The 144,179-nt window shown below is 42.5% G+C and overlaps 4 protein-coding genes across 6 annotated transcripts in view; 2 read left to right on the top strand and 2 right to left on the bottom strand.

Moving 5' to 3' along the window:
• The window catches only part of LOC147611876 (uncharacterized), a 690-nt gene extending 497 nt beyond the window's left edge, over nt 1-193 (bottom strand). The window contains exon 1 of the mRNA XM_086783756.1: nt 1-193. This exon is cut by the window's left edge and continues 497 nt beyond it. Coding sequence (XP_086639882.1) covers nt 1-78 — 78 coding nt within the window. The 5' untranslated portion in view covers nt 79-193.
• Nucleotides 194-37,022: 36,829 nt separating this feature from the next.
• LOC147611875 (ER membrane protein complex subunit 7 homolog) lies at nt 37,023-38,792 on the top strand. The gene is made up of 7 exons (XM_086783755.1): nt 37,023-37,176; nt 37,352-37,395; nt 37,776-37,878; nt 37,980-38,043; nt 38,144-38,263; nt 38,393-38,501; nt 38,595-38,792. The coding sequence occupies exons 1-7, from the start codon at nt 37,091-37,093 to the stop codon at nt 38,681-38,683; spliced, it is 615 nt and encodes a 204-aa protein (XP_086639881.1). The 5' UTR covers nt 37,023-37,090; the 3' UTR covers nt 38,684-38,792.
• Nucleotides 38,793-58,710: 19,918 nt separating this feature from the next.
• On the bottom strand, nt 58,711-118,571 carry LOC147611874 (uncharacterized). 3 transcript variants are annotated; one of them, XM_086783752.1, is made up of 7 exons: nt 118,415-118,571; nt 81,210-81,342; nt 60,874-60,977; nt 60,589-60,760; nt 60,291-60,431; nt 59,990-60,146; nt 58,711-59,899 (listed from the first exon to the last, which is right to left on the bottom strand). In XM_086783752.1, the coding sequence occupies exons 1-7, from the start codon at nt 118,456-118,458 to the stop codon at nt 59,037-59,039; spliced, it is 1,614 nt and encodes a 537-aa protein (XP_086639878.1). In that variant the 5' UTR covers nt 118,459-118,571; the 3' UTR covers nt 58,711-59,036. The 3 variants fall into 3 exon arrangements, with proteins under 3 accessions (XP_086639878.1, XP_086639879.1, XP_086639880.1); XM_086783753.1 differs by lacking the exon at nt 118,415-118,571 and adding an exon at nt 81,503-81,576; XM_086783754.1 differs by lacking the exon at nt 81,210-81,342 and having other exon boundaries at nt 118,415-118,462.
• Nucleotides 118,572-135,654: 17,083 nt separating this feature from the next.
• Nucleotides 135,655-138,499, top strand: LOC147611873 (DNA-directed RNA polymerase subunit 10-like protein). The gene is made up of 4 exons (XM_086783751.1): nt 135,655-135,759; nt 135,882-135,940; nt 136,266-136,360; nt 138,161-138,499. Exons 1-4 carry the CDS (start codon nt 135,724-135,726, stop codon nt 138,187-138,189), a joined length of 219 nt encoding a protein of 72 aa, XP_086639877.1. The 5' UTR covers nt 135,655-135,723; the 3' UTR covers nt 138,190-138,499.
• Nucleotides 138,500-144,179: the final 5,680 nt, after the last annotated feature.

Here is a 144,179-nt window from a genome sequence, read left to right as displayed (position 1 = left end):
GGAGGAGCTGCATTTCTTGGCCACAGGAAGGGCCGACATGGATGTGGATAGAGGTGAAGAGATGGCCATGGCAGCCATGGGGGGCAGGCTGGGGACGCCCTTGAGAATGAAGGTAGGTGAGGCACACAGTATCGGTAGGAGAGAATGAGGGTCTCTCCACCTAGGCGATAGAACGGTGTCCACACAAGTGTGCACTGTGGGGCACCCCTCCAATCCTCTCACCCCTCATCCTCTTCCTCCCTTTAGGAGGAGTTCGCCTCTTGGAATAGCTATGTAAAAGTTCTAACTTCTATGATTTTTTTTTTTGGACCAATATATATATATATATATAATTCCAAAAGTATTTCATCCTTTCAGCCCTACAACAGGCAACCAACAACAGCTAATTTATCACCCTCTATTAAGCAAGTTACAAATCAGCTCCCATCTATCATCCTCAAATACAAAGGATGATTTTTCCCAAGAAATCATATAACCAAGCAGAATGCAGGCTTCCACCATAGCTTCAGTGGTGCAACCCCTAGGAGCCTACTTTTCCAACTCATCACCCCTCACATCACCCTTCTTCAACTAGATTTTTGACTATTGGCAGCTGGGTTCTCAATAAAGGTAACAAAAGTGTAGCTTGCTTGCCTTGCCTTCTTATACCATCTCTTAGTTTTAGGACCATACCCGACTGGTTTGTCTTCCAATTTCAGCTTTGCAAGGCCCTGAAAACAAGAACACCACACCATTAGGCAAAGCCCAGTATATCTGCAAGTCACACCCAAAGGGAAAGGATCAAGTAATAGCTGACTGCGGAGCCTGGATCATCTGAACTAGCTCTACCCCATTCAACTTGTTAATCAAGCATATTATCACCCAAATTGTAAAAGTGAACCAGATTCTTTAACTGTCCATGAATAAAATATATGAAGGCTATTTTAAACATCAAGAGACCATTTTAAGCATGCTAAATTAGGCAAGGTAACTATTCAAGACTAGGAGGCACTATTCTAGGTGTAAATGGTCAAGAAAGAAATGGAGAGGATTTGTTTGCCAATTAGAGAAAAAATTCACATATAAGAAATAACACTAAGCAGATCTTTATCACATGACAAAGAAACGTGAAGCGAGAGATGTGGAGGAAAGTTACAAATTGATGGCATATTATGTGCACCCGTGCACTCTGGTAAGGATGGTTATCTAGGTAGACTCTAGATAGAGGAGGTGGTGCACTGCTACAATGAAGATACATATAAACTAAATAATCTTGATATGAAATGAGGACTACGAAAGTAGTCTGTATATAGTATCTAGAGTTAATCATATCATCACATAGATCATATAATGGCTACCCTCTACAACTAGTACAATGGCCGGAACTGACCATATCACTCGATTGGAACCATATTAGATTACAACAAAAACCTCTATAGTCTTCACACAGTTGCGTAGCTCCTAGACCCATCTAAGGTCATCTGGGCACTTTTGAAAGTGACCAACCTGAGGCGTGGAATTATTTAATCATGTCGTACATCGATTTGTTGTGGCAAAAGTTGGGGCGTGTACCTGGGGTCAATGTAGACTTCTCTGGGTGCGGCCATGTATTCATGCCACATCCCGCCACATTTGGTGGTTACATTTGGGTTGGACACATCCCTTGGGATCAACAAAATGCCAACCTCCTCTAGTGTGTAATCTTTCACCAAGGAAAAGAGGTGATCCATGTGTTGATGCACCCCGAGGATTTTAACCATGTCGAAGAATGTATCAAGAGGCGGTTATGCAAGTTACCTTGGAATGTGAGGTCCCACACATTGAGCAAGAGTTGTTGTTCATGGACAAGCACCGTGGGTGCGTCCCATCATCTTCATTGGCTTCTTTTTTAGTAGTTGGCAGTGGTGTCTCATTGAGATCCAATCCCTCATGGAATGATTCAATGATGAGGGGTTCATGGATGCGATTATGAGGTGGTTGAGTTGGGAAAGAAGCTCTAGGATTAGGGGATGAATTGTGGACAAAGTAGGTACTCCTAAAGAGGATGATACAGATGGATTAATGGGAGGGTTATGGATGAGGTGTAGAGTTAGGCCACTTGGAGGGAAGTGTGTTGGGTGGCTTTGGGGTCGTTGGCGAGGGTTGGGTTTTCTCGTAGGTATTTGCACTGTCACCCAAATTTTCTAAAGAGTGTTGTGCCCCAGAAGGTTGGTGTGTCCGTCTTGTTTTGAATCTTCAAGGTCCTCCTCTTCATCTACAGGGGATGGTGCCATGAGGTCAAGAAAGTAATCTTCCTCAGTAAAGAGTGTAGAGTTTATGAACATGTGGCACCATATGGTGAAGTGCGCATAACTTGATGGGATTTAATGGAGTATAACAGTGTGGTGTCCAAGAAGGAGATGGCTTGATCGAAGAAGAATATTTCCACAGAGTGTTTGCGGGGGGATAAGATGGTGTGAAAGGTGGAGGTTGAGATGGGGTCCAATGAAAAGATATTGAATTGAAGCAAGTAAATGGCAAGGGTACAATTCATGAGGGTAAGGGTATCCATGGGGGACCGACTCATGGTTGGTAAGGTGTTAAGCCCATGAGAGAAATCGGGCTTCTTTTGGTCACGCCCTTCCAACGAGGTATCATCAAAGGTAATGAGGGCACAATTGATGAGGGTAAGGGTATACATGGGGGACCGTCTCATGGTTTTTTGGTAAGGTGTCGATCCCATGAGAGAAGCATGTCTAGCTTCTTAAGCTCACATCCTTCCAGTGAGGTATCATCGAAGGTAACGGTTTCTATCTTATGGATTTTGACGTGTGCCTGGGTGAGAGGGCTCCTTTTTTGGTGGAGAATTTCGTGGTAGGCTACTTCTCAAGTGGCTCCTTTGGTCATGGCTTTGGTTGTACTCCTCATGGAATTGAGTGACGGATTTACCACTTTAGATGATGCAAGGGTTGTGTCACACTCCTTTGCAAATTGGTTAATGACAAAGATGGCTTGGACTTCTTTTGTGGTGGAGGAGTTCTTGATAGGCTACTTCTCAAGTGGCCCCTTTGGTCATGGCTTGGTTGTACTCCTCACATGGAATTTGGTGAGGGCTTTGGTTGTGCTAATAAGGAATTTAGTGCGGGCTTTGGTTACCACTTTAGTTGATGTGAGGGCTGTGTCACACTCCTTTCCCTATTGTGAGGGTCTTTAGCTTTCTGGGTGAGTGAAGAAAGTAAACACACGTGCACCAATTTGGGGTGAGTGAAGAAAGTAAGCACACGTGCACCAATTTGGGGTGAGTGAGGAAAGTGAGCACACGAGTACCGATTTGGGGTCAGTGAGAAAAGTAAGCACACGTGCACCGATTTGGGGTGAGTGAGGAAAGTGAGCATACGAGCGATGGGAACCAATTTGGGGACTATGATGTCCTCAAATATTTCTCCATTGGAATTGAGACCATATTTGGTGATGAGGTGCCAAAATTCATCCATGGCTCCCTTCCCACTATGGAATTTTGAATTTTGATGTGGTGGCTCAGAGATCTAGGAGATCCTTGGTGAGAGGGATATGGTGCGACCTCCCCTAAACTGTATGTTTTGTGGTGGGATTCAATGTAGTGTAGGGTGAGAGGGAGATCCGGGCCCATAGTGATTGGTTTTGGAAGGCCATGAAGCCGACCTTATCAAGGTACAAGGCTACTTTAGAAAGTAGAAAATGGCATGACATTCTACCAATGGATAGGCAAAGCTAAAGTGGTTTTCAAGGGGTGCTTTGACTTGAGCACATGAATGATGGGCAACTCAACTTCCCCTGAATTATCTATATTGTGGTAGGACTCAATGTAGTGTAGGGTGAGAGGGAGATCTGGGCCCATGGTGATTGGTTTTGGAAGGCTATGAGGCCGACCTTGTCAAGGTAAGCGGCTACTTTAGGAAGGATTACTTCTTTGCAACACGGATCAAAATAATCTGGATTTGAGACTATGATCAAATTATGCAAGGTGCTTTTATTTAATCCCATGAGGAAACCTCACTTCATTTGTGAAATATTGAGTTCCTCCCAATCCTCACATTGTGAATGTAGGGTTTTAATACGTATGATGTAATCCCATATGGTTTCCTCCTATCTCCACTCTATCCTGTAGAGTTCTATTGTTAGCACTGCACCTATGGCCTTGTCTCAAGAATCCATAGATAAAGGCAATTTTAGAGTTTTGAAATTTTCCTTAATTTCAAGCATCAACATGATGAACCATCTACTAGCCTTACCCACTTAGTATAGATTCAATGTACGTACCTTGGTAGGGTAATACGGATTTCCAAATGCTTTACATCGCTACTCAAATATTTTCATGAATTGAATATGATCAATAGATCCATTATGGTTGCCCATGAGCTTGAAAGTTTCTATGGATATAAGTCTAAACGACTCCTTTGGATCATGTTCATGTATACCTAGCTGTATTCTGGAATCACTAGGTACTCCTTTCTCCATTCGAGTTGAATTTTGAAATCCTCCAGGCGGGGGTGCTCTTCAGTAGTTGTTTTGCGATTGTGGCGTAGCCGCCTCTTGTGTGCACGGGGTTTGCTTTTCGCCACCTGCGGAAAATTTTGATCTCCAGTGAGTCAATTACTGTGGGTTGGCGAGCTTTGTGTGCTTGGCCACATTTTCCCATAAGGTGCCCTCTCCTACCAATGGAAGAAGTTCTTCGAGATTAGGTCGTGGGGCACGGAGAGGGTATGGTACATTATGTTGCTTTGTTGGAGTGACCTCTGAGTATGCTTCAGGCATGATCCATCGTGTAGGCTCAAAGGGAATAATCTGCATTAGTTTCTTGAACAGTGTCTTGAACATTAGTTTGGGCTTCAAAAGAGGATTGCCTGCTCTTATGAGTCCCTCGTATTCTGTAGCTGACAAAGAATCCAATATTGTTTCATCAGTAAATGGTTGAAGAGTATCTTGCGGTACAGTTTGTCTTACCTCTTAAGCGTGCCTTGTTGGAGATGGGGTAGGTGCCAATACCTCCTCGAGGGCGAGAGTGTTAGTGGGAAAATCAATCTCAGTAAGATCGAAAGATGAGAAAATACATTTTGCCTGAGAGGTGTTAGTAGGTTTTGAGCTAGGATATGGGTTAAGTAGCTTACTAGTGACATTAGCATATACAAGATAAGTGGATTTTAAAAATGAATAAGTTTCTTCTTGACCCTGTCCTATGCTAGGTGTGGCGTGTAAGATTCCTCCCTCTAGCTTTTGAGGTGTGCAGGTGTAAAAACCTCCCCTTCTGATCTTATAATTATTCCCCTCTCTGAAATAAAAGAAAGATCCTATTTTACCCTATTTTGGCCTAGAGAGAGAAAATGTCTAGAGGGAGGTAATTCAAAATTGAGATATTTTTAGATATAAAAATCCTCCTAGTGTCTAAAATGGTTTCCCCTAAAACAGATATTCAAAAAGAAATTTCCAATGTGCAATTGGAATAAATTGAAATCAGGTAAAAAGGACCTTAGCCTAAGGGTCCAGATTTTCTAAAATTTTTGAATTAAGGTTCCTATGGACCAATTAGATTAATCCAAATGTAGGGAGGAGATAAATTGAAGAATAAAAGGAAATCCCCCCAAAAATGAGTAAATACTCACATAAGATGAAGAGTTGACTAAGGACAAGGTTATTAGTTAAAAAAGAAAAGATATTTAGAAGAAATGATGCATTTTTGACACCTCAGTGTGGGGGAATTCCCCTCATGAAGGAGGCTCCTATTTCACATGTGTGGTTGAGTTTTAAACTCACAAATAATGAGATATTTTCATCTCTCCTCTCTCCTGCTTCAACTAGATCCAAAAAGTAAGCTAAACTGACCTAAAAATGGTCAAAAATTGACCAAACTGATCTGGAAAATTCTAGAATCAGTTTGCTTGGTTAGAGGCTCACTTTTTCCTATAAATGAAGCCTCCCCCATTGTAAATGGTTAATAGTGTTTTATGCACTGTTACTCTACTCCTCCCCAGAGCCAAAAACTGTGAGTTTATTGATAATTCATTAGTTTTTGACCATTCCCTCTTCAAAAGAATTGGTGGCCACTCTTGTTGCAAACGAGAGTAGATCCCTCAAACCATCAAGCCAAAGGAAAGCTCACAAAAATTCATGTGAGCTAGAAATCCTACTTTTTCTTTAATCCATTTAATGGTTTTCTAATTTTTATTTTCTTTATAATGAAAAATGATGCTATGCCTTGTTGGAAAGGCTTTCCCTCTCTCTTCATTCTTGAATTCAGCCTTTCTTTATCCTAGATGTGTAATCAAATTGTTAGAATTAAACTTTTCATATTGTTTCTCTTTAAAAAGTGGAATTTGATTAGTTTAGAATGCTTTAAACCATTTGGGATAATTTCTAAGTAACTTGAGAATGAAAAAATTTAAAAAATGGTCAGCCATACAAAGGAGGTTATGGCAAAATTTTCTTAAATTTTGTGAAATAAGATTTATCTTTTATTATTCAAAAAGAGTAATCCCCACCGCTTGTGTATTCTAAAAGTGTTATTTTTATTCTATACATAGAAAAATGCATATTAGAAATATTTTTATAATAAAAGTGTTATTTTCATTAGAATTAATTTCTATGCATAGAAAGATGCATATTGGGAATATTTTGATTATAAAAGTGTTACTTTCATCAAAATTGATTTTTATGCATAAATAGATGCATAAAATAATTTTTTTATTATAAAAGTGTTACTTTCATTAAAATTGAATTTATGCATAAATAGATGCATAAAATATTTTTTTTTATAAAAACGTTACTTTCATCAAATTTTGATTTTATGCATAAAAAGATGCATAAAGAAATTTATTTTTATTTCAAAAGAGTTATTCTCATTAATTTTGATTTTATGCATAGAAAGATGCATAAAGAAATTTATTTTTATTTCAAAAGAGTTATTCTCATCAATTTTGATTTTATGCATAGAAAGATGCATAAAGAAATTTATTTCAAAAGAGTTATTCTCATCAATTTTGATTTTATGCATAGAAAGATGCATAAAGAAATTTATTTTTATTTCAAAAGAGTTATTCTCATCAAATTTTGATTATATGCATAGAAAGATGCATAAAGAAATTTATTTTTATTTCAAAAGAGTTATTCTCATTAACTTTTATTTTATGCATAGGAAGATGCATAAAGAAATTTATTTTTATTTCAAAAGAGTTATTCTCATTAAAATTGATTTTATGCATAGAAAGATGCATAAAAGATTTATTTTTATTTTGAAAGTGTTATTCTCCTTAAAATTGAATTTATGCATAAATAGATGCATAAACGAATTTTTATAAAAGTTTTATTTCCCACTAAAGTTGTTCTTATGCATAAATAGATGCGTAAAGAATCTTTATATCAAAAATAAGAATTCTCTTCCATTCTATAAATAGATGTGATAAGATGTGATATGAATCAGATAGATGAGAATGAATAGAGGATGGATGTGATGAGAATAGAAGTGATAAGAATGAAAGGTAAATAGATGTGATAAAATGTGATGCGAATCAGATAGATGGGAATGAATGGGTGGATGGATGTGATGAAAATAGAAGTGATGAGAATGAGAGGTAAATGGATGTGATGAGATGGGATGCGAATTAGATAGATGGGAATGAATGGATGGATGGATGTGATGAGAATAAAAGTGATGAGAATGAGAGGTAAATAGATGTGAGAGATGTGATGCGAATCAGATAGATGGGAAAGAATGGATGGATGGATGTGATGAGAATGAAAGGTAAATAGATGTGATGATATGTGATGCGAATGAAAGGTAAATAGATGTGATGAGAATGAAAGGTAAATAGATGTGATGATATGTGATGCGAATCAGATAAATGTGAATGAATAGATGAGATGTGATGTCATGTGAATCAGGATGTAAATGAATGATATAGGATGTGAATGAATGATATAGGATGTGAATGAATGATATCAGGATGTAAATGAATGATATAGGATGTGAATGAATGTGATAACATGTGAATCGGGATGTGAATAAACGATAAGGGACGTGAATGAATGTGTTAACATGTGAATCGGGATGTGAATGAATGAGATGTGATGTGAAATGGATGTGATAAGATGCAATGTAAACTGGATAGATGTTAATGTATGTGAAGTGATGAGATGTATGGGTAGATGCAAGTAGATGTGATCTGATGAGGATAAATGAGGAAATAAGTGATGAGTTAGAAAAAGATATGATTAGATGAGTTAGAAAAAGATATGATTAGATGAGAATGGGAATACTTATGAAATGAATGTGGATTGATGTGGATTGATGTGTGGGTAATGTGGATTGATGTGGATGGATGAGTGGATAATGTGGATTGATGTGGATGATGTGGATGAATGTATGGATGATATGGATTAATGTGTGGGTAATATAGATTGACATGAATGAATGGATGTATGGATGATGTGGATTGATGTGTGGGTAATGTGGATTGATGTGGATGGATGAGTGGATAATTTGGATTGATGTGGATTGATGTGAATGGATGTATGGATGATGTGGATTGATGTGTGGATAATGTGGATTGATGTGGATGGATGTATGGATGATGTGGATTGGTGTGGATGATGTGGATGGATGTATGGATGATGTGGATTGGTGTGGATGATGTGGATGGATGTATGGATGATGTGGATTGATGTGTGGATGATGCGATTGGATGTGAATTGATGTGGGAATGATATGATGTGATAGGGATTGATAAAAAAAAAGTGGGAAGATAAGAAAAGATGGGGACTAATGTGAAAGGATGTGGAGCGATGAGAAAAAAATGGAAATATTATTGGAATTGTATTTGTGAAATCTGTTTTTAAATGATTGTATGTCAAGAATGTTGGGGAAGCATTTTGACCGTCTTGTGAATGAAGTCGTGGAGACCTATCTGTTAAAGTTGCAACTGCTGACGGAGAGTCAACGGAGGACGTCTCGCGTAGCAAGGTCGATCGAGGTCTTGACCAGCCTCGGTTTGATTTAAATGGTGAGCTTCCGGTACAGTGGATGAGGGACCAAGGAAGCGGCCTATGAGCGAAGCGCTAGGTGACCTGCGAAGGATCCTAGAGGGTGCTAACCATACGGTGCTCGGGCTCTGTGGGGGGTCGCCGAAGATACCCACATGTACGTGAGGAAAGATATTGGAACAAGGAGTAAGAGTTGTTTTCTGAATTCGGGCATGGATCTGGTTGGTTGACCTTGCTGGTCCTCAACAGATGAGTCCATGGCTCTTTTATATGGATCCGTTGGTTGATCTTACTGATCTTCAACGGAGACTCCATTTTGATATGTGAATATATTGCCGGTTACTATGAGCTAGGAACTATCGAGTGAACAGGTGGTGAGCGTTCTGGTATGCCATAAGTACACCGATGAAGGAATGATTGGAAATAAGGATTCAACCGGAGATTTTGAGGATTGTGATCAGTGACACAATGGTTTCATTAAATGATTGTTTTAAAGATAGCTGATGTTGAGAAAAAGGCAATTTCATATTGGGTGTGTAGTTTTAAGTTTGCATGAATATCCGACTAGGGGGCCTGGGAACTCTTTTCCCTGGTACCTGGGACAAAACCTAACCAAATTCTTAATTGGATCCCATCACTACAGTGGTTGGGCGGTTGGCTAACCCACAGGGCTGGCTAGACTGATGGATCCTTAAATTGAGACTCAATTCTGTTATGGTACGATAGATGAAGTAAATCCTGGACAAAATTTGTTCTATGGAAAAGAATCAACGGCTGTGCCTCTCAATGAGGAAAAAAGCGTTGGTCTCTATGATCCAAGTGCAATCTTTTCCCTGATCTGACTTGGGACTTACGGGTTCCGTCAGATCAGTTCAGTTAGTTAAGGCTTTTGAATACGTTAGAGAAAAGTTATCCTGGAGGAATCGCCCGTGCTTTTCGGGCAAGGGAAGTTTTTCCGGGATCGGTTTTGGAAGAACCGATGGATTAGTCTCTTGTCCGGATATCCGTGGGCGAGGCCCCAAGTGTGAGACCCTGCCCCACGCAAGAAGTGCTACTTCCGCTGCTAGAATCCCTGAATTCGTTATGCGGTGGGGATAGGGACCTCACATGGCGGGTGACTAGGCTTATGAGACTTAATAAATTCCCGTAAGTCTAGAATTTTCTCTTCGTTTATAGTTGGATACTCTATATGGGTAGCATCAAAATTGTATTGTACAGTTGTCAGCATGGCTTCTAAATGTTTGTAAATATTACTGTAGAGTTTTAGAATGCCATAAGGGTGATAGAGAGTGGACTCACAAAGATTTAGATGTTGGTGAGTATTATAGACCTCTAACCAGCTATGACTTATGATCCACTATGTAGCTATGTGCTACACGACTTCATAGTTGGCGGTCGTCTCTGGAATGTCATCTAGGACAAACAGGTCTAATTTTTCGACATTGTTGTCTAGAATTTCTGAGTTTTGGAGTATGTGACACCAACTACGAAGGTTTAAGACAATAGGATGTAGGGGATAGAAAAGATATCCTGAGGATTAGTCAATACTAAATCACCCCGCAAAATTCCCATGATTATGGTGGGATCAGCGTCTCTTTCTATATTTTGCTTGATTAAGGTTAGTTCCCCTAGGCCTATATCCTCAGCTAGATTTATGTCATATTGAAGTAACAAGAGGGTTAGTGTAGACAAAAACAAAGAGAGAGTGTGGGGAGGGGCCCGAGGAGTTACTGACAATTGTCCCAACTCGGAGGCCCGCTCAAGGAGAAGATGAAGGTCTTCATTGGGTTTCGGCCGCTGACTTCCTTCTTGTATGGCGAGCTGGCGTTCCAATTGTTGCATGCGGGACTATGTGTTGGTCATGAGGTTGGATATTGCAGTTTCTCTGACCATCCGCGCAACATCCAGTTCTTTAAATCTTCTGGTGGCTTCGTCGTCTTGGGCTCGCCTAGCTGTTGCTTCCTTTGCCTGAGTCTCGATGATTTGTTGTAGTCATTATGCTACTAACTTCTCGGTGCCTTGAAGTTGTTATGTGAGTTGTGTCAATGTTTCCTTGTGTGCCAACTCACCTCTGTGTGCTTCGTCCTAGCATGCAGCTATTGTATCATTGAGACTTTTGATCTTTTCAGCATGGGCCTTGTTGGTATGTTCTCTTTCCTATTGGCAGACGTAGTGTCTTCTCTTCCTATTCTTTCAGCAATGCTGTTAGTTGTGTAATCTGATCTTGCAATGCGGCTTCTTTGGTCTTGGCATTGTCCTGAAAGACCTGTATGTGTTGCACATGCAGTGTCGTGATTTCTTTTGTGTAGTTTACTTCTTTTTGGATTTGTTCTTTTGCTTGTTACAGCTTGGCATTGAGCTCCGCATTCTCTTTGATCTTCTGTACTATTGTCTTGCTCAACACAAGGTTATTATTCTCTCCACAGCGAGTTATACCTTTTTTCTTGCTCTTCTATAGCCTTCAAACTCTTCAAAATGGCTTCCTTGTGGATTTACTCTACTGCTTCCAGGTTGTCCTTTAACTTTTGCACTTGTGCTTATGAATCTTTGACTTGCTTCCATAGTGCATTGTTGTGGTCATGGAGCATATGTGTTGTTAGTAGATGGCATCGCCACACTTTCTGCTCCTGCTCCCACATGGCATTGGTTCCTGATCCTGTCTCCAGCCCAGTTGGTGGTTGTTTAAGTAGCTCGTCAAGTCCCTCTACAATCTCCTGCAAGAATTGTTGGTAATCGATGTTTTGTAGGGAAGCAAGCTGTGGTAGTCCTTCTTTGTCTTCCAATCTCCTCCTCTTGCTTGGACTTGACGGCTCTAGAGTTCTTTGTCATTTGCTGGCTTCCATGGGTCTCTCAGGTTCCTATACTTGGGTTGGGGCTGCCTCTTCTTCTCTTGTTTCTTCAGCTTGTATGAGTGTTACTGCCTCTGGAGCTATTTCTATGGGGTGTCTGTCAAACTGGAATCCTTGAGTGGAGATAAGTCGGTAAATATCAGTTGGGCAAGGCTAGCTAGGGGAGTGAGCTGGGGTTCTTGTGTTATCTGAGTTAGGATATTCTCCTTCAGTGCCTCCTGGTAAGTTCGGATTTCGGTGGCCACCTCTTCCTCGAGGTGACTCCACTGCAACATCAGTGAGTACCCCCCTCATCCTTCTATCTATTCTCTTCGATGCGAAATGACAAAAAAGGAAAAGAAAATCGATTTTATAAGGTAGCCGAGTCCGACAGGGCGCCTCTCTGAATGAAGAACGCCATGTGGTGCTGTGCGATTGGCTATTGAAAAATTACCGTTTCACGGCATGAACAATTGTAATGGGGTTCACGTCGTGAACCAATTTTTTCCCCCTACAATCTCACGTGAAATGCATAAGATCAAATTTTTTTCATTTTTTTCTTTGTGCTCAAGTAGTCAAACATGCACATGATGAGTGAATGATGCATTGCTTACCTTGTACCCATTTGTGCATTCAGTGGTGGGTACGTTTTGTTTATATCGCCATGAGAACCAAGGGGTCACCTGGGCACTTTTGGGGATTTGATGCAGTCATTTTAGTTCCATGTGGGAGTTTTTTATTGTTCCTTCCACCCAACTAAAGAATTTTGTTGCTGTGTCTAGTTGTGGAGGGCTTCCATCTGCATCTCCTTGTTGGATTCTATTGTTTTTACTGTTAAGTTCCCTGCTCAGTTCTGTAGCCAAAGTGGGTACTTTTGTGGCTTTGGGAGTATTCAACACATATGGCTGAGGTTGTTTTTTCCTCCACACAATGGTTGGTGTGGGGCTAGCATGACTTGGGAGTAGATGTTGCACACTTTTACCACCAAAATCCATTTTGATGAAAGCAACACTTTTATAATAAAAAATATTCTTTTATGCATAAAAATCCATTTTGATGAAAGTAACACTTTTATAATTAAAAAAATATTCTTTTATGCATCTATTTATGCATAAATCCAATTTGATGCAAGTAACACTTTTATAATAAAAAAATATCCTTTTATGCATCTATTTATGCATAAAAATCCATTTTGATGAAAGTAACACTTTCATAATTAAAAAAAACCAATATGTATCTTTCTTTGCATAGAATTTATATCTAATGAAAATCACTCTTTTATAATTAAAAAAATAACCAATATGAATCTTTCTATGCATAGAATTTATATCTAATGAAAATCACTCTTTTATAATTTAAAAAAACCAATATGCATCTTTCTATGCATAGAATTTATATCTAATGAAAATCACTCTTTTATAATTAAAAAAATAACCAATATGCATCTTTCTATGCATAGAATTTATATCTAATGAAAATCACTCTTTTATAATTAAAAAAATAACCAATATGCATCTTTCTATGCATAGAATTTATATCTAATAAAAATCACTCTTTTATAATTAAAAAATAACCAATAGACATCTTTCTATGCATAGAATTTATATCTAATAAAAACCACTTTTTTATAATTAAAAAAATAACCAATATGCATCGTTCTATGCATAAAATTTATATCTAATGAAAATCATTCTTTTATAATTATTAAAAAAACCAATATGCATCTTTCTATGCATAGAATTTATATCTAATGAAAATAACACTTTTTAGAATAAATATATTTCTACTATGCATTTTTCTATGCATAGAATGAAAATGATACTTTTAGAATACACAAACGATAGGGATTATTCTTTTAGAATAATAAAAGATGAAACTTATTTCACAAAATTTTAGAAAATTTTGCCATAACCTCCTTTGTATGGCTGACCATTTTTCAAATTTTTTTACTTTAATTTACTTAAAAATTAACCCCAATTGGTTTTAAGCACTCTAAACTAATAAATTTTCACTTTTAAAAGAGAAACAATATGAAAAGTTTAATTTCAACTATTAGATCACTTAACTAGGATAAAGAAGGGCTGATTTTAAGAATGAGAGAGGGGGAAAGCCTTTCCAACAAGGCATAGCATCGATTTATCATTTCAAACAAAACAAAAATTAAAAAACCATTAAAAGAGTAAAGAAAAATATAAGATTTCTAACTTACATGAATTCTGGGAGCTTTCCTTTGGCTTGATGGTTTGAGGGATCTACTCTTGTTTGCAACAAGAGTGGCCACCAAATCTTTAGAAGAGGGAATGGTCAAAAACTAGTGAATTATTAAGAAATTCACAGTTCTTGGCTTTTGGGAGGAGTAGAGTAACAGTGCATAAAACACTATTAAGCTTCAACAAAGGGGGAGGCTTCTATTTATAGGAAAAAGTGAGCTCCTAACCAAGCAAATTGATTCTTGAATTTTCTAGATCAGTTTGGTCAATTTTTGACCATTTTTAGGTTAGTTTAGCTTACTTTTTGGAACTATACTTGAATTAGGAGAGAGGAGAGATGAAATATCTCAATTTTTGATAATTTAAAACTCCACCACACATGTGAAATAGGGGCCTCCTTCATGAGGAGGGAATTCCCATTTTGTGAGGTGTCAAAAATCTATTTTTTTAGTATTTCCTTTGGTCCTTAGTCCACTCTTCATCTTATGTGAGTATTTACTCATTTTTGGGGGGGGATTTTCTTTATTTCTTCTATTTATCTTCTCCACACATTTGGATGAATCTGATTGGCCCCTCAAAACCTTAATTTAAACTTTTCAGAAAATCTGGACAATGGATAAGGCCTCTTGAACAGATTATGCTTGATTTCTAATGCACCTTCTGAAAATCTTTTTGAACTTTTGTTTCGGGGGAACTTATTTTAATAAGAGATATTTTTCTATCCAAAAATATTCAAAATCTGAATAACCTCTCTCTAGAACATTTTCTTTCTCTAGGCCAAAACAAGTAGAAACAAGATCTTTTATATTTCTGAAGAGGGATTTGATTACAGGGGAAGATGCTGGACATCTTGAGAGGCTGGGGAGGAATCTTACATTCTCTCCCACTTGAAAAATGCGAGATGTCCTCCTCTCGCAAACTGGGGGTAATCCCGCAACAGTTCGGCTTCTTTCTCCCAGGTGGCATCTTCAAAAGGATAGAACTTCCATTTGACCAATAATTCTCTCAGAATTCTGTTCCTAAGAACCTTTTCTCGAACATCAAGGATTTTTTTAGGTTGGAGTTCCATCTGCCCTTAGGTTGAAGAAGTTAAGATTTTATCATCAAGCACATGATTTGGGCTTGGTACATACTTTTTAAGAAGGCTGACATGAAATACATTATGTACTTTGAGATGAGGAGGTAGAAGAAGCTCGTAGGCTAAGTCACCTACTTTCTTTGTAATCAAATATGGCCCACAATATCTAGGGGATAACTTTTTGTACTTCCCAAGAGATAGAGAACTTCTTTTGGGGCGTACTCGAATGAAGACCATATTTGCTTCTTCGAATTCTCTGTTTGTCCTCTTCTTATCTGCATACTGCTTCTGTCTATCCTGGGCAGCTTTTATATCTTTGCGAATTGATTGCATCTGCTGCTCCATGTCGTCAAGCATCTGTGTGGACATCTCGACCCTAATCAATGGGTCGAACCAAGTTAATGGAGTTAAGCAATCTTGTCCATACAGAGCTTTGAAAGGGCTCATCCCAATACTTTGGTGATAAGAAGCATTGTAGGCGAACTCGACTAGGTGCAAATACCTTAGCCACTTCTTGGGTTCCCTGCCTCCACAGCATGACCGAAGTATATCTTCGATTACTTGGTTTACCCTTTCTGTTTGACCATCGATCTCAGGGTGGTAAGTTGTGTTGAGATCCAAGAAAGTTCCTACTGCTTCAAAAAATGCAGTCCAGAATCTTGACGTGAATTTGGGATCTCGATCACTTACTATTCTTCTGGGTAGGCCATGCAATTTGAAGATTTCCTTGAGGAACACTCTGGCCACATCCACTCTGCAGTGTAGGTTTCTTTTACTGGAATCAGATGGGTAACTTTGGTTAGTCTATCAACTACCACGAAGATGGAGTTGTAACCTGATTGCACTGAAGGTAATCCAGTAATAAAATCCATACTGATGCATTGCCACTTCATCTGGGGGATGTCTAATGGATGTAACTTCCCAGGCATTTTTACTCTCTCAGCCTTGACTTTCTGACAGGTCAGACATTGACGTACATGATTAAGCACATCCTTTTTTAGACTAGGCCAAAAGAACCTTTTCTTCACAGACATGTAGGTTTTGATGAAACCTTGACCCTTAGTTCCCTCATCATTGGGAATGCATAGTCTGCGATTATAATACATAATTCCATCATCTAGGCTGTACCCTTGAACTCGGTTCAACTCCTGTGGAGTTTTGCTTTCCTGCATAAGTAGGGTAGCAATAGGGCCAAAGAATCTATCCTACATGATCTTCTCACTTGCTTCAATAATTAAAGGATTTGACACTACAGTAATTGCAAGCAAGGAGCCTTTTCTGCTGAGGGCATCTGCTACCACATTTTCTTTGCATGGGCGGTACTTGATTTCAAAATCAAATTCCTGCAGGGCCATCCACCTTCTTTGGCGCATGTTGAGATCCTTCTGAGTGAAGATCCACTTTAAGCTCTAATGATCTGTCATCAAAGTGAATCTTTGACCCAATAGGTAATGTCTCCACAACTTCAGGGCATATACTATTGAAAGTAGTTATAGGTCGTGAATAGCATAATTCCTCTCATGTGTTCTGAGTTTTCGGGATTCATAGGCCACTGCATGACCTTCCTGCATAAGTGCACCTCCCAGGACAAAACCACTGGCATCAGTTACTACCTCAAAGGGTAGAGAGAAATCTAGCAGCTTCAGAATGGGATTGGTTACCAAGGCAATCTTCAGCTTATCAAAAGCACTCTAGCACCTGGCAGACCATTGAAACGGAATATTCTTCTTGAGAAGATTTGTCAGGGGGGAAGCTATGAGACCATACTTTGGTATAAAAATTCTATAGCAACTTCAGGCCAATCTATGACTGCTTGGACTTTTGGGGAATCTAGAGAAATTCCATCTTTCGATACCAAAAAGCCCAAGTATTCAACATGGTCAGCAGAGAAAGTGCATTTTCTCTTTTTTGCAAAGAGTTGGTGCTTCCTTAGAATCTGAAGAACTTTTCTGACATGAGCTTCATGGTCAGTTGCATTCTTTGAGTAAATCAGAATATCATCAAAGAAAACAAGAACAAAATTATCCAAGTATTCTCTGAGAGTGTCCTGCATTAAGCGATTGAATGTAGCTAGAGCATTTGTCAATCCAAATGGCATGACAGTGAATTCATAATGCCCATGCCGAGTATTGATGGCTGTCTTTGGGATATCTTACTCATTAATCCTGATTTGATAATACCCTGATTTGAGATCTATCTTTGTGAAGATCTGGGCTCCACTTAGCCTGTCCAGAAGCTGATCAATTCTAGGGATAGGATACTTATTCTTAACTGTCAGCTGATTGAGACCTCTGTAGTCCACACAGAGTCTTAGCGTTCCAGCTTTCTTTTTCTGAAAGAGAACTGGCGCACCCCAAGGTTAAACACTGGGTCTTACAAACCCTTGTCTAACAGCTATCTAAGCTGTTCCTTGAGTTCGTCGATGGCTTCAGGAACTGGCATTTTGTACATGCGTAAGGCTATTGGCTAAGCTCCGAGGGTCAATTCTATCACATGATCTACTTCCCGAATTGGAGGCATCTCTGTTAGCTTTGCTGGGAATAAATCATCATAATCACTTAACCATTCAGGCTCTTTAGCTTTTAACTTTGAGTCTATCAGATTCATGCGGTGCTTCTTTCTAAGTCCTTTTAGTAACTTAGAAGCTTTTATTACTAACTACAGACTTGGGGATCCTGAAATTCCGGTTCCTTGAACCTTGTTTCAGTGAAGGTCACGGAAGGAAATGGTTCCATTATGACAGTGAACGTCACTTTGATTTTTGTGGAGCCAATCCATTCTAAGGATCCCATCGAAAACCCCAAAGGTATAACTTTGAATTAACAGTCAATTAAATTCCCATCTAGATTGAACTGAATACGATCTATCTCAAGGTGAGTGAAAAGAATCTTCCCACTTGCCAATTTAACTTGCATAGGTTTCCCTGATTTCTGATCTAAGACTAGCTTACGCAAGCATCCAGGGAAAATGAAAGAATGAGTACTGCCTGAATCAATCAAAAGCTTAAAAGGCTTACCCTGATACTCAGCTGGAGTATGAATGACGAAGAATTGGCAATTTGGCCCTTGGTTTTCAATTGCAGCATAAATCTGTCCTCTTTCCTCTTCCACTACTTCTGCAATTGTGACTGCTCTGGCTGCTGTAGTCTAGAAGTGGAACTCTTTATCTTTGGTTGCCCCAGTTATGGGAAGGAGTTCTAAGGCTACTCTGGACAGAGGCAGATGGTGGCTGAGTTGGAGTTCTCCTGGGATTTCCCTGATTTGGGCGAGATGGACCCTGATTTTTGACTAATAGGAAGGGGTTGGTCTTTGCACTCTCGGTCCTTGACTTCCATGTCCCCTTGACATAGCATGAGTCGGGCAGTCTTTCAGCTGGTGACCAAAACCCTGACATCCAAAACATCGGTTCTCACTTCTGAGCTCATCCCTCTGAATCCTTGAAATAGGTGGGGCTCTTGAGAAAGTGTTCTGTGGGAAGGGTCTTCCTTCACTTCTGAATCTCCCAGTATCCTGATTCTGAATTGGACCTTGTTGCCTCTTTGGGGGAGGAAAGTTTGAAGTACTTCCCGGGGCTCGGAATCTTTTAAAGTTAGAGGGTGCAGGCTTTGGCGGGACCTTAACAACAAAGGCTTTGGCAAAGTCTTTCTTACTACTTTGGCCATTGATACAGGCTTGGCATTCTTTATTAAGGTGTCCAATGGCTCGTTCATTCCTCAAATGAACCTGGCCATCAGCTGCTCTTCATCCAATTGAGGAGAATATTTGAGGAGAAGGACAAAAGCTTAATGGTACTCTTCAATTGTCCGGCTATCCTGCTTTAGTTCCAAGAACTCATTCATCTTAGTTTCAAGGAAGCCTGGAGGACAAAACCCCTTTCTGAGGTAAGCTTTAAGATCGATCCAGGTCTGGGTATTTCGGTCGAGACGGTTAGTCTCACAGTGATTCCTCCAAGCGACCCTGGCCATTTCCACAATCTTTAACCTGGTGAGAGCCATCTTGCTTCTCTCATTGTAGCCAGTTACATCAAAGTATTCCTCCATTGTCTCAATCCACTTTTCCACTACTTCACCTAACTGTTCCCCTTCACCCTTGAAGGGACCAGGCTGCAAGGATCTGTGTGCAGGGCTTTTCGAACATCCGGATCTAACTCTTCGTCATCGGTTAGAGGATCCGCTTGCCTTGCATGGGCCGCGCGCCTCATGATTCTTTTTTGTCAACTTAACTTTGATAACAGATTTATGATTATTTAATTTTTACGATTTATTCTTTAAACAGATAATTATTTCATCATACTTCATGAAACAAGATTAACCATATTCACAATCATGAAAATAATTTGGAATTTTTTTACAAAACATCATTTATTATCAAAAGTTTTCGATATATACATAGAGTATCACTACTCCCCAAAATCACTATCTCAATCGTATATCATAAAGAAGCGAAATTGCGAAGGAGACATGCCATGGTACACACGATTCATTACAGAAAGAGGTGCTGTAATTCTACTTCTAGGGATAAATCGGCTAAGAAGCCTAAAAACTCGGCATGAAATTCTGAAGTTCCTGGATGAATGATCAAAGAGTTGTACATGCTGAACAAGTCCTAGCCTTATCAGAATCATGGCTAAGGAAATATTTTGCCTGAGCCTCTGACGCTGATTGGTATTGACATTAATACATCATCCTCCACAGAACCACATATACCGACATCGCTCAAAAGGATCAGGAAAGTAAAGACTCTCAAAATGACGCGCGAGTCTCACTCTGCTCACTCGGGTTGTATAGTAGAGTTTATGAGGTGCTTAAATGCAAAGGCTATCATATCCTAACTCTGGGAGAGTTCAGGAATGCCAGATAGATTCGGGGTATCCATCTATAAATTCCAATGCAATTTATGAGTTTTCAATTTTTGAAGTTCCTTCAACATAATATTAACAAGCGAAAACATTATTTCCCATATTTACTTTAAAATTTTTAAGCAATTTTTACTACTGTTACGTAAATTTACAACAGCGCTCTGATACCAACTGTGAGATCCCACTGTCCCCTCTGCGCACCAAGCAGATTCCCGGATGGTAGCAGCGGAAGTAGCTTCCTCTTGCGTGGGGCAGGGTTTCTCACTCGGGGCCTCGTCCTCGAATGTCCGGGCATGAGACTAAGCTGGTGGTCATTCCGAAAACCGAAACCGAAAAAATTTCCCAAGCCCAGAAAGCGGGGACGATTCCACCATTTTTATTTTCTTAACAAATTCTTTTAACGAGGTCAAGATACTGAACTACCTTCATCTGATAAAACCAGGTAGAAGGGAAACTATTACAGACTTAACTTTGAAGGAATCAACGCTTTTTTCCTAATTGAATCAGGCATAGCCATTGATTTATTCTTTAGACAAGTCTTCAATATTTTAATCAACTACGTTCTAAGCGTATTCCTATTAATCAAATTTATTATTAAACTCTACTGATTCCAGCCTACCCCATCCGGCCCATGGGTTAGCCACCGCCCAACCACTGGAATAGTAGAACCAGACAAGTACTCACCCACTCATAATTGAAAGCCTTTATTAACTTTTGCTTTAGAATACAGATACTCACACACTCCTCTTTAAACTTTAATTTATAAAACAATCCATTGACAAACAATTATTGGTTACAAATGTCATAACTCGAAATTTCCATTCAATCCTTGTTTCTCACAAAACAATATCACTCTGGACTCTCCGTTGAGACCAGCAGGTCAACAACGAGATCCAGTAATAACAGATTACAATAATTTTTCTCATCATCATTCATATATACATCTTCCACGATATACGCATGGGTGTCCTAAGCGCCGCGAGCCCGTGCATCGCCTGGTCAGAACCCTACAGGATCCTCAGGTGTCCTGGCACTTCACTCAGGGACCGCTTCGTCGGCCCTCGCCCATCGTACCGGAAGCACATCATTTTATACCATACCCAGGCTGGTCAAGACCTGGGCAGGTTTTTGTCGCGTGAGCCGTTCTTTGAACACTCCTCGCCAGCTGTTGCAACCAAACTTCCCTTAGAAAAAACACATATACCAAATACTCCCTCCACCAGCATTCTGGCGTAAAACAGTCCTTTAAGAAAACATGGTTTCTATGCAAGTTTTAAGTTTTGATTTTCTTTTGAATACAATGGGTATATCTTAAATCCGTATCCCAAGACTTCTAGATCACAGGTCTGGATTCCCAAGCAGAATTCCTCGAATTCTGAATTCTTGATCCTTAGATCAAAATCAAAGGTCTCAACTTAGTTTCAGATTCGGTGGGTGGTTTGAGTGTAGATTACTGAACTGGTCACATCGTCTATTCTTGAAAAACTGACGAAGGAGTTAAGTCTTGGTCATAGTCTGATTTAGGTTTTTAGACTGGAAAGGTTCTCTCTGAACTCTCTTTATCGAAGGGTAATATATCAATTACTACTTTACTGAATTTCATTCATTGACTATTTGCTTATTTGAATTCAAAACTAATCACGAATTACTATGAGGGATAAATTAATCATTTAACTAAAATTTCGACTTCGATAGATTTTTTAAATTTTCTCATTATCGTAAAATTTTCTTTCATTGAGTATTTACTTAATTCATTTACCCATATTCATGGGATTTAAACAAGGATTAAAGAGAACTCTTATTTTGATATAAAAATTATTTATACATAAAATCCAACTTCTATGGGAATAATATTTTTATATAAAAGAAAATCCTTTTATGCATCTATTTATGCATAAAAATCAATATTAGTGAAAGTAACACTTTTACAATTAAAAAAATTCTTTTATGCATCATTTTATGTATAAAATTGATATTAGTGAAAGCAACACTTTTACAATAAAAAAAATTCTTTTATGCATCATTTTATGCATAAAAATCGATATTAGTGAAAGCAACACTTTTACAATAAAAAATTTTCTTTTATGCATCATTTTATGCATAAAAATCCATTTTGATGAAAGTAACACTTTTATAATAAAAAATATTCTTCTATGCATCTATTTATGCATAAAAATCCATTTTGATGAAAGTAACACTTTTATAATAAAAAATATTCTTCTATGCATCTATTTATGCATAAAAATCCATTTTGATGAAAGTAACACTTTTATAATAAAAAATATTCTTCTATGCATCTATTTATGCATAAAAATCCATTTTGATGAAAGTAACACTTTTATAATAAAAAAATATTCTTTTATGCATCTATTTATGCATAAAATCCATTTTGATGCAAGCAACACTTTTATAATTAAAAAATATTTTTTATGTATCTATTTATGCATAAAAATCCATTTTGATGAAAGTAACACTTTTATTAAAAAAATATTCTTTTATAATTTAAAAAAAAACCAATATGCATCTTTCTATGCATAGAATTTATATCTAATGAAAATCACTCTTTTATAATTAAAAAAAACAATATGCATCTTTCTATGCATAGAATTTATATCTAATGAAAATCACTCTTTTATAATTAAAAAAATCAATATGCATCTTTCTATGCATAGAATTTATATCTAATGAAAATAACACTTTTAGAATAAATATATTTCTACTATGCATTTTTCTATGCATAGAATGAAAATGACACTTTTAGAATACACAAACAATAGGGATTATTTTTTTATAATAATAAAAGATGAAACTTATTTCACAAAATTTTAAAAAATTTTGCCATAACCTTCTTTGTATGGTTAACCATTTTTCAAATTTTCCTACTTTAATTTACTTAAAAATTAACCCCAATTGGTTTTAAGCACTCTAAACTAATCAATTTTCACTTTTAAAAGAGAAACAATATGAAAAGTTTAATTTCAACTATTAGATCACTTAACCAGGATAAAGAAGGGCTGATTTTAAGAATGAGAGAGGGGGAAAGCCTTTCTAACAAGGCATAGCATCGATTTATCATTTCAAACAAAACAAAAATTAGAAACCATTAAAAGAGTAAAGAAAAATATAAGATTTCTAACTTACATGAATTCTGGGAGCTTTCCTTTGGCTTGATGGTTTGAGGGATCTACTCTTGTTTGCAACAAGAGTGGCCACCAAATCTTTAGAAGAGGGAATGGTCAAAAACTAGTGAATTATTAAGAAATTCACAGTTCTTGGCTCTTAGAAGGAGTAGAGTAACAGTTTTTTTTAAGGATTTCCTTTGGTCCTTAGTCCACTCTTCATCTTATGTGAGTATTTACTCATTTTTGGGGGGGATTTTCTTTATTTCTTCTACCCATTCCTCTGAGCTTTGGAGAGAGTGCCAAAAGCTGCCCAAATGTGATTTGTGTTGTTTTCTCCCTAAGATCTGTTAAGAGGTCATAACTAAGAGATCCTTGTCCAAGAGGAAAGTCAGATTGTCCAATTTTTCTCCTAGACGACTTCTTCTTCTTCTTATTTTTCTCCTCTTCTTCAGATTTATCTTCTTGTTCTTCTTCTTCTTGGCTCCTAGTTTTACAACCCCTTTTTGCCATTAATGGCATCAATTTTTCCTCTTCTTCTTCTGAGCATGTTTCCTCTAAAAGTGCTAAACTTTTATCATCTCTTTTCCTCAATTTTGGACACTCAGTGCGATAGTGTGCCTTCTCTTGACATTCATAGCATGTGACACTACTTCTATCCCTAGGTTTATCCTCAACTCGTGGAACCCTAGGTGGCCTTGCGTTAACTAAGTGTAACTTCAAATCAGCAAATTCTGCCATAAGTTGTGCAATGTTATGATCCAAGGATGGAGCTTGTACCTGAGATGTTGAGGTTATCTCTACTCATGGTGGGATCGGCACACTCATAGAAGATTGGAATGTGGACTCAATATGAAGAGTGGCCTCCTTCTTCAAAGTAATACGAAGAACCTCTTTAAAATTAGTGGGATCTTTTCTAAGAACTTTTCCATGCAAGCGGGGATCCAAAGCCATGATAAACTTGCTCATCTTAAGGTGCTCCATTGCTAAAGAACTCTTTGAATCTCCCATAAAAGGTGAAGAAGAAGCAACAACATGTAAAGCAGCTTGTTGATATTTGATGAACAAGGCTTCATACCTCACTGAAAAGGCAAAAACTGACTCTCCTTCTTTTTGGAAAATCTGATCCAATTGCAATAATAAAGCATTTGGTGACTCCACTGTCCCAAATCTCTCCTTCATTGCTTTGGTCAACCTTTCCCAATCATTCTCTGGCAAAGCCTCATGCCAAGCTAAGGCCACACCCTCCAAGAAATCTGGAATTATTTATACCCTCTCCTTCATAGACCAACCCGTCAAGTGGCATGCTCGGTTAAACTCTCGGAGATAACTTCCCGGGTCTTCTCTTTCCTATCCTTGGAACACCGGAATATTGAACATCTTGCACCAAAAGATGAGTAGCCAGCAAGGGAAATTTACTTATTTCAAAATAACTTTTCTTTAATCATGCGAGACCTTGAGGTTAAAATAGAATAATTCTAAGTAAAACCTGCCCGCCGTCTCCACCAAAAGATGTGACACAAAGCAAGGTGGTACCAAACGTTATGTACTGTATGGATCTGTACGTACTGTACGTTGTTTGGTACGGAAAAAAATTTTAAGGTGCGTAAAAATACGTACCATTGGTAAAAATACATAAAATCTCAGAAATTTCAGCCACCTACATAAAATTTCAGTCCATGTCCACATTGACATATAAAACTATCGAAATAGAGACACATGGTCACAAACCTACTAATTCAAAAGTGAGAAATTAGAATCACAAGTCGTCAATCATGGTGGGCTAAGGCTCTGAGAGAGAGAGAAAGAGAGAGAGGGAAAGAGAGTTATGTTGCTGCCTTGGGGGCCTGAGCAAGGGTGGGTGAGTTATATTGCCAGCCGTACTGGGCGCCAGTAGCGAATAGAGAGGGCAACTACGCACAGAGGCGCGAAGCGAACAGGGGCGGTGAGGGCAGAGGCGAACTGAGGCGGCCGTGAGCAGGGGGCAGCCCAAGGAGAAGGCGGCGGCAATAATAGCGAAGAGAGAGAGAGAGTGCGACTATAGAGAGGAGAGAGCATGGCGGCTAGCTCTTACCGGAAGGTTGAGGTCGTACGGCCTCCAGAGTCCAAACGCAAGACGCAGGCACGCCGCAAAAAAAAACACGTACGGATCGATCCGTACGTACGGATCCCCGTACGGTACGGATGTATGGTACGGATTAGATCCGTACGTACGTTTTGATCCTACCTTGACACAAAGTTGGGGTTTTGACTTTGGTCACTTTTTAGAATCAAAACACACTTGTATGAAACCTCACAGCCTCCTCACCTCCCTTTCTCTCCCTAGGTTAAGATAAAGATAAACACATCAAAGGTGAGATTATAATTCATGGAAGGAAAGATGAAAAGCTCAAGAGAAGCAAGAATTTCTGCCAGTCTTGCAGCTCCAAACAAGAGGGCAATTCTTTGTTGGAAGAAAATCTTCCGACTCGGGATTATGTGAACGGAAACATATGGAGAATGTTGGTAAGGTTCATCTGTTCGAATTGGGCGATTTGGACGAAACATCTTAAAGTAAAAGAATATAGAAATCACTTACAAGAGGATAAGATACATGGGATTTGCTTTTTGATAAGAGATTGAGAGGAATTAATCATTATTAAGAAGAAATAATAGCCAAAAGTTTATAAAAACAAAGATACACAGAGAATTGCAGTTTTAAATCCATATAGACTATACAAAAGAGGATTACATACATACGTAGAGCTTGAAGAGAGATTCGCGTCTATATAAAAACTTTCAAAAACGGACAACCGAGCGAAAAGTTATGAGCATTTTACTACAAGACTATAAAACTGCCAAAATTCGCCTAAAAGTTCGCAACTTTGGGAGAAATTCTGATCATCAATGAAGTAAAGGATTAAGGAATTAGTTACATGAGTAGAAAGATCATATAAAGAGCTTCCTAGTCATATGATCAATTTTAGAAACCAATACCCGAGTGATGACGGTTGAAATTTGGATATTAGACCACAAAAACTGCACTTCCCTCTCTTTGCACCAATGTGAAGGCTTGATGGATAGCAAAGTCTTTTTTTTTAGAACTTTGATTGGCTGAGGTAAAACTGTTGGAACCCTTATTAGATTCCTTCCTCTTCTTTTCCTTATTTTGAAGTTCGAAGAAATTTTTAATTGCATGGTCAATATTTTTGCAATATCGGCATGTTACATTCTTTGGCTATTTGGAATCACACTTAGCCTCATAAGTTTTGTTGAAATTGGTCTTTCACTAAACTTTCTTGACCTTATCCTTAGCGGCAATAGTAAGCTAACAAGCTCCTACATGTAAGAAAACAAGGACTACCTTACCTCTTAAAAAAAGCTAGAGAGAAGCTCCTGCTATGTAACAGGCTCCTGTTATATAAGAAAAGAGGGACTACATTACCTCTAAAAGAAAGTTAGAGGGAAGTATTAAAACCTAGATAAGATTCAGGTAATGAATTAAGGGTGATGTTAATCATGTACTTTTTAGGAATGACTTCACTAATATTGAGAAGTTGTTCTCTTAAGTCGTGTAATTTTGTAAAATGTTCATTCATGGATCCCTTTTTGCATATTTTTATTATTAAGTTGCCTTTTGAGATAGGTAATCCTTGTATTATTTTTAGCCTGATACATAACTTCTAGAGTGTTCCAAGTGAGCATGGATGTTTTACAAGAGAAAATGTACATAATAATAGACCTTTTAATAATGGACAAGATAATCAATGCCAAAGCTTGAGCATCATGTGAATCCCATCTTCTTTGGTCAGTAGTAATTTTAGGAACTTATTGTTGTATCTATTAGCCCTTACCGTTGTAGGAGCAATTGCGCCAAGATGGGGTCTTCACCATCACTGACTTGGCTCCATAGACCTTTTGTAATTCTGGCCATAAAACTCCATAGGGAGTAATTTGACCTATCCAATTTATGCTCTTTGGAAAGAAGACCAAAAATTTAAAGAGTTATTGGCCATACCTAACTACTGGGAGAATTTAAGAAGAAAAAATACTAAAATAAAGCTTGAATTGAAGTCAACAATAGGCTAGTATTAAACTCACTAGAAAGCTGCTAAAAAATCTCAGTTGGATTGTCGATTTGAGGCTTTGATGAACAATTCGAGATGAAGAACGATTGCAGAGGAAGAATCGATTGGATTGCAAGAGAAATCATCGACGATTGGAGAAGGTGAAATCAAATGATTGCATAAATGGATTAGAAAAAAATCACGGGTTGGGATGATTGAAGAATCATCGATCTCATGATTGAAGAATTACTGATCAGACAATTAGAGAATGTGAAATTAGACGATTGCAAAAATGGACGATAAAGTGATTGGAAAAAAATCACAAATGGGATGATAGAAGAATCATTGAACAGACGATTGAAGAAATGGACAATCAAACAATTAGAAAAAAATTACACATCAAATGATTTGAGAATCATTGATTAGATGATTGAAGAATCACTAATTGAATGATTGGAGACAACTGGTTGGACAATTGAAGAAGTACAAGAGGGAAATTTAAGAAGTGGAGTTATCAATTCCAAAAAGTAGAATCACACAATCCCAAGAGCGGAATTGGTTGAGGTAGGATCGCACCAAAGAAAGTGGAATGAGTTGAAAAGTAGAATCACTGAAAAAGTAGGATCACTAATGAATCAAGAATCAAAACAAATCAACAAACAAAGAGTGAAATCAGACGATCAGAGAAGCTGATGATCTAAGAGTTGAATCAAGCAATTGAAGAAATCCACAATTCAAGAGAAGCCGATGATCCAAGAGTTGAATCAAGCAATTGAAGAAAACCGTGATTCAACAGTTGAATTGATAGATTGTAAAACTTGTAACGATCCAAGAATCGATCAATTATACCTAAAAATGATTTGCAGAAAATAATCCTAGAAATGGATGATTCGAAGCTGTGCAAAAGTTCATTTTGATAAAATGATCCAACTATGTGAAACAATCTGACTATGAGAAATGGAATTAATTGCTATTGTAGTAGCTGGATTGCTTGGTGAGAAATTGAATCCCTTGATTAGAAACACTTGCAACAATGAAGTTGTTGCTCTTGGAAGTAAAGAGTCGATCCTTGACAGAGAAAGAGAGCTGATGTAGTAGCTGGATCGCTTAGTGAGAAGTTGAATCCCTTGATTAGAAACACCTACAATGAAGTTGTTGCCCTTGAAGTAAAGAGGCAATCCTTGATAGAGAAAGAGAGCTGAAATGGAAAACTGCAAGATTTACTGCAACCATCTGATAAAAGCTAAGTAGAACAAGTTGTGAAAAGCTTTTAAGAAAGCTATGGGAAAATCTTGAATACACTGTAGAGAAAAACACCAAAACTCAAGCTATGAAAAAGATTTACTCTAAAGCTTTGATCTAATAACATTGTTGGATCTCATAGAATGGAGAGACTCACACACACAATACTCAATGACAAGAATACAAGGATCTAGAGTATGAGAGAGAATGACAAGCCTTGGAAAGACAAGCGATCCAAGTTTCTTTTAAGCATCTACCTTGTGACAGAGTAATGGCTATACCATTTTATCTCAGTTGTTGAGAATTTTATTTCAGACAGCTTTATCAGTCTTTAGTCATGTGTCATCATAAGTGAGAAGAAAATGAAGAAAAATTTATTGTAATAATAGACATAGATTGTCTTCTGTTCTATGCTTCAAATCTAAGAAAAATTTATTGTAATAATACACATAGATTATCTTCTATTCTATGCTTCAAATCTAAGCTTAACCACCATGATTATAGAAAGTCTAGATTTTGTAAAGAAATACATAATTTGTGGTATAATTATTTTTAGCCTAGATGAGTATTTAGCTAGGTTAAATCATTTGAGCATGTATCTTCCTTGTAGAAAGTCTATAATCGTCATTGTTTTCAGCTTTTTGGATCCCAAAATTGAGATTTTTTCCTAGCCATGTAATAAACTTTTTAAGAAAATAAAAGATATCTTCTCTTACTTTGTCATTGCCAAAGTTTTGAATTAAGAAAAGTTTTTTATTTTTAAAATAATCATGAGGTGCGGACGTCAAGCTCATAACTTTGTATCCGAATTAGTGTCTTTGGATATAACGATGTTAAAGAAGCGCTCCATAGATCTTAGCCTAGGACCCTTCCAAGGCAAAGGCAACAACCTTGAAGAGACGATGTTAAGATGGACAAACTCTATGGATGACATGATTACAGGACCATGACCATGAAACTTGAGCAAAGGATGACGAATATTCTTCTTTGCAGAAGGGGAACCATGACAAATCTCCTTCAAAATTTATAAATTGTTCACTATTACAAACACGTCCTATCAAGCTAGTAAGTACAATCATTAGTAAGATCCAAGCCTCATCAAAACAACCCTTCCCAATCTTATCAAGGTCCAAGGCCAATAAGCTAAAAGATGAACCTAAGGATGTGAAGCCCAAGGTAGAACCAAGGAACTTCAGAAGAAACCAAAGATTCCCTACTACTTCCACTTCCTAGAGAATTTCATGATGTGTGGGTACCAAAAGCCTCAATGATTCCACCAACATTACTCTCTACTTATCCAAAAACCATAGTCAAAAGGTCAAAGTAGGTAAGGATCACCAAAGCTGATATTCCAAGCCTACAACAAGAAAATGGAAAATGATAAGTTGATATGGATACTAGAGAATGGGAGAAGCTACAAACCTAAGCATGATCCAACCCCACAAGGATGTGTGACCACAAAAAGCTCTTTAAAAGCCCAAGGATACTACCAAGGATATAGATAGATTTGGGTACCAAAAATGATGCCAACTCAATGGTGCAACTAACAAAGGATGAGAACAAAAGGGTATCAAAAATCATCATCATGCTCAAAGGAGATACACCAACAAGCTATAACAAAGAAAGTATGGGTGCTTTAAAAGATGGATAAAGGCAAGAACAAGGTAGACAATCCAAGGACGAAGAAAATAAATCATACTAATAATTAGTCTTCTAATAGTTATTTTATTGTTTTGGGGATGCTTTGATCTCATTGTTGTTGTAAGTAGAAGATACTGGTCTCATGAGTTTGGGCACATAGGCCAAGTTGATTTCCCCTTCGAAGCATCTCTCCCGGACATAATGATAATGCATCTCAATGTGCTTTGTAGTACGACCATGAAAAACTAGATTCCTCACAACTGCCATAACGCTTTGACTGTCAGTAAAGATGGTAGGAGCGACTCGTGGAAACTCTTGTGTCATGACATCTAGCCCAAGCCATGCAAATAGTGAAGTCTTATCTTGGACTAACATCTTAGTACTTAAGACATAGCCTTATTTCATCCCAGATTCACAATGGCCAATTGTTCTATCACTACATAGATAACATCATGCCCTCTAGTGGCCCATAGTAATCCAACAATAAAATCTGTGGAAATACTGAGATGCCACCATTCATGCCATTCATGTGGCTTACCAGCAAGACCTCTCCATCGATGAGGCCTAATTAAAAAGAAAGGGCACCTTACAAAATGGATCAAGGTTTGGTAAGAAACATAGGACAACATGTCAAATTTACTCACAAGAGAAGTTTGAAGATTTTTGCAAAGCTTTGAACTTACTGCCCTTTGGGGATTAGTTGGGGATTAGTATGGGCTCCCTTTCAAAGTCCAAAGAGCTTGGCACATCTCCGTACTTTTAGTGCTAGCTCACCCTTATTCACATCATTAGACCCAATACGAAACCCTGAATCTAGAATCAATTATCAACCTTTAAACTATCTTTAAAGAATCAACATTATTTATTGAGTCTATTAATGTTTCCTCCTTAATTTCCCCCACCTCTTTATGAAAAAAAGTCTAACATCACTTCTTTCAAAGGAATCTTTCCAGTATCTATTTTTGAACGTGCTACTCCTTAAAGTAATGATAAAAATGGCGTAGATATAGAGTGGAAATAGGAGAAAAGGGTAATACAATAATTAACATACTAAATGATCTCATTTACATAAATCACTATGCCTTGATTCATTGTATCAGTCTTAGTCCATCATCATGGTGGCTATATGAAACTACCCATTCTATCTACTTGAAATGTTCCACTCCAAGGGAACAAAAGAACTGTTTTGACACTGAAATATATTTTTAAAGGGAAAATTTTTAGCCATATTTGGTAGTGATGTGTGCGAACACATTAGGACTAATTGGGGCACTTTTTCCCTCTTTAGTTTTTTCCCCCGTGCTAGTATACACCCATCTTGGGGTATAGTTATCATCTTTGTATAGCACACTTTTATTATCTATCTATCATCTCATTGTGTTCCCTTCCATTGCTAATATTTTTGTTTTATTGATTTCCATACTTTTGATATTATGCATGCTACAATGATGGATTTTTTTTTCTTTGAAAAGCTTTTATGCATTACTCTTCCATTTAGATAACTGCTTTTAGAAGAATTTCATAATCCTCCTTTCATTTAGATAATTTCTTTTAGAAGAATTGCATAATCCTTCTTATATAAGTCATTGAGGTGTACTTATTACTTGAAAAGCAGTAATAGATGATTTTTATTGGCCTAATGTAAAGAATGATGTTTTCTACTTTGTTTCTGAATGTATTGTTTTGTCAAAGAGTTAAGCGGCATCATGGGAAACAACATGGCTTACTCATGCCATTTCCTATTTTTAATGGCCCTTGAGAGTAAATTGCTATGGATTTTATTACTGGCTTTCCTGTTACTTCTGCATAAAATGATATGCTTTGGACTATTATTGATAGATTTAGTTAGCAAGCATACTTTATTATATGCAAAAAGATATTGTCTGCTTCACAAGCTACAGGTCTTTTCATTAAGTATGTTTTTACATATCATGGTTTACCTAAAGTTATTATATATGATCGTGATTCCATATTTTGTAATCATTTTTAGATTACTTTATTTTCTAATCTTGGATCCAAAATTGATTTCACGTCTGCTTTTCACCATGAGACAGACTGAAGCAACCCCAATAGCACCATTTGAGACTTGTTAAGTTCCTACAATATTTCTAGACCAACCACTTGGGATGAATACCAAACATTTGCTACAATTTACTTACAATAATATACCAAACTTTGCTACTAAAAAATCTCCTTTTTTGAAGTTGTGTATGGTAAGAAATTATGGACACCTACTTCTCGACTTTCACATACTACAACAGATGATTTTACTAGAGACCATACCTGTATTCTTTGATAGGTACATGAAGTGATCACTAAATCCTAAACAAAATATTAGAACCAAGCCAATAAGACACGAAAGGCAATGACTTTTCAAGAATCTGTTTATGTTTAGCTTCACATAGAAAAAGAGAAGCTGATTATGTTTAGCTTCGAATAAAAAAGAGAAGATTGAAAAGTGTAGAGAAACACCTAGCACTTAAATTAGCTCCTCAATTTTATGGCCCATTCAAGATTCTTACAAAGATCAATGACAATTATTTCTGTTTGGATATTCCATCCCATTGGCATAGTCACAACTCTTTTCACATTAGTCTATTGAGACCACTTAGATGCACTCTTCCCACATACCTAGTCTATGATAACTCTCCATTGCTCGAAGAAGATTCTAAGATTATAGAACCTGAAATTACCTTAGATCATGAGTAGATAATAACAAGAAGGGAAAATATTTATTACATAGATATTTAGTTAAGTATAAATGCCACCCTTATTGAAGTGGCTCAATGGCTTCTTGATCATGCCCTCACTGCTTATCCATCCTTGATTGTCTATTATGTTCATACTCGTTCATGATTATTTTAGATTTTATGATAACTGAGGACAGTTGCTTATTACCCCCACACAAGGCATGTTATGTGAGGAGTAAATTCATGGAATTTTACTCCTCTTCACATAGAGGGTACTCTCTATTGGACTGTTGCAAAAATCATTTGCAACCAAGTATGCATGAATCTTCTCCTACCATGCTCTAGGAGCTTGCTTAAGGCCATAAAGATCCTTTTTTCAACCTGCATACTTTAGACTCTTCTCCTTTCAAAGCAAAACAGGAGGCTGCGATACATACACCACCTCATGTAAATCACCATTCAAGAATGCAACCTTAATGTCCAACTGATGTACATTCCACCCATAATGTGTTGCCAAAGCAATGAGACACCTAATGGTAGTCATACAAGATGTAAGTGCAAAGGTCTCATCATAATTAATGCCCATTTGCTAGGCATACCCCTTTGCAACAAGTCTGGCCTTGTAGTAATCAACACTACCATCTGCTTTGTGTTTTAACTTGTAAACCCAATTAGTACCAATGGCCTTCTTGGCATGAGGTAGATCTGTCAAATACGAGGTGTCATTCTTGAGTATAGAGTTATACTCATCCTACATAGCATGCATCCAATGATCATCATCATGTGCTTCCTCAAAGGAAACAAGTTCCTCCTCATTACATAAAGTAGAAATGAGAACATGATCCACATGAGAATAATGTGCATAATGAGAACCTGCACGAGTGCTAACTTGCTATCCCTCAATGTTTGCACAAGCCATTTTCGCATTCTATGGCTGCTCTCTCCTCATCCACTACATCCTATAATTGCCTCATCAAAAGGCTGATTTTGCACCTGCAAAACAAAGGTTGAATTTCAACACTTGGTTAAGCATTCAATTGCTCTACATATGGCTACCCTCCATTAAACAAAGGTAGGAGCGAATCAAACATGTCCTGTGAGCATACACTCTGCTGTTTTTTGCATGAAAGCATGGGCTGAATTGAGTTTTTGACAAAAACAACATCTCTACTTACCAAAATCTGCTTTGAGGCCGGATGGTAGAGTCTATATCCCTTGCTTTCTGAACTGTATCCCACAAATATGCATTTAACTGCCTTATCATCAAGCTTATTGTTTTTTGCTCAGGCACAAGAGCATAACCAAGACAAATAAAACCCACAAATGAGCCACATAAGGCTTCCTGCCATGCCAAGCTTCATAAGGAGTTTTAGACTACAAGGCCTTGGTAGGGCATTTGTTCAACACATAGTTTGCTGACATAGTTACCTCTAACCAAAAACTATGAGGTAAATATTGGGCTTTCACTATACATCGTGCCATCTCTATGAGAGACCTGTTCAGCCACACCATTTTGTTAAGGTGTGTATGGCACTGTACATTGATGCCTTATGCCTTTTTCACCCATATATGCATGAAATTCCTTGGACATATACTCCCCCCCCCCCTTCGATCTGAACAAAGGGTGCCAACTTTACATTCACATGCATTTTCAGCCATGGATACAAAGTGCCTAAAGCACATATAAAGCACATACAAAGTGCCTAAAGCACATATAAACCTTTGACTTCTGCTTTAATGGATACACCCAGCTATATCTGGAGTAATCTTCAATAAAAGTGATGAAGTAGGGATATCCCCCCATAGATGGTGTCCTCATAGGACCACATACATCACTATGTATAAGCTGTAATTTCTTAATAGCTCTCACAGATCCATCCTTTGTAAATGATGCCCGATGCATTTTACCAAGAATGCACCCCTCACATACATGTCTAGCAGGGGTCTCAAGAGTTGGCAACTCAGACACCATATCATGCCTTTGAAGGTGAAACAAACTGCCATAATTCAGATGGCCAAATCGTGCATGCTATAATTCTGCATCACTCATAGCATGAGTCGTAGAGATTGAGCAAGCATCATGCTACAACTTCTCAAATACATCCATCTTGTATAGGCCATGAAACAAGGTACCTGAGACAATGATAGAATAACCATCATTTCTATCCTGAACTGTACATTTGTCATCCACAAATTTCACCATCAAGCCTGACAAGGCTAAGGCTAAAACTGACATCAAGTTCTTCTTAATGCCTGGCACATATAAAACTTTAGAAAGAGTAAATGTGCCCCCATTTGTAGCAGAGTGAGCACAACTCTACCAACTCCTTTGACAGGATATGAGGAACCATTTGCACATGTGATGGTTCTTGCACTTGGGACAGATTTCAAAGATGAGAACAATTTTTTTTGTGAAGTAATGTGTTTACTAGCACCATTGTCAAAGTACCAAGCATTCGATTGTGCCACTAACATGCATACATCATGAACAGAAGGGTTATAATTACAATATACAATCCATGCCCAATCATCTTGAGCAAAACTTGCAGATTCCTTCTTCTCTGCACTTGGTGTGCAGATGCATCAGCCACACAGTCATGCATTATTCTTTCTTTTTCTCCTTCTCTAGCCTTTTCTTGCACTCATTTATATAGTGCCCTGGTTTCCTGTAATAGTGACATTTGCTCTTCTTTTTAGGCTTATCACATTCTTTCTCTGCATCCTTACCTGAGGATTCTGATTTTGGCTTATAGCCACCATGTGAAGAAGCTTTACCTTTGCCTTTCTATCTGACAACAAAAGCTTGGTCACCAACTCGTATAACATATCTGTTTTGCCTAGACTGCTCTTCTTGTAAGAGTACTAAAACCAGCTCATCAAATGTAAGGGCATTTGGATTTCCCTTCATCATTAGTAGGGTGGAGGCAAAAATCTAATAAGAATCCAGCAATGCATTGAGAACTGTGGGCACTAATGTAATATCAAGATATATCTCATCCACACTAGCGAGCTGCTCATTAAAATCTTTGATCTTGGTAAGGTATTTGAGCTAAATACACTCAACTATAGCTAAATGCTACTTTGTACTCAACTTCACAGCTAGAAGTGGCCACAGTGGGTTGGTTCCTGCTGAGCTATGATATACATAAATCACCAAGGTGAAAGCTAATGGTTAAGGAAGTGCCGGTAATGTTGGCACTCCCACCATTCATCATTCTTTGGGCATGCCAAGCCAGTTAAATGATTCATGATCTCAATATCTTCTCCAACATCCACACCATTGGTGGTTTGCTCCAGCTCTTAGAATTGGACATTCATGGTGGGCAGCGTGGTTGATTCGACAAACAACACACCACGTCATTTCACATCTAAGAGCCAAGTGAGAATACCCCTTCGAGTCCCTAAATCATGACATTGGCTGTGTCTTCAGCACTCTTTTGGTCTCTTCAGCCTTCTTTGAATCATCGCTTTTGACACTAGGCTTAGTTTTGGCCTACAAAGTTATCACTCATGAAAGTCTATGGCATCTAAGCAACACTCCACTAGCGTTCGATGTCTCTTGGCATATAGCGCATCATGCAGTTGCTTGCTTCTCAACCCTTCCAAGAATAAAGAGATCAACCTCGTTTGGCTTGGTTTCTCCTTAGGCAAGGCACCTACTGTTCAAGTTCTTGAGATGAGTGATGCAGTCTCTCATAATCCTGTGTTCAAGCTGCTTCTTGAATTGATATAATTGAGTTATTGAGCAGAATACACGTCTCATAGAATCCATGCACATCAACATACAAACCAACATTAGTTGTCAGTATGGCAGGGAGATCCCCTTAAATTTATAATCATAGGAAACGTGCCATTAGTCATATGAGAACATTCAATATTGAAAGTGGAGAATGAGCACTTTCAGTGTTAAAACAGGATAGTGTTATAGATCTATATTTGTGCAAATTGAACTGAAGATTGGATAGAGTTGACTGTAGTCTGTACTGTGGAGTATATAAAACTAATTCCTCTGTGTAGATGGGAACAATCTGCTTTGTGAAGACCTCAGGCAGCGATGGACAACATCTCTATGTGGTAGACAAGCAAAAAAATCCGACATCTGCATGAGCACATCGAGGGATGCACATTAAAAAAAAACAATGTGAAAAAGTTTTGCGGATGGTCTCGGAGCATTGTAGAAGCAAAGCAGAAAGTGCGTGAAAAAGCTATGTGTAGGGTTTACCATTAGAGCATTGATTTTTTTAAACAGAAAACAATCACCTAATGACATCGTGACAAGTGGCACAACTTCCTTCGAGATTTTTTAACGCGACCTTGGGAAAAACCCCATTAAAAAAAGGTACATAATTACATTAAAGAAAAAACCCTGCACACTAGGGTTTTAATTGTATGAAGCTTGTAACTTCGCCATGAGGACAGTTCTTCCTTGTTGGCTGGTTTACATCGTCGTCCTCAGCTGCACCTTATTGCAGATCGCCTTCGCTGCTGTGTCCAGGTTCTCTCTCTCTCTCTCTCTCTCTCTCTGTGTGTGTGTGTGTGTGTGTGTGTGTCTGTCTGTCTCTCTCTTTGTGGAACCAATTCGTCGTGGATTTTAATAAGTGCTTGATGTTATTATGTCTGCTATGTGTGGATTTTTTTCACTGCTTCCTCTGCACCATTTTGAAATGCAGAGGCGTGGAAGGTTACACGATCGATGGGAGGGTTCGCGTTGAGGGTGCGTTTACCTTAATTCTACATTAGATTTTTTAAGAGTTATTTGACACAATAAATAATATTAAATCTATTAGATGTGCAGTAGGGTTTATGTACGTACGTACGTAGTACCTACCTACGAAGTACGCAGGTCTTCTTTCGTAGGTAAGGTGTATCGATCTATGTATGTATGGTATAATACGTATGTATTATGTGTTATTTTGTTATTATTATGTGTGTGTGTGTGTGTTGTGTGTGTGTGGGGGGAGGGGTTTTGGGGGCTGTGTGAGTGTGTGTTCACCTGTTGTATTTTGGGGGAATTAATTAATTTTTTTGTTGAAAGGGCAGCCACAAGTTTAGTTCAAGAAAATGCACAATTTAATGTCTTGTTATGTCCAACAGGCTTAATTGGGAAAGGGATCCCCTTCAAGACTTCAAATGTGAAGATCATACTGAATGCGGGGCAGAAGGTGGCATTTGTTCGACCAGACGGCTACTTTGCATTGTATGCTTCTCTATGAAATCCTTGAATCAAATTTTTCTGCATGTAAAAATCTTCCTCCAACTAGATCATCAATTTCTGTCTCGTAATTTATGTTGGAATAGTCCTGGCGTTCCAGCGGGTACACACCTTCTTGAAGTCGTCGCCCCAGGCTATTTCTTCTCTCCGGTAATCCCTCAACCGCACCTGTTTACCCTTCCCCTCCTCACCTTTGTTTGTGTATGAATTCCATGTTGTTAAAGCTGCCTGATTTTATGCTGTTTTTCAGGTGAGGGTGGATGTTAGTGCAAGACTTAATGGGCAAATACAAGCAACATTGACAGAAACCAGGAGGATTTTGTCCGAACCTCTGATCTTGGAGCCACTTCGGGAAGAGATTTATTTTGAGGTAAGACTGCCTTGATGAGCCCTTGGAATGTTTTACCGGTTTTGCCATGTTTTCTTCCCTGTTGTGAGTGTTGTATTGATATTTTAATGGAGCCTTGCTGGCTACTGAGTATCCACTTCTATGCTGTAGAAGCGGGAGCCATTTTCTTTGATGGGTCTACTCAAAAGCCCAATGGGCTTGATGGTGGGCTTCATGGCTGTTGCCGTCTTTCTTCTACCCAAACTTATGGACAACATTGGTGAGTGTACACTTCCTTTGATTCATGACTGCATTATGTGGAGTAGAACATCTAAACATTCCATGTCTTGATGTTTTCTTTTGGGCTACTCAGACCCCGAGGAAATGAAGAGAGTACAAGAGGAGATGCGCAATCAGCCAGCCCCTTCTTTGACAAACTTTTTACAAGGGCGAACCAGCTAAAAAGTGTGTTTTAATGTGTTGTGTAAGGCACCTAGCCTGTGTAGTATTTATGAACATTTTATTTAAGAATCACAAATTGAGCAAGACTGAAGAGAGGTTTCTGTCACAGGCTCCCATGCATGTCACAGAGATACGCATGCATCTAATGTGTTTTTTCAGTGGCAATGTCTCATGTTTGAGCTGACCTTGTTCTTTTGAATGCATCATAAATGTATCAAAGTGTAATTCAGATGTTAAGAGGGTAGAGGGATTGATTAATTGGCTGGGCTGTTGACATAGCAAGTGTTTGCCTTGAAAATAAAGTCAATTAGGCTGTTTACAGATTCAAGAAACACAAATACTTGGTGGAAAATGGTTTTTACAATCAAAGGTTGAGAGGAGCGGTGATCCAACTAAAGGATGGGGAAGTTAAGCTAGAGCTGGAGATCTCATCGAAATTAGGCCGGTCCATCTAAGAACTTCACTATCAACCCATGTACAAGACTGACTAGAAGGTTCAAACGCATTTGAAAAAAAACGATAGTATCATCTCTTAATGGAGCTGTGGCTATGCATGTGTGTACTACCCACTCCTGTGATGGGCTTTGGAGTTGGCAGCAACAGAACGGTACAAGCTTTCTGCCTCTCTTTGGAATTTGGCAGCCACCGTGACCCAGCATGGGTACATACGAGTACAATTAAGCAATAGTAATCATAACTATGAGGCTTTTATTGACGTTTCAAATACATGCAATGACCGAAGGCTATAAATTGATGCTTTGTTGTGCTGCTCTTTTGCTTCTCTGTTATTATATATATATATATATATATCCCTGTGTCACTCTGGCATGTGCTATGGTGAAGCGTGGGCCATTGGAAGTGATACCAAGAGGTTTGAAGTTCAATCTGGATATGAACGGACAAGAGGTTTGACAGAAACTCAGTATGAAGGGCTTTGTGTGAATATATGCTCTTATGTGTGCGTGTGCGTGTGTTTGCAGTGCGTGTGTGAGCATATCTTGATACAGAGTTTTACACCCACTATTGGGCACTGATGACGTTAGTGGGGATGTTGTAGTATCTAGTGCATACTATGCATAATGGAGTTGATAGTTATATAGTCTTGTGGGTTGATTACCATGAGTATATAACATGCACGTTCCTAAAAGGTGAATTTGGGCATGTTCCTAGATTCATCTAGGTATATGTATATTGAAGACCATTGTCTTGGTTTTACCAAGGTTAATAGAGAGGTTCCGTTGAGTGAGAATTAAAGAGAGAGAGAGAGAGAGAGAGAGAGAGAGAGAGGAGAGATTTAGAAAGTTAGAGAGAGAATTAGAGAGAGAAAGAGAGAGAGAGAGAGAGATCAACGTTGCAAGACCCCTACCATCACATGATATATGACTTTCTTTTGCAGCAACCTCGTGATATGTAAGCTTACAGTACTATGACATACACATAAATCACAACTTTCCATTTTCTAAGTAAAGGTTTTTCATTGCTTTTTATTCTATCGTTACCCTTGTCCTGTTTTTGATAGTCTTGGTGTAAGAATTGTATGGACTATCAAAACAAGAATTGTGATTATCAATGCAATGAGAATCTCATTTTTCCTTCGTGAAGAAAGACTAGTGAGAGATGTCAGTCAAACCATGAGCAAGATGTTAAAGGCATTGCAAGAGCTAGTACAATGAGAATCAAGATTTTGAGGTTCAAATCACAGAATTGAAAAGTGAAAAAATAGAGGATTGAAAAGGTTGATCGCAAAAAATCCACTTGAGAGAAAAAGTGCCAAGTGCTTAATTTTTCAAATAATTTTTAACCTAAGAACCCCATGAACTATTAGAATTGGGATTTATTAACAATGCAATAGGACAGTCCTCCACATAAATCATTTTGTTAAAAAATTTTCAATATGTGGGACTTCACTTTCCCAATTACATTTCAATTTCTCTTCAGACCAAACAAAAAAGTTGTCTGTCAAGTGGAATGGTAGAGAATTGAAAAGTTAAATGGTAGAAAATCCAATTAAGAAAAAAAAGTGGCAAGCTCTTTTTTTTATAAATAATTTTTAAGTCTTTGGCCTAAGAACCGCATAAACTACTAGAACATAGAGCTTAATGAACAATGCAATAGGGCAGTGCTCCACACAATTCATTTTGTTTTGAGAAAAATTATAGCATGTGGGATTTCACTCTCACAATTATGTTTTAAATCTCTTCAAACCAAACAGAAGTCTCAATAAAAAGGTGGTGTCAATTTTGCGATGTCCGTTCATTCACACTCGAGCTTGAACCTTGCCATTTGAGTCCAATTGCAGACATATTACATTCCAACACACCAGAGTATGTATTATGCAAGTAGAACCTAAAAAAAACAAGATTCCTCAACTAAGTATTGTTATGTAATAAGCTAGCATATCATCATTTCATAGAATAGTAGATATTGTGTTTTTTTAAAGAAATTATATATTGTCAATGTTGACTTAACTTTCACCAAACTTTAGACCCTGGTAGTTGGTTTTTCCTATTGTGTTGCCATCTATTGGCATTTTAACCCATCTTTACATCATCTTAACATCCCTTCACCCAAATTACAAGTCTTCATCAAGCAGCAGTCAGTGGGGTTTGAACCTGCAACCTCATGCATGGACTTCAAACAACCTGGGCTATGCCGCCTTGGTGGTTTCCAAGCCACATAAAAACGTGGGATTTAAACTCTAATAGTTCTTCTCTTCTCCTTCCATGTTGAGGGGATATGGTTCTCAAAGCCTATTCTCTTGATCACAAGTCAAGCTCTCGGATATATCATTGAATCTTCAAGGAAGAAATCTTCTCCATGCCAAAAAGAGATACACAGAAGTGAAGAGGCTAAAGACTGACATTGATTCACTGCAATGGTTTCTTGAAGGCTCTTCAAAGGCTGCATTCTGCAGTCTCGCATATCCAGATCTACCATCACAGTTTTTAATCCAACTGTGTCCACTCAATAATGCCGCAATCGACACCTCAATGTCTCTAATTTCTAGGATTGATCTTCTCTAGATACATCTTGGCCATCTTCTCTGGCTATGAAAACAAAAATCAAACACCTCTGCATGACACCCTCCTTCTCCTCAAGCTCCATAAACAAGGCTACACGAACATAAGAGTGACCCCTATTAATACCATTCATGTATGTATGTATGTGTGTATTGAGGGCTTCCTTTTCAGCACTTAAATGCTTTTTTCTGGTTTAAATAGTTTTGATTTCCAAGGTTTGTTGATACACAAGGTTTGCAAGGTGTTTCAAGAAAAGGCATACATTATTAGAATGTCAGTAATCTACTTCATTGCTCACAAAATTGAAATCTATTTAAAAAAAAGGGATAAAAAAGTCGCTGGATTCCAGTTGATGGTCACTAGAGATTTGGGAAAATCAGTTTTTTCTTTTACAACTTTAATTTTGTCCGTGCTCTCTTTTATACACTCCTTTGTATAACTAGAATGCTTGGGTAGCCTTATCCGCTTATACAAGTGCACAAGTGTGCTCAAACAACATGACGTTGAATTCATACTAACATAAAACATTCAAAGATAAAGCATTGTTCAAAATCAATAAATCTTTTCTCAAATTTTGAGATGTCAAGATATCATGTAGAACAAAAGATGTAAGCAAACTTTCCATTTGTTGTTGATTAATCATGTTGCAAAGACAAACTTAAGCATTAAGTGTTGAAGAAAGATCTGAGTACATACAAAAATTTAAATTCTATATTTTTCTATGATGTTTTAAATAATAGTATTACGTGCAATGTATCGGATGTCCTTTCAAGTTGTTATACCCTTTGTCAGTTGTTGTTTCTTCTAATGCTATTTGTTGTTGCTCTAATATGCTTATAGTTGAATGCAAAATGGAGAATGTGGAATTCTTGTGGAGGAAGGGTTTGTAGGCTTCAACATCTTTCTTCATTCTACTCGATGGTCTTTTGTAACTCCAATGTATTTTCTCCCGTTCCTAGAGCACGTGATGGAGTAGACTATGTATTCATCCTCTTTGTCTGTCGTTGTCTTTTTATTGGTTGCTCCTCCCGTGTTTTGGTTTTCTTGATCTGGATTACTTGCACTGGAATTGTTTTTTTTTTGGTAGTACATTTTATTTGTATTTTTTTCGTATTGCATTTTATGACATTGGTCATTTAGTTACCTGTTGTATTCTCACTCTTCTTATATGTATCTGTGTTTTGGATGAATTGTTGGTTGAAGAGTTTTTTGACAAATGCCAAGTTATTTTCTCATCATTTATTGATATTCGAGAATTGTCGGTCATGTGGTCATATTCTTTAATCATATGGGACAATATCTGGCTCGTAATTTTTTTGTCAACATCCAAGAGTTGGTTGATGTAGACGTTGTATCCACATAACAGAGCATTTCCATTTGTGAGTGTGGCTATCCCTTTGCTTTTATCATCCACAAATTTTTGGGCTTCTACTTCTAGTAGTCGTCCAATAGTCTCGTCTCTTTCAATGCCGATCTCTGCAAGTATCTCCTTCTATAGTCCAACAGAACATTGGTAATATTACAATTCTTTAGTCAATTAGAGAGTTATTATGTATGGGGAGGGAAATTTTTTTTGTTTATGTACATAGCGGCTCATCTAGTGTGTTGCCTTTAAGTTTTTATGCTTGTCATCACTTAGTCGTTTGTTCACATATGAGCATAGCTTGGTGTAGTTCAAAAATCCATTGATATATGTTATTGGTTGATATTCAGTCAAGTTTACCCATCGCATTTGGTTTGTTATTAGGTAGCATGATGGGCCTGTCGAGTTGTCCACCAATGGTTGTTGCATTTTTCTTAAATAATTCAAATAGTTACATGTTAAAAATGTTTTGATGTTATTGTTCGAAACGTGGTGCATTGTTATATTAATGATTACATGAATGAATGTGTTCAAAACATACCTTGTTGTCGTCCATAGCTGCTCTATTGATGACTTCGGTGTGTGGACCTAGTTGATGTATAGGAACGTAAGTTAACTGACAATAAATGAACGAAAAGTAACGGAGTGCAATTCATTATTACATTGTAGAATCGAATTATGGGCACGTGGTATAGTGAGTGTTGTGTTTGTATTCTTATTATGGGCACGTGGTATAGTGAGTGTTGTATTATGGGTACGTGGTATAGTGTGTGTTTGTATTATGGGTACGTGGTATAGTGTTGTGTTTGTATTATGGGTACGTGGTATAGTGTGTGTTGTGTTTGTATTTCTTATTTGCATGTATTCAATTTCAAACAAAGAAAAAGGATATAGAGTTCTTTCATTGTACTTGAATTTAGAGTCATTCAAGTCTCACCGTGGAGAATGGGTCTAGCATGGGGATGAACATTTCGGGTGTGGACAACTATATGATCTTAAAATGTCAACGTTCTGTGATACGTGAGAATACCACGTAGGCTAGTCCAAGTGCGAATGCTTCTTTTATCAACGAGGAGGACTTATATTGAGATTGTTTCTCTATGTGCCTTGTGTTTTATTATGGCATGTGCTAATGCTAATGGGAATGTGGACTTATGGTACCATATACCATTGACAACCCTTACGGCATACTTCGTACGATGTTGCATCAATTTTGACACATATTGCTATTCTGTTAGGATCTTCAAGTATTTCCTCTATGTTGCATGATGACCCGTTTGCTACTCCGATTGTCAAGTCAATGTTCTCGGTTATCATACACTTGGCACCTACTGCAACTTTATGTATTTCGTTGAAGTTGATAATATCGCCAATCCAGTGCTGCAGGCAAGGTTCATCGAGGCCATTGGTTTTCAAGTTGGCGGTTACTATATCTTTTTTCGATACAAATTTGTGAGCATTACGTCATTGTATCGACAAACGTCTTCGTTATGAGTGCAAATGATACTGGTCTGGTTGTCGATGCACTGTTCTATACCGTGCTCTTGCATTATGCACTCAGAAAGAGTTCTTTGAATCTCCAATTTTGTTGATAACCTGTGCTGTATTGCTTGTAGGAATTCAAGCAAGGGGATATCCTTGGCATGGTGCACAGAGAATGTCACGTTGTGCACTATTGCATGTGCAATGTGGGCTGACTGGGGTAATCTGGCATGCCATGCATAGGTCATTTGAATGCTTGCATACTGGTGGAAGCTATGCCAAATCCCCTAAGAGAAGAAGTAGCTTGTCCTTGAAAGGACTTAGAAGTGTACTGTCTGTGATGTTACAATTTGACGGACAACCATGTCAAATGTCATTTTAGTTAGCATCGACATCTCGTCAATGATGATTACGTCGGCTTCTTTGATTGCTTTGAACCTTTCATCTGTTTGGTGTATAGACAGTGTGTATTACTGATATCTTGTTGGGATTTTGAATTGGTAATGGACGGTTGTAGCTATACTGCTATAAGACGTGTAGTTGTAGCTCTAGTAGATGTTGTTAATATGACACTTTTGTTCTCTTTTATGAGTTCACATGTCACAAATTTTATGAGGAAACTCTTTCCACTGCTCGGTGTTCTTGTGATGATGTGTAGCCCATTGCGCGTGGTCGCTAGTTGCTTGGTCTGATGTGAGTGCTACGTTTTGAACTTCGCAGAACTCATGGAGCATGAGCAACATTCTACTTCGATTGTGTACATCATTGTTCGTGGGCTCGACACTCACTATTGTCGGAGAGTTTTCACGATTCAAAAATACTTTCTATTGAATCAAATTGAGCATGTGCCTCATTTGGTCAGAAAGTAACATGTTCTGTTGCGTGTACTCCGTTACGTACATCTCAAGATCTTCCTCTGATAATACAAGATAGCGTAGTTGACATTCCACAAAGTATGACGATGATGTGTTTTCTGGCATCAATAGTTGTGTTTCATTCCTAAAAGTCCTTCTTCAAAGCAGGATATTGAAGAAGAAACCTTCTTTTTGGTGGCCTAGATGATATTCTATAAATCTGGCAAGCCTTTTGCAGTCTCTGTTGAGATATCGAGCTCAACTAGTGCTATGGTGGACATTGATGACCCGCCTGGGTGATAGTTCCGCATCTACACCACTGGCATGGTTGGTGAGATTATGGGTGATATGCGGTCAGTGGGATGACAGGCTGTGTGACAGCCATTTTGGATTACTAGAGACTGGAATAGTTATAGCACCAACTCATTTAGTCGGGTTCACATTATGGACCGATCCTTGTATGTTGTAGTAGTTGAGTACTAACCCATATAGTATGTACTCTTGTCTTTATGTCATGTTGGTTGAGTAGAAGAAGAAGATAGAAGAAAATTGAAGAGAATTCAACTATCCATCTCTCTCTTGTGTCTTGCTCTCTCTTGTGTGTGTGTGTTTGCTTGCTAGGGTCTCCCTCTCCCCCACATTCTCTTTATGGTAGCAGAGCTTGGTTTGTGTGAGAGCTAAGGAGGCAAGCAAGAGGCAAGAACAAGCAAGGAAGGAAGCGATACTACACGGGTAAGAGCACCATCATCTCTTTCCCTTTCTTGGTTTAGGTACAACACCCCCTCATTAGCTTTGGGAGCTACACATCTCCGATTGAGGAGCTATCTTCACGGGAGAGGAGCTACAAAGTAGGTATATAGGTATACTATCCTATTGGACGCCGTTTTTTCTAGCCAGATTCGCGTTTCGGGCGCGTTATGGGCCCCCATTTCGTCATTGCATGGTATTTTCAGTAGTTTTGGAAGTTTTGGTAGAGAACTGTTTCTGCTCGAAAATTGGTTATTGCAATGCAGCAATGCATTTTGGAAGTGCAAACAGGGTTTGCACATATATTGTTGATACTGGGTGTATGTACATATACTTTGGTCACATTTGGTGACACACAGGCTGTGCTGAAGTACCACTACTGCAGTAGTTACATGAGATACTACTGTATTATAGGTTGCATATAGAAGTTGTCTGTTTTGAAGGTTATTTGATTGCTGTAGGAAAACATGTCTGACGGAATCAATCAGATTATTAGTGAGAATTTGGATAAGAATAACTTCCATGCCTGGAAGTTCAGAATGACCAATTTCCTAATGGTGGGTAAAGGATTTTGGGATTATGTAGAAGGAGACAATGAGGAGCCTCCATAGTTATCTGAGGAGAATGCTACTCCTGTAGATATAAAGGCATTCAAGGATTGGAATTAGGGTGCAAGAAAAGTCATGTACTGGCTTTCAATTAGTGTCACAGACACTATGATAATAGGATACATACAAGATGCAAACACTCCAGCAGTTGCATGGCAGAATCTGGTTCAGATGTTCCAGACTAACACAAAGGCAAGAAAGTTGCAGTTAAAGCAAGAGTTGCATACTGTGGAAAAGAAAAGCATGTCCATCACGAATATGTCTTAAAGATCAAGGGCATTGTTGAATCCCTTGGTCTATCAATGTATCAGTGGAGGATGATGATTTGGTGAGTGTCTGTCTAAATGGACTTGGCAAAGAGTACAAGCCATTCAAGACCTCCATTGCAGTTAGGGAGAATATTCCCAACTTTCGGGATTTGATATCTATGTTGATCATAGAAAAAGTCTTTAGGTGAGGATTCTTCTTCACAAAGCAAGAACACATTGGAACAGGCCTTCTACTCTAATTTAGGTAGAGGCAGAGGTAGAGGCCGTGGTCGAGGCCAAGGTGGTGGCCGACAAGGAAAGCAGAATTTTGGACAACAACAGTCCAATGATTCACAGCAGCAAAAATTATGCTGATCATAGAAGAAAAGTCTTTATGTGAGGATTCTTCTTCACAAAGCAAGAACACATCGTAACATGCCTTCTACTGTCAGGTAGAGGCAGAGATAGATCATAGAAGAAAAGTCTTTAGGTGACTTGATATCTATGCTGATCATAGAAGAAAAGTCTTTAGGTGAGGATTCTACTTCACAAAACAAGAACCCATTGGAACAGGCCTTCTACTCTAATTCAAGTAGAGGCCGTGGTTGAGGCCAAGGTGGTGGCCGACAAGGAAATCAGAATTTTGGACAACAACAGTCCAATGATTCAGAGTAGCAATCATACATAGGTGGAAGAGGCCAGTTTGGAGGCAGGGGGAGCCAAAGAGGCCGAGGTGGTTGGCAAAGAAATCAAAATGCAAATAGCATAGAGTGTTATTACTGTGGCAAACCAGGACACATGGCAAAGGATTGCTATAAAAAGCAAAATAACATTAAAAGTGAAAAGTTGCAGCAAGGCAACTATGCATCATTTAGCAAACATGGAGGTGATGACAGAAGTGAGCAGCTATTTGTGATGCAACACATGCTTAGTTCCATAATAGGAGATGTGTCAAGATCTCAAGAAGATATATGGTATGTGGATTCTGGCGCCTCTAACCACATGACCAGTCATGCTGAGTGGTTTAGAGATATGCAGAAAATGAAAAAACCAGGTTATGTAGAAACAGGTGAATGATACCGCGCATCCCATTACACATGTTGGTAAAGTGTCATTGTCTATGTGAAGGATAGCAAAATGAAGTACTTGGCTGATATACTCATGTTTCGAATATTACAAAGAACCTGATTTCTATTGGACAGATGGTTGAGTAGGGTTTGCAAGTGAGGTTTAATCCTCAAGGATGTTTTGTGGAAGACTTCAAAAATAAGTGTCGCTTGGTTGCAAAGGGTAACAGAAATGGCAGGATGTTTACTTTGGATGTGAACATGTCTGAGATAAAGGCAGCCATGTTTGCGCATGTGAACATGTCTGAGATAAAGGTAGCCATGTTTGCGCATCATATGGCACAAGCGCATTGGTCATGTGAATGTACAGTGTGATTGTTGCAGGTTTGCCAAAGTTTAAGGTTGACAGTATGCATAAGATATGTGAAGCATGCCAACTTGGTAAGCAGGCCAAACATGCTTTCCCACATGAAAAGCATGTTTGTGCAAGGCCATTGGATGTCATACATTCAGATATATGGGGACTGATCACGACTGCAACAATTGCAGGTTACAGGTACTATATGTTACATTCATTGATGACCACACTAGGAAAGTGGGGGTTTATTTCATGAAGGAGAAAAGTGAGGTGTTTGCTTACTTTCAGAGATTTAAAGCCTTGGTTGAGAAGGAAAAAGGCATGCAAATAAAATGCCTAAGATCAGATGGTGGGGGAGAATATTTCTCCAATGAGTTTAGCGATTTCCTGAGAAAGCAGGGAATCAAGAGGCAGTTTACGTGCAGGTATACTCCGCAATAGAATAGTTACAAAAAGGAAAAATAGGCACATTGCAGAAGTGGCACATGCCTTGATGGCTGAAAAGAATATGCCACATTACTTTTGGGGGGGCAGAAGCAGTAGCAACTGCTGTGTACATTATATGAACAGGACACTCACTGCAGTTTATGGTATGACTCCTGAATAGAAGTTTACAGGCATAAGACCAGATGTGTCTCACTTGAAAGTGTTTGGGTGTATTGCATATGTACATGTTCCTGATGAAGTGAGAACAAAGTTGGATCCAGAGGCAGAGAAATGCATCTTCATTGGTTATGTTATGGAGCAAAAAGGTTATAGATGCTATAACCCTACCACTCGTGAGATGTGGTATAAAGGAGCAAAAAGGTTATAGATGCTATAACCCTACCACTCGTGAGATGTGAGTAAGCAGAGATGTTGTCTTCGATGAGATGAGTAGTTGGTATAGGTAGTGAAGGCAACAAAAGATGCAAATGTAAGAAGTGCTAATGTTGCACCACATGTAGAGCAGCAATCATAGGTGCTAAGTGGACCTGGGGAGTCCTCGAGTAGTGGATCCAATGTTAGCCCATGGTCAGGCAGGTTGAGAAATGATCCAAGTACACATGTATCATGGAAAGGGAAGGAAAAGGTAATTCAACCTTTTGTGCCTAATCTGTCAGCAGGTCACTCATATGTGGATGGTGACTCTAGTGGCTCTGAGCAGAGCCTTGATGAGGAGCTTGGCATTTCGTCTGTGGTTACTCCTGGTGTAAGGAGAACCAGGGCTGTTTTGAGGACACCTAGCAGTGATCCAGGTGTACACAGGTCTACGAGGGTTAGATACCCTATTGAGACAGGTTGAGATATGATGGATATACAGCCCATCATTATGGTTACATGGTAAAAGCAATACATGAGGTTGAACCCACTTTCTTTGAGCAGGAAATTGGAAATAAGAAATGGGAAGATGCCATGGATGAGCAAATGGCAGCATTGGATGCAAATGCAACATGGGAGTTAGTGCCCTTGCCTAAGGAAAAGAAGGCAATTGGATGTAAGTGGGTATATAAAGTCAAGCACAATGCTGATGGTTCAGTGGAGTAGGTACAAGGCAAGATTGGTTGCCAAGGGCTATGCGCAGACTTATGGCATAGACTATGAGGAGACATTCAGCCCGGTTGCAAGAATGGCAACCTTGAGAGTTGTCATTGCTATGGCTGCAGTGAAGGGTTGGTCTTTACATCAAATGGATGTAAAGAATGCTTTCTTGCATGGTGATTTGCAAAGAAGAAGTGTACATGATGCAGCCACCAGGTTATGAGAGTGATGCACATCCAGATTTTGTGTGCAGGTTAAGCAAAGCCTTGTATGGCTTGAAGCAGGCACCCAGAGCATGGTCAAGCAAGATCGGGGAGTATCTTGTTACCATTGGATTTCAGATATCCAATGCAGATTTTTCACTATATGTGAAAAAGACAGATAGAGGGATCATGCTATTAGTCATCTATGTGGATGACTTGATTATCACTGGTGATAGTGATGCAAACATACATGATGTCAGGATGCTTTTGAAGCAGAAGATGAAGGATTTGGGTGAGCTGCGGTATTTCTTGGGCATAGAGGTGGTGAGATCACCTCATGGCATTTTGCTATTGCAGAGGCAGTATGGCTTGGACATGTTGTCCAAGTATGGTATGACAGGTTGTAAGCCTATTTCAGTGCCATTGGAGCAGAACACAAAGCTTTCCGCAGTAGATACAGGTGAGCTTTTGGAGGACGCCACTACATACAGGTGAGCTTTTGGAGGACCCCACTACATACAGGCGAGCTTTTGGAGGACCCCACTACATACAGGCGCATAGTTGATCTACATGACCATAACAAGGCCAGACTTGAGCTATGCTATTGGACTTATGAGTCAATTTATGTAGGCCCCTAGGAAGCCACACTTGGATGCGGCTAGACGAATCCTCACGTACATAAAGTCCACAGTTTATTATGGACTTTTCTGTGAGGCTGATACAAAGATACAATTGCATGGGTACACAGATGCTGATTCGGCTGGTAGTATTGCAGACATGAGATCTACCAGTGGTTTTATGTTCTCATTTGGGAGTGCTGCTGTGAGTTGGAGCAGTAAGAAGCAGCTAACAATTGCCTTGTTAAGTACAGAGGCAGAGTACAGGGGTGCTACTTGGCAGCTTTTGAGGTAGCTTGGTTTTAGAAGCTACTTGGTGACATGGGAGAGCCCATGGATAGGGCAGTTGTCATATATTGTGACAACATGAGCAGCATACAGTTGGCTAGTAACCCAGTATATCATGCTAGAACGAAGCACATTGAGGTGCATTATCACTTTGTGAGAGGGAGAAGGTTCTAGCAGGAGATGTAGATCTGGTATATGTTAGCACAGAGGATCAGGTAGCTGACATCTTTACGAAGGCATTGGGCACAGAGAAGCTCCTTACTTGGAGTGCAGTGTGTGGAGTTGAGCTCAAGGGGGAGTGTTGAGATATCAAGCTCAACTAGTGCTACGGCAGACATTGATGACATGCTCGGGTGATAGCTTCTGCATCTACACAACTGGCATGGTTGGTGAGATTATGGGTGATATGCGGCCAGTGGGATAACAGGCTGTGTGAGCCATTTTGGATTACTAGAGACTGGCATAGTTATAGCGCCAACTCAGTTAGTCAGGTTCACATTATGGACCGACCCTTGTATGTTGTAGTAGTTGAGTAGTACTAACCCATATAGTGTGTACTCTTATCTTTATGTTATGTTGGTTGAGTAGAGAAGAAGAAGATAGAAGAAAATTCAACTATCCATCTCTCTCTTGTGTCTTGCTCTCTCTTGTGTGTGTGTTTTTGCTTGCTAGGGTTTGAAGCTCTCCCTCTCCCCCACATTCTCTTTAGTCTCTTACAACATTCTCAAGTTTTCTTTGTCAATTTTGTATGCTTTGTGGTAGTCACAAAAAGTGAGGTTCTCCAAGCTAGGTGGTCGTGTGCAGTACAGATCGACAGGATGCATGACAATGTTCTGCCCGCATGAAACCAACCTTTGCCATAGCTTCAGTGGTGAGTCTATGTACTGCACACTATTGCTCTTTGTGATTATTGGTATTTGAAGGCAATTCAAGGTTGCTTCTGTAGTTGACATCGGTGTCAATATGATTGCGCGATGAGCTCCAACTTCACTTTGTCAAGGCCTTGTAGCACCCTCTACTGAAATATTCAGTGTTCCTAGTGGCTCAGTTTTCATCATGTACATCAATAGATAGTGGGAGATATAAGATTTTGTCACTCTTTGTATATTCATGTATGCACCCCATAGCAATAATGTTGTTCGGTGATATGGTACCACATTATGGTGTTAATGGCTTGGACGGAAATACAACCACTTTAAAGTTTGTGGGTGCAATGAAGGCTCTGTCTGTGAATGCATTTCATATGAAAAACCATATTTGCATGAAGAACCATGACCTCTTGTCCTGCAAGATTCTTGTAAACGTGGATTTGTTTGGAGAGAACGAGTTGGCGCAAAGACATTGTGAAGGTGTTGGATGCACCATCTACTACTGTAGGAATATATGCGACTATCTCATTTGAGACTCATGGCACATCATTTTTATGCACCCAGAGAATGACATGTGCATGTAGAGAACCCTGTTTTATATCTCCTACCTGATCTAGTCATGTTCTACAAGGCCAAAAAGTTTATTTCCTTCAAGGATGTTTGCATTCAAGAAGTTGTGAAGTCGTGTGAAATAACAAAGCGCACTCAACTGGGCAGTCTTTCCACGTGAAAACTGGGTTGAATTCACAAACTATGTTATCTCTTGCCACTTCATTTCAGACACCTCGTCTGTTGTGAACATCACCAACAAGTCTGGGAGACCCAACATGTCCACCATGGCAATCAAGTCTTTTAAGTTTTTTTGGTGCCAAGATGGTGTGCTTGGTAAAGACGTTGGCGCATGATGTTCCTCATAGCATCGTGATCACTTGTTGTCTTATTTAATCTCTTGTATGTATCGATGGCGCGCTGTAACAACGTGCTGTTGAATTGTTTGTAATCAATATTGCTTGCTCTAGTTGGTCCTTCCTTAGTAGATACGACCTGTATAGTGTGAAGATCGATTCACTAAAACAGACATCTCCTTGGTAGTTCCCAGGTTTGAAGGGAAAAAGAAAAGGGAAAACAACAGTATCAATAGTGAGATCAGCAAATTCAGATCAACTATAAGGTAGGCCATTATATTTAAATATTGCAGTGCACTCTGCTAGTGTTGCAGCATTACGCAATTGTATCGAAGCGAACTTGTGTTTGTCGGATGTACAGAACACTCTTTATTTTGAAGGCTCTGCTAAATTTTGCAGCAACGATAGTTCACTATGTGTCTCCGCTTCTGTCATTAGCTGAAATGGGTAATCTTGTTCTTCATGGTTCTTGATGATGTTGGTTACAGGGTATGGTGAAAGTACACATAGGCTAGCCTTGTATGAGGATGTTCTGTGAGTGTCTTGTACTTCTTTACAATTGGATTGTTTACAATATTGTATGCAAGTATGCTTGCCTGGTCCAGAGGCTAGGTCTTTTGATATGTGAGCCCCATCAAAATCAGTCAACCAAAAGATTAGGGGGTTATCTAGTATAGATCTTCTCTCCAGAATTCCTCTTGCGATGGCATTCATTGTGGAAGTGACGCTCATTGACACATCTATGATGCTAAGAAGTTGGGTATTTAGCTGGTTGCTTGTTAGTAGCCGACGGATGTAATCTGGAAGTAGGGACACTATACTTGCTTGCCTAGTCATATTCTTTTTGCAGTTGTAGCAAACACACCAGTGTGCTTTAACATCGTATTTGTCTACAACATCGAGTAATAGTGCACTTCCTAGCTTCACATTAGTCGTGCAGCTTTCACTTTCAGTATGATGCTGCCTTGTCAGAAATGAACACATGCCACATCCAAACATAGCGAAATGTTGCCGGCAACAATATCAGATTTAGAACGACGTTGCTCATATAGCATCTCCATGTTATAATGTGTGGAAGCGTTTGACATCAATAGTTGTTTTCTTTTCCTTGAAGTCCTAATTTTTGCAACACGTCTTCTTTGTAGGCACGTCTTTCCCAAATTTCGGTTCGCCATGTTACCTATAGCAATTTTTTTGTGGTTTTGATTGACATATCTCGAAGGCAAAGTTCAAAATTAAGAAACATACAACCGTGCAGTTTTATTTATAAATATCTTGAAGTGATCGAACGAATATGAATCTATAAGCATACTTGGAAAGTGTGCTAATGTCTCATCCGCTATCAATGAACCGCAAGACACCTACACTTATGATCGATAGAGATCTTGAAGTACCTCGCAAAAAAAGGATAATTATAAATTGGTTAGCACATCTAAATCTGAGTTACACGCCGTCATTTCAATCATATGAATTGTGTGCTTGTTTGTGTGAGTGAAAAAAAAAAAATACATAAAGTACGGCGGGGAGTTGGCACAGTCCTCCCCAAAATTTTATAAACATAAGGGAACGTGCCCTTCTCCCGTTTCCCAAATAACACTCTTGGTATTGAAAGTGGATTGAAGATACACCTTCAATGTTGAAAGTGGCCATTAGTTTGTTCGAATATAAAAGAGAGAAAAATAGGAATACCTTGTGATGAGTCTCATGTGATATTGTTTCACAAACAAACGCTGATTAATGTAAAGCTATAATCACTATTGGTGCGCACGAGTTATCTCCGACCTTGCACAATTTGTAAAAAAACATCTAAATTAGGAGCAAAATTAAGATGCGGGCAAAGCTTCTCCTGTAAGTGGCTATCGAGGCAGCTTGATCAAACTTCTCACTACCATGTCAAATGCCAGTGATTCTAAAAATGGGCACCTCTGTTCTTTGTGACATTCATTATGGGTTGTTCTCTTTTGAGGTCGTGCTTGATGGAAGAACTTTGGATAAGCCTATCTTCTACTCTATTTTGTAGAGAGATCAAGTCCTTTATGAACTTGACAGCCAACCCTTCAATATCTTGCATTTAGTGTTTAGAGAACTCAGAAGCCGGCTCCTATGCGTGATCGTATGTGATCGTATAGATACACATTCTTCACAACCACATGGATCCTGGTAGGCCTAGGAGCATGAGCTTACTATCCCTTTTGAAGGGGATAATAAAACAGGTGAAATTGATTGTACTTGTAAGTAAATTGGGTAACATAGGACATATTTTTTGAACATGTGAAAGTTGACTCTCTTTAACAAGAGGGGGCTTTTTTACTAAAGCAAGAAGCTAGAAATTGAACTTGGGAAAGCCAACGACTGCAGTGACGTCCTCTCTTTCTGTTGGCGCTATGTCTCCCACCTCCCTACTACAGAGCAGTCATGGCTATCTCTCCTTCTCCATGTTGCTGAGCTGACAGCCGACTAGCGACCTTACTGCTTTTTGCCTGCTCTCTGAGCTCCTCCTTGCTGAGCATTGCCCCTAGCTTCCTTACTACCTCCCGCTTGATGTGCTTAAGAGCTCCTACACACACCACCGAGGCTATACGCTCTGTAGAGACACAGCTGCGGCGAGCACTAAAGTGCACACAAGGTCGTGTCGTGTGCCCCTCTCAATGCCTAGGGCAGGCAGCGCAGGCCTGGTTTATGGGTAGCTTGACTGTTGCGGGTTCCTCCGCCTCCGATGAGCCACATCCTTGGCTGGCTAGGTGCTGGTGGTGGGCGATTCTTCTAGCTTACACTTGTATGGAGTTCTAGCTTACACTTGTATGGAGGTGATGGGGTTCGTGAGGTGTCCGGGCCATTATGTGGTTATAAGATTTTTTATGCATCAGCTTGGGCTTCGCCTGTAGTCTCCTCCATTGTTTGCACCTTCTTGGCTATGATGAGTGGCATAGGACTCTTTGGTTTTTTCTTTGTTTCTTTCACCAAACAGATGGGCCGGAATTCAATGACAAAAAGAAAATGCAAGAAGCAAGAAATTGAACTTGGGAAAGGACGAAATCGAGAGCAAAACACAAAATTGAGGACAAATACATGCTAGGAGCACATCGGCGGTAGCAACATTGAATAGAGAGAGACCCTCATGTTGCATCCGTTCAAAACAATTCAGTGCTTTCTCGGCCTGCCCTTCCTGTTAAAGCGTGAAAAAGGGTTTTTTTTTTTTAAAGCTTGCAGCGTGCTTTTAGCATCCAGCACATTTGTTTTTTTTTAGCGTCCAGTGCGAGCCACGTGGCCTCACACCTTTACTTACTTTTGTGCAAGGGTGTTAGGTTACCCAAGGTAAACAGAGGAAAGTTACACACTTTGAAGTTTATCCGGAGAACAATGCTTTTGGATTTTGCAGTTTAGATTCTTCATATGTTGTTTTGTTGTTTATCCGAAGGATTGTGCTTTTGGGTTTTGCAGTTTAGATTCTTCATAGTTCTAGTCATGGTGCACGGATGTGGTGCTTAGGAGTTTTTTTCCTCATGTGAGAGGAGGGGTTTAAGATCTTATTCCCTTTTCAAGTTTGGAGTTTTGGGTGGGCGTTTATCTGAGTATTTTATGTTGATAATAAAGAAATCATGTAGAGTTTTCATTAGGGTTGGCTTCCTCAACGTGAGAGAAGGAAATCCATGTACATGTGGCTATATAATTATGAATATGAAGGTTGAAGGGAACATATGCATTGGCACACACTTATAGATAGTCCTTTCCTACTTTAAAACTAGAAAATAGGTAGGCTTTGGAGGAGCTTTGGAATGCAAGATTTATCTCATAAGGTGAAGGTTTTCTTGAGATTAAGGCTTTCTTAAGATTAAGGCAACCATGGTAAGAGTTTTTTAAATACTGAAGTCACCACTCTCCCTACCCGAATCCATTTGAAGTAGGACACCACAGTGATCCAAGTTCTTTAAAAACATTGTTACTGGCACTTGAAACTCATCATCATCATGAGTTAAACGAATGGGAAGGTAACCACGGAAGCGTAAGAGAGTGAAAGAGAGGAAGAAGGAGATTTTCTTCCTCATAGAGAATGGGCAAAGGACAGTTATATAGTACCTTATTAACTACACTATTGTAGGTGGACACTTGGGAGGTTCAAGTCATTCCTTTGCTTCTAGCAAGAGCTTGAAGAAAATCAATCAAAAGGTGTGTTGATCAATGAGGAAGGTGATGGGATAGCTGTCAAGATGAGCCTTCTTCAATCATTAACAGAGACCACCTATGCAACCTTTTCTTCATTGATGAATCAATGATGATCTCATGGACTCAAAGATCAAAAGAAGTCAATGCCCAAACCAACTACCTCTATATATATCATGGAATCTTTTCTTTGTAAATGTTTGTAAATCTAATGAAATAATCTTTCATGAACTCCTATAAAATGATGTTCTTTGTGAGTCAAATATGAGCTTATCTTCAATATAAGCTCAGATCATTGTATATATATTTCTGTTCATGTGTATTTAAGTGGAGAAGTGAGCGTGACCATACATACTATGCCACCTTCAAAGAAGCCAAGAATGAGAGTAGTCTTAGGTGCAAAGAAGATTAGAGCTTACAATGCAAAGATGGTCTATTACAGATCCATAAATGAATTCAATACTCACTTAAAACTTGTTAAAACCACCAATGAAGTAATCTCAACCTTTATTGAAAAGGGTTCATATGTGCTGACATCAAAGCAATCGAGTACTTGAAGATTGGGTGATTCCGAAGAGTTTTTTTTTTTCATAAATCAATGAGTTTGGTGTGATTTCATTTGGCAAGAGTTCACTTCAATCTTATATTTGCTGTCATATTTCTTACTCAACACAATGCTTGGATAAGATAATCTGGGAGGTTGAATGCCCCTTTTTAAATGAATGCTATGCTATTCTATATATATATGTACAATGTACATATATATGTGTATGTATTTATGTACATATACATATATGTATATGTATATGTATATGTGCGTGTATGAATGTGTATGTATGTATTTGTGTGCATGTGTGCGCGCACGCACGCATGTGTGTGTGTGGGGGGGGGGGGTGCGTAGCAGCATCACATCCAGAGTGTGAGGGGGGCACAGCTCCGGGGGGCCAGCACGGCACGGGTGTGAGGGCACGTGCGGCTCCGGGGGGGGTGGGGGGTGTGAGGGCACGGCTCAGCAGGTTTCAACTCAGGCATCCATATAGAGACTCAAACCCCTTGCCTACTGGCTACATAACATTTATTGTACATATGGGTGTGTGTTTGTGTGTGTAGCAGCATCACATCCACCAACTTACAGCCAGCAGGTTTGAACTCGGGCATCCGCCTAGAGACTCAAACCCCTTGCCTACTGGTTACACAGCTGGGGACACTCCATTAGACCTGTCAGTGAAGCAGAAAAAGCTGAAGCAAGGCAAGGGAAATGGATCACTTCAACTATTCATTGCATGTGCATCAGAGGGAGACTTCAAGAACAGTTCTTCAAATTCTCTTCTTCCTTGTGTTTACATGAGGATTGGAACTATCGCTCCCCACCTCAAATCGTGGATGAGGTGGAGCAGTTCAAAGCTGAAGCAGAAAGGAAGGTATTCAGAAAAGTGTTCTTTAAAAAGAAATGGGCAGGCAGGCATGTGTGCGCGCGCACGCGGAACTATAGCACCCCACCTCAAATCGTGGATGAGGTGGAGCAGTTCAAAGCTGAAGCAGGAAGGAAGGTATTCAGAAAAGTGTTCTTTAAAAAGAAATGGGCAGGCAGGCATGTGTGTGTGTGCACGCGCGTACGCACACACACACACACACACACACACACACACAAAAGAGGTTCACAAAAAAAAAAGACAGAGAAATGAGGGGCACACAAAAGGGTAACAATTACAGTGCTGAGCTTGAAAACATCCATGTTATTAAACTGAGATATATTTAACTTGATTACATACACCCCTGCAATTGCATGCAGGTACCTTATGACTACGAGTACATGGTGCCCTTATTGAAATTCCTCAATGCTTGAAGATATGCATTAGCTTACATGAGGATCAGAAGCAGCTCACATGCCAGCCTTCTGAAATTGCCATATGTAGAGGAGATTACGTTACAACATGAAAAACCAGCAATAAGACTTAAGACTATACATGAAAAAAATCAGGCGATCATCAGTTCCACATTTGTCACCATCCCACCCACCACAATCAGCAGCACTTTTGAGCCTATTTTTGTTTAGATCTCAATGCCTGAAACTTAGCAGCCAAATCATCATAGTCAGGGAGTTTAGGATGGACATGACGAACACTCGATGCGGTTTTCACAAGTATGGGCTGTTCATGTGCTGCATCTTCAGGTTTGGTAACAGAGATGCCATTTTGATATGTGTCAAAGTGAGGGGCAGCTCCAGTAGATTCAGAGCTCCTAGTACTGACAGAATAGGACTTTAAATCATCATGCTGAAACTGCCAGTTATTTGGAGAGTACTTCCTGCTATCTAACTGTTGCTGATCAACACGATCATCATCATACTTTCCATTTGTTGAGTATTCACCACTAGAATATTCCTTCCAGGAGACTTGCTTCCTGGTTGAGATTCCATGGGCACTGTGAGATCCTTCCCCCTCCACAGGCTCATCAAATAGAGCCTTGTCATTGGTTAGATTATCATCAAATGAATCCATCCGTGACTTGAAATACTTGTCTGTAGGCCCTGCCTGAAGTTGTGATGCTTTGTCACCATCATCATCACCATCACTGTCTGAGCTGAATCCTTCTGTGATCCTGTCAAATTTTTTACTCGCAAGAGCAGCTGCAGCTCGGGCTGCAGCAGCTGCACGTTCGGCAGATTCGGCAGCTGCGTAAGCAGCAGCAGCCACATCTTTGAAACTCCCCTTCCTATCTACCACAGGTTGAGCATCATCATTTCCATCATGCTTGTGATCAAAAGTGGGTGGTGAAATGTGTGACGATTGATCACGGCTGCCTCGTTGTGATTGTGATATGACCGCTTTTGGAGTTGATTGACTGTATAGAGGAGATATGGTATCTCCGACAACGGGCAAAACAAAGGGTATGAATTGCTTCTCTTCCTGCACAGTCAATGCTACACTTCAATATACAGTTGAGATGTTTTGAGACACACCAGCAGCGACTTCATAAAAAACATTGAAACTACTTGCCAATGAAATCTCAGAAGTTTCAAATGTGGTTGTCTTAGATTCTGCCACCACACTACCCTGATTTTGTTGAGTGATCGGTTCTTTTGTATTTGGCTCTTCAGAAGGTGTCTGCAACGACATCTGACTTGCGCCCAAAAACCGAGTTGGACCCTCCTGAAACACAACAGAAAGGCTCGTGATACCTGTACATAAAAGTGTGGAATCCCCTGTGAGCGGGATCCCATCAGCCTGAGCTGGTGCTTGGAGGGGTGGGACAAAGAAGAACAGATAGACTGCAAAATAGAAGAGAACACTTACAAGTAGATCTTCAGGAGGTTTAAGAAGCTCAGACTCAGAAGTTGTCGGGTCCCAGTCAATGCTTTGTTCAGCGGCTATATCTTTCATCAATTTCAACTTCACCTCTCCAGGGGGCGGCCTTATGGACAGCTTTTCAATGACCTGACCATAAACGGCATCATTGAAACTCTCAAAAATCGAGCAAATCTTTGTATACAAATACCCCCGAAGGCTGATACAACAGAAACCCTTATGAGGACTGCATGGAAAAATTCTTTAGGCAGTCACTAGGTTATGGGCATAACAGGTTTGAGATTACCAGTCTGTTGACACCACAATCCGGCCGCAGCTCAGCTGCTGCAGCTATGAACTCTTTCCCATACTTCGCACCAAAAAGATTACGGATTTGTTGGAGCTCTGGGAGATCAGCACATCTCGGGGCAGCAAAAATGAGACTGGCCACCGCTTCTCGCAGATCAATCGGGCATTGTCTGTAAGAACAATACAAAAATCATGGATTTTCTGTAAGACAGGTTGCCTTAAAGCTGAGCTCTTGACAGAAACAAAGGCCGGCCTGAACAAAGCCCTTAGCACAAAACCAAACCTTTGTGAATCAATGATTGGAAGACGAACAACGATCAGTTCACAAAAGAGTTCAATAATCTCATATGCTGCCATGATGTTTTGCTCTCGGTATACGTGTTCCACCTATTCAGAAACAAAAAAATGAGTAAGTGAGGTCTCACCTTAGTCAGAACAGCAAGTGCCAAGCACTATCCAAAAAGACATCTAAATTAATACCCAATAATCTCCTAACAGAAACTCCATTTAGATAAGCAGTAAAGAAAGCTTATATTCACAGCCAGCAATTTAAGGCTCGCAGCTGCCACCTTTGTGATAATCCCAAATGAGATCTTTTTATTTTTATTTTCCGGGGAAAAAGATCCTTCAATTAGTTAAAGAAAAATCAACCACAAGGGGCTAAGTACAACCACGACGGGCTAGATACAAACTCGCCTCATATAAGGGCAGGAAACAAGTGATCAAAGGGGGAGAGATGCTTCTCCTCCAGCTGGCTGCTCTGTGAGGAGAAGGCTATCTCATACAGGGGGAGGAGGGGGGAACAACCACACAGGTGGTCTGTAATGCCCAGGTCTCTTAAGTCCCAAGAAGGCTTCCCGCCGCTTCCGCATGCGGTCAGAACCTCCCTGTAGCTTCCTCCATTGACCGCGGAGGGGGTGAGTGATATCGAGCCAGATGCTCCTGATGGTATCAGCTGGCGGAGTGTGGGTACCCTCCATGGCCTCGCTGCATCTAGCACGCCAAATGTGCCAAGCTGCTATGCTGCTGCAAATCTCCTATCTCGGGTAGGAGCTTGGTCGCCAGTTACCTCTCGGTGGGGCTGTGACTGGTACTGCTCCAATACGATGGTGGGAGACCTGAAGGGCTATCCTCCCCCATCCTCCTCATAAGTCCTGACCACTCTAGCCTCGGTGGCCCAAGTGACAATGCCCCAAGTGATGATCCCGGTTGACGCCCTTAGCGAAGATGCAGAGAATCCGCAGCCAAATTTGTTGAGCCTTCGGGCAATCCCAAAGGCAATGACGTTGAGACTCTTGGGGGTGGTTGCACCTCGGGTAAGCTGCTGACGGACCTCTAATTGCCAGCCAAGTACCGACCTCCAAACTCTTGTGTGCCATCAGCCAAAGAAAGAGAGTGATGTTCCTCGATCGGAAGCTGTCCCAAAGCCTCTTCTAGAAATTTGAAAGGAAGCGCTGTGATAGGCCCTGAGACTACTACTATGCTACTGCTGCCATAGTGCCATCTATCTCAGGCATCTGGATCTTCCGGCCAAGCTGCGCTGTATATGCAAAGAAGGGGGCATCCAGAGTCTCCTCCCCATCTGCGGGATCATGCCAAGTCCACTCTCCCGGGTTCCACTACAGCCGCGTGAGAGGTCGGCACTCCCAAATCCATAGCCGCCATAGTCTCTCCCTGGCCACCTTGGCCGGTGCTGGATCTATGTGCCATTCCCGTGCCCGAAAACCAATCACCCTCACCCTTTGCAAGGTGCAGCCTGTGAGATCCTCCAAGGGGTGCTCTCATCTCTCTAGTCTGCCATGGGATCTGATAGAGAGAGTGAGCAGACCACTATCCTCATCTACTCCATGGACTGCCACAAGACTATCGTGTCTGGTAAACACACCTAACCACACCGGGGGGGTCGGGTCTGGAATAGGAGTCAACCACTCCAGAGGAATAGGCGAGTCTATGTCGATGCTGAGCCTGTCTACCCTGGATCCCTGTCAGGCCTCTCTCCTGCTCCTCCTGAGGTAACTACCTGTGTGCAATCCAATCTCTGAGAGACCTGGCAGGTCCCATGCTCAAGGCGCCCCAGGATATATGGGGTCGGGCCCCTAGCATGTGGCCAAGGGGTTTCAAACCAAGGGCTGGCGAAGTTGCTCCTCTGAGGCAACTGGAACACACTGTCTGAGGGCTAGCCTGAGATGATCCCAAGCACGAAGTAGACTAGCTATGAATCTGTCCTCAAAGGCTAGGCTAAAACCACGGGCTCACATCTCGGTGAAAATCCATCTAGTACTCTGCGGCCATGGGCCCCCAAGGCTCGGAGTGGGGGCTGAAATCCGGGCCAAGAGGAAGTCCTTCCAGGGCTCACCACCACCGGGTAGGAGTCCTTTGACAATCAACTTGCCCAACAAGGCACGGCTCTGTATAGCAGGATCGATGAGGCCAAGGCCCCCTCTGCTACGTGGCTGAATGATCACTCTCCATGCCACCTTGGCCCTGGCTGGCCGCCCATCACTCCCGACCCACAAGAAGTTCCGAATCAAACGTTGTACCTGGCCAATACATGCCCGAGAAAAGGCCCAACATGAAGTGATGTACCACATGGTGGCAACCAGTACTTGGTTTGCCACTACCACTCTACCTACTAAGGATAGCCTCACCGAGCTCCATTATAAAAGCTTCTTCCGAATACTCAGAAGAAGCAGAGCGAGTTGTTGCTTGAGAGAGATGTCAATGCCTCGGTTGCCACTTCCCGATGGCTCTCACATGTGGGGGGTCAAAAACAATAGCTTCATCCTAGCCGCGAAACCTACGAATATCGTCTCCTCCCTCTGCGGGCAGCTATCTCCAAGAAATCTCCAATAACTCTGTTACCGGCCTGAGTCCACAATGAAGCCCTGGCATGATATCTGTACTCCACCCTCCTCTCCTCAATGGATCGAATCTCTCTGCAAGCATCAACAATCTGACTCTCAATCCACGGGCTATTTGGGGAACTCTCCTGAAGACGCTATAAAGAGGCTAGGCCCCTCCTCAGGCTCCTCTCCTGTTCCCGAAATCCCTCCAATCTACTCTGCGCTGCATCCTATAAGAAAACATTGATCTCCTCCAAGCCATCATCCAAAGTGCACGCTACAGAGCCTGAGGAAAAGTCCAGTCCTGCCCATATCTGCTCGATCCGACTACAGACCTCAGGGTCCTGAATGAGGCTGTTTGGAATCCTCAAGCTCGGATGCCTATCATGCCCCCATGGGTCCTCTAGGGACAAAATAACTAGCGCATGATATGAGAAAGTAGTGCCTGCCAGAATACCAACCATGCCTCCACGGCTGCAAGCCCACTCATCGATGTAAAACCTATCCAGCCGAGATAGGTTGCGGCCAGTGCTCCGCCTATCCGATCGAGAGAAACTAAGACTCCCACGGCTACGCCCAAACTCTAGGAAATGCCAAGGGTCCTGTCCCCTAAGAATCAATATCATCTCCTCCCAGGCAGAGTACTCCGCTACTAAGTTTGTGGCCACGCCACCTCCAAGTATGTCCTCTACTGCCTCTATCATATTGAAGTCACCGCCCATGCACCAAAAATCAGCCTAGGGAAGGGCTTGTAGAACAGTGCTCCAAAAGATAGCTCTACATGCGGCAGCATTCGGGGCATAAATGTTGAGGAAGCCAACGCTATCCTCACCCATCAGAATGGTAACCCACTGAGCCCGTCTTGGAACTATGACTCCTGATCTTGTCATAGATGGCAGAAGCTGCTCACTGATAGAGACACACTCCTCACTGTGTCCCTAAAGGGCCAAAGGATGGGGACCAAAAAGTACGACTCTTGCCTGGTAAAATCTTCCCGTAGCGGCGGGTGAGCCCCTCACTAAGGTGATGCTCTTGGAGGAAAAGAACGTCGATAGGTCCCCCCACCATAGCTCGCTGAAGCTCTCCTCTAAGGACGCCTCGTCTATGAAAGCACTAAGGCCCCATAAACCCGGAATGTTCCATGAGACAATCCTCATATCAAACTCTGTGTGAGGCATAACTATCGGAACTGTCCTCCACTCAAAGAGTCTTGGGCGCGGGTTTAGACGGGAAAGAAGATGGCGCTTATCACGGAATACAAGATCAAGTGGAAGGATCGTGTTGAGGACATGGGAGACATTGACTACTCTTCAGAGAAATTACCTTGGCTTTTTAGTGAGCTCAGGAGTGAGCTCTTAGAGGAAGGGAAGTATGTCATGTGCATAGTGTGTATCTACCGTGTGCTACATGCACGCAAGACTAGCTTCGAGGTTTGGGGAAGCTTGGAGCTAGGCAGGTAGATTGGCGAGCTGAGTTAGGGATAGACTAACGGGCGGGCACCCAAGTATGGACAGGCGGGCGCCCAAGTGTGGACGCCCGATGACCGGCCAAGAGCCTATAAAAGGGTGGCCAAGGTTAGTCATTAGTCATATAGAGTCTCGCGAGATTTGTGAGAGCTCTATGGTCTTGGAGCCTGGATCTAGTGCAGACGTGCACCTGCTTTACGCAGCCGAGGCCGGCAACAATCTCGAGGCCCGCGAGGGTAGCTTCGTGGCGGTATGGGATGTCACGAGGAGGAGATTGGTCGGTACGTCAACCTAGTTAGCTCAGCTCGTGGCTCGGTGGGGACAGCCAGGACTCACTATGCAGGTCTAAAGCGAACAAGCCATCAGATACTGCATCTCAATAAACCCCAACTGTCTCACATGTAAACTGATATCTCAGGTACCTAGGTAGCTCAGTGGCTGGCCCATCTCTCGGGGATCTACCTACTAGTGTGAAACTCAGGTATGCATAATCGGCTGCTATGCCAATGGGCCTACTGGAAATCATGAAACCCCGCAAATCAGGTATCAATGAAGGAGGTCCCATCAAGTAGGTCCACTGTGCTCGCTCCCCCTTTAGAGTTCCAGTGTGTGAGAGCATCTGATCCTTGCCATCTCGATAAGCCATTGTATATGACCAAATACAACCATTTTATGCCAACGCAAGGGCAGGGAACCCGTCCAATGTGGTCAAATCCACAGCTATCGTAAAGCCGATATTCGCCCTTAAAAATCATCTCAATATCATATCAATTCAAAAGTTGTGTATGAATGGGGGCTTATGTCACATGCACTCTGCACTTAGTGCATGGTGACAAGATGGCTCATCATCAGCAATGCAACATCTGTACATTATTAGAACCCAATAGGATGATATTTGTCGTATGTCGTGACCCCATTGTATATCCTCAGTCCAAGATTAGTCAGGCACGAGCTACGTAGGTCATTCCTCAGCCTTAGCGGGTCAGTCAGTCAGTCAAGTCCTTAACCCACTTGGAAAGAATCATTCATGCATGTAGAGTCGGTAGAAGCCTTAGTGTTTGCATCAGAAAGCACTTTGCATTTTGCATAACATGCATTCATATGCCTGTGCATCACTTAGAACATCACAGAAGCCTTAGGAAATTAACTAGGATTTATTTGGTATTTTTTCAATATTTTATAGTATTTTATTAGCATTTAATGCCATTTTTATGACATAAAGTTTAATAACTTTATGTCCACTCAGCCAACTTTAACCAACTCTCAACTAGTATAAATAGGCAAGCCTTGTGCTTAGTATTCCATTCAGAATCCAGGCGCCTTCTTCTCAGCCCTAGGACCATACCTGCTTGCACTCAGTAGTCCCCCCTTCACATCAGGCTTGCGTTTTGCCTCTTCAGCACCCCTGGGCATCAGCGTCCTACAGCAGTCTATAGTCCATAAACGCAGCAGTACAGTCATTCCCGGGCCAGTTTCCAGCAAAGTCTCCTGCGTTTTCTGTGTATACAGCAACCGGCCTGTGCACAATACCCCCTACAGTCCTGCGTTTCAGTCTACATCAGTTCTCAGCCTTCCATTCATCATCCACATCTGCCCCAACCATCTGGTGAAGGTAACACAGCATTCATAAGCATTTTCAGCATTCATTCATAGCTTAGAACAGTCCACTACAGTCCCTTCTCAGCCTCAGGTGTGCAGCCCTTCCTCATACCCTTGGGAAGAGTGCAAAGGCTCGAGATCAATTCATTGTGGTGTTTCTACAGCTGTGTTCAGATCAGCCAGGCTTCCGATCCTCCGAGATCTTGTGTTTGGCTTATCTACAATCCACAGTCATAGTCCACAGTCATTCTCTCTAAAGTAATAAAGCAAATACTATTCCGGTAGCGGGATAGGGGGCCCTTCAGTGGGTAATTTGGGACCCAATCTGGTGTACATATATATCTCTCTCTGTCTCATATCTCTCTAAAGTTTGAAGTATTAAAGTGGATTGCTAAACTCGCGAAACTCAGGATACAGAAGACGGTGTGAGCATTTGTGTGACAGGATCCTCCAATACGAAGACTTCCACTGCATGTTACATTGGTATAAGATTAAGCTTGTCCACACACACCATATCCTAGCGTGAGGGCATCCTTGGATGGTCAGATTGCGTTCCGGCACGACCACCGACTTGAGCATCATGTCTACAGAAGAGAGTACTCATCAGCCGGAAGACGTCTCCCCCGAAGGAGACCTTGCTCTTCCGTCTACCGCGGACACCATAGCTCTTCTTAGAGCTCAAAACCAGCTGCTCATGGAGTGTCTCCAACTCTTGGAGGCAGCAGCAGCACGTCCTTGTCCGCCTCCAGCAGCACCCAACTACATCTCCCTCTTCTTTCAGATGAAACAACAAAGGAGAGAAGACAGGGCCTGAAGGAGACAAGAAAAAGCAGAAGCAAAAGCTAGAAAGCAACAAGAAAAAGCAAAAAGACGGGACTATGAGGAAGCCCAACGCAAGATCGATGAAGACCGGCGTCAAGCTGAACTCGCCGCTCGGGAGCACCAACGAGATCTCGATCGAGAACGTATGTTACTCGAGCACCAAAGGGAAAAGGAGACCATCCATCTTAGATACCAGCACCTCTCTTCAGCATCCCCCGCCTCAGGTGCCACCAGCCAACAGTCCGCAACATCAACTACCGTCATTCAAAGTCAACCTAATTTCAGTAAGTATGATGGTAAGTGTGATCATTTAGCAGACAATCAATTTATTCATCAATTTACTGCTCATTTTCCATTAGCTAGGATCACAGATCCTCAGGATAGAGTCCACGTAGCGGCTCCCCATCTCACTGGTGAGGCAGTCACTTGGTGGCAGCATTGGTCTAATCTCTATATAGACCAGACCACAGGTGTCACAGCTTTCAGCTAGGATACCTTTGTCCATGACCTGAAGACCAGATTCCTCAGTACATGACCGGTCTGGCAGATGAGTTCTATTGGACTTAGACAGAACAGATCCCTAGTGCTTCAGTTTTCCGGAAAGGTTATTACTTTAGCACAGCAGTTGGACTATCTGCGCAGGCCAAGATGGAGCAATTCATTCGTGGATTGGATCCTAACATTCGGTTCACTGTTCGTAACTTTAAACCCAGTACATATGATTGGGCTTTGACTCTCGCTCAAAAATGAAGAAATGAAGATGAACGGAGGCAAGCCCAAGCAGTCATCTCAGTCCAGTACCAAACCCCAACAACAGCAATCCACTGCACAGCTAGGGAAAGGTAACGCATCTCCTAAAGATGCTAAGAAGGACGGCAGTAATAGCTCCAGTTTAGGGGGTAAGAAAGACAGAATCTAAGCCCAAGAAAACCCCCGATGAAAAGGCTAAAGCAAGCATTACTGGAGGTTATCTTCCTCCATAGAAGCAAAAGAAGTATCAGTCAGAAAATAGATGTTTTTTCTGTCACATCATAGGGCATGGTAAGAAGGATTGCCACAAACGGCAAGCGGAACAAGCTGCCAAAGCTCCTTCTGCCACAGTTGCCACAGCCTCCCTAGCTCCTCCAGCCTCGTCTACTACCACAAATGCGGTTCAACTTTTACCGTCTGTGCATCCTATGCCATCAGTGGTATTTGATGCTAAGCAGGAGGGTGAGAGCGATGGTGCACAAAAGAGCCTCATCCGAGCTTATGGTTCTGCCAAGGGCCGACAGTTTGTAGTCCTTTTCGATATGGGTAGTTCTCAAGATGCCATCTCTCCCTAGTTGGCTAATAAATTGAACTGCACATTAGTCCCATATCATCTGGATGTGGACGGGTTTACACCTGGTCTTCGCACCCACATTTCCCAGAAGGCACGCAATTTGCCTTCGAAGTCCAAAAGGCCTCATTTCAACGAGATTTCATCATCTCGCCTCTGTTGGGGTGTGACATGATCTTAGGAATTCAGTGGTTCCGTCAGTATGAGCCTATTCCCGATTGGGGGCAGGACACTTTTACTATCTGTAAAGGTTTTCCTAAGCCTATCATGCTTCGTGGGGATAGAAGCATTCTTGGCATCCCATTGATTTCGCATCTCTAGGCCAAACGAGCTATCCGCAAGGGAGTAGAAGGAGCACTACTTTATGTTCGTGCTCAAACAGCCTCTACCTCATTGGTAGCATCCATTTCATCTTCAATCCCTCAGTTAGCAGACCTCATGTCCAGACATTAGGACATTATGCTCAGGGACGATCTCCCGCCCAGTCTCCCACCCTCTCGCCCCGAGGACCATCACATTGATTCGGTCCCTGGATCGGATCCTCCTAGCAGGTTTTCCTATCGTCTTTCCAAGACTTTAGAGGGCGAGTTAGAAAAACAGTTATCTGAGCTCCTCCGAGCTGGATTCATTCGGCCTTCTTCCTCACCATTTGCTGCACCTATCCTATTTGTCCAAAAGAAGGACAAGTCTGCATGCCTGTGTAGATTACAAGGCATTAAACAAACTCACCATCAAGAATAAGTTTCCTATGCCAAGGATAGAGTACATTTTGGAGCGTTTAGACGGTGCTAAATTTTTCACTAAGATCGACCTCAAGAGTGGTTACCATCAGGTCCGCATTTTTGAAGCTGACATTCCAAAAACAGTTTTCGGACAGAGCGTGGTCACTACCAGTTCGTAGTCATGCCCTTTGGGCTTACAAATGCACCCGCAACCTTCAATAAGATGATGTCTAGGATTTTCGCAACATTGGGAAGTGTGTTTTCATATTCCTTGATGACATACTAGTCTTCTCAGCCACTGCGGAGCAGCATGAGAAAGATGTGGAGAAAGTCTTGCAACTTTTGTGAGATAATCAGCTCTACATAAACGCCAAAAAGTCTGTCTTTGGTGTTAAGGAAGTTCAGTATTTGGGCTGTATCATCGGTTCCGATGGGATTAGACTGGATCCATCAAAGGTTCAGGAAATCTTAGATTGGGACATTCCTAAGACATGTTTTCATATTCCTTGATGACATACTAGTCTTCTCAGCCACTGCGGAGCACCATGAGAAAGACGTGGAGAAAGTCTTGCAACTTTTGTGAGATAATCAGCTCTACATAAACGCCAAAAAGTCTGTCTTTGGTGTTAAGGAAGTTCAGTATTTGGGCTGTATCATCGGTTCCGATGGGATTAGACTGGATCCATCAAAGGTTCAGGAAATCTTAGATTGGGACATTCCTAAGACCGCCCAAGAAATCCGCTCATTCGTAGGTCTTTGTCAGGCCTATAGCACCCATGTCCACCAGTTTTCCAACCTTGCAGCGCCTCTTATAGACTTGCTCAAGGGGGTGAAGACTCGCAAGCAAAAAGTCTCAGTTATAGGTAAGGCACTTGATGCATTCCGTGCACTCCAGAAAGCCGCCTCAGAAGCGCCTGTATTAAAGTTAGCATTGGGATAAACCTTTCAAGGTCATTACCGATGCAAGCAATGTAACCATAGGAGCAATTCTCCAGCAAGATAATAGACCCATGGCATACTACAGTAGAAAGTTGGATGTCACCGAAAATAATTATTCGGTATATGACAAAGAGCTTTTAGGTGTGATCACAGTGCTCAAACATTGGAAGCCTTTTCTTTATGGACAGGTCTTCACAGTAAAAACAGACCACCAAGCACTTAAGTGGCTTCAAACTATGCCAAGTGCCTAGTGGAGTGATCGACAGGCCAGGTGGAGTCAACTCTTTCAACAGTTTGGAGGAATGATTGAATACATCCCTGGTAAGCATAACCCAGTAGCAGATGCTCTTAGTCGAAAGGCCAGCATCCAAGCAGTCCAAGAATCTACCATTCTCGAAATCATGGGGAAGGACTTAGATAGCATGAAAGACCAATATGTCGACTCCCTTGAGTTTGGTTCTCAGTATAGTTTGGCCCTCAATTCTGAGCCTGGCCATTATTCAATCCAAAACGGTTGGTTGTTCTTCAAACACCACCTTTGTGTCATTCAGGAAAAGCGTTCCGCTCTTCTCCATGATGCCCATGACTCCTTAGTTGGAGGACATAGGGGTATCAACAGTACCCTCAAGAAATTAGAATGGTCCTTTTATTGGCCAAAGATGATGTGTGATGTATATTCACATGTTCAAGCTTGCAAGATTTGTCAAAAAGTAAAGATTCTACATACAAAGAAGGCTGTTTTAGTTCAACCTTTGTCTATCCCCGACGAACCTTTCATCGACATATCTATGGACTTTGTAGGGCCTCTACCAGCATCCACCGGATCCCGGAACACTCAGTGTTTCACCATTGTGGATCGTTTTAGTAAATTCTGCATGCTCATCCCATGCAAGTATATGGCCACAGCCGAGGACGTAGCCCGTCTGTTTCTCAAGCATTGGTACCCAGTTTGTGGTTTGCCTCTATTCTCTCCGCCTTGTAGATGATGGTGTTGAAGCAAGCGAGCGTCTCCAACTAACGGCCAAGGCCTCCTGCTCAGTTGCACATGGAAGTTGTCCCCTACTGCTACGATCCTTGCACTAGACGTTGTCAAAGCTTCCACAGTAGCCATGGCTATGATGACTCGTGCAGCTTCAAAAGTGTTGGACTGTGTGTGGTGGTCGTGCCACCTCGGCTACTTCAATGATGTTGCCTTATTGTTGATGACTAGTCATGCGACAATTCTGTGTTCTCCTTTGGAGTTACCATATCTACAACCTTGTTTAAAATTGTGTGCCACATCACCCCTTGCAGCCTCCTTAGTGCTAATCATTGACTTCTCTATCTATGATTAACATCAACAAGCTGTAAAACTGCATGTATTCATACCTGTGCTCTTCTGCTCTTCTTCATTGTTGCCAACTTACCTCAACTTTTTACATGAACAAACCTCTTCCTTGAGGTTTACACAGCCATCCATGTGGCTACAATAAGCTCCCCATTGAGCTCACAACTTGCATGCTCCTCCTCTTTGCATGCCAAATCTGCAAGGGTGCTCTTCATAGGTTTCTTTTGAGAAACCAAAGGTGCCAAAATTATTGTATAAGCCTTTCATGGCTTCCACACCATTTTGCTCATCTACCATGAGCAAACTATCACGCTCCATCATGGACTGCAAATCAGCCCACAATCACTAGCACTCAACTGGACAAGCTTGCACCTTCAACCTCTTTGCCCTATGCAAAGAACCATGGGATTCATGATCCCATCACAGAGCAACCGTTCCAACTTGAGCAAGTCCATGCTCAAACACCAAAAACATTGAGGCAAATTTTGTAAGTTACCTTCTATGATAACTTCTCTTGGCAGCTCCATTAATGATGCAGCAAGACTCCATCCTCGCTGAAATTTCTGCTCCAACCTCCGTGGTATCACTCCATGTTGCAAATCTCTCCTTGCAACTTTCATTGGCAGCTTCATACTCTCTCAAATGACCCAAACAGTTCGCCAAGAACATAATCTCTCTCATAAAGCATTCATAATGATAATGTGTGCAAAAAAAAAAATCTTAATAAAAAAATGGCCTTAACATAAAGTATGCATAATCAAAAAACCACACAATCTAATGTACATAATTAGCACCATGATCAAGAGCCCACCCTAGCTCTGATACCATGTTGAAAATCCTAATATGGGATTGATCATGGTGTTGTGCAACATAGATTACGCATAAACTATGGTGGGTTATACCACACCAAGAACTCCACGACTAGAGAGAGAGAAGCACACTCAACAATACTCTATTGCATATATTGCGAACCACATAATGAAAGGCTTCTAATATAGATAGCCATTGACCCAATCTCCTTTACACATCATTATGCCATGTGGCAATCCCTTTTCCACATTCTTTTATGTGGCTCTCACCATTCACACAATATCTTCACACACTCAACCAAATAACCCATTTATTTTACATTGCACATTTCAATAGAATCAGAGAGACAACAGCACGATACTCAACAAAATCGTTTTTTTTTTTTAAGGTGGCCGTCATTTTTTGTCCATAGCTCCAGAACGGCACATAAGTAGGTCGCGGAACGTTCCAAAACGTTCCACCTGGTCATTCCACAAGTCGGAACGTTCCAAGACGTTCCCAAGCATTCCAAATTTTCCGACTACAAGGAACAGGGTTCCCACGTTCCAGGAGGATCCGTGTCACCAATTTGGTCCCCTCACCAATCTTGAACAGTGTTTCACACTGTCCAGAACCAAGGTGCGAACGGGGATTTTCGACAAAACAAAGCTAAAGCATTCACTCGCATATTTTGGCTTGAAAGATGGCAACAAAGTTTGAACTACAAGGGATTTTATTTGTTGGTTTGATTTTTAAGGCGACAGGTTCACACCTCATTAAAGTGTGGCCGGAGTTATCATCTTCTGGACATGCATGTGGACCGAAAGGCGCCTTGAAGAATCTTGACCAACAAGCTGGGAAAAAGCACATAAGTTGATATTTTTGGCTATTCAGTCACTTTTGGCAAAAATGGGGAAAAGCACAGCTATTTTGGGGCTGGTCGTCACTTTTGGCCAAGAGGGGTAAAGCACATCAAAAATAGAGCTAGTCAACTTTATAAAAGCATGGGAGGGCCTTCCGCGGGTGGCGGGGGGGGAGGGGGGGCGGGGCGCATGCGCATGCGCATCCACCTACAGGGGATGAATCGTGAAAAAGCAAGGAGGAAGGGGCTGTTTTTGGGATGTGCACAGGAGGGGCTGCTCTCTCTTGAAGATTGCACAAAGGCCGGCTGTAGCAAAAAGCTCTCTTCCCTTCTTTGCTGGTCACTTACAGAAGCTGATCATACAGCTTTTTCTCTCTCTCTCTACAGGCCGTACAGTGGCAGCAGGCCGACCTGCCTTGTTCTCTCTCTACAGGCCTACTGCAGCAACACATCTCTCTCTCTTTCCTTGCGTTGACCGTACACCGCAGTGAGTGGGCTGAGCACTGGCCGGCGGGAGTCTCTCCTTGTGCTGTCCGTACAACAGCCGTACAGCAAGTACAGCAGCCCTCCTCCTCTCTCCTTGCTGGCCGTACAAGTGGACAGATTTGAGAGCTTTTCTTGGGTTGTTTCTTGGAGAAATATGAGACAATCATGAGAGCTTTTCTGGGACTGTTTGAAGGAATCAGGGACTGATTTGAGGCTCCGTTCTGGGGTCTATTTTGGCACGGATTTCAAGGTTGGATTTGGCACTATACCGGGCTGTTGTTTGAGGCTGATTTGCACTGGTTTATGGTGTTGATTGGTGTCCAGTCTCTTTGAACAAGTGTTTGCTGAGCTTTGTGGAAAATCCGGTGCTATATGCACCCACACCTTGGTTTGTCTATATCAGTTTATTCATTGGAATAAAACGGTACCTATGGGGGGCCGGCCGTTCCGGCTCAGTGTGGTGTTCTTTTCAATGTTGTTTATGGTTATTCCGTTGCGTCCTAAAGACTATGTCAGTACTGTGCTGTTTGTCGGTGTCTTGAGTGTTCCGGGGTTTGTTATCATAGGTCTGGATTGGTTTCAATCCGTGGTAACACTCATGCGGTTAAATGTCACCGGGGCATTCATCAGGCCGAATAGCATGACCACAAACTCATAGTGGGCCCATTCAGTGCAAAAGGCTCTCCGCAGGATATCCCCTCCAACAATCCATACCTCATGGTATCAACTTTTTAGGTCAAGCTTCAAAAACACCTTGGCTCCATTCAGCCTCTCTAGGATATGATCAATCCAAGGCATCGGAAACTTGCTCTTGACTCTCAACTTGTTCAGAGCATGATAATCCACACAAAGTCTAGAAGATCCATCCTTTTTCTTGACAAAAATGATCAGCGTTGCAAATGGGCACACACTGGAACAGATGAACCTTGATTGCAACAATTCTTGGAGTTGGTGTTTCAACTCCGATTCCATAGGTTTGCTCAGGCTTAGGGATCTGGATCAGTATACCAAGGCTTCCGCGCGTGCAACATTGGTATCAGAGCATTCAGGTTCAGTCACTAAGCATAGTCCCAAGGAGGTGCACAGATCCATCGGAACAATGCAGCAGGGTAGCAGATGGAGTGGTCTGCAAAACAAGCAAAGCTAGAGAAAAGCATTCCCCGAGGGTATGTACTCATAACCAATACATCGTTAAGCTCTCGGATCACTTTCAAAGGCCTAGCAACAACAGGCATGATCAGTTCCGACGAGTCACCCGCCGTTGTGTTAAGGGAAAGGAATAGCAGGCATGGGGACAACAGTGGAACAGATGTTCAATTCTTCAGCAAGACTTGGAGGTGGAGATCAAAAGTGGAAGGTGTTCAGACAAAAATATCAAAGTGAAAGTCAAAGTCAAAGTAGAAAGTCAGAAGTCAGTAGCCCAGGGAGGAAGGATGACAGTGTCAACCCTGTCATCAAGTTTAGCAAGAGGGGATGTCACGCGCATGCTTGTGCCATGGCTAATATCCAGCATCAACATCATAAATCCCTGATTAATCCATCATTCAAGACAGAATTTAGGCCATCATCAGTATCAACAATACCATCAGTATTAGCACCATCAGCATCATCAGTACCATCATCAACATCAACATCATCACAAGTATCATGGAGGACATGAGTACCATGTCGGGAGTCTCCAGTAAGCAGTCGGTAGCGAGCAGGTGGCTTAGGCAACAGGCAGCCACACGACAACATGCAAGGCATCAAGTGTGGCTAGCATTGAAGATAAGCGCAGCATTTTAGGGAATATATCATGAATTGTCACCACTTCTTTGGCAGACGTCTAGAATGATGTCATGATTGAATACACGTGGAAGGACTCCATGGAAGGATTGGTATCCTGGTGTGAGTTCCTGGCATGATTTATGAACTCATGGAAGGGTGGTAACCCTGGTGAGTGACTCTGGACTCATGGAAGGATGGTTACCCTGGTGAGTACTTTTTGGTCCTGTGTGGACGGCGCCTGTGAACGGGCTAGTTGGATGTACAAGATGTAACCAGCATATGTATGTGAGTTGCACATGCATGGATGACTTGTTTTTGATGCCTGGACATTGCTTGGTATTTTGCCTGTGAATGTCCATGGGCACCGGGGACGCCTGGACAACCCGTGGATACGCGTGTGCACACCTGTTTGGGACTCATGGTTTCCTTATGTGTTTTGCAAGTGGTAAGTGTGCACACTTAACCCAATTTATTCATTATTTCATGTTACTAAGGTTTATTGGGTGCAGGGTTCACATTCACGTAAAGTGTGGGTGGACACACTTATAATTTTATAAGTGAGTTCACATCAGGGTGGACTATTTTTAATGAACCAAGGCCAAATATGAGAGATGGGCACCCGGGCACTCCCAAAAAGCTCCACGAGTTGCTATTCTGGGTGTGGGAGGGCCAAAGTGGGCAAGCCTTGACTTGTAGAGCACTCATCTGGAAGTCGTGGGTTGTTAGGAGCTGTTTGGACAGGAAAAACAGCAAGTTTACTCATACGCATGAGCTATAGGTGGAATACATGCGAAGTACAAGGGTCCCAGGGGCTGGCCGGCTGCTATTTTCTCTCTCTACAGGGTAGGCCGACTGCATCTACAGGGCTTCGATTTGGTTCCAGAAGTTTGCGCATGGCTGTTGGGACTGTTTTTGGGCTTCTCTGCTGAGAATAGGGCTTGGATGGAGTGAACAGAGCCTCTACAGGAGCTGGCCGACTGTTATAAGGGCCATTATTGGCTGATTTTACAGGTTTGTAGGAGGTTTCTTGCGATGAACCTCGAGCAAACATGTCCCTAGACAAGTACCAGGCCTGGAGATGTGATCTGGTGATGGCCAGTGAGCCAAAACCATGGCTGGTTACTGTTTTGCAGGTTTGGGACAGCACTTTGTTAGAGGGTTGGTGACCGCTCTATCAAAGTACAGGAGTGATTGGTGATCACTCTACCCTGGTTGGTGACCGAGGGTGTTCTACACGAGTGGTTGGTGATCGCTCAACCTTGGTTGGTGACCGAGGGTGTTGCAACAGGAGTGGTTGGTGACCGCTCGACCTTGGTTGGTGACCGAGGAGTTGCAAGTAATGTGTTTATCTATGTTTTCACAGTTGGATAAATCTGGTGTCGGCTGGATGAGTGTGTACTCTCCGGGCACCCGCATCTTGTACATATAAACACTTCTGTTGGTAATAAAGATACCTCCGGGGGGGACTGGCCCAACTTCAGCCCCTAGTGCTGTGTCATGTGCAAGTTGGTTTATGTTTGCAGGATGTATATGCTTATGTAATGTTTCACAATGATGGTAATCATGTATATGCCAGGAATGGTTGATGTATGTGTGCTGTTTTGGTAGTGAATTGGTTCCGTATACACGTGCCCGTTTGTGACAGTGGGATCCCACTGTCACAAACGGGCACGATCCCACTGTCACAAACGGGCACGTGTATACCACTGTCACAAACGGGCACGTGTATACGGAACCAATTCACTACCAAAACAGCATACATACATCAACCATTCCTGGCATATACATGATTACCATCATTGTGAAACATTACATAAACCAACTTGCACATGACACAGCACTAGGGGCTGAAGTTGGGCCAGCCCCCCCCCCCCTGAGGTATCTTTATTACCAACAGAAGTATTTATATGTACAAGATGCGGGTGCCCGAAGAGTACACACTCATCCAGCCAACACCAGATTTATCCAACTGTGAAAACATAGGTAAACACATTGCGTGCAACTCCTCGATCACCAACCACTCTTGTTGCAACACCCTCGGTCACCAACCAAGGTTGAGCGATCACCAACCACTCTTGTAGAACACCCTCGGTCACCAACCAGGGTAAAGTGATCACCAACCACTCCTATACTTTGATAGAGCGGTCACCAACCCTCTAACAAAGTGCTGTCACAAACTTGCAAAACAGTAACCAGCCATGGTTTTGGCTCACTGGCCACCACCAGATAACATCCCCAGGCCTGGTACTTGTCTAGGGACATGTTTGCTCAAGTTTCGTCGCGAGAAACCTCCTGCAAACCTAGAAAATCAGCCAATAATGGCCCTTATAAAACAATCAGCCAGCTCTTGTAGAGGCTCTGTTCACTCCATCCAAGCCCTATTCTCAGCAGAGAAGCCCAAAAACAGTCCCAACAGCCATGCGCAAACTTCTGGAACCAAATCGATCAGCCTGCAGCCCTGTAGATGCAATCAGCCTGCCCTATAGAGAGAGAAGATAGCAGCCAGCCAGCCCCTGGGACCCTTGTACTTCGCATGTATTCCACCTGTAGCTCATGCGTATGAGTAAACTTGCTGTTTTTCCTGTCCAAACAGCTCCTAACAGCCCACGACTTCCAGATGAGTGCTCTACAAGTCAGGGCTTGCCCACTTTGGCCCTCCCACACCCAGAATAGCAACTCGTGGAGCTTTTTGGGAGTGCCCGGGTGCCCATCTCTCATATTTGGCCTTGGTTCATTAAAAATAGTCCACCCTAATGTGAACTCACTTATAAAATTATAAGTGTGTCCGCCCACACTTTAAGTGAATGTGAACCCTGCACCCAATAAACCTTAGTAACATGAAATAATGAACAAATTAGGTTAAGTGTGCACACTTACCACCTGCAAAACACATAAGGAAACCATATGAGTCCCAAGCAGGTGTGCACAAGCGTATCCACGGGTTGTCCAGGCGTCCCCGGTGCCCGTGGACATTCACAGGTAAAATACCAAGCAATGTCCAGGCATCAAAAACAAGTCATCCATGCATGTGCAACTCACATACATATGCTGGTGCACAAACATAGTGGATGAAACCTCCCAACTTACATCTTGTACATCCAACTAGCCCGTTCACAGGCGCCGTCCACACAGGACCAAAAAGTACTCACCAGGGTAACCACCCTTCCATGAGTCCAGAGTCACTCACCAGGGTTACCACCCTTCCATGAGTTCATAAATCATGCCAGGAACTCACACCAAGATACCAATCCTTCCATGGAGCCCTTCCACATGTATTCGATCATGACATCATTCCAAACGTCTACCAAAGAAGTGGTGACATGAATACTTTGTCCAACAGCAGGCCGACAACTGCATTAGCTGACCGACCACCAGCAACCTCAGAATGATATATAAGCAAAGGTATTATTTGCAGCATAGACATTCAGCAATTCAGTCATTCATCAAGCATAGAAGTCAATAGAAGTCATGTAGGAGCCAAAGGTCACCCCTTTGGGGCTGACCAAGGGCCTAAGTTATGTAAGCATTCAGTAACCTTTTTGTACCATATTAAATACAAAAAACCCTGACACCACTTTTGTTCTTAATCAGGCTTAGGGCTGTGGATCTCCCTGGAGCCTATCTATCAGATCGTCCACGGGGATATCTATTCTTGATTGTACCTTTGTTAACTTTTTATAGTTGACACAGATCCTCCACATTCTGTCTTTTTTATGCTTCGAAAGTGTCCCCTTCTAAGATATTCTGACAACTATCGAGCAATCTCATCTTCTTCCAATTGGCTCATCCTGCAAGGTTGCAATACTCACATGTTGAGACCCTCGAATCAAATCAATCCTATGGTCAACCGACCAACTGGGCGGTAAACCATGAGGTAACTCTACAAGAAAAACATCACGGAACTTTGCCTTAATGTTTTCTAACTAACGTGCCTCCCAAACATCTCACTTCCTAGATTTAAAATGAGAAGTAACATCCAATGAAAGGGGATCACATTGAAACACTTCATAATCAAAACACAAACTCTGTAATATATTATGAAGTTTTGCAAAGTTTACAAGAGTAGAGGGTGAAACCCTTGTGACAAACTGGAGGATCTTCCAGTAAAAAAGACAAGGTCCTTCCAGTTTACATGGACGTCATGGTTATGAAATTCTCTACCTATATTAATATCTACCCAATCAAGATTCATCAACAAAAAAATATGGACTATTTGAATAACTCTGGATAGATATAGGCAATTGGGTCACACATATGTCCCAGACCTATCCATGCCCCACTGCCAAGTTCAAACGGTAGACATGATCACTTGGCTAGGTCTGCACTCCCAATTTCTACACCAACTTATTTGTGAGTGCTACCTGGATCAAATAGCATGTGTATAGTTTTTCCCAACACTGATCCATACACGTATGAGATCATTGGGTCCGAAAACTGCCAAGTTACAATCCATGCAAGAAGTATGATGAAGAGTTGTGGTATGAACGGAAGCAATCTTAGGATTACCTCTAATCTCGGTCAAGTGAGCTGCCTTTTTTGTGCTTGAGGGCAGCTCCCTTTCCAACGGTCTGTCTGGCCACAGGTACAGCACCAGCCCTCCAGAATGTTCTAAAGGCTTTGCCTGGTCCTCGGAGTCTTCTTGGAACTGGGCTGACCTGAAGTCTGGGTCTGATTCTAATTCGTGGAAGCCTTCACAATCCTAAACTTTCGTTTGCGTTTGGTATTTGGTTCAGAGTTGCTTGAGTATTATTTAGGCATTCCCATTGGAAGAAGGGACCAAACTAAAGAGATCTGCTACAAATTAATACATAAAAATCTCCCATATTACAAAGCATTATTAACTTTCTTTCCCCACCGCTGCAACAAGCCTTCCTTATCCCTCTAGAATAAGTTTGTTAAAATAATTTTCTCTTCGAGATAATACCCTATAGGACAAGGTTGTCAAGAAAAAATGGGTCCATTTCAGACTGGTGACATCATGAATTGCCCCACAACACACCAGGTTTGGAGGAGGATCTTGCACCTCTTCATCCTGGACTGCTAAAGCGAGCACTTCATCATGTGGGATTTTGTTGCTTGGCTGATGGATACCAGCCCCTCCCCCCGCTATGAAGAGGAGGACACAAGATTGACATTTCACTTGTCCTGCCAGCATATGCGTCTCACCGTGACCAACCAGGTGCCCGCAGGACCTCGTGGGCGGAAACTAAGTCATGCAATTCCCATTGGGAGATGATCGGTAGCCAGCAGCATGGCCCACTGTCCCGAAACAAGAGAGGAGCTCTAGCAAAGTCAGTCCACCATACCTCGACCGATCCCATCCACAACCTCCAACCACCTCCATAGCAGCTCCAAGAATATGCAAGAACGGAGGGCAGTTATTCTAAGCACCTGGAGCCTCATACATACACTGTCTACAGGCAAGGACGTGATCACTTGCCATTACATGCCCTCACTGTGGCTCCTTCCCCAACCCCCCGGCAACCTCCAATCTACAACAGCCAGCCATGAAGGGAGCCCTCACCCCTCCTTTTAGAGTCTTATACCTAGTAAGGCTGAATAAGCATGATGCCATGACTCTGTAGCCAAGTATGATGATGTGACACACTGACTAAGCATGATGACATACAAAATAGCCCAAACATCAAAATAGCTATCTTTAAAAAAGATGTTTACCCGAATGCGAGCACTTGACTCTTGATTGGTTTGAAGCAGTTGTGCCAATTCTCTCTTCATTTGCTTGAGTTGAATGTCTCGCTTGTTCTTCAACAACTTGATACGTGACGTTGCAAGCCGTAACAAGGTTTTGCTACACAAATCAGTCAAGTAGAAGCATTAGAAGCAAAAGGTAAATATATGTTGAGAAACTAGCTAAATACACCCCCCCCCCCCCCCCCCCCAAAAAAAAAAGGTTCAAAACCGAGCCGAATGAGTCCTATAGAATGATCCTAGGATATTGTGATTCTGACCTCCAGGACAAGTCGGGAACCCGTGGGCAAGGAAGAAGCTAGCAGGTCGGTGCAGGTAGATGCTGGAGGGAAGCTGCAAAGAAGGGCCAGTCAGAAGCAGCTCATCAGAGAGGCATTTACAGAATTTGCAGGCAGCCCAGCATCCACACATTTGGGTGGTTTTTTCTTTTCAGGAGGGGGGGAGTCCTGATCTTCTCTCCTGCTACTCGCTTCCATAATTAAGCATCAAAGCTTACCAATTGCAAGTAGATTCGATGACAACGAAAGTCTTCGCGATGGAAGCGTTTGGAGTGTTGAAATCTTCAATCTATCGCGATCCTTCACGACAAAAGTCTTCAAGAGGAATGAAGGGAACCCTGGGAAAGCTTCCCCTATGGTTCAACTTGAGAAAGGAAGGCTGAAATTAGGGTTTTCATGGTTTTGACATGTCACATGTATATTATTCATTGTGGGATTATGCATCTTTACACTTGCCATACATGCCACTGATCATGGCATCGCTGAGAGTTTACCCATCCTCTCATAACATTGGCTGATGCCCGCCCTGAGCCCCCACTTTGTCTCCCGATTTTCAGCTTTTCCCCATTGCTGAATTTTTATTTTTATCAGCCCTACCATTGCTGATTTTTTCTTCATCAGACCCTCCATTGATGAGTTTACCTCGTGCAGCTTACATTGCATGTTTCATAGGCATGACTTCTGGATCCTGTTGCCTTTACACATGCGTTATCTGCTCCATCTTCTTATGCTTATCACTGGTGCCGTTACAAAGCTATGCTTTGCTCTCTTGTTGTCATTGATGCGGATTACATGCAGTTGAGTTTGGCATTTGGATGCTTACCTTGAGGGGGGTATTATATTTACTTTCCTTACTGGAGGATATTATAACACACCTTCTCCTAATGCAGCTTATGCGATGCCTCTTGATTTGATGCAGTTGATGTACACATGATCTTTGACATGCATTTCACGTGATGCGTTTATGTACTACTGTGCTCTAGCTTTAGCACTAATGACTTTGGGGTTTCTCATCTTCCCCGTCATATAGTGCTTGCTTTTTCCATTGGCCCTGCAATTCATCCTTGCCACCCATCGTGATCTCTCTTGATCACTCTTACTGTGGAGCATAGTGCAGGGCAGTATTCACAGGTTTATCACCCTACTACCCGTTCACACCGGTCACTTGAGGGGGGGTTTGTTGGTCATGTCCACCTAGCCACTCCCGGCTAGTTCAGGTGTGAACCCAGCTTACTCACGGGCACTTTTTAGCTGTGGCTGGACATAGGTTTTTTCCCGTGTGAACACACTCTTGTGTGTTGGGCACTTAGCCCTAGGCTTTTTAGTACTCATGCACTGTACTCTTATTATTATTCATCGAGTATATCTTTCCAGCTCTCACGTTTTCTCTGTATGCTTGAGCTTGTGTGTGTTCTATGTACAGGCTAGCTTCCTCCATCCCCAACAGGATCTTGGCCTTCTGCATTATTTTCTTGGCTTTGAGATTTGGCAAACCCCTTAGGGTATTTTCTTTTCTCAATAGAAGTACACACGGGAGATTCTTGACAGGTTTCAAATGACTGGGTGTAGACTAGTATCTTCTCCTATGGATACTAGTGAGAAGCTTTCTCTTCTTGATGCTTCTCCAAGGATTGGTTTGGGACAATATCAAGTTCTCGTCGGTTGTTTGGTATGGTTGACCTACTCCCGATTGGACATCTGTTTCACAGTCAGCTCATTGAGTTCTTTCACATCCAACCCCATTGGCACTGTGCTCTCAGGGTGCTTCGGTACTTGCGTGGTGCTTTGGACTTTGGCATCTTCTATGGCCAAGGGTGCACTCTTCTTGGATGGTCTGATTCAGATTGGGCTGGAGATTCGGATACTCGGCATTCAACCACTCGTTGTGTTTTTTCACCTGGGTTGGGAGCCATTTCATGGAGCAGTAAAATGCAGCCTATTGTGGCGCTTCCCTCTACAGAGGCGAAGTATCGCGCAGTTTGTTATGCTGCCTATGGGGCGATTTAGCTGCGAACATTATTGGGAGAACTTGGCTTTCCTCCTACCGGATCTACTCTTCTTTGGTGTGACAATCACAGTTGCATCGCCATCGCCAAGAACCCTGTGTTTGATACTCGTATGAAACACATTGAGATTCAATATCACTATGTTCGTAAACGGGTTCTTGCTGGAGATTTGCATTTGGAGTATTGTCCTTCAGTAGAAAATGCAGCAGATTTGTTCACCAACCCGGTGTCTTGGGCTTACTTTGTTAGCAGTCATCTCCTGACTGTACACTATGTCAGGGCCTCTGTTGTGGGTGTGCCCGCCCAGTTTTGGTGTTTCCCCATTTTTCCTCACTTCCCTGTATTTTTTCCCATTTTTTGCTATGTGTGGGAGGTTGTCTACTACCTATCGGCTGTTCCATTTGCTGGCCGACTGATGGTTGCATACCCGACTGCTGTCCAGCACTGGCCGACTACCCTTGTGCTGGTCGATTGTACTCTGTGTTGGTCGTGGGCGTCTGGGCTGCTATCGGCTGTTTTAGTGCTGGCCGACCAGCAGCCTGGGGCCATATAAAATGGCCCCCTGCCCCCCACACTTGTAATTGAGCACTCCGGGATTTCTTGGTGTATATATAGCAGAGTTACACTATCTTCTCTCTCTTGCATCTGTGTATTGCTCTCTACAGCAGTTGTCTTCATTTCCATTGTGCATTCTGACATGGTATCAGATCCCCAGGTGGCTTGAAGCTTGGAGACAGTGGGACGTCGAGGGTTTGCTGATTTAGGTGCTGATTGGAGACTGTTTTGGGCTGTACAGGACTTGGAGATCGGGTAGAAGGCGGCCATCACCGTTGGACAGCCACCTTGCATTCTATTTGCAGCCTCCTCTTCTTCTTTTTTCCCACCCACCCTCCCTTCACAAGACCTTGTGAACCCTTGAGATGGCTGAGAAGCACGTGAAGATCCCGACACTCCCCACGTTCCCGGTGGACCGCCAATTGGACAGGAACAACTACGGCATATGGAAGGTAATGATGGAATCTGTTTTGGAGTCCTATGACTTGGCTGATTTCATTGTTGTTGGGGTTCCACGGCCGGAGTTAGAGGAAGGGGAGTTACCGTCTATTCGGAAGGAACGAGAGGCACAGGCACAGTTATGGGATCGTGTCAATGCCAAAGTCCGTTCTTTCATCTTCCTCAATTGCACACCACAGGTAATCAATCATATAAAGCATATGACGCTGGCCAGAGGTATTTGGCAGCATTTGGCTTCTCTCTACAACAGGGTATCACCCATGAAGAGAATCTCCTTGGAAGTCAGATGCGGGTGATGAATCCTGCAAAGTCGTCGACGATGCAGGAGCACATCAACAAGCTACAGGCTCTTCAACAGGAAGTTCTCCAGGCAAGGAAAGAAATATCATCAGAGGATATGGCCATAACGTTGCTGTCACATTTGCCCTCTCAGTACTCAGCCTTTTACTCTTCGTTGATCAACAGTGGGCAGGCTCAGCACCATCACATGGGAGGAGCTTGTGCCCATGGTCTTGGACCAAGAAGAGCGATTCACGAACCCTCCACAGGGCGGACGTTCTGAGGCCTTAACTGGCCAACGGTCGAAAGGCCATAATAACAACAAGAAGGGCAAAGGGAAGGCTTCATCGAAGAAGTCTTCTGAGAAGAAGCCTGATTCAGACCAAGAGAAACGTAGGCCGAGAGGATCTGTAATGATTGTGGCAAGAAAGGCCACTATTGAAGGAAGTGTCCCAAGCGGACTAGGAAGAGTGCTAATTCTTCAGCTTCAGCTACAAAGACTCCAGCCTTTGTGCACTTGGACATGTTGGACACGGATGCTTCATCTTCTTCGAGCGAGGAGGCAGTTGGCTTCACCACAAAGGATCTCGGGAATGGATTCTTGATAGTGGTGCTTCTAGGCACATGACTCCTTCCCGTGACTTCTTTCAGGATCTGAAACAGCAGTCAGGTTGCATTTTCATTGGCGACAATTCCACCATACCGATACACAGTGAGGGCCGGATGGAGATCATTCCCGATGGCAGACGGGGGAAGCATTCCTCTCGTGTTCTTTATATCCCCGCACTTGGTTTTCATCTGTTGTCAGTGCATGAGGTGTGCAAGACTAGCTTCCGGGTGGAGTTTGAGGAGCATTCTGTTGCTCTACAGGACCACGAGACTGGCCAGGTTGTTTACGTGGAGAATGCTATATACAAACTCTCCGCACTCTCCTCTTTGACACGTTCTCAGATTGGTGATTTGTGGCACTTTCGGTTTGGCCACTTGAATGTGGATGCGCTACGGCGAGCTTTCCGAGACCAAATGGTGGTTGGCTTACCAGACGTTGGCAACAGGCAAGGACGTTGTAGTTCTTGCATTCGTGGTAAGCAGCATAGGGAATCTTTTCCGAAGCAGGCTTCCAGGCGGGCTTCGAAACCTTTGGAGTTGGTACACACTGACTTGTGTGGACCTATGTAGACAGCATTGGTCCACACACTGACTTGTGTGGACCTATGCAGACAGCATCCTTGGGAGGTTCTTTGTAATTTATGCTGCTTCTTGATGATTGTTCCAGATTCACATGGGTTTATTTCCTTTCACAGAAGGACCAAGCTTTTGCTCAGTTCAAGGAGTGGCATCATGTGATGGTTGTGAAAGAGTCTGGCTTGCAGATTAAGACTCTTCGGATTGACAAAGGAGGAGAATTTTCTTCCAATTGTTTCGTGAGATTTTGTGCTAAACATGGCATCAAGCGGGAGCTGGCCAATACAAGTTCGCTGTTAGAGAATGGAGTAGTTGAACGTAAGAACAAGACTGTGGTGGAGATGGCGAGGACGATGCTGGAGCATCATGATCTTCCTCGTCCACTTTGGGGAGAGGCTGTGGCTACGGTTGTCCATATCGTCAACCGTTCTTCGACGACTTCAGTACCAAACGTGACTCCCTTTGAGGCATATTTTGGTAGGAAACCTGATGTCTCCCATTTCCGTGTGTTTATTAGCAATGCATATGTTCACATTTCAAAGAAGCAGAGGGGGAAGCTCGACTCAAAGTCCCAAAAGCTTGTCTTTGTGGCACCACAGCATATGCACCCTGCTCGCTGAGCCTTCGCCCCTCACCCTGCTTGAGCCCGCCTGCTCGCACACTTCCTCCCCGCCCTCGTGACTTAGCCTCTCCCCGCCTGCTCGCACCCCCCCTCCGCGCCCCTGTGTTTCTCGCGCCCCCCGTCCTCCCCTTTCGCGCCCGTCGCCCCCTACCCGCCGGCCCGTCTCCTTCGCGCCCCCGCTCCCCCCCTCCTACGCCTCCCGCCCCCCCTGCCTGCCCCCGCCCTACCCCCCCTTTCGCGTTTTCCCCGCCCCCCCTTTCGTTCCCCGCTGCCCCCCTTTTTTTTTCTTTTTTTTCTTTTCTCCACCTCTACCTTCCGCCCATCCCCTTCTCGTTTTTTCCGCCCCCCTCTCTCTTCCGCCCCTTCCCCTCTATCTTCCTCCCCCCCCCCTGAAACCGGCCTCTAGTAGAAACCAAAGTGCGGTAGACTAGCAGTCACCCTTCCACTTGTAGTCCAAATAAATAACAAAATTAACTGGAGCTAGAATGCCCCAAAACTGAAATGAAATCGACACCTGTTGGCCCCAAAGCTTGGCGCCCCTTTTGGTATTTCTTTATTCAAATTCAATGAGATGTAAAACTAAGTACAACAAAGCCAGCCAGGAGAATAAACCTGTATGTCCAATCTGGCAGCCCTCAAGACCTCTTACCACAGAGGATTCACACACAGATCTGTGTCCCACAAAAGCAACACACTGTGCTTCCCTCTGATCAACCAAGACAATTCAGCAGGGCAGCCTTGAGCACACATCTGGCATATTCCATGAACATGGTTCCACAACTCAGTTCAAATATACATCCACTGTCCAGCCTCTATTTCCACCCTTCAAACTGCCATACCCCTCCTCTCACAAGGGGCCAGATGACACAACTCTGCAGCAGCAGACATAAGCCAGTGGAAAGAAAGAAAGATGGACAAGTTCAGAGCTTACCAATTCAATGCGTGGTTCTGCACCAAAGGGACTGATCGTACCAGTCCGTACTTGCCAAAGACTGTCTGTACTTTCCTCCTAGCAACCACCTAACTAATGCACCAACTATGCTCTGATAAAACACCGCCTGCAGTTGGAAATGCGCCGCCTGCTACTGTTCAGGACTGAACAGAACTGTACCTGCCTGTACCTGTCCGTACAGGTCAGCAGTATCCCACTGTACCAGTCCGTACAGTCTCTGCGCCTGCAGCTGCTGCCTGTATGATGCACCTCCGCCTGTACCAGCTGTACGGGTCTGCACTGTATCCAACTGTACCACCTGGACAGAGGTTTCCTTGTCGCCTGTACCTGTCCGTACAGGTCTGCAGAGCCGCCTGTACCGTACAAGTCAGCACCTGCACAGCAGCCGCCTGCTGTCTGTTCCTGCCAGCACCGCCTGAACCTGTACCTGCAGTCGTACAGCAGCCACGTGGACTGTACAGCCAGGGTCTGTACGGCCTGTTCTGTACGGAAACCAGCAGCCAGTCGACTCATGTTTCCCTCCTCCTCAACGCATGTAGCTTGCACGTTTCCCCCAAAAGCAAGAGAGAGAGAAAGATGAGAGAGGCGTGTACCAAAAGTGGAGTTGCCCCTCTCTCCAAAAATATCCTAGGGGCCCTTTAATAAGTTTATTAAACTTATTAAAGGTCACTTATGCCTAGGGGCCACCCCAAGGTTCAAACATTAAAAATATTAATGTCCTTGGTCCCCCTTCACACTTGAGGATGTCCACACATCATACCATTTGTCCGGGCACCCCAAATATGAATCATTTAATATTTATCTTGCTCACCAACCACCATGCCCACACTTGTGTTGTTCCGTTTTCACAGGGTCATGACATACCCCCCTCTTGAAAAATGGCAAGCGTCCTCGATTGCAATCTGGTGATATAGCAAAATATCCAAAGTGAAATATACAATATGGCAAGATCAGCGTCCCAATCTCTCTAAGCCATGCATATGTAACAACATTCACTGCAAACTAATGGCGTAGTAATAGTCCAAGTTGTATACCACTGTGAACCATACACAACCACAACATCCAATGTGACTAGTACACATATATCATAGAAGTCCCATAAACAGATGTACTGTCAGCCATCAGTACCTTCGGGTGAGACAGAAACTGCACCGAGCGACCTCTAGATGTCATCTGAGCCTGTTTGTATCAAGGGAGTGGAGGTGCTACCCCCCTCTTGAGCATCAGGCAATGCTCCAGACCCATGCTCTGCTGAACCTGAATGAGCCGTAACAAGAGTCGGCTCCAACTCAAAGGCATCGAGATAAAGCTGCAAGACCTGAGGTGAATCTGTTAAGTCACCTTCCTCCATCCACTTCGCATCCATCGGTGAATAGTTCTTGAACTTCACAAGATAGCAACGGGAAACTTTACCTCGTACCTTTCTTTCCTTATGTGCTAGTATCTGCTCTGGAATAAGAACCTCATCAAGTTCCTCAACTTCCGGCTGAGCCTCATCTGATACATCCTCAGGCACATCCCCATGGAAAGGTCTAAGGAGACTCACATGAAATGCATTGTGAATCCTCCAGTGATCTGGTAGCTTCAAGCGATAGGCCACCTCACCAATCTTTTCCAATACTTGAAAAGGTCCATAATAGCGCATGCTCAACTTAGGGAATAAGCGCTCTTTACCCTTCATCTTCTTGAGCCTAGCTTTTTCAAAGCGCAAAAGAACCCAATCACCCAATGCAAACTCTAAAGCACGTCTGTGACGGTCTGCTGCTTTCTTTTGCTTTTGCTGAGTTTTCTGGAGTGCCAACTTAACTCTCCGATAAGCTTCATCCATATTCTCCACATATTGATCAACCTGAAAGATCTTATCCTTTGTGTGCAAAATGGGTGGTACCTTCTTCCCTCCTTCCACAATCTCAAAAGGCGCCTTGCCCGCCGAGGTATGAACGGTGTTGTTATATGCAAACTCCACCAAAGGAAGATACTTTTCCCATTGTTGCTTGTGCTCTGTCACATAACACTTGAGAAGATCTAACACTGTAGAATTAGCCTCTTCCGATTGACCATCTGTTTGTGGATGAAATGAAGATGAAAACTTGAGAGTTGTACCCATGTTATCAAACAACCCTCTCCAGAACAAACTCGTCATCCGTGGATCACGGTCACTAATGATAGACGAAGGCAAGCCATGATACTTGAAGATGTTCGCCATGAACAACTGCACCATATGATCAAGTTTGATCGTCTTACACACGGGAATGAAATGAGCCTGCTTATTGAACCTGCATATGATAGTCCAAATGCCATCATTGCCCGTTTGTGTCCGTGAAAGATCAAATATAAAATCCATGGCAATGCTCTCCCAAGGTCTATCTAGAATAGGTAAAGGGGCTGTAATAACCCTGGTGTCTTTTGACGGTCAAACTTTACCTTCTGACATACGATGCATTGCCTAACAAAAGCATCAACATCTCTTCTCAAAGTTGGCCAATAAAAGAAAGTCTCCACTGCTTTTACCGTGGCGTCAATACCTCTATGACCTGCATACGGTGGGGCATGACTTTCAATCATAACCTTGAGTCTCAATTGCCTGGTAACACACAATTTACCATGCATCAACAAAAACCCATCTCTAAGAGTATAATGATCATGCCGCTGACCCTCAGACATCTGATCATACAACCTTTCGAAGTCCTCATCATGGGCATACTGCTCTTTCATTTCATCAAGCTCATGATGATAAGCAAGTGAAACTGCTGAGACCTGTGGCTTGCGTGACAAAGTATCAGCCACAACATTCTTTTTGCCTTCCACATGCACAATCTGGAAATGGAACATAGACAAAAAGTTAGCCCATCGCATATGCTTCTCAGAAAGCTTAGTTTGCGTGAGGAAATAACGCAAGGTCTGATGATCTGTCTGCACAGTGAAATCAGCCCCAAGCAAATAGTGTTTCCATGTAGAAAGAGCATGAATTACACCCAACATCTCTTTCTCATAAACCTGTAAATGCTTCTCGGCATCCTGCAATATTCGACTCTCATAGGCTATCACATGTCCTTCCTGCATGAGAACTGCCCCAATGCTGTTTCCACATGCATCACACTGGACAACAAAAGCCTTTCGGAGGTCCGGTAATACCAATACTAGATCCGAAGTAAGCTTTTCTTTAAGCTTTTTAAAGGCTGTAATTTCCTGATCAGCCCATCTAAACGGAGTTGCCTTCTTTGTTAAGGCATGAAGGGACGAAGCAATTTCAGCAAAATACCGTATGTACCATCTGTAATAGGAACACAATCCCAAAAAGCTGCGTACATCATGCACGGTCCTCAAATCTGGCCAATTAAGAATTGCTTCCACCTTCAATGGATCCATACGGACTCCATGCTTAGACACAATATGCCCCAAGAAGTGTATCTCTTGCAAGAAAAACTCACTCTTCTTGCCATTAATGACCAGCCTATGGTTCCGGAGTTCATCAAACACAATGGCCAAATGCCTTCTATGCTCCTCCTCAGTGTGTGAATGCACAATCATATCATCAAAGAATGTGCCCACAAACGCTCTATGAGGCTGGAAAATCCTGTCCATCATTCTGTTAAATGTGGCAGGTGCATTTGTCAAACCAAAGGGCATAACCAAGAACTCATATAACCCAAAAGTGGTTCGAAACCAAAGGGCATAACCAAGAACTCATATAACCCAAAAGTGGTTCGAAATGCTGTCTTATGCACATCCTCGGATCTAATACGTATCTGATGATACCCGCTTTTCAAGTCAATCCGACTAAAGACTGTGGAGCCTTGTAAGTGGTCCAAAATGTCATCGATCCTCGGAATGGGAAATCGATTCTTGATGGTATTCTTGTTCAGCGCCCTGTAATCAATACACATGCGCCAAGAACCATCTTTCTTTTGCACTAAGAGTACAGGTGAGCAAAAGGGTGATGAGCTAGGCTGTATCAACTCTTTATTCAAGAGCTCCTGTACCTGACTCATAATTTCTTCTTGTTGGGCTGCCCTAACATGGTACGGCGGTCTATTTGGTGGAGTACTACCCGGAATTAGATCAATGGCATGATCTTCTGGCCTCTCCGGAGGAAGTTCTCCTGGCAATGACTCGGAAAAACAATCTTGGAACCCACATAAGAAATCAGTCCTGTCCTTATCTAACGTAGACAAATTAGACTTAGACTCATCATCTTTTACATCCTTTACATAAATCAAGTACGCAGAAAGATGCTTTTTCATTACTAATGAAATTGCCGAAGCTGATACAATAGGAACAGATTCCCCTTTTAGCTTTACATCCAAAACATGTTCTTTCCCTCTATGAGTCAAAGTAATCTTCCTATTATATGTATCCACCACCGCATGTACTCTGTGGCACCATGGCATTCCCAACAAAACATCACAGCCATCAAGTGGCATGATGAAAAACTCCTCGCTGTCCACATAACCCTGCAAATGAAGCCTGCGCTTCCCAATAATAGGAGTGACGGGTTCTGCATACCCAGGACAAGCCATGTTAGCCTCATATAAAGGCCCCATCTCCTCTGCACGGATCCCCAATCGGCCAGCCAAATCCGGTGAAATAAAGTTGGCTCTAGCACCTGTGTCAAAGAAAATCAAGGCATTTTGATCTCGCACTTTGCTCCATGCCCTGCACAACTCAGTCTCTTCACCACCTGGCTGTTCCCCAACAAGATCAGGAACTAACCCTGCAGAAGGTTTTGGTTTCTTTGACTTGGGCTCTCCTTTGGTGTCAGAGTCCTTTTGGGACTTTCTCTTAGGACAATTAAAAGACATATGTCCCTCCTTTGTACAGTAAAAACATTTCCGAGCATCCATCAAAGCCTGTCTCTCCTCAGGAGTTCTCTTGGGCATTGGTAACTTCTTATACCGCTTCTCTGTAGACCCTTTTGCATCACGCGAAGCATGCCATGACTTTTCAGATTTCTTGCTTGAGTTCTTACTGCCTTTAAATCCAGATGAGACTCCAGTGAGTAACGCATTTACTGTCATAGCATTCTCTATCATCTGTGACATATTTGTTACTCGAGTCTTTATGCAATAGTCACGCACTTCCTTGGGCAGCCCACAACAATACTTCTCCACCTGCTCAGACAAAGGCACTGCACGATAAGAAGTAACTGGGAGTAAAGCTTCCCAAAACTTCTTATTATAATCTTCAAGATTTTCACACTTTGATGCATCCAACTTGTGCCATGCTGTCATTACATCGACCTCAAAAGTAGATGTGAGCCATACGGAAGAGAACACCTGTTTAAACTGTACCCAAGTAGATGGTGCTATGCCCTGCAAAAGAAGAGTAGACCACCACTGCAATGCATTGCCTTTGAGAAAAGTCGCAGCTTTTCTCACCTTAGAAGACTCCGTGTAATTACCACCAGAAAAAGCAGCATCAAACTGCTGTAAAAAGGTAAGTGCCTTTAAATTTCACAGCAGCTCCCCCTTCCTTATAATCCTTTGCCTTACCCATAGGCGTTAGATTATCATAAGGAAGTGGCTTCACAAGATTGCTACCCCCAGCTTTCATGCCCATCATAGGGTCAACATTACCAATTCCCACACCTGGCATGCCATACATTCCAGCCATGTTTCCAAACATACCACTATGCATACCGGGCTGCATGCCCCCATACATATTTCCTTGCATTCCAGGTTGCATGCCCCCAAACATGTTTCCTTGCATTCCGGACTGCATACCACCATACATATTCCCTTGCATACCAGGCTGAAAATTAGCTCCAAAAGTCCGTGGCATAACCATGCCTCCCTGAGAATAACCCCCAGTCATGGATTGGAACACAAAGCCACCACCAAAATAACCTGGATGCATAGACTGCTGAGGAATAGATGGCTGTCCGAAAAAGGAACTCTGTGAGTTGGCACCAAAAGTATGTTGCATGTTCGGAAACTGTCCAAAAGATGGATCCTGTGGGAAGGCACCACTATGACCCTGAGGTAGGTTCTTAGAACGCATCTTCTTCTTCTTCTTTTCAGGCTCAGAACGGGATCTCATAAATTCAGCAAACTTCTCACTTTGTGTGAGCTGCATAAACACATCCATTACACCTGCCAAACGATTTTTAAACTGAGCATCATCTTCCTCTTTACTAGGCATATCTTCTAGCTGTGTTACATCCTCATATTGTTCATCATCTGCAGCCTGTTCTCCTACAAGAATGTCCTCAGATTCATTTCTCTCAAGAGAGGACTTGTAGTCCAAATAAATAACAAAATTAACTGGAGCTAGAATGCCCCAAAACTGAAATGAAATCGACACCTGTTGGCCCCAAAGCTTGGCGCCCCTTTTGGTATTTCTTTATTCAAATTCAATGAGATGTAAAACTGAGTACAACAAAGCCAGCCAGGAGAATAAACCTGTATGTCCAATCTGGCAGCCCTCAAGACCTCTTAGCACAGAGGATTCACACACAGATCTGTCCCACAAAAGCAACACACTGTGCTTCCCTCTGATCAACCAAGACAATTCAGCAGGGCAGCCTTGAGCACACATCTGGCATATTCCATGAACATGGTTCCACAACTCAGTTCAAATATACATCCACTGTCCAGCCTCTGTTTCCACCCTTCAAACTGCCATACCCCTCCTCTCACAAGGGGCCAGATGACACAACTCTGCAGCAGACATAAGCCAGTGGAAAGAAAGAAAGATGGACAAGTTCAGAGCTTACCAATTCAATGCATGGTTCTGCACCAAAGGGACTGATCATACCAGTCCGTACTTGCCAAAGACTGTCTGTACTTTCCTCCCAGCAACCACCTAACTGATGCACCAACTATGCTCTGATAAAACACCGCCTGCAGTTGGAAATGCGCCGCCTGCTACTGTTCAGGACTGAACAGAACTGTACCTGCCTGTACCTGTCCGTACAGGTCAGCAGTATCCCACTGTTTGTATGGAAACCAGCAGCCAGTCGACTCATGTTTCCCTCCTCAATGCATGTAGCTTGCACGTTTCCCCCAAAAGCAAGAGAGAGAGAAAGATGAGAGAGGCGTGTACCAAAAGTGGAGTTGCCCCTCTCTCCAAAAATATCCTAGGGGCCCTTTAATAAGTTTATTAAACTTATTAAAGGTCACTTATGCCTAGGGGCCACCCCAAGGTTCAAACATTAAAAATATTAATGCCTTGGTCCCCCTTCACACTTGAGGATGTCCACACATCATACCATTTGTCCAGGCACCCCAAATATGAATCATTTAATATTTATCTTGCTCACCAACCACCATGCCCACACTTGTGCTGTTCCATTTTCACAGGATCATGACACCCCCCTTTGTTTTTCCGCCCTTCCCTCTCTTCCCCTCCCCACTCCGCTTTTCATGCAGCTTGGCTCTTGCAGGACCCCCCGTTTATCGCTTCGCCCTCGACTCAGCTTCAGACTCTGATGGAGGTTCCTCCCAGAGGGACTCTTCCGCAGCCCCCTCGCCCGCCCCTGAGGATACCCCCATCAAGCTTTCTCTTTCGCCAGAAGAGGAAGCGAGCCTCGCCGCAGAGGTGGAACGCCTCCAGGCACATTCCACCATCTGCCGTATAGTTGGCACTCGCCCCAGCAAAGGGGAGATCCGGGATCTTCTCCAGGCCCGCCTCCTTGCAGATGTGGGCAAGATCCTGGACGTTCAGTTACTGGGCCGCGGACACTACCAGATTGAGTTCGAGACAGCCCAGAGCGTGACCCAGGTCCTAGCCATGAGTCCCCTTGACATTAGGGGCGCTCGGGCCTTCTTCAGACCTTGGCAGCATGGTTTCAACCCAGCAGCGGCCGAGCAGGGAGAGCGCCTATTCCATGTTACAGTTTGCTTTCCTGGACTTCGCCGCCGCGAGTACCTCCCGCTCCTTTCTAGGATAGGATCATCGGTGGGCTTGGTGCTTGAGACTGGCCCCACAGCAGCTTCAGTGGTGGGTAGAGCAGCTGGCCTGCCTTCGGTCAGAGTTTTGGTTCCTGACATCTCCTCCCTTCCGAAGGTCATTCAGTTGCCTAGGATAGGGGGGGGATGGATTGATCAGAGAGTGGAGTTTTTGGGGCTCCCGAACCAGTGTTTTATATGCAGGCAGGTCGGCCACCTGGCCAAGGCCTGCCCTCGCAGGAGACCCCGACCTTCACCCGCAGCAGCAGACCCCCGATGGCCCGCCCACAGATGCGGCTCGGCAGGCAGCCTCCGGGACACCTGCTCAGCCCATAGAGACCTCGGATTGGCAGCCTGGACAGGGGCGCCGTAGAGGGAGACAGCCACAGCAGCATGCCCACAGACCGACGCAGCAGCAATCACAGCCTCAGCATCACTGGGTTCCAGTGAGGAACAGCTTTGCTCCCCTCCAGGAGGAGACCCCAGCGCAGACTGAGGATCAGGAGATGCCAGCACCCCCCCCCTTCGCCCCCACCTCCCCCTCCCGCCTCGCTTCCACCTTCGCCTCCTCCCGTTCCCGCTCCCGCTTTTTCAGCGGCTCCTTCCCCCTCCGCTCGCCTCAGCTCCCCCTCCCCTTCTCCCCCTCCGCTCGCCTCAGCTCCCCGGGAGGCATTGGCCGTACCCTGGCGCTCACCTGCAGTCCGGCGGGCACTGAGCACCGACCTTGCTCGAGCACCGCAGAGGAGACCTACCATGCCGATTCGTGCTTCACGGATATCCTCTATCCGCAGTCGGCTGAGTAGTCTCGACACTAGACAGCGCTCGGAGGCTTTCGACTACTCCTCCACACGCCTTTTTGGAGCGGAGGGCCCCCATGAGCCAGCACCCATCAGAGTTCATGTGGTGATACCTCCGGCCCGAGGGGAGGAGGCACTTGATTCAGCGGTGGCCTTCTCCTTCCCTCTTTGCGGCACTAGCGACCGAGAGTGGACTCTGGATCTCGCTCTTAGTATTTTGAAGACTCATGCAGTTGAGTTTTCTCACCATGTGAGCGATTTGGAGATGACAGACGTGATAGGCCAACTCTGGGAGTTGGCACATTTCTTTGATACCGGGAGTGCGGATGCCTCCGGGATTCGACATTTGGTGGTTCGCATAGTGGCAGACCTAGCACGAGACCCTGGCTATGTATGCATACATGAGGTTTCTCTCTCCGAGCGGGAGGCAGTCGCTATGGGACACAGCCACTGGCGCCTGGTCCGAGACTCTTGCAACACACCGGGTGGGCAGATTCGTAGCCGCTTGGATGGGGATTACTCTCCATCCAAGCCGCTTGCGAAGGCCCGCCTTATGGCTGAGACAGCCTCCACTTCAGCAGGTCATCCATGAGGCTCATCTCATGGAATGTACAGGGCCTTGGCGACGCACACTATGTACATTATCGTGGTTGCTTGAGGCAGGAGCTTCAGAGATGCCTGGTTGGGGGCAGTATTGATATTTTGATGATGCAGGAGCACCATTTGAGTGAGAGCAGGATTCGAAGATATGGTTCGGTGATGCCTGGTAGATGGGACACATTTTGGTCTGCAGCTTTTGGCCCCTTGGGTGGGCAGGGAGGAGTATGTATGGTCATTGCGGATGTATGGCGACAGGCCATTGTGGATCGCGGGGTCATTGTGCTTGGTAGAGCACAGTATGTTATTCCGAGGATGCACGATGAGCACTTTGGAGTGCTCAATGTCTATGCGCCCAACCATGCTAGTGCCAGAGCAGAGTTCTGGACCCTTGTTACAGATGCATTGCCCGAGGCCGCACATTGGTGTGTTGGGGGAGATTTCAACATGCTTGAGGACCCGGCCGATAGGGTGGGAGGCAGTCATGTTACAGTGCACAGCACGGAGCTTGCAGCTTGGGAGCGATTTTGTATGACACTGCGGATCACTGATGCATGGCAGCATGAGGCTTTCTCCCGTTCTCAAGACAGTCTTAGTTTTTCTCGGTCGGATCGCCGGCAGGGAGGGACTAATCTATCACGGATTGATCGCTTCTATGTGGGCAACAGGTTCGGGAAGCGTGGTGGCTCCGTTGGCATTCTCGCTGGCACCTCTTTTTCAGACCATGCGCCAGTTATTTTGACACTTGAGGAGAGGACACGGGAGACCAGCTTGAAGTTGAGGATCCCAAAGAGGATACTTACAGATCCCAGTCTTTCTGAGGACATTGAGAGGATATGGCATGATAGCAAGAGCTCTAACCTGGATGCAGCAGGCCAGTGTGCCCAGGGACTCATTGAGCTCAGCTCTTTTTTGCATGCTACAGCCTTGACACGGCTGGGAGAGACACGAGAGCGGGAGCGTCGCTTGAGACATAGCCTTGCTTCGCTCCAGCGTCTTCAGGAGCAGCTACCTACATGTGAGTGGGTGGCATCCCAGCTGAGCCAGGCACGCCAGGAGGTTAGAGAGGCAGAGGAGCAGAGACATGAGTTCTACTATCATCGCCAGGCCTCTCAGTGGACGCAGCTTGGTGATAGAGTGACTGGGGAGTTTTTTTGAGATCACCGGACCCCGCATGCTCGAGCAGGAGTACGCCAGCTCAAGAGGCAGGACGGATCGTTAGCCACTGAGCCCAGGGAGATTAGAGCCATTGCCACTGAGTTCTATAGAGACCTACTTTTAGCGGAGCCAGCCACGGAGGTACGTGATGCTTGCAGACAGACTGCGTGCGCCCATGTGCAGAGGAGGGTCACAGATCGTATGCGCACAGTTTTGGGTGAGCCCCTTTCAGAGGATGAGCTTGTTGAGGCTTTGAGGGTCCTTCCGTGTCATAGTTGCCCTGGGGAGGACGGATTGACGCCTGCCTTCTTTATGCGCTATTGGGACCTTTTGGGGCCAGGCCTCCGCAGGGGCTTTTAGTATGTTTTGGACACTGGGGTGATGCCACATAGCTTTTCAGAGGGCTTGATCTTTCTTATCCCCAAGGGGGAGGGAGTGTCAGATGATATTCGGCATTGGAGGCCTATTACAATCCTCAATACTGTCTACAAGGTCCTAGCAAAGGCCTTGATTTTGAGGATCCAGCCCTTCCTTTGGGAGTTGATTCATGCTACCCAGATAGGATTCGTCAAGGAGCGCAGTATCCTTGACAACATTTTCACCTTTTGGGAGGCGACGATCCGAGCTAGATTTCTCGGTGAGGACTTGGTCGTGATGCTTCTCGATTTTGAGAAGGCATACGAGAGTCGATTGGGGTTTCCTAGAGGCCACTATGCTTCGCCTGGGTTTTGAGCCAGACTGGATTCGAGGAGTGGCGGCTCTATATTCCACAGCTCGTAGCCAGGTGTTGATGGCAGGAGGACGGGGGCCGAGTTTTGAGTTGACCAGATCAGTCCGTCAAGGATGCCCTCTCGCCTCGTTCCTTCTTCTCTTCTTTGCAGAGGCTATGAGCATGTATCTGACAGTAGAGAAGGTTGGTTTGAGAGGACTCCAGCTTCCAGTCCGGGGTGAGGACCTGTTCGATTCTGAGTTTGCTGATGACACGGGATTGTTTCTGCATGGTGGCCAGGAGGCCAATCTACAGAGGGCAGAGCAGTCGCTACAGGTTTTTGGTGTGGCTTCGGGAGCATTGATCAATTGGCGCAAGACAGTGGCTTTTTGGATCAGTAGCGCTCCCGCTCCGGCATGGAGCCCAGACCCGGGTTTTAGATGGATTCCTCCTCGCACAGCAGTGCGGTATCTGGGATGCCATATTGGACTTGATTTGTCACCTGAGCAGCAAATCGCCCCGCTTCTTCTGAGCATTCGGAAGAAGCTTTTATATTGGAGTACAGCTCGCCTATACTTGGCTGGGAGGGTGGTGGTGACAAATCAGGTGCTTTTAGCGACTATGTGGTACATCACGTCTTGCTAGATCTTCTCAAGCTCTTGCATCAGCCAGGTACAGAGGCTGATCAGGAACTTTCTTTGGTCTGGGCGGGATGGTCAGCCGGCCCGGGCTAAGGTTGCTTGGGCAATTATTACTCTTCCGCTGGCCCAGGGGGGCTTGGGCATTATAGATCCAACTGATCAGAGTAGAGCCTTGTTGGGGAAGCTTATTGTTCGGGGGCTGCTTCCAGGCGCTGGGCCTTGGAAGGAGCTTCTTTTTCAGCGGCTGCAGGCTAGAGCTCCCCCAACAGGGGGCACTTGGGCACCAAAGATACGGTGGATCTTCATAGAGATGAGGACAGGCCTCAGTAGAGGATGGGAGGACAGATTTGCCTTGAGCATCCTGCGAGCTTGGGAGCTGCTGAGACCGGGGCTTTCTCAGAGACCTACCACTTGTGATGAGGAGCGGGCCAGACAGCCGCTCATCTGGAGCCCCGCAATATGCACAGAGCATGGTCATATGCTGGGTTCTCGGCCTCGTCTAGCCTGGGGACCATTGGCGGCAGGCCCAGCACGCAGTTTTGGAGATTGGCAGGCCTTTTGCAGTCTCCTGGAGGAGATCCAGGCGGAGAGGCTGAGTCACTTCAGAGGGGGGCTGATTATGAGGGATGACATTCAGGAGACACTCACTGAGGAGTGGTTCACGCCTTTCGAGCCAGCGGCCCCACGGTGGATGGGAGCCTTTACACAGTTGGAGATCCTGATTGCTGTCAGAGCTTGCACTGAGGATGGTAGATGCCTCTACTATGAGATACAGGATGAGGGCAGACTTCAGAGAGTGGAGGCGGAGTCGCCTTTGGTTGCAGAGTGCATCTTTCAGAGGATTCGGGTAGTGGCCGCCGCTTCTCGGAAGTGGCATATTGATCCAGACCCTGCAGATGTGGACTCTGATTGGCGCATATGGGCATATGCTGCGCGCCCCTTGGCCCCCGGCTCCAATGGGACCCTGGCGAGTACGAGTGGCATGATCCTTATGCGTCCCCCGAGGCCCCAGTCTGCTCTGCCTTCTTATGAGCAGGAGAGGGGTTTTGTAGCCCAGTGGGCGTTTTTTTATAACTAATGAAAGGATCTTTTCTCGGGAAAAAAAAAAGCTTGTCTTTGTGGGATATAACTCTCTTTCCAAGGGATACAGGTTATATGATCCAGAGAGGAACGAGCTTGTTGTCAACAGGGATATGGTCTTTGATGAGCATGTTCCAGTTTCCACTGTTGATGAGCCGCCACTTCTTGGAGACCCAGAAGATTCTGATGATGATTCCCAATCGATTGTTCCAACTGGACAGCCTCAGTCAGTTAAGGAGGTTGAGCCCGCAGCTGGAGATGAGCCCCCGCAACAACAAGAGGCTCCGCGTTCTGTTCGAGTACCCAGGTGGTTGGTGGACACCCTTCGGGAGTCAGGTGTCACGGAGCTTCCCTCCGAATGGACCACACAGGATGGACCTCGAAGATCGCACAGAGTCCGTGATAAAAGTCATTCAGCGGAGCTTTTACAGGTAAACTATGCTTTGATGTCTCGTATCATGCGGGACAAAGAGCCACTTCCATCAAGGAAGCCCTTGCACAGGATACTTGGAGGAAAGCCATGCAGGTGGAACTGGATGCCATTGAGAAGAATAACACTTGGGAGTTGCGAGGCCGTCGAAACGGTCTGTCATTGGTATCAAGTGGGTCTTTAAGACCAAGTATACGTCAGATGGGTCGGTGGACAAACACAAAGCCAGACTTGTGGCTAAGGATTATGCTCAGTGGCTTGGCATCGACTATGAGGATACCTTTGCACCGACAGCGAGGATGACCACGATTCGGACCGTTCTTGCCCTTGCTTCTTCTCAGCAGTGGCCCGTATATTAGATGGATGTTAAATCTGTGTTCCTTAATGGTGACCTACAGGAGGAGGTGTATGTTGAGCAACCTCCAAGCTTTGAGGTTCCAGGATCAAAGGGGATGGTTTACAGGTTGCGGAAGGCCTTGTATGGTCTTAAACAGACTCCCAGCGCTTGGAATCAGAAGATTGATTCCTTCTTTCTACGGACTGGATTTCAGAGATCGATTGCAGATCCCAACCTATATCTCTTTCGGGAACGCGGCATGGTCACGTTGATCATCCTTTGTGGATGACCTCATTCTCACCGGCGGTCATATGGAGCACATTGTAGTGACGAAGGCTGCCTTGTCAAAGGAGTTTGAGATGACCGATTTAGGCTTACTCCACTTCTTCTTGGGATTGGAGATCTAGAAGACCCAGAGGGGGTTTTTTGTCTCTCAACGACAATATGTTCATGAGTTGCTTGAGGCCTTTGGGATGGAGAATCGCAAGCCTATCACGTCGCCGATGGACCCGAACACGAAGCTTATAGTAAATGATCCTTGTGAGCCAGTTGACGTCTCTCTATACCAGAAGCTGGTTGGTTCATTGATCTGGTTGCTGAACACCAGATTGGACTTGAGCTTTCCTATGGGGTTGTTGAGCTCATTCATGCAGATGCCGTTGAAGTCCCATTGGGACGCAGGATTGCGGATTTTGCGGTATCTGCAGGGTACAAAGGATCTTGGACTCTTCTACACCGCTGGAAGTGACATGAAGGAACAAGTTCCAGTCCAAGGATGGAGTGACTCGGATTGGGGAAGAGATCCAGATACGAAGAGATCCACATCAGCTATAGTTTTTCCCTCAGCTCAGGAGCAGTTTCATGGAGCAGCAAGAGGCAGCCATGATGGGAGAGAATTAGGGTTAAGAGTTATGTGGGAGACATACACAGAGAAGCAAGGGAGAGAGAGAGAGAGAGAGAGTTGTGGGGATAAGTCAACTCATGAGGCATGAGTGTGTGACTCCCCTATCACACATGTATATTGCACTAGTACACATAGTGCACTTAGTACATTAAAAGTACTAAGTGTACTATGTACTATAACTTATGGGCTTGTACACACTATAAGGGTGGGCATAACGCCTTTACCCCAACAACCTCCCACTTAAAGGCAAAGTGCCCTTAAGTAAAGGAAAAGAAAAAAATCAGCATGTACATGATAATATACAAGGCCATATCAAGGCTGAAACTGGTCTCATCCAATGCCCATCAAGTGTCTGCAATGAGCAAACCGCTCCGGAGGCAAACTCTTTGTCAACAGATCAGCCGGGTTGTCATCCGTGTGAATTTTAACAAGCTGAATTTGCTTGTTCTCTATCACCTCTCTGATGAAGTGATACTTCACATCCACATGCTTCGTCTTTGCATGAAAAACAGGGTTCTTTGCCAACTGGATGGCACTCTGACTGTCACAATGCAACAATGGAATATCCCCTGTATAACCTAAATCAACCACTAACCGAGATAGCCATAATGCCTCCTTGCAAGCCTCTGTGGCTGCAATATACTCGGCCTCTGTAGTAGATAAGGCTGTGCACTTCTGCATCCTGGATATCCATGACACAGCACCTCCTGTGAATGTAAATACATAACCGGTAGTAGACTTCCGGTTATCTGGATGACCGGCATAATCCGAATCCGTGTAACCATGCACTAATGCATCCTGTTTGCCAAAGCAAATGCACAAATCCTGTGTGCCCTTCAGGTATCTCATGACACCTTTCACTGCTTCCCAATGCTTCTTGCCAGGGTTGGCCATGTATCTAGAAACCACTCCCACTGCAAATGCAATGTCCGGCCTGGTAGCAACCATGGCATACATGAGACTGCCACAAGCTGAAGCATACGGAATCTTGGCCATATCAGCCCTGTCTCTATCTGACTGTGGGCTGTCCATAGCACTGAGTTTCACATATGGAGGCAAAGGAGTACTAGTCTTCTTCCCCCCGTCCATATTGAACCTCTGCAAGACTTTGCCAATGTATTCCTTCTGAGACAAATACAACACATGCTGATTTCTGTCCCGAAGTATCCGCATACCCAAGATGTGATTTGCATCACCCAAATCCTTCATATCAAAGGTTTCATGCAGCCTCTTCTTCAAGGCATCCATCTCTTTACGAGATTTCCCGGCAATCAACATATCATCAACATACAAAATGAGAATCAATAGACTGCCATCCAAAGCTTTCTTGGTGTACAAGCAGTGATCTATGTCACTTCTCCTGAATTTCTGAGATTTCATGAATGTATCAAATTTGTGATACCATTCCCTTGGTGCCTGTTTGAGCCCATAAAGACTCTTTTTCAGCTTGCATACAAGCTTCTCCTTTCCACTTACTGCATAACCCTCTGGCTGCTGCATATATATCTCCTCATGGAGATCACCGTGAAGAAAAGCAGTCTTCACATCCATCTGAATCAAGTCCAGATCATCATGCGCAACCAAAGCCAACACAGCTCTAAGTGTGGTCATTTTGACCACTGGAGAGAAGATCTCATCAAAGTCCACACCATATTCCTGCTTGAAGCCCTTAGCCACTAACCTGGCTTTGTATCTTGGCTTTGCATCTGGTGCAACTTTGAGCCTGTATACCCACTTGCATGGCAAAACCTTCTTGCCTGCAGGCAAATGCACCAACTTCCATGTTCCATTTTTATGCAGAGAATCCATCTCTGACTTCATGGCACGCTCCCATAGAGCTTTGTCTGCCCTCTGTAAAGCCTCCTTATAACATGAGGGCTCCCCACAGTCAGTGAGCATCAAGTAGTCAACCCCTGGAACAAACCTGTCAGGGACTCTGGAGGGTCTAGTGGACCTCCGTACCCAATGACCATCATTTGCAGGTTGCTGTCCAGCCTGCATATCACCCATTGGTGGCTCTTGTTCCATGCCATAAGGCTGAAAAATCATGCCCGGTATCTCCTCTAACTGTGGTATATCCATAGGGATATCTTCTGCCATCTCTGGCTGTCCATTTGGACCATTTTCAGCACCATTTAAGGGCTGGTTTTCCTGCTGTAATGGCTGATTTACAGCCCTTTGTTGTTGTCCATGATGTCCATCATCATCAAAGATGACTCTGCCAGGCTCCTGTTGCCTTGCAGGCTCCTTATACATGCATGTTTCATCAAAAATGACATCATTGCTGCGTATGATCTTTCTATTCATGGGATCCCAAAGTCTATACCCCATTTCACCTCTGTCACCATATCCTAGGAATATGCATTTGTGAGACTTAGGATCAAGTTTGGTGCGCATTTCCCTGCGTATGTGCACGTACGCAACGCAACCAAACACTCTCAAGTGCTTGTATGACGGAGGCTTCCCTGTCCATACTTCTTCTGGCACTTTCCCACCAAGCCTCGTGTTAGGTGACCTGTTTATAAGGTGAACGGCTGTCATAACAGCTTCAGCCCAAAAACCATGAGGTAATGCAGCATGTGACAACATAGAACGGACCTTTTCCTGAATGGTCCTGTTCATCCTCTCTGCTGTCCCGTTTTGTGGAGGATCATAAGGAGTAGAGAGCTCCCTCTTGATGCCTTTAGCATCACAAAAGTCCTGAAACTGTTTGGACATGTACTCTCCACCATTGTCGGAACGCAAAGCCTTCAGTGTTTTGCCAGTTTGATTCTCAACAAGAGCAACAAACTTCTCAAACACTGAGAATGTATCACTCTTCAAACGAAGAGGATAGACCCACACCTTGCGTGTGGCATCATCAATAAAAGACAAAATATTTTGCCCCTCCCAAAGAAAGCTGAGGCATCTCACATACATCTGTATGCACAAGCTCTAACTGAGCATCTTTCTGTCCAAGAGCTTTCTTGTGGGGGCACTGTAGTTGCCTACCATATATACAATGCTCACAAAATTGAAAACTTGAAAACTTTAGAGAAGGCAAGTTAACCCAAACGAGACAATTGCTCCATTCCCTTGACACTCATGTGTCCCAACCGGCTATGCCACATAGAGATTTCCGGCAGCTCGGTTGCATTTACATTAGCATGGTGACAAACACCTGCATGCATGAAATAAAGAGTGTCCACCTTAGAGCCTCTGGCAACAACCAGTGAGCCCTTACTAATTTTCCACTTTCCACTACCAAATGTGGTAACATAATCAGCATCATCAAGCTGTCCAGTAGAAAGCAGGTTCTTCTTGATCTCAGGCACATGCCTGACATCATGGAGCATAAGCTGTGAGCCATCTAAAAACACAAGCCTCACATCACCTCTGCCAAGTATCTTGCATGCATGGTTATCACCCAAATAAACCACTCCTTCATTGCCAGCAGTGTACCTGACAAACAAGTCTCTGCAACCTGTGACATGAAAGGAGGCACCTGAATCAATGATCCATGAGTGCATACCATGACCACCTGTAAGAAGTGAATGGGCATCAAGTGAAGACGTAAAGAGGACCTCATCCTCACTGCCACCTGCATGTGACACATTGATTTCTTCAATCTTGACTCCACTTTTGCCCTTCGGCTTTACATCTTTGGCTTCATCCTTGTCTTTGTCTTTGCCTTTTCCCTTTTCTTTTTGATCATTTTTCCATTTGTAGCATTGCTTTTTAATGTGTCCCTTCTTGCCACAATAATGGCATTCCAAATCCTTTTTGGAGCGAGACTTGCTCCTTCCCCTTTCTTGGCTTTTACCCCTTTGCTGGGATCTCCCACGTGCATTCATTGCATTGGACTTTCCAACAGAGTTGTTTTTCCTGTTCATCTCTTCTTGAAGAAGAGCACCCTCAACATCTGCATATGACAGCATAGCATGCGAATTGCTAGTGGCTGTCCTGAATGTGTCCCAACTCTCTGGCAAAGTGCATAACAAAAAGGTGGCTTTGAACTCATCGTCCATTGCCAACTTTTGATTGATGACCTGGCTGACAATACCATTAAACTCATTTAGATGGGCTGTCATAGAAGCCCCTTCCTTCATCTGAAGGCCTATGAGTTTCTTCAACCAATACACTTTGCTTGAGGCACTTTGTTGGGCATACAAGTCCTGCAATCTCTGCCACATTCCCCAAGCTGTCTTCTCTTCACGAATGCTGAAAAGTAATGAGTCTGACACAGACAACATGATAGTAGATCTTGCCAGCTCATCCATATCTTCCCACTCTTCAGCAGTAAGAGAAGCGGGCATTACACCCCTTTCTTTGATAGGCTTGTGCTGCTTTTTCTGGAGCAACACATTGTAGCACTGGGTTTGCCAAATATCATAATTATGCGAGCCTTCAAGCTTCTTGATGTGAAGCAATGAAGAGCTCTCACCTGTGGTTGCCATAGCAATATGCAACCTTTAATGCCTGACTCCCTGCAAATGTGCAAACACTGCACCAAAAGCACACAAAGTGCTCACAGTTTTTCTCCCAAAGTTTATCTCCCACTGCGGAAGCAAGAATGCAACTTTTCTCCCACTTTATGTGATGAAAACAGCAGCCACGTGGGCTGGCTGGGGCAGCTGGTTGGCCAGCCCCTTTTGTGCTGCAAGGAGCAGGGCGACCAGGAATCAGCAGGGCCCAAGAGCAGGCGACCAGCAGAGCAGAAGAGGGAGTTGTGGGGATAAGTCAACTCATGAGGCATGAGTGTGTGACTCCCCTATCACACATGTATATTGCACTAGTACACATAGTGCACTTAGTACATTAAAAGTACTAAGTGTACTATGTACTATAACTTATGGGCTTGTACACACTATAAGGGTGGGCATAACGCCTTTACCCCAACAAGCCAACTATTGCCTTGTCGTCGAGCGACAGAGGCAGAGTACCGGGCTGCTTGTGAGGTTGTGTGGCATGCCCAGACCAAGCACATAGAGATACAATGTCGCTTTGTTCGTGAGAATATCTTGGCTAGTGACATCTTGCTTCTTTATTGTTCGACAGAGGACAATGTGGCGGACCTCTTCACGAAGTCTCTACCTCAGGCTATGCTCTGGCGGCACTCCAACTCACTGGGGTTGGTTCCACATCCAGGAGCTGAGAGGGGGTGTTAGCAGTCATCTCCTGTCTATACACTATGTCAAGGCCTCTGTTGTGGGTGTGCCCGCCCAGTTTTGGTGTTTCCTCCTTTTTCCTCACTTCCCTGTATTTTTTCCCATTTTTTGCTATGTGTGGGAGGTTGTCTGCTACCTGTCGACCGTTCCATTTGTTGGCCAACTGATGGTTGCATACCCGACTACCCTTGTGCTGGCCGACTGCACTCTGTGCTGGTCGTGGGCATCTGGGCTGCTGTCAGCTGTTTTAGTGCTGGCCGACCAGCAACCTGGGGCCATATAAAATGGCTGCTTGCCCCCCACACTTGTAATTGTGAACTCCGGGATTTCTTGGTGTATATATAGCAGAGTTACACTATCTTCTCTCTCTTGCATCTGTGTATTGCTCTCTACAGCAGTTGTCTTCATTTCCGCTGTGCATTCTGACATACTTGGCTCCTCATCTTCGGCTTCTTGGAGTTTGTTCAGCATTTGGTGCTGAGAGGGGGTGTTAGCATATTCATTCCCATATTCTGCCCGTGTATTTGCCCATATTTGATGCCTTTTATGGCCCTTGGTTGTGGGTTGGCCACCCATATTTTTCTCTCATTTTTTTCCTTTTTTCTTGAATTTTTCCCAAGTCGGGTGAGCCTGCTCCAATCGGCCAGTCCCATCATACCTATAAATAGGTGGGCTGGCCTCTCATTCATTGACATGTGGTTCATGTGTTGACACACTCTCACCTTTTGTATCCTTCAATTATGAGACCAGTTTGTCTCTTGCTCGGGATTGCTTTCATTACAGTATATTCAACTTATTAGCTTCATATCTCTCTCTCTTGCACTCTCGGTTCACACTCTAGTGCTCATCTTGCTTCCGCTCTATGCACTCTTTTAGTAGTGTCATGGGCATTTCTGACCAAATTTCCATACCAATGCATAAGAATACAGTATTGCAAACAATGTGATTATCGGTGTAGACTTGCAACTCATACTACCCTCTCAAGTGCCCATTTTCCCTACCATCTACTCTCTATTGTTCCAACAACACATGGTAGCAACAATCTACAAGAGAGCACATAAGACAAGAGAACACTACACAGGGTATGTGAACATGGAGTCCTGCTACTTGCTTCCATATTTAAGCATCAAAGCTTACCAATTGCAAGCAGAGTCAATGACAACGGAAGTCTTCGCGATTGAAGCGTTTGGAGTGTTGAAATCTTCAATCTATCGCGATCCTTCGCGACAAAAGTATTCAAGAGGAATAAAGGGGACCCTGGGAAAGCTTCCCCTATGGTTCAACTTGAGAAAGGAAGGCTGAATTAGGGTTTTCAACAAAAAGACCAGAAATTACAGCAAATATATGAGCTGTTTTGCTGAATTTCAGTCATTGGGAGTGTACGGAAGAGTGAACACCACCTGGAAACGCTCTTGGAAGCTTGGAAAACACACTAGCAAGCTTGGATATGGAGTTGGGAAGGAGAAAGTGCAAAAAATACAGCCAAAAAGGCTCATGAAGAGGGGCACCAACTTCTAGAGAGAGAGGGAAGAGAGATATGATGAGATGTCCACCCTAGGTGTCAGGTAGAGAGGACAAGTGACTTGTGGTGCAAGCTCGGATGGCGGTTGCTCCCTTTGTACAAAGAGGATAAGGTTTGGGCAGTGGACATTGAGTTTTGTCCACCTCGAGACATCAGTGTGTGCGAACACAAGGCTCGTCATAATTTATAAGTGAGTTTTGGCTGCCCAAAACTTAATGAAGTGTGTACACACTCACTCATAAATTAATGCTAATTCCTAAGGCAAGATTTATGACCAATACTTACCACCTGTCACATGCCACATAACCATGTCAACAGACAGTTTCACACGCACGATTCACGGGCAAGCATCCCCTTACCCGGAACTACACATTGGTCAAGCAAGCATGAAAACAGCATGCAAATTCATTGCATGAGATGCTATGCAATGCAACATTGGTATGGACAATCCCTGTACATGAGACTATACCAAAATAGATGTGCTCCAAGCAAGTACACAAGGTACCAGACCCAATGGAACACCAATCCTTCACGCATTTCCGGGCGTGTACACACAAGCACAAGTCCCAACGGAAAGCCAAGTCCACCGTATCACATGAGTGGCATCAATCCCTGGCATATGCAACTGCCATGGACGCCAGTCCAATGTACATACATAATGAGAAAGCACAAGTGGACCAATTGGGTCGCCAAATGGTGACAAATACCTTTATCACCTATGACCACCTGTCAACTACTAGCCAACCAACATAAGGGAGGGAAAAGGCTATAAGAAGCCCCCAAAACCTTCACAGCCAATACCTCAGCAGTCATGTTGTAATGTGCATGCCATGTGCAGGATGCACATGGACACGGATCTCCCTTGCAACCGCCTTTTAGGCAAGATCCGAGGGTGAGTGCGGACCGATTGGGAGTTTTGACATACCAATAGACCCCCAGATGTGCACCAATGCATGAAACACTAGTTGGGTAAGATCCGAGGGTGAGTGGGGATCGATTGGGGCAGTTTTGACATACTAATAGACCCAGATGTGCACCAGTGGATGAGACACTAGTTCAGCACAATATGACCATGTTTGATGACAGATGCACAATTCAGATCAAGTTTAGATTAGAGATTCTATTGTATATAACCATTCATGCAATATACAATAGTTTAATGTCTTTCTTGCCTCCTCTCTATTGTATTGCTGCAGTTTGATTAGCATTAATCTCTCTATGTGATTACCATTATTCACGACCAGCTTCTGCATACGTTACGGTGTCACACAAGCCCTTCAGCCCTTAACACTGCCCTCTCAGCAACCCACAAATGATGAAAATCAAGACAGCAGATGATGCCTTTTTGCAACAAACAGAAATGCACACGTGATCCATACGAGACCAGGAGAGGCGCAGGGTGTTAAGAATTGCATTCAGCAAGCAGATTGTACTTTCAGCCCTACAGCCCTTTAGAAAGCATAACACATCCCTCTGGGCAGTCCGCAAAAAACTACGAATACACAGCCTGTCACGTGCACGCCCGTGCCATGGCTAAACCTTAGCTTGAACTATCTTAATCCTTGATGATTAGTGCAACAGTTAGGATAAGCATTTAGGTCACCATCACAAGCATCTTGCTCAGCATTAGAATCATTATCATCAGGATCATCTTCATCACATCATCATCATCATCATCTGCAGCAGCATATCATCTTCATCACCAAGAGGGCTTGGGACCTCTGTCAGCAACCAGCAAACCTGTGTCGGCAGCCAACAGAGAGACCCAGGCAGCAAGCGGTTTAGCATCAGTAAAGGTCAGCCAGGTGTGGGCAGGGTAGAGAGCAAAGCACAGCATTTAATGCCTTTTTCTGTGAGTATTCCATGTCCAATGCTGGCCGACCAGCACCTCAGGGACATATATAAACATTCAGTCATTATTCAGTTATTCATCAAGTCATCATTCATCCATAAATCATCAGAAGTCAGCAGTAGTCATGTTTAGGCTAGAGGTCACCCCTCCGGGGCTGACCAAGGGCCTGACCATGTACATTCATCAGTAACCTTTTTGTACCATATTAATATACAAGAAAACCCTGACACCAAACACTCTCTTCTTCTCTCTCCTCTGTCTTAATCATGCTTATTTAGCATCAATGTTCTTAATCAGGCTTAGGGCTGTGGATCAGTACAACAAGGCCTCCGCGCATGCAACATTGGTATCAGAGCATTCAGGCTCAGCCCACTAAGCTATGTCCCAAGGAAGGTGCACAGTTCCGGCAAAAAGGATGCAAGAGGGTAGCAGAAGGAGTGGTCTGCCAACAGGCGAAGCCAAAGGATGCAAGAGGGTAGCAGAAGGAGTGGTCTGCCAACAGGCGAAGCCAAAGGAAGCATTCCTTGAGGGTAGGTATGTTAGCACATTCATCCCCAGTTTTTGCCCATTTCCGGTGTCCTTTTGGTCCCTTTTGCATGGCCCTTGATTGTGGGCTGGCCACCCCTATTTAACATATTTTTCTCGGATTTTTTCCCAGCCTCTATGGTTTTTTCCCAGTCGGCCAGCATCGTAGCTCCAATCGGCCAGCTCTCCCCACCTATAAATAGGTGGGCTGGCCTCTCACCTTTTCATCTTGCCTTGTATATTTTGCTCCCTCCTCACTTATGAGACTACTTGTGTCTCTTGCTTGGGACTGTATTGCTTCAGTATATTCAGCATAGTTGCTCCATATCTCTCTCTCTTGCACTCTCTATTCAGCACACTCTAGTGCCCTTTTGCTTCCGCTCTGTGCACTCTTTCATGGTATCATCGCTCCCGGTTCAGTGATTCCATCTGCTGCCCCAGATTTAGCCCTATTTACAGCCCCTTATCCTCTGCGTTTTTCACAGATTTGCAGCCTTCTTCTTGCTGCGTTTTGTGGACAGCTTCTGCTGGTTGGTTCTCCTTCAGTTTGACTTCATCGCTTGCAACCAAAAGGAAACTTTTCATCAGCGTTTCATTCCTACTTGCAGTTTGGATCTAGGCGGCCTGTTTTTTTCAGGACAGCAGCCCCTCTTAGGCTGCGTTTTCCTCTCCGGTGGACATTCCCTTTTGCAGAGGGGGACATTCCCTTTTGCAGAGGGGGATAGTGGTGGTTTGGGCCTTGGTGGCACCCTTGGTACCTGTGGAGGACACTTCTTCTTCTGAGATTGTGCATATTTCTGGATTGAGCCCAAGCTTTTGTGATGGCTTCTCCGACTTCTCTTCATATGTTCTCTGAGTCCGCAAAGTTGGATGGTTCCAACTACACCTTATGGAAGGTGAAAGTGAAATTGGCCTTGCGTGGCGTGAATCTTTGGGATTGGCTTGTTACACCAGCCAATGCCACCCCTCCCACCCTTGCTTCCAGTGGTGTGACTCAGGCACAGATTGATATTTGGCAGGCGAATGATCATCACGTTTTCTCCTTTTTGAATGTTGAACTGTCAGGATTCTGTTCTCTCTCATGTGCGTACAGCAGATGCTACACATAAAGGCTATGAGATTAAGTCTCCGGGTCGGATTTTGGCGTTGGAAAAGCAACTTATGAACTTATCAATTTCCACCTTTCCATCTTTATCTACTTTCATCTCGAAGATGAAAGATCTCCGGGACGAGCTTGCTGTTTGTGGCAAGGATATCTCTACAGAGGACATGGCTATTCGGCTTCTCTCCAAGCTTCCAGAGAGGTTTGATGCTTATTTTCAGTCCCTTGTTTCTTCTCCTCGTCCTGTTCCAATTACTTGGGAGGAAGTTCTCCCCTCTGTTATGCAAATTGAGTCTCGCTCTGAAGAGCGGACTGGCACCTCTAGTGGCCCTAATGGAGCTTTGGCAACGCGAGATACAGGGAAGAATCAACAAAAGAAAGGGAAATGTTGTTCTGACAAGAACTCCAAGGATACTGACAAGGATAAAGACAACAACAAATCTTCTAAAAACAAGGACATTGAATGTCATTATTGTGGCAAGAAGGGTCATAAATCGCCCCAATGTCACAAGAAGAAGCGGGATGAAGCAGCAAAGAACTCTTCCTCTACATCGGTGTCTCAGACCAAGAAGGATGATGGCATTCTTCTGTTAGCAGGTACTCGTCGTATACTTGTTCTCGTGACTTCTCAGTCACGGTCGTGGATTGTGGATAGCGGTGCTACTGCTCACATGACACCCCATCGAGATTGGTTCGAGGACTTCACTGCCAGGTCAGGCGAGATCACTTTGGGTGATTCTTCTTCCGTGCCAGTGCATGGACATGGCACCATCCCCATCTTCCGCTCTTCCGAGGACAAGAGGTACTTCTCTGACGTTCTATATATTCCAGATTTGGCTTTTAACCTTTTGTCAGTGAGTGCTCTTATAGCTCAGGGTGCGGAGGTGATCTTTTCTCGTTATGAGATTACCATTCGTGATAAGGCGACTGGTAGCATCTTGGCTCAGGGAGTCCAAGATAGTGGTCTGTACAAGTTGACCGCTCTGCTTTCTTCTGGTGCTTCTTCTACTCTTTGGCATGCTCGGTTTGGCCATTTGAGCTATCAGCTTCTACAGCGAGCTTCGAAGGATGGGTTGGTTGAGGGTTTACTGACCATCAAGGCTCCACCTTCTACTTGTTCCTCTTGTTTACAAGGGAAGCAACACCGAGCCGCCTTTCCGAAGGAGGCGACACACATATCTTCGACATCACTTACTCTTGTTCATGCAAACTTATGTGGTCCTATGAGTACCGTGTCTTTGAGTAAGGCGTTGTACATGCTCGTGATGGTGGATGACTTCTCCAAATATACTTGGGTTTTCTTTCTAAAGACCAAGGATGAGGCTTTTCAGCACTTTTGTGATTGGAGAGTTGAGGTGAAAAAAGAGACCGGTCGCTCAGTCAAGGCTCTTAGGACCGACGGAGGGAGTGAGTTTACATCCCAGGAGTTTCAGCAATATTGCATGTGCCTAAGGAGCATCGCTCCAAGTTGGACTCGAAGTCTCAGCGCATGACTTTTCTCGGATACAGCACTGTGTCCAAGGCATATCGTCTTTATGATCCTCAGGCCAGCAAAGTTGTTGTGAGCCGTGATGTGGTGTTTGACGAGACTCCTACATCTTCAGAGGGGGCGGTGAGCTTCTTCTTCCTCCACCTCCGCCTTCGCCTCCTCCCTCTGCTTCTGTTACACCTCCAACTGTGGATTCTCAGTCAGATGATCATGACTCTGCTCCTCCTCCAACGAGTTCGAGCAAATCTGTGCCTGGATGGTACTATCAAACAGTTCGTGATTCTGGGTTACGTGAGCTTCCTTCTGCTCCTCCACCTGGTTCTGTCCGGCGATCTTCTAGAGTTACAGGGAAACAAATTCATGAGGGTAACATGTTTGTTAACTATGCTCTTATGTCCTCTATTATTCATGGCCTTCTGATCCCACTTCTGTGGACGAGGCTCTTTCACATGAGCCTTGGAGTCATGCTATGCAGGCAGAGCTGGATGCTATTGAACGGAATGGCACTTGGATTTTGGTGCCTAGGCCTCTGCAGTGTAAGGTGATTGGTGTGCTCTAGATCTTCAAATCAAAGTTCCGAGCTGATGGCAGCTTGGACAAGCACAAGGCGAGGTTGGTTGCCAAGGGTTATGCTCAGCACCCTGGAGTCGACTTCGATGAGACCTTCGCTCCGACGGCCCATGACTACCATTTGCACCGTTCTTGCTCTTGCATGTCATCATAGATGGCCCGTTTTCCAGATGGACGTCAAGTCGGCTTTCCTGAATGGAGAGCTTACACAGGAGGTTTATGTTGATCAGCCGCCGGGATTTGTTGTTCCAGGCAAACAAGATCAGGTGTACCGGTTGAAGCAGGCTCCGCGGGCTTGGTACCAACGGATTGATGAGTTCTTTCAGAAGCTCGGCCTGCGCTATTCTCCTGCACATTCGAACCTTTATATCCTCCCTGAGAGGGGGTTGATTGTTATCATTGTGGTCTATGTTGATGAACTCATCTTTACAGGTTCTTATTTTGTGAAGATCCGTTCAATCATGGCTGCTTTGGAGACAGAGTTTGAGATGACGGATCTTGGCCTTTTGCATTATTTTCTTGGCTTTGAGATTTGGCAGACCTCGAAGGGCATTTTCTTATCTCAACAAAAGTACACACGGGAGATTCTTGGCAGATTTCAGATGACTAGATGCAGACCAGTATCTTCTCCTATGGATACTAGTGAGAAGCTTTCTCTACTTGATGCTTCTCCAGGGATTGATCAAGGATAGTATCGGGTTCTCGTCGGTTGTTTGGTTTGGTTGACCTACTCCCGATTGGACATGTGTTTCGCACTCAGTTTATTGAGTTCTTTCTCATCCAAACCCCGTCAGCAGCATTGGCAGTGTGCTCTCAGAGTTCTTCAGTACTTGCGTGGCACTCTGGACTTTGGCATCTTCTATGGCCAAGGATGCACTCTTGTTGGATGGTCTGACTCAGATTGGGCTGGAGATCCAGATACTCGGTGTTCGACCACTGGTTGTGTTTTTACACTCGGGTCTGGAGCCATTTCATGGAGCAGTAAAAAGCAGCCTACAGTGGCGCTTTCCTCTACAGAGGCGGAGTACCGTGCGGTTTGTTATGCTGCATGTGACGCGATTTGGTTGCGGAGATTATTGGAGGAGCTTGGCTGTCCTCCTACCGGATAAACTCTTCTTTGGTGTGACAATCAGAGTTGCATCGCCATCGCCAAGAACCTTGAGTTTCATGCTCGTACGAAACACATTGAGATACAATATCACTATGTTTGTGAACGGGTTCTTGCGGGAGATTTGCGTTTGGAGTATTGTCCTTCAACGGAGAATGAAGCAGATTTGTTCACCAAGCCGGTTTCTCAGGCTTCCTTGGCTCCTCCTCTTCGGCTTCTCGGAGTTTGTTCAGCATCTAGTGCTGAGAGGGGGTGTTAGCACATTCATCCCCAGTTTCTGCCCATTTCTGATGTCCTTTTGGTCCCTTTTGCATGGCCCTTGATTGTGGGCTGGCCACCCCTATTTTACATATTTTTTGGGATTTTTTCCCAGCCTCTATGGTTTTTTCCCAGTCAGCCAGCTACTGCTGTCCAGTCGCCCAACTCTCCCCACCTATAAATAGGTGGGCTGACCTCTCACCTTTTCATCTTGTCTTGTATATCTTTTGCTCCCTCACTTATGAGACTACTTGTGTCACTGTATTGCTTCAGTATATTCAGCATAGTTGCTCCATCTCTCTCTCTCTCTCTCTCTCTCTCTCTCTCTCTCTCTCTCTCTCTTGCATTCTCTATATTTTTTTTCAAAAAGAGACTTCTATTAAGTATGAGAAAAACATACAACAATCACAGCTATAAGCCGGAAGAGAATAGAATCACCCCAATATGTAAGGTGATTTCAACCACTGAGGAGCATCATGATGCCATGTAAGACCTGTGGTACTAGAGGAAAAGACGATGCCATGGTCCCATTCCCGCATAAATATCACACGCTTCGCCTGCGCAGAACGAGAGGGCCCCTGAATGCATTCTCTATTCAGCACACTCTAGTGCCCTTTTGCTTCCGCTTTGTGCACTCTTTCAAGGTACGCATACCCAGTACCTCATTAAGCTCTCAGATCATTTCCAAAGGCCTAGCAACAAGCGTGATCAGTCCCGACAGGTGACCCAACGCTGTGTCAAGGTTAAGGGAAAGCAAGCATGGGGACAACAATGAACAAATGCTCAGTTCTTCATCAAGACTTGGAAGTGAAGATCAGGAGTGAAGGTGTTCAGACAAAAATATCAGTCAAAGTTAGTAGAAAGTCAGTGGCAGTTCAAGGTCAGTGGCAGTTCAAGGTCAGCAGAAGTCCAGGGAGGAAGCATGGGGACAACAATGAACAAATGCTCAGTTCTTCATCAAGACTTGGAAGTGAAGATCAGGAGTGAAGGTGTTCAGACAAAAATATCAGTCAAAGTTAGTAGAAAGTCACTGGCAGTTCAAGGTCAGCAGAAGTCCAGGGAGGAAGGATGACAGAGTGTCCACCCCGTCATCAAGTTTAGGAGGAGGGAATGTCACGTGCACGCCCGTGCCATGGCTAAACCTTAGCATGAACTATCTTAATCCTTGATGATTAGTGCAACAGTTAGGATAAGCATTTAGGTCACCATCACAAGCATCTTGCTCGGCAATAGAATCATCATCATTAGGATCATCTTCATCACATCATCATCATCTTCATCATCATCAGCATATCATCTTCATCACCAAAAGGGCTTGGGACCTCTGTTGGCAGCCAGCAAACCTGTGTCGGCAGCCAACAAAGAGACCCAGGCAGCAAGCGGTTTAGCATCAGTAAAGGTCAGCCAGGTGTGGGCAGGGTAGAGAGCAAAGCACAGCATTTAATGCCTTTTTCTGTGAATATTCCATGTCCATTACTGGCCGACAACAGTTCAGCTGACCGACCAACACGTCAAGGACATATATAAACATTCATTCATTATTCAGTTATTCATCAAGTCATCATTCATCCATAAATCATCAGAAGTCAGCAGTAGTCATGTAGATAGGCCAAAGGTCACCCCTCCAGGGCTGACCAAGGGCCTGACCATGTACATTCATCAGTAACCTTTTTGTACCATACTAATATACAAGAAAACCCTGACACCAAATACTCTCTTCTTCTCTCTCCTCTGTCTTAATCATGTTTATTTAGCATCAATGTTCTTAATCAGGCTTAGGGCTGTGGATCAGTACAGCAAGGCTCCCGCGCATGCAACACAGCCAGGAGATGACCAATTTTGTTCAATTACAGTTGTTTTATTAATAGCTCCCGCTAGACCGTCTAACACGAGTCCATGGGGACCCGTTTGCAGAGATGATGTGGCCCAGAAAAGAAAACTCCTACTTCTTTTGATTAAGTCGTAGTTTGCTCTGCTTGCGTAGTGACTAGTCACATGCTGATCTTGAGATGCTCCACTTTGGATTTGCTGAAGACCAATATTTGTAAGTAAAAATAATGCCAAATTGCCCTAGACATCAATCCTAAGCCAAACTTTATTGTACACCTTGAATCCCCTGGCAGATCATCATGGAACACATGTGCCCTCCACACACAGCATACTCCCATCCTTAACTTTTATCAAACATATCAAAGCTTGAAAGAAAGAGGAGCTCAGTCCTACGGATGTTTCCAAACTTGGAAAATGTTTGGAATGCCGGCAGTGATTTCTACTTCTCCTTTAACCTTATCTTAGGAAATTGCCCTTTGATCTTAGCAATATCTGTACAAAATCTCTGTTAATCCCGAAATCCTTAGATCAAAAATAACATAATGATTCAAGCTCGCAGCATCTCCATCATCTTCAAAAGAGAGAGATGATCAGCCCCCAAAATTTTCCATCAGGTGCAGTTTTTCCCAATTAATGCTTTCCCTTAATTCCAGCTTGGAAAGACAGTACCCACATGCCAATATGGGCTCTGCCATGCTTAAGAGTTTTCTTTTCGTTTTTTTTTTGCCAAAACCATCAGAAATTATCAATCGTTTTGCCTTTCTTTAGCTAAGGCAGGAAATTTTCTCCCGCGGACTGATTTATAGGCAGGACTAAATCGGAAAAGGTTGATATAATGCATAGAAATACAGGATTTTTTTATTAATTTCAGAAAAAACTGAGTCCTCTTACCATTTTACAGAATTGAAGGACTTCCCAAACACGGATTCGAACATCTTTGTGTAATCGAAGTTGCAGAAGACGTGCCTGCGTAGGCCTCTATGAAGCGGATTTTTGAAGGAAATAATATAAACAGTAAGTATTTTGGATTTATCAAGGGTGTCTCGGTCGGAAACAAATAATTATTCGGTTTTTTAACGAAAATAATATAACCTGAAATACTTTGGATTTATCAAGGGACAGGTGGTATAATTTAATTAATGCTGCTAAAGTCTAACCTTCTCTATATCTATATATCTATAAAGTATAATTTATCAAGGGGGCCAGGAAGAGTTTCACGACACTCCTACTACTTGGCAAGAATTTGGATGTTCCGGACGTAGTTTGGACGTTCCGGACGCACTTATGAAGAAGGCATTAGCTGCAATAAAACTCAAGTTGCATATAGATACTGATTAGCTCCAAGTAAATGGTTTAAGAAAGATGAGGGTATGGACTACCTTTGTTTGAGCTTAATTGTAGCGACTCACAATCTATTTTTTTAAAATCAAATGGGTGTGCACTTTGCATTTTAACATTTGGTTGATTTGGTTTTTATATCAAACAATCTCAACGTGTGGATCGATCTCTAATTTCTACACAAGCTCAATGGGGTACATTAGGAATAATGGATTCCAACATGGTATGATGGGGTTTACATATTGTGCTCAACTTATGCAAGAGCAAGTATGACAAAAATGATATTTTAATTCTATAAGCAAAACTATTTAAATTTGTATATGTACAATTGAGAGTTTTAAGCTAGTTTCTAAGTGGTGAATGTCACTTGAGTCACATGGACATGGACACGTGTGTAGGCTACAAAGGAAAAGTCTTTGGGTGGTGCAAAATAGAGGACAACCTAGAAAAAGTCCATGGCTGAACTTTTGTGTGAAGAATTGCCTCGAGTGCACACTACACACTATAGGCTTGTGGTCAAGCCCTTTGGTTTTATAATATTGTACTTGCATTCACAATTTATGCGATAAAATTGAGTTGATGAGTTCACAATTTATGAGATGAGTTCACAACTTATGAGATGATTTTTCAAGAAATTGAATTGAGCCCCCAACCCCCCTCTTGAAAATGTTAAAGAGAAAATGAAAAATAGAGCATATTCTTTGTTTTTTATTGAGAAAGCCTTGGGTAGCTAAAAAACTATAAGAGAAAATATGCCTTTGCCCATACACTTCTGCCACAAAAACTCCATGCATACTCTCCCTACTCATTTTCTATAAGTGCTTTCGTTTTTTTTTTTTTAAGGAGGAAATTGTTGGAATATGAAGTCAAGTTGAGCTAGTTTGTGAGTTCTAGTCTAGTGTGTGCTATGGATGCCACGTGTCACATTGGGATTTATCCCATAAGCATAGTGGTACTATTATGTGTGTGTGTGTGTGACCTATAAGAGAGCTGTACTTGTCCTTGTCACATAATGGAGTCTACATCAAGCTTTCATATCATGTGAGTACTTTGGTTATCATTGCTTTGCACTTGTGTCTTCATTTGAGTCTTTCCATTCCTTGCCTTGTGCCTTCATGTGGTATCAGAGCGCAGGTTCCTAGCCTGCTTTCCCTTTCCCTTCCTCCTTGCTCTTCCAAGGGATTGAGGTGAGGGAGGCCAAGAAAGAGAAGCCTCTCTCTCTTTCTCCTTGGAAGACTGCCCTTCCTCTAATCATTGGTCATCGACTGGTTGCTGCCCACAAGTCATCGCTCTTCATCAACAAGGAGCTGCCCACCACAGGTTCCTCATGATTCCACCCTCCATTCTCAGCTGAATCTGCCCGCCATTTCCCTCTTTATTTGCCCGCCATATTTTGCTTCAGTCTTGCCCGTTTCCTCTGTGACATTCCTATCAGTGTGGCCTGCATCTTCAGCTCCTACTGCACTTATTTCCAACCATGGAGTCTTCGAAATCAAGTGTCATTATTGAGAAGTTCTCCAGTAAGAATTTTCCTACATGGCAAACCAAGTTGCGTCTTCTACTTATGAAAGGAGTGTGGAAAGTTGTTAATGGCAAAGACAAGAAACTAGCATCCGATGACAAGCTTATTCTACAATGGGAGTCTCCTAATGACAAAGCTCTTGCTCTCATTGGTTTGGGTTTGGGTGATCAAGTTATTCATCATTTGGATTTTGATGACACTACACGCAAAATGTGGGACAAGCTGGAACGCTTATTTGGCAACAAAATCATCAACTCCAAAGTGTTTCTTAGATGAGAATTCTTCAAGCTTAATATGAAGCATGAAGACACTCTCAAATGAACATCTGAATCACATGGAATCTCTCATCACACAACTTGCTGCTTTGAAGGCCCCTGTAGGGGAAGATGATCAGGTTGTTGTTGTCCTCCTCTCGAGCATTGAGGAGATTCCTAAGTTTCGTGATATCATACCTGCCCTTCGTGTCTCACGGGGCATGTCCTATGGTGATATGGTTGCCATGCTTCTTGATCATGAACGGAGGTATACAGATACTCCTGACACCAATGCACTGTTCTCTAAAGGTAAAGGGAACTTCAAACCTCTCAAGTGCAATCACTGTGGGAAGCTTGGTCACACCGAGGATCGTTGTTTCAAGAAGCTTGCCAAGCAACAAAACAAGGATCATGCCAACTTGGTTGGGGCTGCAACTACTGAAGACGAAGATGACACCTCTACTCCGACCCATGCTCTCACTGCTGACATCCGAGATCTCTCTCTCCATCCAGAGGTCTATCCTAATGATCATAACTATTGTTTCTAATTTCTTCTATGTGTGCTTGGGTACTCTGCCCTGGGTAGTCCCCCCAAAAATGCTTGTAATGAGTCTTGTGTCCTTGAGTCAATAAAGGTACCTAGTCTTGGATTATCCTCTTAAAATGATGTAATCTTTTTCTATTTTTTCATGTGTGATTCCCTGCCATTCTGTTCTGAAGTCAGGAGGGGGATGTGGGAGCCTTTCTATTGGCTTTGATGGGTCTCTTTATCGGGTCTGCCGAGTTCCAGGATGTTGGTGTATTCCCTAGACCTATGAGCAGGTCATGTAGCCATGCTATGATTAGCAATCCATCATTGTCATGCTCTGTCATTGGTTCCATTCCAGTAGTCCCTCACCTTTCCTTCATGGGGGGGTGTTAGAACATAAAGTCAAGTTGAGCTAGTTTGTGATTTCTAGTCTAGTGTGTGTGCTATATGGATTCCACGTGTCACATTGGGATTTACCCCATAAGCATAGTGGTACTATTATGTGTGTGTGTGCTCTATAAGAGAGCTGTACTTGTCCTTGTCACATAATGGAGTCTACATCAAGCTTTCATATCATGTGAGTACTTTGGTTTTCAGTGCTTTGCACTTGTGTCTTCATTTGAGTCTTTCCATTCCTTGCCTTGTGCCTTCATAAATTTGCCTTTGCCCATGCACTTCAACCACACAAACTCCATCCATGCTCTCCCTACTCATTTCCTATAGCTAAGTCCCCCCTCCCCCATGCGGCACCCTTCTCTCTCTCTCTCTCTCTCTCTCTCTCTCTCTCTCTCCCCCCCCACAATTACAAAAACCTTACAAACCTATAGAAGGTCCCTTTGACATTTTCAATAGTAGAGGCTTTTGACAAGTTGCAACTTGCATAAAGAAGCTTCACAAATTATATGCAAAGAGTGAAGAGTTTTATGACACATTAACACTTATAATGGGAGCATCTAGACCACCTAAGACTAGACATCACCTAAGGTTACACCATGATCTACTCCACAAATTGGAGGCATTTTGGTCAAGTTCTCACGAAATATATTGGCATACTTAACCATTGAGGTTTCTTTATATTAGATTCCTTGCCTATAGGATTTAGCTTAACGACATACATTAATTGTTTCTAGGTCCCTTCAATAGCCTAGATGCCTTCACAAGTTGTAAGAGCTCTAGTTACTCCAATTCCTTGCACCTTGTCCTCGTGCAGATCCATGAAAAAAATAGCCCCTTTATGGCAATGGATGTCAATCGGATTCTAAGGAAGCTAATCTATCCCAAGAATATTATCATATATGCTTAAATTCTAAACTTACATTCGATCAAGTTTCCATCTAAAGAGAACTGAATCATGTCTATCTCATGGCACGTGAAAAGAATCTTCCCACTAGTAGCCAATTCCACGTGCATTGGTTTACCTTGCTTCTACTTGATTACTAACTTGTGCAAACATCCACGTGGAATGAATGAATGAGTGCTTCCTAAATCAACCAAAAGTTTAAAATTTTTACCTTGATAATTGGCATGAGGGTCTAGAATACTAAAAATTGATGATTCTAACCCTAATTCTCAATGACTTTATTGAATCCTGCCTCTTTCTTCTTCCTCCTAGTCGGCAACTTTAATGGTATTAGAGTTGTGTGACTGGGCTGGAATTTGTTTTCTTTGATTTCTTTGGGTCTAATGCGCGGGTCCTTGATTACTCTACACTGAAGTTGCAGGTCTTCTATATCAGGATCAGGAGAGTTTGACTCAGAAAAGCAACAACAACAAAAAGTTTGAGTAATCACTCATCATGTGACACAATTGTTGCTGGCATCAAAGTATCTACGCTCTTTTTCTTGAGGTGATACTGTAATTTTGATGGAAATTTCGAATAAAAATCTTATAATCTAGGTCATGTTGCCTCAAAACCTTGACTTCAATCTTATCCTTGACTCTGCTTATGATTGGGTAAATTAAATTATTCACCGGGATTTCTCTTTAGGGGAGGAGGCGGTAAGGATTTCAGCTAAGTTATTTCCTTTAGGAAGGCTTGCATAAAATCCAACCATTTTTACCTCTTTTGTTATAGATAAGGGTTTTGCATTCTTCACCAATCTATCCAATAGAGGATCCAACTTTTGAATGAATTAATGAAGAAGCATTGTTTCTTCATCATCCATCAACTGGGAAACAAACAATATTTGCATATGATTGATGGTACTGACCAATAGATTTCCCTACGTGAGATAACTCCAAGAATTTGTTCATCTTTTCTTCCTATAATCCTTGGGGGGATAAAATCTTTGTTGAGATGTGCCTTCATATCTTCCCACCTAAGCTAATCTTGACTTAGATGGTTTGATTCAATACGATTTCTCTAACTACTTCAAGTCACTCCAATTATCTTAAGCTAAGCAAGGGCCATCTTACTTCGGGCATTATACCCTGCTATATTAAATTACTCATCTATAGAATAAGTCTAATTTAAAAAACTACTTCATCGAGGTTATTTCCTTCTCCCCGGAATGGACTTGGTTGTGACTTATGGAGTGCTTCTTTAACATTATCCAATGTTTCCATTTCAGGTATACAATGTTTTGAGCTTGACGACCACATACAAAAAACTCTTTTCACATCAAAATTTTCCAACAATTAAGTAGTAAAATTCTTTGAAGGTAAGAAAACACTTCTTTTATTTCTTCAAAGTTTATAACATTGCATGGGGGACCTTTATCCCTGGAGCCAAAAATTTGAAAATGTTGGTATTAGCCTATAATTACAATTTTCTATGTGAAAGATACAAACTAAGATGATTAAGTCTGACTACGTACTTGTCTAAGGTAAAGAGACTTCTTTCATGAATCCTATAATCTTTTCAAGCTTTCTATAATCATGGCTAGACTTAGTTCAAAGCATAATATGGAAGATAAATAATCTTGATCTTCCACTAGTGTCGCCACATGTACGGTTGATCAAAGTAATACTCCCTATAATTGAGATAGTAAGTAGAAGCCATTACTCTATCACATTGGCCATATGCTCGAATACAACTTAAATAGCTTGTCATTCCAAAGTGGAAGGCAAGTTCTAGGCCACATTTTGCATTTTTATTCACACATTATTACGTAAAAGATAAATTTAAAAGTATAGAAGTCAATCAATATCTCTTTCCTCCAAAAAAATTATTTAAGTACAATGAAGTATGTCATCAAGCCATCAATGGGAGTGACAATACATAGACATGGTGCTTAGAGGCATGCCTAGTAGTCAAAATCCTATGGCGGGGAATATAGGTCCTAAGAATCCTATACATATACTGATGATGAACTCTACCATCGAATCATAGAAGTTACAAAGTACAATCCCTCTTATGATGTCCAATCACACATAAGTACTATCATGAGAGCAATGTTCTTTGACCTCTCATCCTATGGCTGTAGAGTTCCATGATCCACTGTCCCAAGAACCATCTATGTCTCTGGTCTGCCATAGTCAAAAAATAGATGTGCTTGAAATGCCTTGTTAAGGTAACTAGTTGTGCATAACTAGCTAATGAAAGATGCTCGAAGGACAATGCTATTATGTCATCCTCTATCAAAAATCCATGGACTCCTAATATGTACAACTAGATTGATTGGGGCTAAGTCTATGGAACAGTAAGAAAAGATCAAGCACTGGAAAGTGGGTGGCATGGTGGCGGTACTTTTCAAAATGAAACCAAATTCTATTTTAAGCAAGAAAATTGGGAAGGGTAGTCTAGATTAGAAGTCATGAAAAAGGATAGAGGAATTACCTTCATAATCGAGGAGTCATGACATTTACTGTTACCAGCTTGTACACTCCAGTACTTGGTGTTAGAAGGGCCACATATGCCTACTACTAGCATGCATACTTAGCCACCAAGCTCCACCCTCCCTACAATCAATCCGAAGTTGCTTCCTTGTTTATCACACCAATCGTGCTAGGAGTCCACCCACGTTTAGTCAAGAGGGGTTAAGGTCTTTCGCCTTTGTGTGATGCACTTGGATCCACATGATAATAATCCATAAACTTATATGGTATCTTCATAGGCTTTCATAAAAAAAAAAAACCGTAAACATCACATGAATACAATGTCCAAACAGTTGTTTCAAGACATGAATTCAAGAAATAACATGCATCATACTTATATCCAAAGTAGTGTAAACCATCCAAAGCTCGACCAGACGTCACAGCTCTCTAGTCAATTGAATTATTCCTCCAGTTGCATATATCCTAGTGAGGTCTTCTCAAGACATTCCTTTCTAACTTCTTGGGGTCACACCTAGATTCCCTTAGGAGATTACAACTCCTTAACCATGTGGTCATTCTTCACAACTTTAAGCTAGAGTTTTCAATGGGAGTCTTTCTAAGATGAATCTGCATAGCCTCTCTAATTGAATCTAGAATTTCCAAACTTTATGCCATAGCCTCTTTTATAAGGTCTAACCCAACTTTAACTAAACTAGGTCAAAAGTCATACCTTAATTTGGTATACGACTATGCACATTGAGCTAAGAGACCTCTTTACCCCAACAAAAGTTATTGGATGTATCTTTTGTCTTCAAATAATTTAACCTAATGTCCATTCAAGTTTTCCCTTTTTTAATGACTTATTCTCCTATGTCTCCTATAACTTGACAACCATATGTATCTACTAAATTCCAACATAGTCTTGTTAAGCTTTAATTTAAGTTTTCCAATTTTAAGGACTTATTCTCCTATGTTTCTTGCAACTTGACAACCATCTTATCTATTGAATTTCACCATAGTCTTATTAGAATTTAATCCTATTTCTCCTTAAGTATTCTCTCTCAATAATTTATCTTCATATGGCAAAATTCATATCCTCTTTTATTTAGTTCTATTTTCCTATCTTTCCCTATTTATCAAACTAAGTCTTATCATTTTTGGGCAATTACTCTAGTGAGAGAATGTAAGACTCTTAATGAAAAATTACTATGGGCTTCCCACTTTTACATGGGTCAATTCCCTTCCTCTTTTATTAATAAAGAAAAGGGGTATTATGCATTTCACATGGCTAATTCGATTAAGAATTTATTCAAACTCTTTATGCTACCCCTATTTAAACTTTTTCTCACTATACCTTGGATATTCTCTCTCTAAAATATAGATATTTTTCATCCCCTAAAATTTTATCCTAAAAATTATAATTTGGTCTTTGATATTTCAAAAATGATTTTGAATTTTTGACCTAGCATTGGTCATAATTTACTCATGCACAACTAGTGCATGTAGGTAATTTCTTTCTCTACATTGCTTCTTGGATATTCTCTCTTTCTCTCTCTATAATTAAGATATCTCTTATCCTTAATTCTATCCTAAAATTGATTTTAGTCCTATAATCTCTATTCAATTCCTAGACTATCATTAAATATATTCAATTTCTACACACTAGTGCACATGGGCCAATTTCTCTCTCTAAACTAATGTCCTTAATTAATTATGTTTAACCACAATTTAATTAATTATCTTCCTAGAGTTGGTCCAAACCTCCTCTAGCCCATGTTTTCATGTTAATTCTATACATCAAGTGTATCATATATTTTAATGCATTATATAAGGGTATCCATTCTTTTAATTTAAACTAAGGCTTTATGGTCATTTTATGTAGTAAATGAGGGTCCTCTATTGAAATTTATCCGAAGCTTTCATTCCCATAGAAATGGGTAGCAATTTACAAAGAAATGAAAAATTGCATAAATTCAATTAGAAGGGTTGTAGTACCTTATCAATTTGTGGATGATTTCAGTGTGTTTGAGGATAAGGCTAAACACATTTATCACTTAAGGTTATGCATGCAGAGATGTAGGGTGAGAGAATGGTTGAAGGCAATAAGCAGAAGTAGAGGAGAGACTTGGAGAAGCTAGCAATGATCCAATACTTGAGAGCCTGACGTAGATGAAATGAAGGCCTCCTTCCTCCAAGAAGCTAACGAGTTGTTTTGATGATCCCTAGGAGTAACACAAGTCCCAAATTACACTACTTTTGATGCCAAATGAGTAATATATGTCTAGGTTATGCACTTGTACCCCAAAAGCTATTGCTACACTAAATTTTATGTAGAAAAGCACCCTCCCATGCATAATAAAAACTTGTGTATTTTAAATGAGCTAGGGGGTTCTTTTATACTTGAAAATTACGGCTATAGACTACCAATACACTCACACATTACTAATGCACAAAAATCTAATGTAACTAGACCTTAATATTCATGTAGCCAATCATTTTTCATGTGATTAGCCACTTCCACATGCATCTAGATCTTACACTGATGAGTTAACCCCCTCTCTCATGCATGGTTTGAGTTTCTATTAGTTTCAAAGCTTATCTCATTCTATTGTATTTATTTCACACCTAAAAATTAAACCTTAAGCTTTATACCTACACATGCATCTAGACCTTACACACTGAGTTTCCTCCCTCTCTCATGCACGGTTGGAGTTTTTATTAGTTCTAAAGCTTATCTCATTCTTTTGTATTTATTTCATACCTAAAAATTAAACCTTAAGCTTTACATCTCCCCATTCAACCTTAGTCCAATTAATATGCACTCTTCGATTTACAAGAGCCAAGGCTAATGCTTTGACACCTAAGTAAATGCTCCATTTTAATTTGCATGGGGATTATTTTTATTTTTTATTTTTTATTGGAATTACTCATTTATTTATTTCACAATATTTTCTAATGATATTTTTTCTCTTTCAAACACTAATATGTGCTGGGGGTGCCCCCCTCCAAACACATATTAGGGAATTTTCCTTTTTCTAACCCTAATATGTGCTGGGGGTGCCCTGTGCACACCCCCCCTTCCCACCCCCAATGGGGTCTTCCTATGTTCACATGGGAAGACCCTAATGAATTTGTGCACACAATGTTTGGCCAAATAATTTAAATTATTTGTCTATTTTTTCTCTCATGCTCTTAAGTTTTGCACACCTCTCTTTAATTCTATTTTCTCTCACTAGGATGTGCACTATTGAGAACAATACCCCATGTTAATTTATTACATAGGAAGAGGGAATATTTTCACAAGTTGTAGAATGTACATCTTAGAAAGAAGGACGACTACGCTTACTATATTTACAAAGAGCTAAACAAGTACCTTCAAGGTAGTTAACCCCTATCTCCTTACCAAGATCATCAGCCATGTGAGTGAAATTCCCTTGCTAATAGAACCATTGATAGAGGAGGAGCCTCTCAAAGCATGGGATCTAGAGGCATAAGAAGAAGACATGAAGAAGTTAGTTGCCCTCATTGCAACACACACGAGCTTTTGGAGAATTCGGGCAAGGAACTAGAGCAAAAAAAAAGGTTAAAGTTGACCCCAATCAAAACAAATCCACAATCGTTGCACGGACTAAGTAACCAGATTTGAACTACATAACATGCTCAGAAGCACAACCGGTCCTACTACACAATAGGCCGAAGAGAATGATGCAGGTATGCAGGCCAAAGTGTCAATCACTTAGTTGATGAGGTGCTAGTAACTATGCCAATCCAAATGCACATGCAAGCATAGTGTCCACTCTCTACTTCTATGCATAACTTTGGGATTGAAGTTACGACTATGGTGGATGAAGTAACTAGATTTGAACTACATAACATTCTTGGAAGCACAACTAGTCCTATTGTAAAATAGGCCAAAGAGAATGATGCAGGTATCTAGGCCAAAGTGCTAATCACTTAGTTGATGAGGTGCTAGTAACTATGCCAATCCAAATGCACATGCAAGCATAGTGCATGCAAACAATAGTAATGAATGCCTACATGTATATCAATGCCTATGTCACAAGTTGATGTGGTACAAATCTCAAATAGTGTAGAGGTAAATGCTTAAGTGGTTATACATATGTCCCTTGATATAGATGTGAGTTAGCTGACCATTTAAAGAATGCCTTAATAGATTGGATCTCAAGGGACACGTGTCACTACTCCTATGCCAATATCCATGGTATTTACAGATGCTTTATTGCAATAACCACATCCCAAAAACATGAAAAAGAAGCAACTAGCTTAGATGAGGAGGCGGTGGTCAAGTGTAGGAAGCTCCATAACGTGCAATTTGAAGGTCTACGAATGAACAACCTCCCCCTACTATATTAAATCGGCAAGCTATCTATCGACGTCACACAAGGAGTGTTGCCATCCATTCTTGAAGGTATAAAGCATTGCTTGACTTCACCTTATGAGAGCATTGATGCTTACATACATAGTATCTACAAGCCACCATCGATACCCATGATGATGAGAATTGGGTAGCACATTGTATAACGATCATTTGACATATCTTAAATGCTACACAAGAGAAAATGATAATAAGTAAACTAATGAGATTTGGAGCTCCAAAACGTAGTAGCAGAGAAGATTGCAACACATAAGCACACGTAGAAGAGGTTCAAGCCCTCAAAGGTAAGTCAAAGAGCTAGAAGAGGATAAAATAAGTGCCAAATTTGATTCCAGGGAAAATAATGTTAATGCTCAGAGGGAACACATTTGGGATATGCAAGAGTACCACAGACTTGAACGTGGCAAGCTTGATATAGTGCAAGCAAGCATCAACATGGAGAGAGTAAGGTGCTGGAGCTAGAAGCATAAAGCACAAACCTCACCCAACATGTAATAGAATAGCAAAAGCAAAGGGAAATATTGTGAATAGAAGCTATTGTCAAGCCATGATGATATTGCTTGAGAAGTTGACACAAGCACAAGAGGAAAAAGAGATTATGCTTAAAAGCCACCTAGGATGTGGTAAGCCATCTACATTAACAAAATGCAAGAGGGACATGCAGATGCGCTAAAAGCTCAAGGTGAGCTCACAAAGGAAAGACTGAAAATGAAAGCATCAAAGCTAAAAAGGCTAAAGATAAACTTTATAAGCAGCCTTTGAGAGAGAAAGAAAGAGAACAACCAACATTAGGGCAACCTGTAGAGATGGTAGAGAGCCTTAACCATGGAGTGGTTCCAAACCTATAGGTGGTTAGAGGCTCATGACACATTCTTATACTTTAAAATTCATAAGAGCATACAATACCCCCCACATGGTATATTATTAAATTATACCAATATATTTATAAACATCTAATAGCCATGCTTATTTCTATATCAAATGATTTTGCCATGGAACGCATAGAATACCCACAATTTGTAGATCAAGGGGAATGGGAAAAATTAAAGTCCTTTTTTGAATCCAAGAAGCCACCACCACCACTTAAAGTTGATGACAAGGGTAAAGAAGAAGTTATGCCTCCACTAACATACCTAGTTAACTACTAGGCTAATACCTTATCACCCCACTCCTAACTATCGGCAATGTCACTAACAAAAAACATACAAACATTTCTTCTTCTCCTCCATGTTTAGACTTTTTGCTCTATCTAGTCCATGATTACTTCATGTGTCACTAACCCTCTTGACCCCAAGGAATTACCAGTCTAAGAGCTAGTGTAGACTCCTTCCAATGTGATAAGTCCATTATTAAATGTGCAACAAAAAGCTGCATAGGACATGGCAAGGGATCCCACACAAGTAGTAATGCAAGCATTATCATAAACCAATCAGGAGATCATCAAAATAGGTATTCCTTTGTTGAAGCCAAAATTAAGTATGAAGCATTGTTGGCGATCACTCTATTTAACCCAACAACTAGGATATACCCAAAACAATCCATAAAAGGAACCATGCATGCCATATCCAATTAGAGCCTTGTATCTACAACATAAAAAGTGATGCCCATGGTAGGTGAAGAAACTTTTGGCAAAATGCAACCAAGAATACAAGGTTAGCAAACCCTCAACTGGAGGATTTATTAAAAATATGCTTAGTCATATATATAAATGTGTGTACAGTTATAATAGATGGAAGCCAAAGCATCTTGTACGTACAAGATGAGGGTATATAAGTATAGCTTATGTTGGTGTGAATCTCGCACAAATTGATGCATTTGCAACAACTTGCATGGCACATAGAGTTCTTATGTATTGAAGGACATTCTAGAATCTATGTACACGAGATCTAAGTCTTAAGGATACATGTCGATGTGAAGAGATGTCTTACCCCACTAGAGTTTTGAGGTGAGTAGGCACATGATCCACATATACGCTATAACTTTTCTTTCTTCTAGCCACCAATGGCCTTTGACGCTTTGCAAAAACAAAGGCACAACAATAGTTGTGGAGAAGAGAGTACCTAATCTTAGCCATATTTGTAACTTGCAGAGTCATGAAGTTGATCATGGTACTCATATCAACAAGCAGAGCAAAAGAAAAGATATGAAGGATATGATCCTGAGATTTTGTGCTTTGACATGGCCCCACAAAGGAGGTGGTAATGTATTGACGTAGATGTCTACCACCTTACATGCATTAAACATTTGAAGAAATGGTAGACACGGGTTTTTGGACGTTGTATCTTACTTTAGAAATACACTCAAGAGGCTCCAAGCATGTTATAATCATTACTGATATAAGCTTGGTGACCATGCATTCGGGCCATAACCAGATTTCGAGGATTGAAATGTATTAGGTAGGGGGATCTTAAACCCGATTCGGGCTAACTAGAACCTCTCTACCACCACATAGAGGGTGAAGAATAAGTGTATGCAAAGGTAATATAAAATTGGTAACATTTATGAGAAATCTGGCACACCCAACTCATTTAGTTAAGAGTTTGGGTGCCTAAGTGTGAGTAAGGGCCAATTGTATATAGTATATTATCTCCTAATGACATGGACATAATTCCCATTTATGCTAAACACATTCTCTAGTTTTCTACTTGCTGTTTGCTTCTTGTTGTGTGTGTGTGTGTGTGTGTGTGAGAGAGAGAGAGAGAGAGAGAGAGAGAGAGTTGAGATTAGAGATTAGATTACATGTTTTTATCCATTTTTTGTGTTAGAAAGAGTAGAAAGTGAGAGGTGCGTGAGTCCAGGGTTATAGCAAGGTGAAACAGCTTCCTTTGTGATAGAGAGTAGAGAGGACTTGAAGGAGAGAAGCTGAAAGGTTTGAATGGATTCAACAGACCCAAGCTTGGAAGTAAGGTAATTCCTCCATGAACATTGTTTCTTGTTTGTGTATTTCACTATGTGAATGGTTGAGTTCTTGTGGAGAGGGCAAAAATGGGCCATAAAAACCATTAGGAGGGAAAATCATTCTCAATGTGCAAATTTTGAGGGATGCGAAAAGAGTCTGAATGCAAGAAGGAACCCATTGTCACTAAGGGGTGAGGAGGAGGAAGAAATCTTAGCTAACCTAAAAAAACGCATATGAAAATAGATTGGGCTAAGCCACATCACACCACTGCATCTCGTTTGGTGGGTACCACATCACATTGCAATGTTAGTTGTTGCCACATCAAGCTGCACTATTATCAGCTCACTATCAAGTGCCACATCATGCCACATCACCGAGTAAGATGAACCCAATGTACTGCAACTTCAAGAGAGTAAAAAATTCTTATGCTTGACACCCTCAATGGGGGAAGAAGTGAGCTTAGCATCAAAACTTCCAAGGGAAAACAACTTAGGAATTAGAACGATGCTGGTAATTGTTGAACAACAACTTAGTGAAAAGTTGTTGTGAAAAGGTGATAATTGTTGAAAGTGTGGTGCCAAGAAGCACAAGTCCTTGTACTAAGGGGGGTGTTAAAATATGGTGCGCCCGTTATGTCATGTATGGGGCACATGTATGTGGGAGAAAGGTAGATGAAGCCTACAATGATATGAAATAGGAATGGATGAAGGTTAAGGTTATTTGGGCATGTGAATGGATGAATGTAAGAAGGAGTCAATGGTTAAAAAGTAGGCACATGGAAAGTGCAAGGGTGCACAAGGCATGTGGGCATTTATGCACACATGGATGGCACAAGGGTGCATGGAGCATGTGGATGAGAGCTATATAAGCATGTACTTGGATCAAGTTTGATTATGAATGAGAAATTGTGTGTTCTTGTGTTATTGTGAGCCCTTTAGTCTTTCTTAGTGTGGTTAATTATATTTCAAGCCTCTTTTTCATTCTAATCTATAATTATGAGTTTAATCATGTGTTATGAGCCACCTTAGCCATGTTAGATTTTAACAACAATTTCTTATAAGCATCCAATCTTTCTCTTCTCAATGTGCATAATGAGGCAAAGTGATTGCCATTAGAGTTAACTATTTGAGGACCTCGTGAATCTAGGAAGGCGTCAACAAGTGCTCCTAAGTATACATTATTTCTCTTCTAATAGATTAGGTTTAGGTGAATACATTTCATATTTTGGATCACTCTTACAAATCCAACATTCAGATATAAGGAGATGTGGTTCGTGTGCAGTTGTGTCAAACTTAGTGGCTACTACTAGCATATCTCTATCCATGGGGCGTGCTTTACCTATGTGTGCAAAGATCCACTTTTAGCGTTTGTGGTTTTTGAAATAGATATAATTAGTGTCCCAAACATGTATGAGCCTAAACTCTCTTAGCACAGTAGGACTTTGCCTGCACAAAATTCATGACCAAAAAGGATTGTATGAAGATCAAGCCATATGTTTTAGTTTTGATGCCATTCCCATTGGCTATCGTGCCATGATGTATGTGTCATTCAAGGGTGGTTTTCCCCAAGTTCGCCAACAATATTTTATGACAACATTGACAATTTAAGTGTGATATATGTGTCATTCAAGGGCAGTTAGTCTCCCAACAATATTTTGTGATGACATTGACACCAGTATTGTCGCCTACTAAGATTAAAGTGACCTTTTTCCCTTTGTATGTTACATGTATCATAGTGTTCATGTCATCTTCTTGTTTATTTAGTGGCACTTTGGTAGTATATGTTGGCATCCGAATCAGAGTCTAAATGAGAGTTGGAGTCCGATTCAGACTCTATAGGGTCTTAAACATGTGTATAGATATTCCCATCCATCCACCAATCCTTAAGGTCTCTCCAAAGATAGGGGTTGCCTTGCAAGAGAGAGCCTATAGGGACACTCACTTCTAAGGACAAAAAGGTTATGAGGCCTACAATGTCATGAGGTTGATACTATGGTTCACTTGGTGGGGAGCTTGGTCCTGCAATTGTGTAAGGAATCCTTACTAGCTTTTCTCCCATAAGTGGTTCCTCCATTAAGGGAGTTCCTAATGTTTCTAGCCTTGTTGTCTCACTCTTCTCTAATTACACTCTCTTTCCTTATTGAAATCTATATTAAAAGAGACACATACATACATGGCTTGGGAGGGACCTTACATAAAGAAGACTGTAAGAAGTATTGTAAAAACAACTTAACGAAGACAACATGTTTTAATAGAGACAGTATGAATGGAGTATTATCCCATGCTTTCAACAATCATCATACTACACTATATATTGGGGATCATGATTCATAATCCTCGATAGAGAGGCCAAAGGCAATGAAATCCCAGTCTAGCCATTGGGCCGTTCTACTATCCCAAAGACTTTCACCATATGCTCTCACCCGTGAGGGGGGTTGACCATTCTATCTTAGACTAGAGAAAAGCGCACTTGCCCAAGGATGCAAGCATGTGTCTCCAGGACAGGTTCAGCCATTGACGTGGTAATCCTGTTGCGTTTTGAATAAAAGCGTTTTGGCTCTCATCTTCAGGTTAGTGATGCCCAAACCACCTTTCTGTTTGGGGAATAGACTTGTGCCCAAGAGATTGCGTGCCAGCTCTTGCCCTTAGCTTTGCTCCACAGGAAATCCTAAAGAGTTTGTCCACTTTGGCCTAGTCAGATTTATTAAGTGCACAGTAGGAAGCAAGCTAAGTCATGTAGGATAGTAGAATATGCTTAAGCATCACTAGCCTTCCAGAGACTGCGCTTTGCTCCAGTGAGCTATTTTTCTTTACAATCTAGGGAAGAACTTGTCGAATCTCCATTTGAAACCATACTTGAGGTCCCATGATTGTATCACCTCTATCGAGCAGCAGGGCCTCAACTATAGCACCGAGCCAAAGAGTTGACAAAACTCGTCCACTACCTGTAGGGCCTCAGCTTTCTCTGGCGGGTGCTCCACCTGAAACTCCCTTCAAGGGACAGGCTGTGTCCCTTCTGTAGTACAAAAATGCCTTTCATGTGTTTTGGGCCTGCCCCCCAACACCCAGACACTATGGAGAGGAACACGAAGATGGCTAGAAAGTCGTGGCACACAACATTAGTTTACATGGAAACATGCATTGCTGGGCGACACCAAGCTCCTCAACCTGGCCCTAGTGTGCCTTCTGTGCAGCAACAACTTTGGAAGCTTTTAACTGGTCCTTTCAGCTCTGAGCTGTTAGATAGCACCAAGATGCAACTCCTGAGAGCTTAGCCTGTGTCATAGGCGACAAATTTCTTCTTTTTTTAACTAAATCTTATTAATATTAAAGTATCTTTCTATTTAAAAAAAGTTTATTCTAGCCTGCATTTGATTTATTCGACCAATAATTTTGTCACCAAATATATATTCAAACTTTTATTTTCTATATATATTTTTCCTTTAGGTGATATATTTTCCCTCTTAACTAAGTCCGTCCTGTTGTCGAGAAAAGAGAGAGCCAGCCATGATCATCCCGGTGCGTTGCTTCACCTGTGGCAAGGTAAGCCCATAATTTTGTATATTTTTGATGCTGGTTTCCTTCTGAAGCTCTGGTTTTGCGGCCTGAATGAAATCACAGCCTGGTGATTGATCTTTCAGAATCTTTTTTTTTTTTTGTTACAGGTGATTGGGAATAAATGGGACACATACCTGGACCTTCTTCAAGCTGATTACTCAGAAGGGTAACCTTTTTTTACCAACATTCTCTTTAGGTTTCTATCCTTAGTTCTTGTTGGTAAAATTGTCTGTATGTTAGGGTTTAGGATTTCGTGATTGTTGCAGGCTTAGGTTTTGTGATTATTGCATGCTTAGGGTTAGGGTTTTGTCGAAAAGTTCTTCTAGATCAGGTTCTCTCCATTTTAGGATTAGGGTTTTCGAGGAAAGTCCTGCATGTTGGAGCTATGTGTAGTCAATGCAATGCTAGATGCAGTGGCCATGGTCCGGTGGGTGGAATCAGCCAGCAATAGCTGAGTTAGTGGATTTATGATTGCTTTTTGCCATGACCAGGGATGCCCTCGATGCATTGGGGCTTGTTCGTTATTGCTGCAGGAGGATGCTCATGACTCATGTTGACCTTATCGAGAAGCTCCTTCAATACAACAGTAAGCACAAGTTTCATGTTGCAGTCTGTGGTGATGCTCTGAATAACATCTTGTGTCTTGTGCCGATCCTTCCAAAACCATGTTTGGTGGTGGATATTTCAAACCCTGGAAGTTAAGTGTACATGCCAGGCAACGCTAGATTGTGTGGGACTGTCAGTTTTTTGTTATGCATTTAGAAACTTGAGTTAAGCTAGCTTACTGCATTACCGAAAGTGGCTTGTTGCTTAAGCACTCTTGGCTTCCAACAGCTGGTGAACTCGAGGCTAAAAGGGATATATTGGAACCTCACTTCACTTTTATGTCCACTTTGTAGTAAGGTTCAAAATGCATGAGATGGCACATGGAAAGGTGCAGCTTACAAAGTGGAGACAATCTCAGAGACAATGGCAATGGTGTTCCATGAAAATGTGTACCCGAAAAGTGGTGCTGGCGGGGGAGTAAGACAAAACCACACACACACACATTCACTGTGTAAGAGATTAAAGGGATGTCTTATCTTTAGATCATGAACCTGTGGACCCTAACCATGATTCATGGCCATAGTTCGTGGGGACCACCTCCTGCTAATCTTCACTCGATTTCAATAAGAAACCCTGGTACAGATAGCAATAGTGTCTGCTGTGGTGAGGACTATTGCAGGCTAGATCAGAAATCCTTCACAAGTTAGGGAGAACTTAGAACATCCACCTGTTGGGGGTACATCACATTCTCATAAGATTCATTTGGTTGGTTTTGTGCCTATTGTCAGTATAAGGGCATCTTTGCAATGTTGGAATGGGGATGTGTGCATCTGATGTCAGCTGATGAAAAGCTGTAACATAAAGTAGGCTATGCAAGCGAGATGGCAACCCATTTCTGGCTTTTATTGAGTTTGGGAAATATCTTGAAACTATTATTGGTACATGAAAGATTTCAAGGACAAAGACAATAAGATGCAAACAAGGATGCTTTTTGCAGAGGAGGGTTATACGAGTCACAGCGTGAATCTTCTACTTCAATTGCATCTTCTTTGGTGCTATAGTCGTATCATACAACTTTACCAAAGTATCCCATGCATCCTTGGTATTTTGTGTGTCTTGTCTATGGCATAACATGGTGTTTATACGCATATCAAGAAGTAATGCAACACTTTGAAGGCCCTCTCTGTCCAATTTCAATGTGCTATAAGCTGGGAAGGTGTTGCACTGTCAGCCTACCAGCTACATCCTACTGCCAAGCTGCTCCCACACACTTGACCAGTTTTTGTAGACCGTTGAGGACCCCCAACAACTCCTGCAGCTTTGCATGGAAAGTCTTGCATCATATATGCGATCTATTGTTGATCCTGCCTAACAAACAGGCTGTGTGAATGCGGAGGTTCATTTTGCTTATGGACAGTGTAATAAAGGGCGGGTTTTTGGAAATTAAAGCTTCTCTTTGATTACCAAGGTAAGCAAGATGAATGAGGTAATCAACACCAAAACTAGATCTGGGGTTTTTTTTTGGGCTTTGTGGTGCTGTCCAAAGCATTCTGCAATCTCTCTCTCTCTCTCTCTCTCTCTCTCTCAACCCCCCTCCTCCCTCCCTTCAAGGAGCCACAAATGAGACTGAAGGGGGAAGAATCACACGGCATAACCAGCCCCTCTAGACCCAATTAGAGCTGGTGCTTGCATAGCATGTTCCGGCATCATCCGATATCTATTTGGATAATTGAACGAGTATTGGAATTCTCATCCATGCTTGTCAAATTTTCAACAGTTTTACCTGTTAATATTAAAGCACGTTACTTGACACTAATTCTGGTTTTGATGGCCATTGCAGCACTGGAGAGGAATGAATCCAACCAGTAATCTGGATTAACAGGGAGGTTGAATGGTCCATGCTTCTGCATCTCCTCATTTCTACTATGAATTGAGAGACATAAGACCTCTTCTGAGTATGGAATGGGAAGCTTTTGAGTAAAACATTGGATCACAGTGTAAATTTGAAGCAGAATGTAAGAATCTTTGGTGTGCAAATGGGTTTATTCCTTGTAGTGGCTGTTTACTTATTGTTTCCCTGAAACCTTGTATATGGCTTAATGACTTAAGTAGCGTCCCTTTTCTAGGTGTTTGAGCTGAAGCAGTTTATGAAGATGCGATAATGCACTTTTTTCCCGTACATTCAATTGTCTATGCTTTGCATCTCCTCTTTTCGATTATAGATTTGAAAGCTTTTGAGAAGCATCAAGCCATGGCATACGGTTTGCAAGGGACTTTGTGCCTTCGATTGGAGCTCTAGTTATTCAGTCTGTTTACAGCTGAACAGTCCCTTATTTGTGACCGATAGATTTTTCTAGCTTAAGTTGCTAACTGAGAATGCACTTTAGGTGTGTAATTTACTTCTCTAACTAGATACAGATTGTAAATTATGGAATATAGTAGTACAGAACACACCATACACTTTCGGAGGCACTTCCCAATTCAGTCACACGTAAGCTTATAACATAGCGCCATGTGACAAGGCTAGCTGGACTACACCTCCTCTGGAGTAGGTAGGTTTAGTAATCTTGTCTCTTGAAGGTATTTAAGGAATTGCCAACCTACACCATTTTACCAGTCATCAGCTAATCTAAGATTGAGTGTCTTCTGTTGCTTCATCTCCACGTTTGTCAAGGAGATGCTTGTGCCATCAATTTCCCCCTTTGGGTTATTAACATTATGTCTCGCAAGCTCTCTTTCATTTTTTTGTTGCCTCTTGCATAGCTGTTATGTTGTGTTGTATGCATCAAAGGTTTCCTTAGAGGTAAAAGGACTCTCACCCCTACAAAGAAGGGACTTCTGTATTTGCCTCTCTGAGTTTCTTTAAGGGATTTTCAACTTTGCTCTATGAAGTTCTTTGCCAAATTTGAAGGCAATTTTTTCTCCAAATTTACCTCTTCATAGATGCATTTGAATCTCAAGGTTTGTAGTTGCTGTGGTTGGCTGTTCATTCTTTGATTACACTAGTTCAAGGTATAAACGTTATTGCACTATCGTGTCCAAACAGCCTGGGGTAAAGATCAGCATCTTATTTCTGAGTCCGTCTTAATCTTCCAAGCCTACTTGGAAACAGCACCTTTCTCCCAAGGGTATTTCTTGTTAGCTTTTCCCATTGAGGGCTTCTTGTCACAATTGCACATAGATTTACATACTATTATAGATTCTCTTACATCAGGTTTGGTGGCAGCGTGTGAAATAATCAACTCTGTAAGGTGCAATTCAAGCCTTCAAGATGCTTACCACACTGAACACGACAAGATAAGAACCAAGTATCGTGATAAAATAAAAATTAATATTAGTGAGTAGGTTCTTAGACTTGTGCTACACAGATATGGGGCATCAAGCATAAAATGGGGTTTCAAGTATCCAAAAAGGACACACAAATGAGACATTGGCTAGACAGAAGCAAATTTGTAGGTGATGATGAGAGGAAATCGTTGCTAATGAGTCGGATGCAAGCATCTAGCAATATCCAGCCAAGAAAGCCAATGCTTTTAAGGTCCTATAGACACTCTAGTGGCAAATGTGAGATGGGGTTGTTTTTGTTCCATAGCAGCTGTGTAACGTCTTGTTCATGAGGAGCTTGGAGCCTGCTGCCTTGTTTTAACTTGAAGCCATTTCATTCTACTTGTGCGTCTTGAAGTCTACCCTTCTTCTAATCTCAAGGTTTCTGGATTTGAGGGGATATAATTTTTAGGGACCATGATGACAAGTTGAGGCCTTGACTAGTTTCTCAAGACAGTCATGTATTGTTTTAAATATTGCTTGAACCCACCATATTCGAAGTATCAATTATAACATTGTATTTGTCTATTGATCGATATTACAACCAGTCACTATATTGTATCTTTTGATTCATTTGACATACAGAGCCATAGCCCCCATAGTGCCCTAGCATAGTATAGCCATAGCCATAGTTCCCACAGCTCAAAAGTCAGACACATACATAGCATATCCATAGCATATCAAGCTAAACGCACAGCCAGAGCCATAGCCATAGTCTCTACAGCTTGAGAAGGAAAAGCACAAGAAAGTGCAGCAAACAAGATAACGGAAAAATAAGCGCACTACCAGGATCGCCCATCATGCATTTGCAAGGAACCCCCGTCATCTCAAGCAAGCGCGAGGGAACCTCAGCATACATTATCAGCAAGGACCCTACAAGTCTTCCTCTGTTGGAAGGAAAGCCCCCTCAATTGTCTCACCCCAAGGCGGTCAAATATGGCGGTTCGCTTGTTGGAATCTGCAACAATGCTGAAGTCTGCTCCCAGTAGACTGTGAATACTTTTTTGGCAGAGCAGCTGACTGTAGACAAGCACCCTCCTGCAGATTTCAGCCATGGCATTCTCACCCATGATCGACTTGTGTACTTGGGTGAGAGAGGGTGAGAGAGGTAGTGTCACTTTTTGTGCGCTGGATGTGTCTTCATGCACAGCATTTGGTGGTACTGCGGACAAGATTGCAGAGGATGCAAGGTGGTTGCAAGGCCCTTGTCAAGAGCGTGGGAACTGCCCTTTTCTGGTGCCAAGGCTGACTTTGTTTAATCTCCAACTGCTCATGACAGGCACGGATCGGTCTGACACCAACCCACACCGGATGAGCTATCCATTGCGGGCCATATTGTAGCTCCAACCTGTTTTCTTTTCATCCATTATGCTTTGTATTCAACTCCTCCTGCTGCCAATAAGCTCATAATCAGGGCTCACATTTCAAGGCTACCCTGACTTCAATAATTTAGATAAATTTTCACATGATTAGGGCTGAAATTCGAAAGCCTACCCTAACCTTCAATTTGAAGGCCATAAACTAGGTTGACCTCCTTCAAAACATTTACAGAAATTTTCAAAATAGTGGCCTTCTTTAGAAAGGTTTGCAAACATGGAAATGGCCTTGCTTTTCCCATTCCACGTGTGGACTTTTACTTTGTGATGGTGGATTGTGTTGTGTGTTGATGGATTCTTTTATTTTATGATAAATTGTGTTATGTGTTGCTCGATCACTTTGTGGTGAGTTGCAATGTTTGTTTATGGGCCCTCTCATGGTGTAAGCCATGCCTTGATATCCTGATGGGCTCTTAAGTGTTGTGATGGTGGGATGTAATATAAATTAATTCCTTAACCTTTTTTCAAGTGAGTGCTTGCCTCGTGTTTGGATTAGATTTTAGCATTTATGTTGGGACTTATTCCCGCCTCGCCTCCAAGTAGATTTCATGCACTTGTTGGCGACAAGTGGGTCAAGGATGGCAATTCCAAATTTGAACACAGACAAGATACAATGATGGAATGGGACACCCATGTTGGAACCAAATGAAGCACTACAAGTTACGTAAGAAAATTATCAATAATGGGGTACTAAGATTAACTTTAAAAAAAGACTAAGTAGAGTGACTCAATCCCAATGATTCTAACATAATAAAGAGGTTTACTCATCAATACATATAATTGATCAATGTCTAATTCAATTTTAACAAAGTTTGAAAAGTTAGGTGTCCATACCTTTTGTTATAGTAGATATTTTCTTGTTTTCTTTCATCATTTTATTGCACTAAATCATGGAACACAATTTATCTATGGTGAAAAGTCCGTTATTTGATGCCTTTAGCCATAATCTAATAGCCCTTCTTTCTTTGATAAGATGTCGATTACCTCCAAATTCTCTCTACCATAATAAAAACTGATATATTCTTAGTGGCTTGTTAACCACTCGGTAGGTTAACATGGTTTCAACCACCCAACCTACCATAAGGTGCTTTGCCATCATTATGTGCCTTAGGTAGTCTTATTGCGTAAAAATAAAGTACGTGAGCTTAGTTCATACAAAAAAGGCATGAGCTTCCAGATGTGAGCCTTTAGACATGAGAGTCTCAAGATGTGCATGTGGAGATGTGAACCTATAGACGTGAGCCAAAACAGATGAACTTGTAGATGTGAGCTTAGACACGTGAGTCTAGATGCATTAACCTAGAGATATGGAAAAAAAAAGGTTCAAAAAACTTAAAAAACTCAAAACTCAATACTCAAAAGAGGAAAAAATAAATAAAATTGTGTTACCAATTTGTTTTATTTTTGTAGCTTGAGCAGAACAGATGTATCTAAAATCAGTTTTTGACTTGCTTCAGGAAGCATTAGAGACCCGTTTCACCAAAGGGAAACATTGATGCGAAACCCGATCTAGACTAATTATTGGAAACAACAATACATTTGACTATAGCACATCAAACCACACTTCCTCAAACCCACAAAGCCTTCGATCCTAGCAGATCAAAACTCCCCCACTTAAGAAGGCTAGGCAAGACTCCTTCAGATCCACCTCAAGAGCGAGGAGCTTTGGGAAGAAATGAGCCATTGAAAAACATATGTGAGTGAAGTAGTAGTGGAACACATGGAAACAAGAGCTGCTATATAGTCCTTTGAGCTTTGGATTTACCAACTAGCTTTGTAAACTCCACTATAAATTTTATGAAGAAGGCATTAAATTTTCCTTTTTTTTTAGCGAACCTCCAGTGAAGGAGCAGGAGGACCGTGAACCTTAAGGTTTGCTCCTTCTGGATGTGGTCAATCCATGTCGGATGCCACAATGTTTCAAACATTTATGTCGATCCTCAATGGAGTTTATCCACATGATCCATGACCAACAAGCAGCATAACCCATTAGTTACGGCAATTGGAAAATGTCTCCTTTGCTATACCATTAGGGACAAGTCCTTAAAACACATAATAATAGCAAGCACACATAATGTAAGCAAGAGGAGTCATACTCTCCACATGAGCTCATTATAGAACCGCATTTACCGTGGAGGTTCCAGTTCTTCTCCCGTTCGGATGAGGAACATGGAACATGGGGAAGGGTAATGAACCAATGTTTGGGATTACCTCAAAGAAAATTGGTCCACAAGGGCTTTTATATAATGTTCCCTCCCAATAGCCTCAAAGCCAAAGGCCGATTTAGGACCGAGTCCCATTAGAAAAAACCAAACAACCCAACCCTGTGTGGGGCAAGAACTCCCAAACCTTGAAACAAAGGGTTTTGTACAATCACTCCCTTACGTTCCACCGCCACGTGAATATGTAGAAGACATACTTGGGATGGTGTTTGAAATGGGGAGGGAGGTTTTTCCATAAACATAGCACTTAGAGACTCACAATGGGTAAAACAAAGGTAATTCATATCTCAAGAATGATGACCAAATTCGACAGAATTGTAGATCTCATTCAGTATTTAGTGAAGTCGATCAAATTTACAAGGCCATGGGAAGGATTAATGATCCCACCAAGGTCTGTTCATTTAGTATCTAAGTTGGACACCCACATTTATTTCCAATGGAGAGATATGGTTTGGGGTGCAATTTGCATCCCCGAAACCATATAAGGACCGGGTGTCCATTGCTAAGAACTAGATAACAACAATATTGTGCTTATTACCATCGTCGCCATGGGAACCATGATAGAATCCATTGTAGGAACTAGATAACAACAATATTGTGCTTATTACCATCGTCGCCCCATGGGAACCATGATATAATCCATTGTTGGTACTAGGGAAACTTGGCACCACAACCTATGTTCCCAGTGCCTAGACAATCACTAGCCGTATCGCCCATACCAAATGCTTCTCAACAACTGGTGCAGAATCGAGGGCCCATTTATTAGAACCCTATACCGAGAGGTATGTACACACCCTGCCACCAATGCCATATCCCCCTGTGGTATTACCACCATGACCGGTTCCACATGGAATCACACCAATACAACAGTACTTGGTGATTCCTACTAGTAGACTCTGAGAGTCCCGAACACGAGAGCTAAAAGCTATATGAGAAA

Source organism: Cibotium barometz, chromosome 46 (genome assembly GCF_041138505.1).
Source record: "Cibotium barometz isolate CiBa-2024 chromosome 46, ASM4113850v1, whole genome shotgun sequence".
Taxonomy (NCBI): Eukaryota; Viridiplantae; Streptophyta; class Polypodiopsida; order Cyatheales; family Cibotiaceae; genus Cibotium; species Cibotium barometz.
The sequence above is the reverse complement of the archived record's forward strand: the minus strand, read 5'-3'. Positions and strand labels throughout refer to the sequence as shown.

What these genes read in the sequence shown, in the direction of transcription:
- LOC147611875 (XM_086783755.1), top strand. Translation starts at nt 37,091, where the DNA reads ATGAGGACAGTTCTTCCTTGTTGGCTGGTTTACATCGTCGTCCTCAGC. An exon ending in CCAGACGGCTACTTTGCATT is followed by an intron (nt 37,879 to 37,979) that starts GTATGCTTCTCT and finishes ATGTTGGAATAG; the next exon opens with TCCTGGCGTTCCAGCGGGTA. An exon ending in CAGGCTATTTCTTCTCTCCG is followed by an intron (nt 38,044 to 38,143) that starts GTAATCCCTCAA and finishes GCTGTTTTTCAG; the next exon opens with GTGAGGGTGGATGTTAGTGC.
- LOC147611874 (XM_086783752.1), bottom strand. Translation starts at nt 118,458, where the DNA reads ATGTTCGAATCCGTGTTTGGGAAGTCCTTCAATTCTGTAAAATG. An exon ending in AGTCAAGTGCTCGCATTCGG is followed by an intron (nt 60,978 to 81,209) that starts GTAAACATCTTT and finishes GTTTCTGAATAG; the next exon opens with GTGGAACACGTATACCGAGA. An exon ending in CCAATCATTGATTCACAAAG is followed by an intron (nt 60,761 to 60,873) that starts GTTTGGTTTTGT and finishes TTGTTCTTACAG; the next exon opens with ACAATGCCCGATTGATCTGC.
- LOC147611873 (XM_086783751.1), top strand. Translation starts at nt 135,724, where the DNA reads ATGATCATCCCGGTGCGTTGCTTCACCTGTGGCAAG. An exon ending in GTTGCTTCACCTGTGGCAAG is followed by an intron (nt 135,760 to 135,881) that starts GTAAGCCCATAA and finishes TTTTTGTTACAG; the next exon opens with GTGATTGGGAATAAATGGGA. An exon ending in CAAGCTGATTACTCAGAAGG is followed by an intron (nt 135,941 to 136,265) that starts GTAACCTTTTTT and finishes TGCCATGACCAG; the next exon opens with GGATGCCCTCGATGCATTGG.